Genomic DNA, 144,179 nt, shown 5'->3' with positions numbered 1-144,179 from the left:
ATCTTGTCTACAAGAAATACAGGAATAAGAGATGCAGCAGAGACTAAAGGGATAGCCAACCAATAACCTGACACTATTAATGATACTCTGTTATGCTTGCAGGAAGGAATCTAGCATGGCTGTCCTCCGTGGTGCTCCCCAGCAGCTGATACCAACAGATGTTGTAATCCACATCCAAACAGTGGATGGAGATTCTGGACTCTTAGGGAATCACAGGAGAAAGGATTGCTGGCTGGAGGGTATAGGAACTCCACAGAAAGACCAATAGAGTCAACCAACCTGGATCTGTGGGGTTCTCAGAGATTGAACCACCAACCAAAGAACATACACAGGCTGAATCTGGGCCTCTCTGCACATATGTAGCAGATGTGCAGCTAGCTTTGTCTTCATGTCGGTCTTGAACAGTTGGAACAGGTGCTATTCCAAAAGCTGTTGCCTGTATTTGTGATGTGTTCTTTTAACTAGATTGCCTTCTCTGCCCTCAGTGGGAGAGGTGCACCTTAGCCTCAAAGACTTGATATTCCTGTGAGGTGATACCCAGAGAGTTATCACTTGCTCAAAGAAAAAGGGGAAGGCACAAGAGAAAGGACTGAGAATAAAATATAATAAAAAGAAGAAAGAAGTAAAGCCTAATGAGATATGAAGGTAAATATCCTTTAAGGTGAAGCTCCTAAAAGAGTTTGATATGTATCTTGTAGGTCTTTTATTTCATGCAAGAAACATGTTTAAATAAAGAGATTAAGACCTTCCTAATTTACTACTGTGGATCTATCACATGACCTAGTTATGATTATATTACCAGGAGTCACAGAAAAGTGGTCTTTTAACAGACCTGAACCAAAGCTTGCAATACCCTGGAACACTCAGAATTGTGAACACAGTAAACCCCCTTTTTTCATTAGTTTCTCAGCTTCATAGCCTTCCTTGGAAGTCACTCCAATTGTTTGGTCAAAATGATGTGCTGCCCAGTGAAATGTTTTTAAATTTTTGTGTTTTCATTTATACTTTATTGTTACTGTCAGCCTCAGTATGGAAAAGAATCTTCTTTCTTTATTTGTTTGTTACTGTAAAACTCATAATCATGAGAACAGCTGAGAATAAGTCAATGAAGTCAATGTTACTGGAATGGAGTGACTCAATGCTTAGTCATAAATGAAAGAAAGGAATAGAACCTCTATATGATCTTCCCCCAAACCCAAAACTCAAAGGGATGCTGTAGAAAAGTGGCAGATAGAGTAGTATGGCTGAAGAAGGAAGTGATGGAACTTCTGCGGCAATGTTCTCCCGTTGAAACTTTCATTCTTAGAGAACTTATAAAGGTTCACAACTTATGAACCTACCAAACTTACAAGACTTGGAAAGCTCAGAAAAAAATCACAAGAATAAAGTTCACCAACAAGACTGCATAAATAGCAAAGAATTGTTGGGGAATAATAAACTCTTTGGTGGAATTAAGTTTATATTGGGAAGAGAGCTTAGCTTAAGTGATGCAGATTCCATGAGCATCCATGCTGTCACCATGTTTCTGTAAGGAGTGGTCTTAGTTTCTCCTACTCAATCGTTTCTCCACCCTCCTGAAAGTAACCCAAATAAACTCTTTGGTTTAACAAAGCTAGATTAGAACAGATTGAATTTTTGACCTGTCTATGGTGATATATCAAGGACTAAGGAATACTTGCCAGGAAAACTCACAAAACAAAACTTAAGAAATCACACCTGAAGTCATGAACGTGAGAGATGTTTTGATTGACACATAATTGTAAGCCATTCTTACATCTCTTCACAGTGTTTGTAATGATTCAGATACAAATATACAGCTTCATTTCTCCAGTATATACTACCATATTTCCTGGTCTACATTGTATCTGTCTTCAATGATAACCACCGTATGACAGCTTCACAGCATTGTGTTCATTCAGCATACGCCAACATCCATATATTTATTGTCTATCAATCATTAACCTCAACTCCCGCTTTATTGTTTTTATCATTTTTGTTGCCTGTTTCTGTTTTAACTGTCTAGTAAAAGAGATCTTAGATTCAATTCCTCTTGATTGGCCTGATGGCCCTTAGTTACATCAACATACCTGACCTTTTTCTTCTTTGTTTATTTGTTTGACTAATTATTTTTTAAAGAAGAGATGGAAGTTAGTTTTTGACAATTGCTTTTCAGTCACATAAAATCTGTTTATGTTTTTAAAGATATATTTCACATATGTATGGCAAATAGGTTACATGATGCTCGCAAAATCATCATGAGAAGATTGAGCAATGAGATATCACTGTTAAAATGTTATACCAGCTTTAACTAAGGCAATTAATGCAAGGAGGAAGAAGCCTGCTCATTGAACTCTGGTAGATAATGACCTGTGATTGAACGTCATCACTGTCAATCATTTCCAATACACAAAAGAATGATAGAAAGGGCCTATAGCCCACCCTTTCCTTAAGAAAGATAAATTATATATATATATTCTACTTCATAATTTGATAGGCCTAATCCTCTAATCAAAAATCTTACCACAAAACTGAGACTAGTTCAGCAAACATTGCCTTGCTAAATACAAAGGTACAAAAACATTTTGTTAGTCTATAGCTATTTATATTTTTAATATTTTTTGGTTGGTTTTATGTCAGAAATTGTAATTAGTTGGGATTATTTAAAAGTCATTTTTCTTTTAATCAGTACCTGACATACCAACACTATTTTGAAGGTTTAGAAGTTAGAAAGATACCTTGGTGAACAGATAATAGGTAGAGCAGTCATAATGAGGTAGTAAAGCTGGTGCAGTTCTAAGATGGCTGGCTTCATCCTTCTCTCTCGATCTGAGACAAAACCCTGGAATCCTAAAACAAAGGCTTTGAGGGGAGTTTCTTCTGTCAGTAGACCCCTGACTGGCTGAACAAACTAAATGCAGGGTCCAGACATTTTATTCAACAGTTTTGGACTAGTCTGATGTCCTGTCTTTCTTCAAGCTGATTAGCTCTAAATTAGGAACAGAAGACACTTGGGTCCTATCCTCTCAGAGGAAAAAGAGAAAGTAGGTAGGTAGGTAGGTGGATGGATGGATGGATGGATGGATGGATGGATGGATGGATGGATAGATAGATGATAGATAGATAGATAGATAGATAGATAGATAGATAGTACATTAAAAAACTGGTTTCATGGCTTACACACACACACACACAAACACACACACACACACACACACACACACACACACACTAACACACACAGAGGCATATTGCCACTCCCAAACAGTCTTCCACTTTGAAGTGGTTCTTTTTTTCTGTGTGCCTGCTGCAGATATGTGTTTTCTCCCTCCCACTGGAAGGAGTTGTGGGTAGTGGGAATAATGATCAGAATATATGCATATGAGTGTGTGTGTGTGTGTGTGTACACATACACATAATTTCTATATAAACAAACTAAAAGGTCTTTTTTTCAGCTGTTGATTCTGTCTGCACCCATTTGCTATGTTTTACCTATCTCTGCTGCTATCTGTTGCACTGGATTTTTTTCCTGCATTTTAATTCTCTACCCGACAGAGAAACATATTCCCTCCAGATCCCTAGACATTAAGACCTTTGCTCTGAGTAAGGTTTGTAAGAGAAGGAACTGAACTGTTGTTCTGAACCCTAAACCTTTGGCAATATGTCAGCATTAGGACTTTAAGAAGAGAGAGAAGAGGAGAGAGAGAGAGAGAGAGAGAGAGAGAGAGAGAGAGAGAGAGAGAGAGAGAGAGAGAGAGAGAGATAAAGGAGGAGATGGCATTTGTAGGTTAATTTAACTGGCTACACTGCTTGTACCGCCATCTGTCATGGGCTCTTGCTTTGCAAATATTTTATTCTCATTCACTGCTTACCTTCCTGCCAGTTTTAATTGTCTATGAGGAAACAAACAAGGTCATATTTTCCTGCCCATGATAGAGACTAACTTTGGGAAGTCAAAACTTTCTGAACAGCTATCAGAGGACCTTGATTATCACTAGTATGGAATTACCTCAATCTGACAATCCCTGGGCTCCTTTATCTTTGTGGACTTTAAGCAAATACTCAAATGAGACAGATACAGAACACTGCTGAAAATAGGCAACTGCTTTGCAGAGAGAAGAGAGCACGTGTTCAAGGCATAAGGACGGATGGACAATGACCAAAAGAACTTTTGCTCCAACTTACATTTTATATTATTTTATAAGTCTCTAAGAACAGAAGATTTTCTAGGGGCAGTTTCCCAATAAAAGTAAACCAGAATTTATTTCAGCTCAATTCCTAAAGGAGTGACATTTATCTCTCCGGGCTTTTGTTTTCTTTCTTTTATTTGTTTTATATCAGACTGCCTCATGATATAACATAATCCAATAAGATATCAAGTTTTTGAAGCCTTGTTTAGATACTTATCTACTGTTGACCTTCAGAGAAATTCAAAAGGTTACTTTTCTACCAAAGGCAGGAGACATGACAAAACTTGTATGCTACTGATCAGTCACTAGGTCTTTCTGGTTTGAGGGTTTCCATTCCCAGCGTTTACACAACACCTAATTTTTAACTGCCTAATATAACTGGTACCTTCACCAGCTTGTGGGTTCATCAATGACTACATTTTATGTTGTTTCCTTCCTTTTAAGTGTTCTTACTCCACTACCACAATCAAACCACATATACAGGGAGCACATTACATTATGAGGCTTTTGAATCTCTCTAGACCCTGAGCTTCCTTCTGCTGTGTTATGTCACACACATGGAAGAAGTACTATTTCTAGTATGATTTCCTCATGTCTGCTCCCTTTTATTTTACATAATAAATCATTAGAGTCCTCTTGCTTTCCTCCTACCCCAGAGCTCCACTAGAAGCCTCCAGAGTCTGATCTTGAACATACTCAGTTGAAAAATAAATGAAACTGTTCTTGTCAAGTGCAAGAAACTAAGCAACAGAAACCGAGACAACGTGGCAACATCAGAACCCAGTTCTCCAGTCACAGCAAGTAGCCGATATCCGAACATACTAGAAAACCAAGATTTGGACTTAAAATATAACTCATGTTGATGATAGAAGGCCTTGAGAAGTGCATGAATAACTCCCTTAAAAATGCAGGAGAATACACATAAGCAAGTAAAGGCCCTTAAAGAGGAAACACAAAAATCACTTAAAGAGCTACAGGAAAACACAACCAAACAAGTGAAGGAATTGAAAACAGAAACAGAAACAATAAAGAAATCACAAAAAAGACAACCCTGGAGATAGAAAACTAAGAAAGATATCAGGAGTCATAGATGCAAACATCACCAACAGACTACAAGAAAATGATGATAAAATCTCAGGAGCAGAAGATACCATAGAAAACATTGACACAGCAGACAGAAAAAAGGCAAAATCAAAAAGTTCCTAACACAAAACATTCAGGAAATCTAGGACACAAAGAGAAGACCAAACCTAAAGATAATAGGCATAGAAGACAGATAAGACTCCCAACTAAGAGGCCCAGTAAATATGTTCAAGAAAATTATAGAAGTAAACTTCCCTAACCTAAAGAAAGGGGCAACAATGAACATACAAGAAGTCCACAGATTGGTCCAGAAAAACTCTTCCCAACACATAATAGTCAAAACATCAAATGTTCAAAACAAATAAAGTATACTAAAAGTAGTAAGAGGAAAAAAAAAAAAGAAGACAAGTGACATATAAAGGCAGACCAATCAGATTTATACCAGATTTCTCAACAGAAACTATGAAAACTAGAAGATACTGGACAGATGTTATATAGACCCTAAGAGAAAACAAATGCTAGCACACACTACTATATCTTCAAAACTCTCAATTGCCATAGACAGAGAAACCAAGATCTTCCAGAACAAAACCAAATTTACAAAATATATGTCCACAAATCCAGCCCTACAAAGGATAATGGATGGAAACTCCAACAAAAGGAGGAAAATTAAACCCTAGGTAAAGCAAGAAAATAATCTTTTGCAACAAACCCAAAATAAAAAACCACACGAACATAAGAACAAAACTAACAGGAAAGAACAATCACTGTTCTTTAATATTTCTTAATATTAATGAACACACTTCTCCAATATAAAGGCATAGACAAACAGACTGGATACATAAACAGGATCCAGCATTTTGCTGCTTACAGGAAACTCATCTCAGCAACAAAAATCGATATTAGCTCAGAAAAATAGGCAGGGAAAATCTTTCCAATCAAATGGTTACAAGAAACAAAATAGATTCCCCATTCTAATACCAAATAAGATGTCAAAAAAGATAAGGAAGGATAATTTTTACTCATCAAAGATAAACTCTATCAAGATGATCTCTGAATCCTGAACATCTACGCTCCAAATACAAGGGTACCTATCTTCATTAAAGAAACTCTACTAAAGCTCAAAGCATATATTGCACCACACAGAATAATAGTGGGAGACTTTAACATCTCACTCTCATCAATGGACTGATCATGGAGACAGAAACTGAGGAGAGACACAGTGAAACTAAAAAAAGTTATGAACCAAATAACAGACATCTATAGAACATTTCATCCTAAAACACAAGAATATACCTTCTTCTCATCACCTCACAGTACCTTCTCCAAAATTGACCATATAGTTAGTCACAAAATAGGCCTCAACAGATACAAGAAGATTGAAAAACTCCCATGTATCCTATCAGATCACTATGGAATAAGGCTGATCTTCAATAACAACAAAATCCCACATAGACATGGAAGCTGAACAATGTTCTACTCAATTATAGCTTGGTCAATGAAGAAATAAGGAAAGACATTAAAGATTACTTTAGAATTTAACAAAAATGAAGGCATAACATACCCAAACTTATGGGATACAATGAAAGCAGTACTAAGAGGAAAATTCATACATTGAATTATCCCACAAAAAAAAAAAATGGAGAAAACATACACTAACAACTTGACAGCACATCTGAAAACTCTAGACCAAAAAGGAGCAAATACACCCAAGAGGAGTAGATGGCCGGAAATAATCAAACTCACAGTTGAAATCAACCAAGTAGAAAGAAAAAGAACTACAAAAAGAATCAACAAAACCCGGAGCTGGTTCTTTAAGAAAATTAACAAGATTGATAAACTCTTAGCAAGCCTAGTTAGAGGGTGCAGAGATAGTATCCAAATTAACAAAATCAGAAATGAAAGGAGAAACCTCACAACAGATATGGAGGAAATTCAAGAAATAATCAGATCCTACAATAAAAGCCCATACTTAACAAAACAGAAGAATCTGGAGGAAAGGGACCATTTTCTACACAGATACTAGGTATCAAAGTTAAATCAGGATAAGATAAACCATCTATACTATCCCATAAACCCTAAGGAAGTAGGAGCAAATATGAAAAGCCTCCCAGTCAAAAAAAATCCCAGGAGAAGATGGGCTCCATGCAGAATTCTATCATACCTTCATAGAAGACATAATAACAAATTATTTCAGAAAATAGAAACATAAGGAACACTATCAACTCATTCATCACGGCCACCATTGTGCTTACACCTACATATCACAAAGTCCCTCAAACAAAGTTAACTACAGACCAATTAATCTCATGGACATCTATGTAAAAATAATCAATAAAATTATTGCAAACAGAATCCAAGAATACATCATAATGATTGTTCACCATGACCAAGTAGGCTTCATCCCAGGGATGCTGTGATACAGGGATGGTTTAATATATAATAATCTGTCAACATAATCCAATATATTAAAACACTCAAGAAAAAATCCATATGACCATCTCATTACATGCAGAGGAAGTATTTGACAAAACTCAGCACCCCTTCATCTTAAAAGACTTGGAAATACCAGGAATCCAAGGCCCATAACTAAACATAGTAAAAGTAATACACAGCAAACCAGTAGCCAACTTCAAACTAAATGGTGAGGAAATTGAAGCAATCCCACTTAAATCAGGGACTAGAAAAGTCAGCCCACTTCCCCCTACCTATTTAAGATAGTACTGGAAATTCTAGCCAGAACAATTAGACAACAAAAGGAAGTCAAATGGATAAAAATTTGAAAGGAAGAAGTCAAAATATCACTATTTATAGATGATATGATAGTATGCTTAAGTTACCCAAAAAAACTCCATCAGAAAAGTCCTACAGCTGAGAAACATCTTTAGCAAAGTGGCTGGATATAAAGTTAACACAAATACATCAGTATCTTTCCTCTACTCAAAGGATAAACAGATTGAGAAAAAATTTAGGGAATTACCACCCTTCATAATTGTCATAAATAATATAAAATACCTTGGTATGAACCTAACCAAGGAAGTAAAAGATTGGTATGACAAGAACTTCAGTCTCTGAAGAAGAAAATTGAAGATCTCAGAAAATGGCAATATCTTCAATGTTCGTGGATTGGAAAGATCAACATTGTAAAAACGGCCATCTTGCTGAAATCAATCTACAGATTCACTCTAGTCCTCATAAAAATTTCTACTCAGTTCTTCATAGAGTTAGAAAGAATAATTTTCAAATTCATTTGAAATAAAAAAATACCCAGGATGTTGAAAATGATTCTAAAGAATAGGATAACTTCTGGGGGAATCACCATTTCTGACCTCAATCTTTACTAAAGAATAATCATGATAAAACCTGGATGGTATTGGTACAGAAAAATTAGGTTCAGTGGAACCAAATTTAAGACCCAGAAATGAATCCACACACCTATGGTCACTTGATCTTTTACAAAGAGCTAAAAACCTTCACTGGTAAAAGGACAGCCTCTTCAACAAATGGTGCTGTTTCACCTGGCAGCCAGCATGCAGAAGAATGCAAATTTATCCTTCCTTTTCTCCTTTTACAAAGCTCAAGTTCAAGTGGATCAAAGGCCTCCACATAAAACCAGGTACACTGAAATTAATGGAAGAGAAAGTGGGGAAGAGCTTAGAACACACAGACATGGAAGAATATGTACTAAAGAGAACGTCAATGGCTTTTGCCCTAAAATCAAGAATCAACAAATGAGATCTCATGAAATTTCAAAGTTTTTGCAAGGCAAAGTACACTGCCAACAGGACAAAATGGCAACCAACGTAATGGGAATGGCTCTTTACCAATCCTATATCTGGTAGAGGACTATTACCCAATATGTACAAAAAACTCAAAAAGGTAGACTCCAGAGATTCAAATAATTCTGTTAAAAAATGAGGTACAGAACTAAACAAAGAATTCTCAACAAAATGATACTGAATGGCTGAGAAGCACCAAAAGAAATGTTCAACAACACTAGTCATCAGGAAAATGTAAATTAAAATAACCCTGAGATTCTACCTCACAGCAATCGGAATGGCTAAAATAGAAAAACTCAGGTGACAGTAGATGCTGAGGTGGATGTAGAGAAAAAGGAACATTCCTCCATTTTTGGTGGGATTACAAGCTGTTATCCTGAGTGAGGTAACCCAGTTACAAAATGAACATACATCGTATGCACTCACTGATAAGCAGATACTAGTCCAAATAACCCAGAATACCCAAGAAACAATACACTGGATCTTATGAATCCCAAAAAGAAGAAAGGCCAGAATCCAGATGCCTCAATCCTTCTTAGAAGTTAGAACAAAACACTCAGGGGAGGTAATACAGGAACAAGAAGATGAGCAGTGATTGACGATAAGATCATTCAGAGACTGTCTCACCTGGGGATCCACCCCATGTGCAGCCACAAAACCCAAGCACTATTGTTGATGCCAAGAAGTACTTACTGGCACAGGCAAGAAATAGATGCCCCTGCAGAGGCTCTGCCAGAGTCATACAGATACAGTTGAGGATGCCTGCAGCTAACCATTGGACTGAACGTTGGGACCCCAATGAAGGAGGTGGAGAAAGGTCTGAAGAAGCTGAAATGGTTTGAAACCCCATGGGAAGAACAACATTATCAAACAAATAAACCCTCCAGAGCTCCCAGGGAGTAAAACACCAACCAGTGAGTACACATGGAGAAACCCATAGCTCCAGTTGCATATGGAGCAGAGGATAACATTGTCTGGCATCAAAGTGAGAAGAAGCCTTTGGTCCAGTAAAGGCAGATTTTCCCAGAATAGAGGAATACGAAGGCTTTGAGGTAAAGAGATTTTTATGTAGATGGAGCATCTTCATAGAAGCAAGGGAATGGGGAAAGAGTTCTGAGTGGGTGAAAAGGGGATAACATTTGAAATATAAGTACAAAGAATATCCAATAAAAAAAATAAAAAGAAAGAAAGCCTTTCTAGCTCAATGGGATAAATTCACACTGACTGTGTATTTTCTTCACTCTCAAGCTGTGGAAAACAACCTAACGCTCTGCTATATAAGATTCTGAGCTATTAAAGACCTTATCTACTACATTGAACATCATTTTTATAAAAAAAAAACAGGTTTTTTTTAGTAAAGGTCATACTTTTTATTAAATAAACCACCAAAGTATTATATTGTTTATCTCCATCTCTTTGGCTGGAAGAACAGTAGAGCCTAATTTGCTGCCCACCTGTTATAATGATATAAGTCTAAGATGCTAACTCCAACCCAGTCTGCTTTTGGCCCTATTATTTTTCTCCTTTCACATCCTTTTATCCAAATGCATTCAGTTATCCCTTTCTTTCATTTTGACATATATCAATAAAATTATGATAAAGCAAGATTTTTACATGTAAATAAGTAATTGATTAAATAGAGCAGCCATCAAACAGAAACAGTTTGTCACTAAACAAAATGTTTTGTTTAGTTTTAAGGGAAGAATAAAGAATACATGCAGTAATTTCTGTAAACTAGATAGAAAATCATCCATCAAGTAACAAAGCAAAATCATATTTTTATAGTGCAAAGAATGTTAATTTGAGATTAAATGAACTGTCTAATTTTCCAGAGTAAATTTAATGACTTATAAGTGGTAAACTGCAATAATGCAAATTTCTGCTTTCCATACACTTCAAATACTATGGAGCCAAAAATGGTACAAAGAACTGCCATTTTAGGAAGTCAGCATTACAGACTGGAAGGTGCTTCCACTTTCCATGTGATGAGTTTGACATCTAAGACATAAGTGTTTGAGTTGTCATCAACATTTACTGCTAGGCATAAAATTACAAATTAGAATCCTCTTGATCTCTACAACCTTCTTAGAGGAAAAAAAAATGTCTTCAAATTTATATATGAGTGTCTGACCTTGAGAGATAAGCAGAGTATTTGAGTGCTCCCATGTGACTGACACATCACTACTAAAAGGTCATATACAGATACTTATATATATGGGGGGACAAAAAGCATTGCATATTAAAGAAAAATAGCCATCCCACTTTTCAATGCCTCACTTAAATTCATGTTTGATTTTTTCTTTACTAACTTTGAATATTTTTTACTTCATATTTTATGGCTGAGCTAACATTCCTTTTAAATTCTGCTATAATTTCACACTCAAAAACAATGTGTCCAAGCTTTTTCTCTGCCATTTTTTTGGACCTTTAATTTTGAAATATATATTGAAGGCAGTAACTACATATTTTTTCTAACATTTGCAGCAGTTTATAGAAAAAATAGATCTTTAATTGAAAATTACTATTGCAATAATTAAAACTAGACAGAGGTCCTATTGAGAGGGGGAAAATAAAGATAAAAGTCAGGAGATTAGAAGGGAAAAGAACATCACCTTCTTTACTCTGAGAAGTCCAGCTGCAACAAAGCACAGCTAACATTTTAAGACCTTTCTCCTGTTGCTGCCGAAAGCCTGCACATTTCCAAGAATATCACCAGAAATTCCATTAATAGTGAAAGAACATGGACTACATACAGCCTTTATCTTTATCAGATTTTATTTTATCAGATTCCATCAAAGGCATCTATCTGCAGAGCCCAGCTTTAATATTGCTTATGAAAAGAGATAATGTAGAAGAAAGAGAAAGAATTTCATAGCAACTGTTATCATCTGAAAAGTTTTCCTTCATAGGCTGTATTTTGATCATATTCTTCACCTTTCTAAATTACTCCCAGATTCTCTTTACTTCCTTGCCCATCCAACCCCATGTCCAATTTCTATCTGTTTTTGACTAAAAAAAAAAAAGAAAAAAATAAAGACAGAAAATCCCGAAACAAAATGCTTTTCTCTCCCAAAACCGTTACCGACTGTGCCTTAATCAACCTCTCCCAGCAATGGGTCTGCCCTGGAGTGTGGTTTATATGTCTAGTAACACTCCAGTGGAGAAAAATAACTTTCTCTTTTCCAGCATGTGTCAACTGGAAATAGCTTATTGATTAAAGATGGGACATTGCGTCCACTTGCCCCTTTCTGTGCTGGGATTTTGTTGGGTTTGAACTTATTCAAGATTTTACAAGCTGCCATATGTGATTGCATATCTGTGTCAACCCCATTGTGTCTTTAAGACCCTTTTTATTTTCTTGAAGTCATCTACTATCACTATTTCTAGCAATTTGCTTTCATAGCAATCATTGAAATGGTGAAGGTTAGGCCATTTTTTACTCTCCTTGGCAGAGTGTTAAGCTACACTTTGAGTAGGTCTTACTGCCTCCTATCTTTTTGGGAACATCTGCAATACCCACATTGGGTGTGTCTTAATTTCTTTCCGAACATATTTCTTTTTCTTAACCCTTGTGCTTAAAATTTCATATTAAAATGACTTTAAGTAAACTTCCCACTCTGCTTTTTTCTGAAAAGTCTTGAAATTATTTTCTTCATTGAAACCACATTTTGAGATCAAGTAAAGGTTTCTAAAAGATAATGTACTATTTCACCATTGGAAAGTGGCAGCATGGACCTTTAGTTCTGTCTACTAATTCCTGATTGTATCAGAAACTTCTTGTTTCACTATAGAAGGAGGGAGTTGGGTGTAGCTGCTTCCTAAATGTTTCATTGGGCACAGAGCAACGGGAATGCCCTTTTATGAATCATTAACCACACATGCCAGTGTGAGCTTTCTTGTGACTTAGATGTCTTTTAGTAACCCATGTTCCTATAAGCAACCCCAAGAAACTCAGTGTCTTACCACGATAGACACGAATGGGATTCATTCTCTGGTCTCTCATACTACTCTACAAGAAGTGAAGAGACTCATGAAACTTCCTAGTCACATAACTGCATCTATACACACTCTGAGTCAATGTTTCCCATAAATTAAGTGCCAAAACAATATTACTTTAATATAAACGTACATGCCTTTATACATGATAGTATTTTTTCCATTTAAAAAACTAATTTACCTTCTAAATCTTAAGTGGGATGGTCTTTGAATTTATGGACCGTCAAGCTATACCTGAGTATTCAATTTACCTATATCATTGACTGATATTTCTTGATATTAAGTTATTTTAAGTGTTGATATATTCTGAGTCATGTTGGTCTTATGAAAAATGTTATAATTCCTAATTTGTATGTTTTATGTCAAGAACCAGGTCTTTGAATAAATCCAGGACAGATAGAATGCAAAATCTTTCCTCTTGCTTATCATGTGGCATATTTAACATGATTCTCATCTCGGAGAGCCTCTGTAGACCAGACATACTTAACTTGGTAATTATATTAAGTGTCCTTGATATTTTGGTACCTACATCCAAAAAGCACTAAAAACATGATATCAGGCAAATGCCTAATAGAAAATGCTTAATATAAATGCATGTGTATAAGCCCAGCTAGCTCCCACTCCAATCAAAGGTGCTTAAACAGAAGTTGGAAAAGAGGTTGGAGCTAAGAGCTGAGGGTCCTGTTGTTTTGTCCACAAAGATGTCGATGGCTGTTTGATTAATGTGAAATGTCAGAAAAGAAAAGGACCCTTCATTCATAAATTTGAACTTGTGCTTGAAAGTTAAGGTAACTGAAAGCCCATGCCCTAATGGCCCACATTCCTTTAGAGCAGTCAGATGGGCTGTTATAGAGCACATGGGGGCAAGGAGAGTAGCCAGAATGACAGCAGAGGGCAGAAACATCTATAAAAGGCTCCATATTTTCAGAAAAAAATAGACCCAGTTATTCCACTTTTGGGCATTTACCCCAGAGATGCTCCAACATACAACAAAGATACATGCACCACAATGTTCATTGCAGCCCTATTTATAATAGCCAGAAGCTGGAAAGAACCCAGATGTCCTTTAGTAGATGAATGGATGCAAAAATTGTGGTATATTTTCACAATGGAGTACTACTCAGCTATCAGAAACAATGACTTATGAAATTCTTCAGAAAATGGATGCATCAAGAGAATATGATCTTGAATGAGGTAACCCAGTCACAAAAGAACAGACATAATATGCAGTCACTGATCATTGGATACTAATCCAGAAAGCTCTGAACACCCCAGAAACAACTCACAGACTATATGAAGTTCAAGAAAAACAAAGGCCAAAAAAAAAAAAATGAAAAATCATTATGCTTAATCTTTACACAACAAGAAAACGTTGACTATTTCCAGGTTACATCTTGTTTTACATGCACTTTATGCTCATTGTAACTAGTAAGATTTTAATGCATTTATGAAACCTTAAAAAAATCAAGTACTCACAAAAATGTATTCATAGACTTTTATGCAAAAATGCTTTTAAAATCTGTACATTTATCTCTGTTTTTTAAAATGAAGTTGTTCAATTAAAAAAAAAGAAATTAAAAAAATAAACCTGTCTTCACTTTGAAAGGAGAGATTAAATATACATGTTTGAAAAATAGGGTAATCTCATATTTTATTTACGTTGATAAATGTCTTAATATAATAGGGAGCTATTTCGTTATTTTGTTTCATGTCAAATGGCAAGGGGCATAGCATTCATGGAAAGTGAATTTAAATAAACTGAGAGAATTTGAGTCTACATAAAATTTAAACTTCTCACTGTGTTATTGGTAAAGATTTTTTTGAAAGTACTATTATTAAATTTCTATTAAGAAAAACGGAATCACATAGCATAAGCCTTACTATATTCATTTTTTAAAAGTTTTAATCAAAACAATGTGAGCCCCTTAGAATGTCTCCAAGTCAAACAAAAAGGAAAATCTTGGGCCTAAAATAAAGTTTAAATACTAAAGCGAACTGCTGAAAGAAGTGCTAGTATGTGAGCACCACGTTACAAATACTTGGTCTTCTGAAAAATATACTAAATTTTTTCTATCTAATTCTACTTCACCCATGATTCCAAATAACTTTTTATTGCTTAGTTTAAGTGAGGGTTAGCACTTTTGTTATTAAGGACATTTTTCAAGAGTTTATAATAATGTTGAAATTTCTTTTCTATCTTTCTTATTTGATATTGCCAGAAAACTCAATTATATGTTTGAAAACTCACAGTGGCTGACTTTAACTGTTTTTATTTTTCTTTTTTACTACTTCCTATTACTACCCAAACTTTTCTTTTAACAACACAAACACTAAGATCTAAGTATCGACATCAATTACAAGGTATATTTTATCTTCAATACATGATCTAAACTCTCCCTGCTACAAAAAAATAATGGAAACAAAAGAAAAGGGAAAAGGGACTCAATGATTAAGCCCCACAATTATATTTTTAAGTCGTTCTTGAACTTTCTTAACTGTCTTCATTTTCTTTTGTTTCAGGAAGATTGAACCAAGTGTCCTGGTATTAAAAACATGACTGTACAACACACAAGTAAGAATGATACCATCTATGAGAGAGCCAGAAGGGTGAGTTTATAATACTTTTGACATTTGGGGGATATAAAAATATAATTGGTATAGATGCATAATGTAATTTGTGTATATCTACCAGAACCTTTGTTCCCAAGAGGGTAAAAATTCCAAAGTATTTCTAGTGCTTTTCTTCTGACAAGTATATTTGTTTAATTTAACTAAAGAACTCTTTAACAGGCTAATATTAATATGAATGGGTATTGCTAATATAGAAATAAGGAACAGCTCAGTTTGTTTTGTCTACTGTTAAAATAGAAATGTATGCTTTCCACTTGTTTGAAAAATGACTTGCAGTAATATTACCAAACATAGGCACTGCAGAGTGCGAAATAATGATGAAAGTGTGATTCCGGAAGATACTAGGTTCCTGGAAATTTTGTATCATATATTCCTTAGAGAGAAGTACAATGAACATTGCAAATTTTATTAATTATGCTTTCTTTAACATAAATTCTTCACATTTAGAGACTTTGTAAATGTACGCTGTGATGCTAACATAAAAAATATTGTTGTAATTGATTGAGTTATGATTATTGATTTTGAGGTTTTAAATACTATTTATTAAGGCAATAAAATGTATCTCCTTAGAATTTCATAATTTTTACATAAAGACAAGCAGTTGAGGTAGATTTCTTACCTGTCTTAATTTCAACAAGTTTAGATTTATTTTACACATGACTAACAATATCTAAGTGAAAGTTCAATTTTAATCTTGGAATTCACTATATTAGAAAAAGTGGTATAATTTACTATTGTGTAGAAGTTGAAAGGTTTTGACTTTAGTGTCATGGTTTTTATATGCTCATCCCAGGGAGTATCAATATCAGAAGGTGTGTCCTAGTTGGAGTAGATGTGTCCCAGTGGGTGTGGGCTTTAGGACCCGCATCCATGCTGCATGGAAGTCAATCTTCCACTAACAGCCTTTAGACAAAGACACAGAACTCTCAGCTCCATCTTCACTATGCCTGCTTGGATACTGCCATGCTCTTGCCTTGATGATAAAGGATTGAACCTGTGAACCTGTAAGCCAGCCCCAAATAAAATGCTGTCCTTATAAGACTTGCTTTAGTTATGGTGTCTGTTCACAGCAACAAAACCGTAACAAATATGCATAGAATATGAATTTTAAATTTATCCAATAAAGCACTTATTTCTTTATACTACTTTTAGAGTTGAACACAGAAGACAGACAACATTATAATTTTCTTTCTCTGTTACAGATATTCCCAGTTGATCTGATCATGCCAGAAAAACATAAAAATAAATCATAGTCTAAAATACAAGCATCACTGAGTGAAAGAGTTTACTTTTAATAGTCAGCTGAAGATCTCTTACTTATGTTTCTTCTGCATACAGCTACAAAATCTAAAAAAATCAAACCTACTATGAAATTCAAAGATTAATTTAAATCATGTTCTGAATCAAGAGTCTCTTTGTGTCTGGCATTTAAAACTCAAAGTGCTAACATATTTTGTTTCAACAATATGCCTAATAGAATTTTTGTAGCACAAACACAAAGGAAGTAATCTCTCCAGCTTGCTCAATGAACTTTGGCAGCATTATTTCTTGAGCCAAATAAAGCTTTGTGTTTATAATGGCAAGCCTGTCTTAGTAAGTTGTACATGCTTGAAAAGCTGTTCATGATTTTTAAAATCTAGTAACAAACCGAGAAAGTGTAAAAGGCAGGCTGAAAGCCAACTCAGAATTTGTCAGAAGTATTGATTACAATGAAATGTCATCGACCTACATATAAGTGTGAGTTTTGAGGGAAAATCACTAGTTTAATCTTCAATCAATAACTGGAAAATTAGTATCAAGCCTAGTAAAGCAAAGACTATTAACTTTTCATGTGGATTTTCCATGTATATATTTCTTCATGTTTACTATGTTATTTAGTAATAATAATGGTACCAAGTAAATGCTTCTAAAGAGACTTACATTATGCTGATACCACAACAGGCACAACTCCTATTTCAAAATTAGCACAAAATTATAAAATACCATAATTATTTTAATTGGAAAACCCATATAATAGCTTTTATGAGTTTTGTTTATAATTCTGGTGATAGATACATCAACCACTCTACCACAAACATATACGTTTATGTTGGTAAACTTAAAGTTTGAAGTTTCAGTTATATTTAACCCAGATAAATTCAATGAGATGATTGAGATTAGCATGCTGTGCTGGGAGTCCAAAGAAGAGAGGTATGAAAAGATTACCTCATCTATAAATTATCCTTCTGTTATTTATGTCATAAAGTGAGACTGTAGAGATTAAATATCATTTAACTTTTGGGCATTTTTTAAGTAAAACATGTAAAGGATGCCTTTGGGCCTGTTCTTTATTAATGTCAAGAGTATAAAACCTGTTCCATAATTGAATTCAACATTTGATGAAATGTTTTTAATGTCTTAGTTTGCTTCTTTACTTTTATTATTCCTGTGGCTGACTTGGATGCTTTTCTAACTATACAGTAGTACATGCTTGTGAAACCTCCAAATACACAGGTAGGTTAATGTAGAAGCTGTTCAAGTTTCTCTCACTTATTTTGCTTTCTCATTACATTTAAGAGGACTTCTTTAATCTTTGGTGAATGAAAAATTGTTTTAAATAATAAAAATGAATAAATAAATATGACAAATCTTCCCAGCCAAAATCTTACATAAGTATATTTAAAAAGCTCAGAATACTGAAGAAACCATCCACAGAACTTATGAAGCTTAAAAAGAAGGAAGACCAGAATATGGATGCCCCAGTCCTTCTTAGAAGGGAGAACAAAACAGGGGAGTAAATATAAAGTCAAATAGAAGAGCAAGGATTGAATAAAGGATCTACAGAGACTGCCTCACCTGGAGACCCACCCAAAATGCATCCACCAAACCTGAGCACTATTGCTGATGCCAAGAAGTGTTTACTGGCAGGAACCAGATATGGATGTCTCTCAGAGGCTCTCCCTGAGTCTCATAGATACAGATGAGGTTGCTTGCAGCTAATGATCAGAATGAATACTGGAACCCCAATAAAAAAGCTAGAGAAAGAACTGAATGTGCTGAAAGGTTTGCACGCTCATGGGAAGAACAACACCATCAACCAGCTGAGGCACTGAGGTTGAGAGGGTAATTGGGAGAGGGAGCACCTTTATAGGAACAAGATGAGGGGGAGGAAGGAAGGGAGTGAGGGGAGTGTATAACATTTGAAATGTAAATACAGAGAATATCCAATGACACTGCAAAAAAATAGAAAAAAAATTAAACATTACTCAAGAATTTTTGTTACTCATGGATTTTGTTTGGGCTGGAAAATCTGGAGTGGTATTTGATAGCCAGACATTAATGTCTGAAGACATTATTCAAGAGTGTTCATTCTAACATTCAATTTGGTGACACTATGGATGTCACATTCCTATTTTTTTTAATATTGTATAGATGTATGTGTTTGTATGTATACATATTGCTATGTATTGTGTATAATTTTAGGTAAATATGATTTTTTTGGCATTGTTTGACATACTTTCCCCCTTCCTTCACATCTATCTGTTTTCCATTTGTACTAACTTCTCTTCCTCCTCCCTAGTTGGTGCCCTTCCCTTATTTCCTTACCTTCTATGTAAAGGCTCTTTGAGCAGGAGTTCATTTGCCTGAATTTACACATAACAATTGACAAATGGGACCTCATAGAATTCAATCACTTTTGTGAAGCAAAGGAAATGAGTGAAGAGTATGCCCATCAGATGCGATGTAGTGTTTCCCACATATACACTTGACAGAGGAGGAATATATAAAATGTATAGAGAAATCAAAATGATAAGAGTCAAGAAAACATATGAGAAAATGAAGAATGTTCCGTGGATCTAAAGTGAAAATTCTCAGTAGAAAAATTAAAATGACTAAGAAAAATGTCAAAAACTGTTTATCATCCTAGCAATTAGAAAAATAAAAATTAAAACAACTTGAGGTTTTTGTTTTTCTTACTCCAGTCAGGATGGCCATGGTCAACAAAACATCTGACAACTATTGCTAGCAGGGTTGTGGGGAAAGAAGAGCACTCATTCCCTATTGCAGAAAATACAAACTGGTGCAGTTACTGTAGATGTCAGTGTGGACAATCTTCAAATAACTAAACACAGACCTACTAAATGATCTAGCTGCAGTATTCTCTGCTTTATATGCAAAGGATTCAACATTGTATTTCACAAATACTTGCACAGCAATTTTTATAGTCACTATATGCCTACTAGCCAGAAAATGACCTCCAGCAGATGAATGGATAATGATAATGTGTTACACACACAAAAGAGAATTTTATTCATTTGTTTTAAAAAATAGTCAATGCTGGTGGGAATGCAACTTACTGCAGCAACTCTGGAAATCAGTACAGAGAAACCTCAAAAAAAATCCTGAAAAGAAATCTCCCACATGAACCAGCTATACCTCTTGGCTTATTCCCCAAAGATGCAACATCATGCTTCACTGATATTGCTCAGGGACACTCATACCTGCCCTATTCATAATACCCAGAAAAAGAGAATAACATAAATGCCATGTAAAAAAGAAATGGATAATAAACCTGTGGTACATATTCACAATGGCATCTTATTCAAGTTTAACAAAAAATTAAATTATGAAATATGGAGGTCAATTGATGGACTTAGAAAAGATCATATTGAGGAAGTGAACCAAGACCCAGAGGGACAAATACCTTATATTTTCTCCTACCCACAGTTTATCCAAATCTACAAGTGTGTGTATAGAACATGGAGTGTCTCAGGTTTCTATTCATGTGAAGAGACACCATGAATGCAGCAACTCTTATAAAGAAAGACACTTAATTAGTGCTGGCTTACACTTCAGAGGTTTAATCTCTGATCATTATGGAAAGAAACATGGCCTCACACAGGTGACATCATGCTAGAGAAGTAGCATAGAGTTCTACATCCAAATCTTCAGGTAGCATGTAGAGAGAGTACTGTGCTTAGCTTGGACCTTTAAAACTACAAAGCCCACCCCTAGTGGCACACATCCTCTAACAAGGCCCTACCTCTGATAACGAGCCTATGAAGGCCATTTTCAATAAAACCACCACATTCCATTCGCTGGCCCTAATAAGCATGTATCCATATCATAATGCCAAACTATATTCAGTCCCTGTAGTCTATCAAAGTCTCAATAAATGTTTAAAGTTTCAAAGTTTAAAGCCTCTTCAGAGACTCATGGCAATCTCTTAACTGCATTCCTGTAAGGAAAATTAAAAAAAAAAAACAGATGACACACTTCTAATATACAGTTTCACAGGGCATGCATTACTATATTGAAAGGAACAAAAAGCAGCATAATGAGAAAACACTGGCCAAAGCAAAACTGAAAACCAGTTGTTCAATTTCCAAACTCTTTATTTCCATGTTAGTTGTCAAATCACTTTTCAGATCTCAATATCCTTTCAGCTTTGTCGACTGCAGCATATTTACTTCTCTTGTACAGGTTCCACTCCCTGTTAACAGCTTTCCATAGCACGGAACCCACAGCTCTGGCATTTCTAATGAACATTTTGGAGTCTCTAAAACAATCCAGTCTTCATGTTCACAGCTTTACATAATGGCCTCTATAAGCTTCCACGTCCTTAACACTTACTTTTCTTCGGTAGCTTTTCTTAGTTGTGGAGGAAGATTCTATAACCCTTTCTCTATCTTGACTCTAAAGATCAAACCACTTGGATGAAGCTAATTAGTTCTTGCTTGTTGAGGCTGAACTATGGCTCCCTCATTCAATTACATCTTAATCAACTTTCTAATTTTCATGGCCTCCTTCACTGCCTAAGCTTAGCTGTCCTGGAACTCACTCTGTAGAGCAGACTGAATTCAAAGATTGGCCAGCCTCAATCTTCTGAGTGCTGGAATTAAAAGTGTTTATAACCATGCCCAACATTATACTTTCCTTTAATTCCTGTACACGAGTTGGCAGTTTAGGTGAGTTGGGTCTTGCCTGAGGTCACCAACCCCTTTATTTCACTTAGCATCAGATTTTCTTTAATCTACTTACACTTTCTGGAGTTCCTTTTCTCTTTAAGCTACATTTTGTATTTTTCCTTGCTCAGTTTTTTCCATTTTATTATAGTTTTGCATAAACGTGGCCAATAATAACCAAGCAACACAGTCAATACTAGGCTGTCTGGAAATCTTTTCTGCCAAATCTGTTAATTCTTAACTCTTCAATTTAGCTTCAGGAAAATAATTTGGTCAAGGGCAGAAAGTAACCACATTCTTCACTAAAATATTACAAGAACAATCTCTAGGCCACATATTAATATCCTTCTCCTCTGAAGTTTCTTGAGTTCAGCCCCTCTGTTCAAATCACCCTCAGCATCACTGTCTTTTACTCCCCTACTAGTTGGGCCCATTATGGTCCATATAAAGTGTCCGATTTCTTGTCTAGTCCAAAGTCCCAAAGTGTTCCATAGCCCTCTAGACAAAAGCATGGTCAGGCCTATCTCAGAAGTACATAAGTCCTTGCTACCAACACTAGTCTTAGGGTTGTTATTGCTGTGAAAAAAATACCATGACAACAACAACTCATAAAATAAAAGCATTTAATTGGGACTGGTTTTCGATGCATAGATTCAGACCATTATTATCATGGTGGGAAGAATGGCAGCACCCAGGCATTCAGAGTACTCAAGAAGAAGCCTAGAGTTCTACATCTGGATCCTTAGGCAGCAGGAAAAGACTATTTGGCTTGAGCATTTGAAACCACAAAGCCAACCCCTAGTGACATACTTTCTCCAACAAGGCCACACTTCCTCATAGTGCTACTCCCTTTGAACCTATAGCAGCTATTTTCATTCAAAGAACATCAACAAAATGAGCAAGTTTAATATTTATTTGTCATTTTTAAAGATATAATCTTTAACAAATACATATTTACATTTCATTTAGTAAATTCCTAATTTTCCCAAATTTACACTATTAAAGCTCTAATTAAATTATAAAATAATTTAGCATTTACTTTAAAGTGAAATAAAATTATTAAGCAAGGAAGTGATCAAAATAATCAAAAGAAACTTTTTCTACTGTGACTGGCATATATTACTCAGGAAATGCTATATTATTTCATTTTGCACTAATAATTTCAATAGTTAAAGCTGGGACTAAAATAGTTATTAACAAACAGCCTGTATTTCTATCAGTTACTTTGGCTGAAATTTACTTTCATTTAAAAATTTTTCTTCTTATGGGGTTGCAAACCCTTTCAGCTCTTTCAGTCGTTTAAGCAAGAGGGAGGAGGGGTTTGGGAGTGGGGAGAAAGGGAATAACAATTGAAATGTAAATACAGAGAATATCCAATAAAAATGAAAAAAAAAATCTTAAAATCCCTGGAGATAGCAACCAACCTCATATCAAATTTCTTTGTATGACTCTTGCTGTTAAATTATGTAACACTTTTGGCCTTGGATTTAAAATAACAACTATATCCTTACTGAATTTGTTTGCCTGTGTGTGTAAATGCATGTAGGTTTGCATGCCAGTGCATATGTGTGGAGGCCATAGGAAGTTGAAGAAGTCAGTTCTCTCTTTTTACCATGTCAGTCTTTGGAATTAAATAGAAGTCATCAGATTTGTTGGCAGTGATCTTCACCCACTGAGTCATTTTGTATGTCCATGAACAATTACATTTTGACAAAGGAACATTCTCAAGTTATATGTTAAGGCATAGAGCATACTAAATCTAAAAACATAACTTAGAAAAAGCTATAATGACAAAACACTATTAATCTTTATATATGCAATATTAGAAAATTAAATTAAGTCATCTCTAAATTACTTTTGTTGCATATTTGTAATGAGTTATATTATATCAACTATTTTAATTCCCTGTAGATGACAGCCTAGGCTTTGATTCTGATCTCTGGTCTAGTGAACAATCATTCTTTGATACAAACATGTATTTTGTTACTTCGTTTAAGTAAGGAGTTAGAATTAGATAAGATATTGAAGCCCTATATCAGTTCATTTCAGGCATAAAAAGTTTAGGGCTACAATATAGTGAATGTCAGTGGTTTGTTTCTCAGCAGTTGTTATTGTGCTCTTTTAAATAAACAAAATGTTTTGTTCTAAAAGTTAATTAATAATAGTTCTAATTATCAGTATGCACAAAATGCAAGAATAAATGCCTTATGTGTATTGCTAATAATTGTAATAATAATATAGTAGTCATGGGGATAAAGCAAACTCCCAAATGCCACTAAGTCAGTAAGTAGCTAAACATGGTTTGCAAAGCTTGTGCTATTTTGCTATGTGTTGGTGAGACCCAGTTATATGGCCACATCATCTCAGGAGAAATACTATGGAAACAAGAACAATTCACCTGGCACATTTCTCTTAATATAGTCAGAGTTATAGTCACAAAGCTGATTGAGGCATTATTTATTTTTAAAGCAATGTGGACCGTTCTTATAACTTAACTAATATTACCAGCATTTGAAGGGGATTAACCAGATGATTTAGAAATAATGGAAGCCTGGAGTTTGTGTTGTTTTTATCAAATCCAGATGGACTGCTGCTTCCAACTTCAACTACTAATTTTTTCCTGTAGGTATTTGGTGTCCTAGAGCTATGTTTAAATTTAATGCTAAGGATATAACTTGAGAACTGGTAAAATTTTCATACTAATTTTATGAAGTTGGAGTAAAATGCAATAATTTAAAATATACCAGTAGGGTAGAAAATGAACATATAGAATCTATTAAGAAGTCAATGTTTCATTGAAATTTATGTGCCACCATAATACAAGGTGGTGAAAAATATAAAAATTATTTTCTTAGGTGTGGAAACAGGAAGAGCTAATGCTAGTCCCAACATCTGAAACAGTAAATTAAACTATACCTTTCTGTCTTATTATGTTTGGCCAAAAGTGTAAAAGTGAAAAGCTTAAAATTAAAGTTAACCCAATTCTGTTTTCTTGAGAGATTTAGAAAACATCTTATGAATTTTAGAAATTGAACCATCAGAAAATTTATCATGAGAACTCCATGTACTTCACACTTTAGAACAATAGTCCTTAAATTTTAAGGGTAAGTTTTTCATATTAGTACTCACTTAAAATTACTGAACATAGGGGTAACTAGTCTATACCCTAATAACTTTATATCACAGTGTCCTTTATGATTATGATTTGTCAGTATAGTTTCTTTGAATTAACTCAAGAAATATGGTTTCTTTTCTATGGTCTTGGTTTTCACAACACTGGCTGGTACGATTATTATTATTTTTTATGTGATTATTTTTCTATGTAAGCCTGGATTTAATATAAGATTCATTTAAAGTCTATCTTTGATCTTTTACCTTGTATTTTCTTTGTTTTGTTTTGCTTTTTCTACTTTTATTTTTGGCATATCCTAACTACATTGTTATCTTTTCTATTTTTAAATATAAATTTTTAAATATAAATGTATTTATTAAATAAAGAAAATATTTATTCTTTGAAAATTTTTATACATATATAATATGATTTTGCTTTACTAATACCCACTGATGTCTAATCTCCCACCCAAGTTTATGCTTTTTCCCATATATAATATACCTATTAATTTTTGATATTTTAAATTATAATAAAATTAAATCACGTTCTTCCATCCCTTCTTTCCTTCAAGCATCTTCAAGATACCATCCCTCGAATCTGTTTTATGTTCAGCTAATTTTATGGCCTGTTTTTCTTTGGTTATTATTATTAGACAGACAGACAGAGAAAAAGATAGGTACATAGGTGGGTAGTTGGATAAACCAATATATTAGTGCAATCTAGTGAATACAGTTTTGTTGTTTATGTGTGCATAATTTCTGGGCTGTCCACTTTGTATTGAACTACTATTAAGCTTTTCATTCCTGGAAAAGGACAATTTTCCCTCTCTTATTAGTCAGTGGTTTTCTATAGTTCTTTGACAAGGGTTATGACCTAGTGATAATTTTCCTTAGCATGTCTTGTTTTGTTGCCATTGTTCTGACATTGTTGATTCAGCCATTTCCCAAAAAAGACTGTTTTACACTTTAAAATTCTTTTGTCTCTTTGTCTACAACATTTCCTCAAACACAGATACTGTACTTTTGAGGTATTTAACACTAGTCAAGCAGCATGTTTTCCTCACTGCCCATTCCAGTGTTCTGGGTTCCTGAATGAAACACACCCACTCACACACTCACACACACACACACACATTCTGATCATGGTTCAGTTTTTACATTTGCATGTGCCTTAAACAGCTCCATGGCTGATCCACTCCCATCTTCCTCACCTCCATATTCCTGAGTTGTTACTTAAAAACCTTATATTCTATCTTTGTTGCCCTAGATCCAGTAGAGGGGGGTCTTGGGGGCCATTTTTCCCCTTCCTACATGATGGCTATGCCCTCTGTGAGCTTTTTTCTTCTTCCTTCAACTTCACCTTTTCCTTCCTAGGGTCCCTTGCCTGGGAATCCTCAAAGTCTCCCCTCTGTATCTCTGTCCAGCCATTGATAACCTTATTTACCAATCAAAATCAATTCGGGCAGGGCCCCTCCAACTTATGTGCAGAACACTCCAAACAGGTTTTTGGGAAACCTAATTAATATGAGAATACAAGCAGCTACAGGCTTCCCATTGTCTGTTGATCTTTATGCTGTGACTAATTATGGTTTTCTGTTATAGTCTTTATTTGCTGTCAAGAGAAGTTTCTTTCGAGGGGTGGTAGTTACACTTGTTATCTCAGTTTTAACTCTGAGGTTGAGAATATAGTAGGAATTATGCTGGCCTAGCAAAGTGGTGGGAGTATATTCTTTTCTAAGGCCCATGACCTCACTAACCTTGGCAAAATATCTGTCTTGATGTCTAGTACTAGGCATGATGCCCTTCATATCAAGGAGGTTTTAAGTCCACTTAGCGAGTTGTTGATCACCATCAACATGGGAGTGCCATTGTTTTCATACACCTTTATGGTATATTGTCATGCTTCTCCTTCCTGTGATTCACCAGTAGGACTATTCAAATGGGTAGGACTATTGCCTCCCTCCCGTGACAGCTTGTATAATATGTTCTAGCACCATGGAAACTAGACGTTTGGGTTAAAAAGCAAATAGTCTTTCAGGTTAAATCCAGCTTGAATGATTCAACTGTCATTGACTCCTTGAGCAACAGTGGCCTATCCTCAACTTCTGACAGGCAGCCAAAGGCAGCATTTATTGTCCACTTACATTAGTACTGCCTGGTTCAAACACTCAAAAGGACGTTTCTCAAACCTGATATTAGAGGTTTTGTTAGCATATGATTCCTGGGAGAATCATTAGCAACTCAAATGGCAAAACTTCTCATTGTTAACACAAATGCCTCCTTTCGTCTCCTCCTCACTCACCCCACACCCACAGTGTGTATTTATGTGTCTTCTATACTTGTGAATAATTATGAAATAATATGATTTCTTGAGAATTTATCAATGAACCTTGACATATCTTTCACTTGCTTGGTTAGGGTCACACCAAGGAATTTTATATTATTTGGAACTATTGTGAAGGGTGTCATTTCTCTGAGTTCTTTCTCAGCATGTTTGAGTACTGGAAGGCTATTTATTTGTTTGAGTTAATTTTATTTTCAGCCACTTTGCTGAAGCTGTTAATCATATTTAGGAGTTCTCTAGTAGAATATTTGGCATGCTTAAGTATACTATCATATCATCTGCAAATGGTTATATTTTGACTTCTTCCTTTTCAATTTGTCTCCCTTTGACATCCTTTTGTAGTGTAATTACTTTGGGTAGGTCTTCCTGTACTATACTGAATAGGTCAGTGGACAGTAGGCAGACTTGTCTATTTCCTAATTTTAATAGGAGAGTTTCAAGTTTCTCAACATTTAGTTTGATGTTGGCTCCTCATTTGCTGTGCATTTTACTATGTTTATGTATAGGTATATATTGAATTCATGATCTTTTCAAGACTTTTACCATGAACTGGTATTAAATTTTGTCAAATGCTTACTCAGCCTTTAATGAGATTATCATGTGGATTTTGTTTTTAGTTTGTTTATATAGTGGATTGAATTGATGGTTTTCTATACATTGACCCACCCCTGCATCCCTGGGATGAAGCCTACTTGATCATGGTGAATGATTGTCAGGTCTACAACTCAAAAAGGTCAGGAAGCAGGAGCTGATGCAGATGCCATGCAGGGATGTCACTTACTGGCTTGCTTACCCTGGCTTTCTCAGGTTGTTTCCTTACAGAACACAGGTCTATCAGCCCAGAGATGGCACCACCCACAATGGGTTATGCCCCTCCCCATTGATCACTAGTTGAGAAAATGCCTTACAGCTGGATCTCATGAAGACATTTCCTCAACTGAAGCTTTTTCCTCTGTGATATCTCCAGCTCCTGTCAATTTGGCACAACACCAACCAGTACAGATGTGTTCTTGGATTCAGATTACAAGAAATTCATTGAGTATTTTAGCATCAATGTTCATGAGGCAAATTGCTCTGAAGTTCTCTTTCTTTGTAGGGTCTTTGTGTGGTTTAGGAATGGGCATAATTGTGGCTTCAAAGGATGAGTTGGGTAGTGTTCCAACTGACTCTATTTTGTGGAATCATTTGGAGACTATTTTTATTAGGTCTTCTATGAAGGTCTGATTGAATTCGGCACTAAACCCATCTGTTCCTAGAATTTTTTTTGTTTTTTTTTTGTTTAGGAGGCTGTTGATTACCACTTCTATTTCTGTTGGGCTTATGGGGCTGTTTAGATAGTTTAGGTAATTCTGATTTAACTTTGGTACCTGGTATCTGACTAGAAATTTGTCCATTTCCTCTAGATTTTTTAGTTTTGTTGAGTATAGGCTTTTGTAATAGGATCTCATGACTTTTTAAATTTCTTCAGTTCATGTAGTTTTATTTCCCCTTTCATTTCTGATTTTGTTAATTTGGATACTCTCTCTTTGCCTTCTCATTAGTTTATTCAAGGGTTTATCAATCATGTTGATTTTTGCAAAGAACCAGCTCCTAGTTTTGTTGATTCTTTATATAGTTCTTTTTATTTCACTTTGGTTGATTTTTGCTCTGAGTTTACTTATTTTCTGCTCTCTACTCCTCTTGTTTGAATCTATTTTTTCGTGTGTGTTCTAGAGCTTTCAGGAGTGCTGTTAAGCTGTTGGTGTATGCTTGCTTCAGTTTCTTTTTGGAGGTGCTCAGAGCTATGAGTCCTCTTAGCACTGCTTTCATTGTGTCCCATAAGTTTGAGTATGTCGTGCCTTCATTTTCATTAATTTCTAAGAAGTCTTTGATTTTTTTATTTATTTCTTCCTTGACAAAGCTATCATAGAGTAGAGCATTGTTCAGTTTCCATATGTATGTGTGCTTTTTGTTGTTTTTGTTGTTATTGAAGACCAGCCTTAGTCCATGGCGACCTGATAGAATGCATGAAAGTATTTTGATGTTCTTGTATCTATAAGGCCTGATTTGTGACTGACTATATGATCAGTTTCAGAGGAGGTGCCATGAGGTGCTGAGAAGAAGGCATATTCTTTTGATTTAGGATGAAATATTCTATAGATGCCTGTTAAACCCATTTTGTTCATAACTTCTTTTAGTGTCACTGTCTCTCTCTTTAGTTTCTGCTTCTATGATCTGCCCATTTTTTGATGAGAGTGAGGTGTTGAAGTCTCCCACAGTTACTGTGTGTGGTACAATACATGCTTTGTGAATAAGTAAAAGTTGTTTTATGAATGTGAGTGCCCTTGAATTTGGTGCATAGATGTTCAGGATTGAGAGTTCATTTTGATAGATTTTTCCTTTGATGACTATGAAGTGTACTTACTTATCGTTTTTTGATAACTTTTGGTTGAATGTCTCTTTTATTTGATGTAAGATTGGTTACTTCAGCTTGTTTCTTGAGACCATATATTTGGAGTTTTTTTTTTTTTTTTTTTTTTTTTTTTTTCTGCATTTTACTCTTACGTAGTGTCTGTTTTGTCACTGAGATGAGTTTCTGGTATACAGCGAAATTCTAAATCCTATTTACATATCTATTATGTTACTCTTTTTTCATTAGGGAATTGAGTCCATTGGTGTTAAGAGATATTCAGAAATAGTGATTGTTGTTTTCTGTTATTTTTGTTATTAGAGGTAGAATTACATTTGTGTAACTCTTATACTGGTTTGTTGTAAGAAGATTATTTTCTTGCTTTTGGTAGTGTGTAGTTTCCCTCCTTGTGTTTGCGTTTTCCATCTATTATCCTTTGTAAGGCTGGATTTGTGGAAAGATATTCTATAAATTTCATCTTTTCATATTATATCTTGGTTTCTTCATCTATGATAATTGAGAGTTTTGCTGAATATAGTAATCTAGGCTGGCATTTGTGTTCTCCTAGTGTCTGTATCACATCTGTCTAGAATCTTCTAACTTTCATAGTCTCTGTTGAGAATTCTGGTGTAATTCTTATTGGTCTGCCTTTATATGTTACTTGACTATTTTTCCTTACTGCTCTTAATATTTTTTCTTGTTTTGAGTATTTGGTATTTTGACCATTATGTGATGGGTGAGAATTTCTTTTCTGATCCAATCTATTTGGAGTTCTGTGGGCTTCCTATGTGTTCATGGGCATCCTTTCAAGGTTAAAAAAATTTTTCTTCTATAATTTTGTTGCAGATATTTACTGGGCCCTTAAGATGGGAATCTTTGCTTTCTTCTACACTTATTATCCTTAAGTATGGTTTCCTCATTGTGTCCTGATTTCCTGGATGTTTTGGATTAGAAGATTTTTGCTTTTTTCATTTTATTTGAATATTTTGTCAATGTTTTATGTTATCTTCTGCCCCTGAGATTTCCTCTTCTATATCATTTATTTTTAGGTGATGCTTACATTTATGACTCCTGACCTCCTTTTTAGGTATTTTAATTAACAGGTTGTATCCTTTTGTGATTCAACTTTTCTATTTTCATATTTAGATCTTGGATGTCTTTTGTTTCATTTTTTCACATGTTTGGTTATGTTTTCCTGTAGCTCTTTCAGGGATTCTTGTGTTTCCTCTTTAAGGGCTTCTACTTCTTTACCCATGTTCTCCTATATTTCTTTAAGGAAGGTATTTATATCCCTCTTAATGCCTACTATCATCATCATAAGGTATGATTTTAAATTCAAATCTTGTTTTTCTGGTGTGTTGGGATATCCACTACTTGCTGTGCTAAGAGAACTAGGTTCTGATATTGTCAAGTTGTATTGATTTCTGTTTCTTAGTTTGTGCCCTTGCTTCTTGTCATCTTATTATCTGTGATATTAGTTGATCTCTGACTGGATCTTGTCCCTCTGTGGCTCTCTGAGCCTGTGGGCTTAGGAGTAAGAGTGCTCCTGGGTGATCAGCTCTCTGCAGGCAGGTTGTGAGTCCAGATATCAGTGGCCCGGCCCTAGCTATGGAAGCAGAGGGAGACCAGAGGGGTCTGATTCCAGGCAGCCCTGTGATTCTTGTGTCCTTTGAGTTTCTAGTGGGTCTCTCTTTGGACAGTCAGTAAAGAGATACCTAGGGTATTCCCTAGGCTTAGAAATGAGAGTGCTCCCAAGTGATCATCTTTTGCAGGCATGTTGTGGATCCTGATGGTAGTGGGACAGTCCTAGCTCTGGGCACAGTTGAAGACAGAAAGGCTGACTTTAACATTCATAAATGCTACTCATTTAATTATGATTCAGAATTATTTAAGATAATGTTTTTGCATTTAAAACTTTTATTACATATATTCTGCATAAAGTACTATTCTACAGTATTGTATCCAGCATGCTTTATAGAAATAATTAACAATAATACTTGTGCACATTCTGAGAAAATTTTCAAGTGTTATTGATGATTTTTTTCAGTTCTTCATGAAGAACCACTGGGTCAACTTTTCTCCTAATTTGTAAGATAAAAATGTAAGGATTATAAAAGAGAAAATTATTATACTGTAAGAATAGATTAATGACAAAACAAAGAATTATCAATATTCAGATTAGACGCAAGTAGAATACAACAAAATTAATGTGATTTTCTCCAGAAAAATAATTTGTTATAGTTTCTGTCTCTTAAAAATTTTCAGAGTTACAGTTCATGCAGATTATTGTAAATAAGAGAGAGAGACAGCCTGTTGCTTCACAAAATCTATACCCTGCCTTCTAAGCCAGCTCAAGGCTCTTACTGAAATATGTCAAAGAGAAAAAAGCAACTTGTTGAGATATGAATATCTCCTGTGAGGCTCTGGAAGAGCCTTACTGATACACATGAGGATGATTGCAGCTCACCATTGGACTGAGAACGGGGACCCCTATGGAGAAACTAGAGAAAGAACCAAAGGAAATGAAGGAGTCAGGAACCCCATAGGAAGAATAACAATATTAACCAACTAACCTCCCCAGAGCTTCCAGGGACTAAAACACCAAGCAGTTAGTACATATGGAGGTACCCATGGCTCCAGCCACATATGTAGCAGAGAATGGCATTTTCTAGTATCAATAGGAGGAGAAGCCCTTGGTGCTGTGAAGGCTTGATTCTCCAGTGTTGGGAAATGCCAGGGTGATGAGGGGGGAGTGAATGTGTGGGACTGGGAGCATCTTCATAGAAGCAGTGGGAGGAGAAATGGGATAGGGAGGCAAAAGGATAAAATTTAAATGTAAATACATAAATTATCCAATATAAATAAAATAGAAGAAAAAGACATGGAGTTAAACAATTTACTATTGCTTCAAAAATACATACCTAGTGAATAGGTATTTTTTATGTAGCACAATATCCAAAATTGCCCCTGAACATAGTAAAACATGTAATTAATTTGAAGGATATTAACAAATATATCATTTGCCAAGATAAGAAGGATATGGATAATGAAATAAAGAAAATCTGTATTCTTTGAGACTCTACAACTAGCTTAAATTGTTTGTAAACTTTCTAAGTGAATCCACACTGTGTTATATGAAGAAAAATGTATATATGTCCATAACCTCACTGAGAAAAAATGGGGTTCACATAGGTAAGTATATTAACCAAAGACTCCCAGAACATTTGTCAGATCTGTTGTGAATGCCAGTCAAGATTTGTTTGAATACACACACTGTCCAATACCACTTACTAAATGCAAAAATTGAAGAAATATATTGTATTTGCTTGTGTCTATACTATGGTTATACAACTTAAATTCTGCACTAGCAATACAATGAATCTGATAAGAAAAGAAGTGATTGGATATTAATTGGTAAGGACAATTTCAACATGTATATAAAAGGAAGTGTTTGAAGCTGAATGAGAAATGTAAAATATTCAGATCAGAGCAAAAAGTAAAAGCTAGAAATTATAGTTGAAATTTGTGAGTATGGACAATGAGAAAGCCATTAATTCTTTGAAGATTAGACTATGACTGTCTGATTCTTCATATTTAAATATGTATTATAATTTCAGTAGCTGAAAATGACCTTAATGTCAAAAAAAGCAATTCTCAGCTTTTCTATAATAGAGAAAGCTCTCATCTAAAGGCTGTACGCCTTGGCCTCTGTGTTGCCTTTCATCATTTCCTTAATAATTCCTCTTCACCTACCTTGTCACATACAGCTGAAGATGGTCTCAGACAGGAAATTACTCTAGTCTCTTTTCTGCTGCAGTAAAATACTGTGACCAAAGCTTAAGGAAGGGCTTATTTTTTGGCTAATAATATCAGATCACAGTCCATTTTTGTGGTTAAGTCAAGGCAAGAACTTAAACAGCCAGTGGTAACACATCTACTATCAAAGGCAGAAGAATAGAATATGTCAGCAGTTTTCAAACTGTGGTTAATGATGCCTTTGGTAAAACCCCATCTCCCCAAAATATTTACATTAATATTCATAACAGTAGCAAACTTACAATTATAAAGTAGCAAAGAAACTGATTTTTGGTTGGGGATGGCTACAATATGAGGAACTGTGTTGAAGAATTGCAGCATTAGGAAGACTGAGAACCACAGGAACATACTGACTTTGCCTACTTAATCTCTTAGTGCTCAGCGTGTTTTCTCTATTCTTACCTGGGCCAGATTCAGCTCAGGACATTCCACCTTCAGGGTGGCTTTTAGCAACTGAGTTAGCAATCAAAATAATCTCTGACAGGTCTGCTTATAGGCCACTTAATCTAAAAAATTCCACATTGAGCCTTACTTCCTTGGTGATTATATATGTTGTGTGTTCTTAGTGACTGAAACTAGGCAGGGCTAAATCTTAAGGGCAAGTTTGTACCTGAACACACCACCCACACCACAACTCCCTCTACAGTGGCATTTTCTCAGCAAATCCCAGTAAGATACCGACATTATCAAACTAAATGGTAGTGACTATTTCTACCCTTACCATGAATGTTCATAAACAACCTACTAATGGACATAAACCTAGCAGAAGTTTAAAAGGCTATACTAGAGATATTTAGCAAAAAATAAGGTTTTTTTTTTTTTAAGTAAAATATCTAGACAGGATCTCAGAGTTGCAAGTTAACAAATAAAAAGAAGAACACTGGGAACAGAGTTCTTCATAAGAAAAAACACAATTGATGCGTCATGATCAGTAGACAGTGAGCACCCTCATAATGCCTTATGATTTACTTATAAAGTTGAATGAGATACACTGGACTTGATAAACATGGCTGAAAATTCCTCACACTTGTTAATAAATTACCCACTAGGATCAAATCTCAGTAACTAAGGAGAATAGTCATTCTGAAAAGGGCCAGGATCTGCTCTTTGTCTGTTGAAGTTAAAGCTGATGTCTGCAAAATTATTATCAGCATAGGCAGACATTCCAACAGAAAGAAAATAGACAGAAACTGCCAAGGGCAAAAAAAATTAAGTTGTTATAAGATGCAAAGTCATAAAGCCACAGAGAAATTGGATGTCTAGTTAAAATGCCTATCACCGATTTCCACAGAAGTGTGGTCGATATCCCCTCTTGGTTGTACATGACCATTGGTGTCACAGATGAGAGAAACTCTGATAATCTGTACAAGACCATCAGGAGATAATGGGTTAGGTCTATGAACATTCCATCTTGGAGGCATGAAGGATTCAAACAAATGATGCCTAAGGTCCTTCAGGTAATTCTCACTGAGCCTCCTCTCATCTCTTGGCTACATTAAGAGTAAACAGATGGCTACAGAATAAAGATGGGACTCTTCAGTAGCATCTGCTGTAGTAACTTGGAGACAGTGGAAGACTTTTCAGTTCTTCATGCTGCATCTCAATCCTGTGGCTCCTTAATTAGGCTCAGTTTCACTCACCAAGTCAGATTTGGACACAATCTCTTTTATGGACTAATAATACTATCTGGGATAAAAAGAAATTTCTTCATATCTTCCTAGGAAAACTCACACGGGTAATGGGTGCATAATAAAAGTGGTAACTAAGCATATCTAACCAACACTTATGCAATTTACATTTATTTCTAATGAGAAAAAGACAAATCCAATTATATGTCAAAAATGATCAATAATGTGGCATGAGTCTGAGCCAACCTAGACCATATTTGACTCTGTGTGACTAAGAGGTTCTCAATCGAAGAATAAAGAGACTTCTACCCAGGAAAGTAGATTAGATACTGTAAGAATTCCATTCAACTTTAAACTGCTCAATTTGGACTCCTAATGATACCAGCACAGTAAACACAAAAATAGGTACAAGTTGAGACTAGAGAAAAGACAAGACAAATAAAACCATTTGCTGTGCTTTCAGAATTTCTGAGTTCTGTTCACAGCAACCACTTGGAAGTTCACAGCTGTCTATAACTCCAGCTCCAGGGATCTGAATCTTTCTTCCAACCTCTGCAGTTATCAAGCATTCGTATGGTTCACACATACATACAGGCAAAATACACATATAGAACTTTTTTTAAGGAATAAGTCTGCACAGTTGGTTAGTTTGAATCTTCAAGAAGAAAGAAACATAGGACTGCACCAAGAGAGCATTGAAATTATTCTGTCTACAAGCTCATAGATTCATCAGGTGTGGTTCTCTTTGTCATAATTGTATCTCTAAATGGGTAAGGAGACGGAGTTTACCAAAACCCAAACCCAACCACTATACACTTCTTTCAACTGGTCCTGTTTTTTTTTTTTTTTTTTTTTTTTGAACTCAACTCATTTCTCATGGTCACATGTTTAACCTCCCTATTCAAAGACACGGATTAAAAACTCAGTGCCTTGTAAAAAGAAAAGCTGAAGAGTTTGTAGGATTGCAATAGAATGTTTGATGCTCCTGTATCATGTGACAAAACACCTGCATAATGCGCTTTCAGGGAAGAACATACTAGAAACAGAGGGAACAGAGATAAAAGTAGAAGGGTGCTTGGTATATTCAGGAAAATTGGACTATAGAAGAGTAACATGAGCAATGAAAAGAATTTCAGGGATGGATGGAGAGATGTCATAGGGAGCTGGATCCTATAGGGTATCACAAAAGTTTAAAAAGCACTTCTAAAATTGAATTAATGATAATCATATGAAGAATGTGAAAAGCACTAACTGTTGGGGTGTTGGACTATAAAGTTATATGATACAATCTACCTCACAGAAGAATTACTGTGGTTGTCAGGTTGAAAAAAAAGCTTAGAAAAGTGGGCCAGGAGGAAAAGCAGGGATGACGATTAATGAGATTCTTTGTAATCAATCATCTAGATAGGTGACTATGGGCTTAATGTTCTGTATGGTGTGCAAAGTTTACCCTTGTGTTATTTAATCACTGGTTTCTATACTTCCTTATCATGGGATGCATCATGGGATGAGGGTGAGAGGTGGCAAGATTAGCATCAAGTAAAGACAGATCATTAAATTGCTCAGTATTGAGGTGCAGTTTTAAATAAATCTTGGATTCCCTGTGAAGTTATTGGAGGCTAATATAACGTGAAGAAATATAGCTATTGGATTAATATACTTTCTATATTTTTATTAAGAATAATTAATATTCAGGTGATAACAGTGACTTAGACAAATGTTTAGGATTCTGAAAGAAAAGAACATGTGAGCAGAGAATACAGGGAGGATATTCTCTGAAGTTTTAGTCCACAGGAAATTATTCAAGGCTCTGATTCTCCCTTTAAGCCTTGTAGCTTTAGGCATTGCAAAACAAAACAAATAGTTGGTATGGCCTTTGCTCCTGGTACTTGCTGGAGTCTGTATAACATTATCCAATGAGTACAAAGTAATATTAGATGAAACAGTTCATACATTTTCTCCTTAAAAAGCACTCTCTGTGAAACACCCTTCCCTCCTTCTTTCTCTGCAAGATTGTCCACTTCTTTCTTTATCTCTCCCTCTTATACTCCCTACCCCTTCCCCTTGGTGAGTTCCCTGGCCTTGGTCCTTGAAACCAGTGAATTTGCCCACACCGAGAACAGCTTCTTAATAAACCTGCCTTTAATACAATCTAAAAAATAAATAAAATCACTGCTAATTCTAATTCCTACAATTTGATTTCTTAATGATGCTTCTTGAAAACAGTACTCAGGTTTTATCCCTTATTTTCTGATCCACCCATGCAATTTCTAAGAGTCAAAAAGTTTCCTTTTACATTCATACTGTCTTATTTATGATGTTATTCATCAAACTTGAATTGAGTAAAATTCTTCACCAGCCTCTATATTATACAGTAAGCATTGTGACAGACATTTAGGTGCCTTAAACATGATAGATTCTTGATTAAGAATGCAGTTAGGGGCTGAAGAGAAAGTTCAGCAGTTAAGAAAATACATTGCTCTTGCAGATCACTTGGGTTCAGTTCCTATCATATACAGGGTAGCTTGAAACCATCCAAAACTCAGTTCCATGAGATGTGGATAACTCTTCTGGCCTCTGTGAGCATCAAATATGTATGTGGTACAGATACATATATGCAGGGAAATACTAAAGTCAATATAATACATACATTTTTAAAAATAGGCCAAAGATGGAAGCAGAGCAGAAGTCTGATGATTTTTAAGCAAATGTTAACTCTAGTTCTCCATACTTTTGTAAATTTAAATGTCTCAGCCTCTACACATGTGCCAATTAGCCTTTAAAATATGTCATAGTATAGTAAATATACATTACCTTGGATAACTGCATACATCTATGCATCATTTTTTTAAAGTGAGGCAATTCATACAGACTTTACACATTTCAAACTACTTACCTTATAGAAGGATACATTGTGCCTACATTAATTCAGACATCTTTATCTGTATCTTCTAGGGAAAAATTACCCAAGTATAATTAAAATACTATAAAATAGCAATGATTCCCACGTCAATTTACTTTGGTTCAATTCTCAATTTCAGAAGAAAAATCTTTTCACCTTAATTTTCTTAACAAATAGTGGGGAAAATCCTCTAAAGAAAAAATATTATAATTAGGTATTTCCTTGTTTTTAGGGATTTCATGTTTATAGTGCACTTAGATAATAGAGTCTTCTTGATTTCATCTATAAAAGAATTGGGTTAGATATTTTACAATACTAGATGTTATCCTAAACATAATAATAAATATTATTACTGATAATATTATAAATTATAATAATATTGTAAATGGCAAACCAGGTGCTCTTCTGTAGTGTAAACATGAAATTTCAAAAGAAATTGTTTAAACCATAAGACAAAAAATGGTACATTATAATTAGCAGCAAATTCTCATTTAAAAATTCCCTAATTTATCAGGTAACCTCAGGAGGTAGGAAGGAGGAAGGAGCCTTTGGTATATACCGGAGACCCTCAAAGGGAGGAGGGCCCTATGTGAAATGCCCAACAGTGAGGAGAGGGATCTTGTAGAGCCCACTTCCCACAGAAAGACAGGTCATCAAGCAAGGGAAGTGGTTGTTATCCCACAGTGAAAATTTTGACCCTATAATTGTTCCTGTCTGAAAGAACAGCAGAGATGGAAATGGAGAAGGGCCTGAGGAAAACAATGTCAAGGGACAGGGCCAAAAGAAATTCAGCTCAATGAGAGGTCCCAAGGCCTGACATAATTACTGAGTCTATGGAACACTGAAGAAAAGGGATCTATCGTGACTGCCTTCTGAAAGATCTAACCAATCAAAAAAAGCTTCTGACCCCTGTGGGTGAATATGGGAAAAATCTAGAGGAAAATGAGGATGGCGATCCTGTAAGTGGACTCCTGAGATTTTTCAGACACTGGATAACTAGGCAGCATATGCCAGCTTATATGAGTCCCCCAACACATATACAACAGAGAAGTCTCGGGTCTGGATGGAGTCAGAGAAGATGTACCCAACACTTAAGAGAGTAGAGACACCAGGGAATTCAGAGATCCGGGAGGGTCAGCAGGGTAGGTGAGGTAGGACATTCTCTTGGAGACGGTGGGGGTGAAGATGAGGTATGGGATGTGGAACAGTAGGATGGTGGACCAGGAGGGGAATTAATATTGACTGTAAAAATAAATAAATAAATGGTTAGTTTCTGTCTTGACAGTTTTCTTATTCTAATAACTAAAATGACTTGGTAAATGTTGCCTTTCTGTTAGCATTCTAGGGTTTAGCTGAACACAAGAAAATAAAAATTCTTGTTTTATGTAAAAATCTTAAAATACATAAAAGTAGCAAAAATACATGTGAAATAATAAATGAGAAATCATGATGATTTGTCAACAAACATTATAGGAATTCCTATAATACTGAGGGAGAGACAGACTATTTCCTTGTCATTTATGAGATAAAAAAATGCATTAAAAAAACAAAGAGAAAATACCTAAGCAAGAAAACCAAATGAAGAAAGACACAAAGGCACAATTCTACCTCCAAAAGCAAAAATAGCAGGAAACAGCAACCACTATTCCTTAATATCTGTTAACATAAATGGACTCAATTACCCAATAAAAAGATATAGGCTATCAGACTGGATACATAAACAAAACCCAGCATTTTGCTGCATACAGAAAACTCATCTCAGAAACAAAGACAGACACTATCTTAGAGTACAGGGTTGGGTAAAAACCTTCCAAGCCAACAGCCCCAAGAAGCAAGCTGGAGTGGCCATTCTATTATTGAATAAAGTCCATTTTCATCCAAAAGTTATCAAAAAAGATAAGGAAGGAAATGTATTACTCATTACAGGGGAAATTTGTCAGGAGGAACTCTCGATCTTTAACATATATGCTCCAAATACAAGAGGACTCATATTCATATAAAAAAAACCTACTAAAGCTCAAAAAATACATTATACCCCACACAATAATAGTGGTAAACCTCAACACCCCACTCTCACCAATGGACAGATCAGGGAAACAGAAACTGAACAACCACACAGTAAAACTAGGAGAGCATATGAACCAATTGGAATTAATAGATATATACAGAACATATCATCTTGAAACAAAATAACACACCTTCTTCTCAGCACCTCATGGCACATTCTACAAAATTGACCATATAGTTGGTCACAAAACAAGCCGTAATAGCTATAAGAAGATTGAAATACTTCCATGCATCCTCTCAGATCACCGTAGTTTAAGGCTGGTCTTTAATAACAACAAAGACAACAAAAAGCCCATATACACATGGAAAATAAACAATGTTCTATTAAATGGTAGCATGGACAAAGAAGAAATAAAGAAAGAAATTAAGAACTTTCTAGAAATTTAATGAAAATGAAAACACAACATATCTAAACCTATGGGATACAATGATAGCAGTACTGAGAGAAAAAGTCATAGCTCTAAGTGCTTCAAAAAGAAACTGGTAAGAGCATACACTAGCAAATTGACAGCACACTTGAAAGCTCTAGAACAAAAGGAAGCAGATACATCCAAGACCAGTAGAGAGCAAGAAATAATCAAACTTAGGGGAGAAATAGAACAAATTGAAACAAAAAGAACCTTTCAAAGAATCAACAAAACAAAAAGTTGGTTCTCTGAGATAATTAATAAGATTGATAAACCCTTAGTCAGACTAAGTAGAGGGCAAAGAGAGAGTATCCAAATTAACAAAATCAGAAATGAAAGTGAAGATATAATAACTGAAGCCGAGGAAATTCAAGAAATCTTCAGATCTTACTACGAAAGCCCATACTCAACAAAGCTGGAAAATCTGGAAGAAATAGATGAATTCTTAGACACATACCAGATACTAAAATTAAACCAGGAGCAGGTAAACCATCTAAATTATCTCATAACACCTAAAGAAATAGAAGAAGTCATCAAAAGCCTCCCAACAAAAAAAAAAAGCCCAGGTCCAGATGGGGTCAGTGCAGAATTTTATCAGACATTTGAGAACCTAATACCAATACTTTCAAAACTATTCCACAAAATAGAGATGGACACTACCTAACTCATTTTTCGAGGCCACAGTAACCCTCGTGCCTAAACCACAGAAAGACCCTACAAGGAAAGAGAACTTCAGACCAATCTCACTTATGAACATTGAGGCAAAAATACTCAACAAAATCCTTGCAAACCGAATCCAAGAAGACATCAAAACGATCGTTCAACATGATCAAGTAGGCTTTTCATCCCTGGGATGCAGGGATAGTTTAATATACAAAAAATCCATCAATGTAATCCACCATATAAAAAATCTCAAGGGAAAAAACCACATGGTCATCTCACTAGATGCTGAGAAAGTATTTTACAAAATACATCATGCCTTCATGTTAAAAGTCTTGGAAAGAACAAAATTCCAAGGCCCATAGCTAAGCATAATAAAGACAATATACAGCAAACCAATAGCCAACATCAAACTTAATGGTGGTAAATTTGAAGCAATCCCACTAAAATCAGGGACTCGACAAGGCTGCCCAGTCTCCCCCTAATTATTCAACATGCAAAAGAATAAAAATAGACCCTTTTTTATCTCCTTGTAAAAAGCGCAAGTGCAAGTAGAACAAAGATCTCCACATTAAACCAGGTACACTGAAATTATTAGAAGAGAAAGTAGGGAAAACCTTAGAACACATAGGCATAGGAGAAAATTTCCTGAACAGAAAACCAATGGCTCATGCTCTAAGGTCAAATATCGACAAATGGGACTTAATGAGACTGCAAAGTTTTTGTAAGGCTAAGGACACTGCCAAGAATACAAAATGGCAGCCAACAGAGTAGGAAAAGATCTTTACCAACCCCACATAAGATAGAGTCCTAATATCCAAGGTATACAAAAAACTCAAGAAGTTACACACCAGAGAATCAAACAACCCTATTTAAAAATGGGGTACAGAGATAAAATTTCTCAATTGAGTAATATCGAATTGCTGAGAAGCATCTAAGGAAGTGCTCAACATCCTTAGCAATCAGGGAAATGCAAAACAAAACAACTCTGATATTCCACCTCACACCAGTCAGAATGGCTAAGATCCAAAATTCAGATGACAGCATATTCTGATGAGGATGTGGAGAAAGAGAAACACTTCTCCACTGTTGGTGAGGTTGTAAACTGTACAACCACTCTGGAAATCAGTCTGGTGATTCCTCAGAAAATTGGACATAGTACTACCTGAAAACCCAGTTATTCCACTTTTGGGCATATACCCCAGAGACACTCAAACATACAAAAAGACACATGCACCACCGTGTTCATAGCAACCCTATTTATAATAGCCAGAAGCTGGAAAGAACCCAGATGTCCTTCAGTAGATGAATGGATACAAAAATTGTGGTATATTTATGTAATGGAATAGTACTCAGCTATCAGAAACAATGACTTTATAAAATTCTTAAGAAAAAAGATGCGTCTAGAGAATATCATCCTGAGTAAGATAACACAGTCATAAAATAACAGACATAGTATGCAGTCACTGATAATTTGATATTAACCCCAGAAAGCTCAGTACACCCCAGAAACAACTCACAGACTACAGAAGTTCAAGAAAAAGCAAATGCCAAAAAAAAAGAAAAGAAAATGAAAGACCATAATGCTCAGTCTTTACATACCAAGAAAACTTTGACTAATTCCAGGTTACATCTTGTTTTACATGCACTTTATGCTCATTGTAACTAGTAAGATCCTAATGCACACTATCATACCTTTAAAGAAATCAAGTACTGACAAAAATGTATTCTTACACTTTTATGTAAAAATGCTTAAAATCTCTACAGTTATCTTTTTTTAAATAAAGTTGTTCAATTTAAAAAAGAATGATTAAAATGTTGTATTCATTACTCATGGAATAGAGGCAGAAGAATAACGCTGTGAAATGATGAAGCAATAAGGACAGTACAAAAGGAGAGGAATTGTGAATCACATTTATCTAAAGGATCAATTGATGCAGGTCTACTTTCCACAAGTAAAAGATTGTGGAGGCTGAATATTGAATGCATTTAGACTTTTAATAGGATTGTTATTACTATCGTAGCTCACAAAGAGTCTGATTTACAAAAGCAAAATTAGTGAAAATATACTTCCATTCATCGTTTATATAGCATCTTGAGGTTTAAACTTTTTAAAAATGAATTCTGTAGAATTCTTCACCTTCTATCCTTACAAGCACCAAGTGGGAACCTGGACTTGTGAAAGTTCCCTTCTCCGAAGTCAGGAAACAAGACTTACAGGCTACACAGAAATACAATAACATAAAAAGTTCTCTTGCTGTCACAAAACACAGCCAGTTCCAGACTGTGTATTATATCCAACATCCAACCTCCAGTTCACACAGAACAGCTGTCAACTAAAATTAATGTGGAGTTCCTGTTATGTTATTTTATTTCACAAACAACTGTGTCATGGTCTTCAGATAAACAAAAATGGTGACTCTCCTTTCCTTCTGTATCATTCCTGACAAGCCAGTAATAAAACCATCAGCGAGGAACAAAAAGAAAGAAAAGGAAATAAATAAGTGTATAATTTATTTATTTTCACTGATTATGCTGTAGTATCTTAATGAAATGTTTAATTTTATAATCACATTAAAGAATCTTCAGTATATGCATTTATTTGTTGGCAAATGCTGGCATTCACACCACAGTACATGAGAGAAGGTCAGGGACAAGCACCATGCTTAATTCTCTCTTTCTACCATATGGTGCCAAAGATGGCAGCAGGCTGAGCCATCTTACTAGCCCCTATAAGGAAATTTGAAAACATTTTACACTAAAGGTTTGAGCATTTGTCTCAATAAATGATGAATAGTGTAATTATATAGCAGAAGATAGTAAAGAATATAAAAAGCTCAGGAATGTTGTATTATATGTAATCAGTAGACATGTTTAATTTTAACTATTTCACCCAATATTTAGTAAGGTTTTGGATATTACAAGAAATTTTTTAAAAAGCCTAGTCAATTTCCTACATTTTACTCATCATAAACATAAACACTAGAAAGTTTGAGATCACACTCAGATCAAAGGTTCACCAATTAATTTAGCAAAAATTAGACTCCACTGAGGATGCCAAGAAGTGTATGGTGACAGGAGCCTGATATAGCTGTCTCCCGAGAGGCTCTGCCAAAGCCTGACAAATACTGAAGAAGATGCTCCAAGCCAACCATTGGCCTGAGAATGGAGTCTCCAATGGAAGAGTTAGAGAAAAAAATGAAGGAGCTGTAGGGGTTTGCAACCACATAAAAAGAACAATAATATCCACCAACCAGACCCCACAATGCTCCCAGGGACTAAACCACCAACCAGTGAGTACACATGGAGCAACCCATGACTCCAGCTGCATATGTAGCAGAGGATGGCATTGTCTGGCTTCAATGGGAGGAAAAGCCCTTGGTTCTTTGAAGGCTCCATTCCTCAATGTAGGGGAAGAGCAAGGTGTGGAGGTGGGAGGGAGTGTGTGTGGCCAAGGGGAGTGACTGGGTGGAAGGTAGACCACACTCACAGAAGCAGAGGGAGGGGAATAGACAATGGAATTTCCAGAATACCTCACTATGCAGGTACCAATTTGTTTTAGTCAGAGTTTCTATTCCTGCACAACAATACCATGACCAAGAAGCAACATGCTTCCATGGACTTTGTATCAGGTTCTGCTTCCTGACCAGCTTGAGTTCCAGTTCTCACTTCCTTTGGTAATAAAGAGCAATGTGGAAATGTAAGCAGAATAAACCTTTGCTCCCTAACTTGCTTCATAGTCCTGATGTTTTATGTAGGAATGAATAGAATTTAGACACCCAGTATATATATGCATATATTTTGGCAGTCTCTATCCTGAAGAACTTATTTACATGGCTATGTTTCAAACTTCAAGTGTCTAACTTTCAACTCTCTGTACATATACCCACTTTCCCATTCAGAAACCTTCTCACAGTTCCTAGCTTTCATTTAATTATTTATAAAGTAAAAATTCAAAATATAATTTTGGAAAACTCATATATGTATGCAAAGAAATATGCATATATGCCCCATTTCTCCCCATTAAAGCTTCCATATTTCTCAAGTATGATAACCTCCTCATAATTCCATATAATGTAAGCTCACATAATCTAGTTAAATCTGCTTGTGTGTGATTATCTCACACAATCTACTTAAATCTGCATTCTGACCATGATATAGAATGATCATGCACTAGATTATTCACTCAAACAGTAAAAGTTACCTGTGGCCATATTCTCAACAAAACTTATTATCTCTCTTTAAAATACCATATACTGACATTTTCTTCTCAGTAAAGGTATGGAGCCTAGAGACTGTTCACTGATACAGAATAACTTTTTAGTCTATCTTGATTTTGTAACCATGAGCTCATGATTTTGACAAACATGTCAAATCAAAAACACAGTATTTAATATACTGGTACATGTTCTCACAGTGTTTTTGCCTCTATCTACGCAGTGTTCACTTGTTCTTGGTGGTAAGAAACTTATCATAATATGATAAGATGGTGGGATGTCTTGTTTAGACAATATTGAACATTTATTCTCAACATTTCAACCCATTGTGTATCTTCAAAGAGAAGGTTTTCTGACTCAAGATCTGTACATGTCTATGTATAAACAAATATTTAAAAGGCATTTAACAGCATGACCACATAGCAAAGTAACAATAGCAGGTTCGCCAATTGTAGGGCAATTGAGCTACTCAGCCATGGGCTTATGATCAGGTTTACAGTACCAGATATGAAATCTTTTCTTTTTTAAATTTTACTTACTTTTTTAAAATTAGATACACTATATTTACATTTGTGATGTTAACCCTTTACCCCATTCCACTCTCCTCCCCCTCTCCCTCCAGTTGTCTTCACAAAGGTACACTCTCTTCTGGTCATCCTATTCACCTCATTGCCTTTGTATTCCCCTACATTGGGAAAACATGCCCTCTCTGGAACAAATGTGTCTTCTCACATTGATGCCAGACACTGATATCTTCAGCTACATACGCAACTGGATATATGTGTCTCTCAAAGTATGGACAAATGTTGGTGCTTTACTACATGTGGGGTTTGGAGGGTTTGGTTGGTTGATAATGTTGTTATCTTCCCATGAGGTTGCAACCTCTTTCAGTTCCTTCAGTCCTTTCTTTTGCAACTCCATTAGGATCTGTAAGTTCAGACTGATGGTTAGCTGCAAGCATGCTCAGCTGTGTCTATATGAGTCTAGTATAGTCTCTGAGGGAGCATCTCTCTCTCTGGTTCCTGCCAGTAAGTAATCAGCTATAGAGCTTAGATTTGGTGACTGCATATGTGGTGGATCCCCAGATGAAGTGGCTTCTGAGTAATCTTTTCCTCAATCTCTATTCCTCTATTTGACCTTGTATTTCCTCCCATGAGAGTTTTGTTCTCTTTTCTATGAAAAACTAAGGCATCCCATTTGGCCTTCCTTCTATTTGAGCTTCATAATGACTGTGAATTGTTTCTTGGATATTGGGTATTTAGAAATTTCTAGGGCTAGTACACACTTATCAGTGAGTACATGTCATGTGTGCTTTTTGTGACTGGGTTACCTCATTCAGGATGATAGTCTTTAGATCCATCCATTTGTCTATGGAGTTCATAAAGTCATAATAGCTGAGTAGTACTTCATTGTGTAAATGTACCACACATTTTTATCTATACCTTCCTTGAAGGATATCTGGGTTCCTTCCAGCTTTGGGCTATTATAAATAAGGCTGCTATAAACATGGTGGAGCATGAGTTCTTGTTATATGTTGGAGCATCTTTGGGGTATATGCCCAGGAGTGGAATAGCTGGGTTTTCAGGTACTTCTAAGTCAATTTTTCTGAGGAACTTCCAGACTGATTCCCAGAGTAGTTGTACCAGCTTACAACCTCACCAACAGTGGAGGAATGTTTCTCCACGTCCTCCCTGGCATCTGCTGTCACCTGAGTTTTTTTCTTAGCCATTCCAACTGGTGTGAGGTGAAATCTCAGGGTTATTTTGATTTGCATTTTTCTGATGACTAGGGATGTTGACCATTTTTTTAGGTGCTTCTCAGTCATTTTATTTCCTCAGCTGATAATTATTTGTTTAGTCCTGTACCCCCTTTTAATAGTATTATTTGATTCTCTATAATCTAGCTTCCTGAGTTCTTCATATATATTGGATACTAGCCCTATTTCAGATATAGACTTGGTAAAGATCCTTTCCCAATCTGTAGGCTGCTGTTTTGTCTTTTTTTTTTTTAATTTTTAGAATTTTTTTTATTTTTTAAAATGACTTTATTTTATAAAATAAAGATAAATGTACAGATTTTAAACATTTTTTGCTAAAAATTATACATTTTTGTCAGTACTGTTTTTTTCAGATATTAAAATAATTTTTACATAAAACTATGTGAATATAGTTTTTAGATTTTTTCAAGAGCTTGACAGTATGCACTGAAAACCTAATAGTTACAATGAGCTTAAAGTACATGCAAAACAAAACGCAACATGGAAATAGTCAAAGTCTTCTTGTTTTGTAAATATATTTTTTGTTTTCTTTATTTCTTGAACTTCATACAGTCTGTGAGTTGTTTCTGGGGGAGTGCAAGCCTCTGGGGTTAGTATCCCAATATCAATGACTGCATATTATGTCTTTAATTTTGTGACTGGGTTATCTCACTCAGGATGATATTCTCTAGATGCAGTCATTTTCTTAAGAATTTGGTTAAGTCATTGTTTCTGGTGGCTGAGTAGTATTCCATTGTGTATATGTACCACAATTTTTCTATCCATTCATCTTCTGAAGGACATCTGGTTTCTTTACAGCTTCTGGCTATTATAAATAGAGCTGCTATGAACATTGTGGTACATATATCTTTGTTGTGTATTAAATTGTCTCTGGGGTATATGCCCAGAAGTGGAATAGCTGGGTCTTCAGGTAGTACTATATTCAATTTTCTGAGGTATCGCCAGACAGATTTCCAGAGTGGTTGTATTAGTTTACAACCCCACCAACAGTGGAGAAGTGTTCCTCTTTCTCCACAGCCTCGCCAGCATCTGCTGTCATCTGAGTTTTGGATCTTGGCCAATCTGACTGGTGTGAGGAAAAATCTCAGGGTTGTTTTGATTTGCATTTCCCTGATGGCTAAGGATGTCAAGCACTTCCTCAGATGTTTCTCGGCCATTCGCTGTTCCTCAACTGAGAACGTTTTGTTTAGCTCTGTACCCCATTTTTTAATAGGGTTATTTGATTCTCTGGTGTCTAGCTTTTTGAGTTCCTTGTATACTTTGGATATTAGGCCTCTATCTGATGTGGTGTTGGTAAAGAACTTTTCCCATTCTGTTGGTTGCCGTTTTGTTTTCTTGACAATGTCCTTAGTCTTACAGAAACTTTGCAATCTCATTAAGTTCCATTTGTTAATCTTTGACCTTAGAGCTTGAGCCATTGGTGTTTTGTTCAGGAAATTTTCTCTTGTGCCTATGTGTTCTAAGGTTTTCCCTACTTTCTCATCTAATAGTTTAAGTGTATCTGGTTTAAAGTGGAGATGTTTTATCCACTTACACTTGAGCTTTGTACAAGGAAATAAGAAAGGGTCTATTTTCATTCTTTTGCATGCTGAGTGCCAGTTGGACCAGCACCATTTGTTGAATAGGCTGTTCTTTTTCTATTGAATGTTTACGGCTCCTTTGTCAAAAATCAGGTGACCATATACATGAGGGCTCATTTCTGGATCTTCTATTCTATTCCATTGATCCACATGCCTATTTCTATACCAGTATATGCAGTTTTCAACACAATTGCTTTGTAATATAGCTTGAGGTCAGGGATAGTGATTCCCGCAGATGTTTTTTTGTTGTTGAGGATTGATTTCGATATTCTAGGTCTTTTGTTATTCCATATGAAATTGCACATTGATCTTTCCAATTCCTTGAAGAACTGGGTTGGAATTTTGATGGAGATTGCATTGAATCTGTAGATTGCTTTTGTTAGGATGGCCATTTTTAAGATGTTGATCTTTCCAATCCATGAGCATGGGAGATCTTTCCATTTTCTGAGATCTTCCTCAATTTCTTTTTTTAGAGGTTTGAAGTTCTTGTCAAACAGGTCATTTACTTGCTTAGTTAGAGTCACACCAAGGTATTTCATAGTTTTTGTGACGATTGTGAAGGGTACCTTTACCCTAATTTCTTTCTCCACATGTTTGTCCTTTGAGTATAGGAAGGCTACTGATTTGTTCCAGTTAATTTTGTATCCAGCCACTTTGCTAAACTTGTTTATCAGCTGTAGGAGATCTCTGTTGAAATTTTTGGGGTCACTCTAGTACACTATCATGTCATCGGCAAAGAGTGATTTTTTTTGTCTCTTCCTTTCCGATTTGTATCACCTTGATCTCCTTTTGCTGTCTAATTGCTTCAGCCAGGACTTCCAGTACTATGTTGAATAGGTAGGGGGAGAGTGGGCAGCCTTGTTGAGTCCCTGATTTTAGTGGGATTGCTTCAAGTTTCTCGCCATTAAGTTTGATGTTGGCTGTTGGTTTGCTGTATATTGCTTTTATTATGCTTAGGTATGGACCTTGGATTCCTGTTCTTTCCAGGACTTTTAACATGAAGGGGTGTTGGATTTTGTCGAATGCTTTCTCAGCATCTAGTGAGATGACCATGTGATTTTGATCTTTGAGTTTGTTTATATGGTGGATTATGTTGATGGATTTCCTTATATTAAACCATCCCTGCATCCCAGGGATGAAGCCTACTTGGTCATGATGAAAGATCATTTTGATGTGTTCTTGGATTCGGTTTGCAAGGATATTGTTGAGTATTTTTCCATCAATGTTCATAAGTGAGATTGGTCTGAAGTTCTCTTTCCTTGTAGGGTCTTTGTGTGGTTTAGGTACGAGGGTTATTGTAGCCTCAAAAAATGAGTTAGGAGCTAGCCTCTATCGATATAAGAAGATTGAAATACTCCCATGCATCCTCTCAGATCACCATGGTCTAAGGCTGGTCTTTAACAACAACAAAGACAACAAAAAGCCCACATACACATGGAAACTAAACAACTCTCTATTAAACGATAGCAGGGTCAAAGAAGAAATAAAAAAAGAATTAAGGATTTTCTAGAATTCAATGAAAACGAAAACACAACATACCCAAACTTATGGGATGCAATGAAAGCAGTACTGAGAGGAAAACTCATAGCCCTAAGTGCTTCCAAAAAGAAACTGGAGAGAGCTTACATCAGCAACCTGACAGCACAGCTAAAAGCCCTAGAACAAAAGGAAGCAGATATACCCAAAAAGAGTAGACAGCAAGAAATAACCAAAATTAGGGCAGAAATAGACCAAATAGAATTAAAAAGAACCATTGAAAAAATCAACAAAACCAAGAGTTGGTTCTTTGAGAAAATCAACAAGATTGATAAACCCCTAGCCAGACTAACTAGAGGGCAAAGAGAGAGTATACAAATTAACAAAATCAGAAAGGAAAGTGGGGACATAACAACTGAAACTGAAAAAATTCAAGAAATCATCAGATCCTACTACAAAACTTATACTCCACAAAATTGGAAAATCTGGAGGAAATGGATGAATTCCTAGACAGATATAAGATCCCAAAGTTAAAGCAGGACCAAGTAAACCATCTAAATAACCCTATAACACCTAAAGAAATAGAAGAAGTCATCAAAAGCCTCCCAACCATAAAAAGCCCAGGTCCAGACGGGTTCAGTGCAGAATTTTATCAGACATTTATTGGGGATATAACACCAATACTCTCCAAACTATTCCAAAAGGTAGAATCAGATGGAATACATTTTGTCTTCTTAACAGTCTCCTTAGTCTTACAGAAGCTTTGCAATTTCATGAGGTCCCATTTGTTGATTCTTGATTTTAGAGCATAAGTCATTAGTGTTCTGTTCAGGAATTTTTCCCCTGTGCCTATGTGTTCTAAGATCTTCCCCACTTTCTCTTCTAATAGTTTCAATGTATTTGGTTTTATATGGAGATCTTTGATCCACTTGGACTTGAGCTTTGTACAAGCAGATAGGAAAGAATTTATTTGCATTCTACTGCATGCTTACTGCCAGTTGAACCAACACCATTTGTTCAAGAGGCTCTTCTTTTTCCATTGAATGTTTTTAGCTTCTTTTCCAAAGATCGAGTGACCATAGGTATGAGGGTTTATTTCTGGGTCTTCAATTCTGTTCCATGCAGTTTTTTTTTTTTTAATCACAATTGCTTTATAATATAGCTTGATATGAGGTATGGTGATTACCACAGAAGTGTTTTTATACTTGAGAATAGATTATGCTATTCTAAGTTTTGATTATTCCAGATGAAATTGCAAATTGCTTTTTCTAACTCTCTGAAGAATTGAGTTGGAATTTTGATGGGGATTGCATTGAATCTGTAGATTACTTTTGGCAAAATGGCCATTTTTACTATGTTGATCCTTCCAATTCATGAGCATAGGAGATCTTTCCATCTTCTGAGATCTAATTCAATTTCCTTCTTCCAAGTCTTAAAGTTCTTGTGATACAGATCCTTAACTTGCTTGGTTAGGGTCACTCCCAAGGTATTTTATAGTCTTTGTGACTATTGTGAAAGATGTCAATTCCCTAATTTGTTTCTTAGCCTGTTTATCCATTACATAGAAGAAGATTGTTGATTTATTAAAGTTAATTTTATAGCCAGTCAGTTTGCTGAAGTTTTTTATTACTTTTAAAAGTTCTCTGGTAGAATTTTGGGTGTCACTTAAATATACTATCATATCATCTGCAAATAGTGATATTTTGACTTCTTCATTTCCAATGTGAATACCTTTGATTTCTTTTTGTTTTCTGAATGCTCTGGCCAAGACTTCCAGTACTATATTCAGTATGTTGGGGAAAAGTGAGCAGCCTTGTCAAGTCCCTAATTTTAATGGGATTGCTTCAAGTTTCTCTCCATTTCAATTGATGTTGGCTACTGGTTTGCTGTATATTGCTTTTACTATGTTAAGGTATGAGCCTTGGGTTCCTGATATTTCTGAGTCTTTTATCATGAAGGGGTGTTGAATTTTCTTGAACATTTTCTAAGAATCTCGTGAGACGAGCATGTGATTTTTTTTTCTTTGAGTAGTTTATATAGTAGAGTTTGTTGATAGATTTCCATATGTTGAACCATCCCTGCATCCCTGGGATAAAGCCTACTTAGTCATGGTGGATGATTATTTTGATGTGTTCTTTGACTTGGTTTGCAATAATATTATTGAGTATTTTTGCATCGTTGTTCATGAGGAAAATTGGTCTGAAGTTCTTTTTCTTTGTAGTGTCTTTTGTGTGGTTTAGGAATGGGAGTAATTGTGGCTTTGAAGAACAAGTTTGGTAGTCTTCCCTCTATTTCTATTTTTTGGAATAGTTTGGAGAGTATAGGTATTAGGTCTTCTATAAAAGTCTGATAGAATTCTCTACTAAACCCATCTGGACCTGGGTTTTTTTCGGTTGGGAGGCTTTAATGACTGCCTCTGTTTTTGTAGGTGTTAAGGGACTGTTTAGATGGTTTACCTGATCTTGATTTAACTTTGGTATCTGGTATCTACATAGAAATTTATCCATTTCCTCCAGATTTTCCAGTACTGCTGAGTATAGGTTTTTGTAGTAGGATCTAATGATTTCTTGATTTTCCTCAGTTTCTGTGGTTATGTTTCCCCTTTCATTTCTGATTTTCTTAATTTGGATACTCTGTCTTTGCCCACCAATTAGTCTGGCTAAGGCTTATCAATCTTTTTGATTTTCTCAAAAAAAAAAAAAAAAAAAAAAAAAAAAACAGCTCTTGGTTTTGTTGATTTTTTGTGTAGTTCGTTTTGTGTCTATTTGGATGATTTCTGCTCTGAGTTTGATGATTTCCTGTTGTATACTCCTCTTGGGTGTATCTCCTTCTTTTTGTTCTAGGGCTTTCAGCTTTGCTGTCAAGCTGCTGGTGTATCTTCTCTCCTGTTTCTTTTGGGGGCATTCAGAGCTAGGAATTTTCTTCTCAGTACTGCTTTCATAAGGTTGGGTATGTAGTGTTGTCATTTTTCTTAAATTCTAAAAATTCCATGATTTCTTTCCTCATTTTTTCCTTGACCATGTTATTGAGCAGAGCATTGTTCAGCTTCCATGTGTATGTGGGATTTTTCTTGTTTTTAAAGGCCAGCCTTATTCCATGGTGATCTGATAGGATGCATGGGAGTAATTCTATCTTTTTGTATCTGTTTAGTCCTGTTTTGTGACTGACTGTATGGTCAACACTGGGAAGGGTGCAGTGAGGTGCTGAGAAGAAAGTACATTCTTTTGTTTTTGGATGAAATGCCCTGTAGATGTCTGTTAATTCCAGTTGGTTCATATCCTCTGCGAGTTTTGCTGTGTCTCTCTTCATTTTCTGTCTCCATGATCTGTCCATTAATGACAGCAGGGTGTTGAAGTCTCCCACTATTATTGTGTGTGGTGTAATATATGCTTTGGACTTTAGTAGGATTTTTTTTAATATAAATGTGGGTACCCTTGCACTTGAAGCATAGATGTTCCAGATTGGGAGTTCATCTTGATTGATTTTTCCTGTGATGAGTAAAAATTCCTTATTTTTTTAATAACTTTTGGTTGAAAATCAATTTTATATAATATTGGAATAGCTATTCCAGCTTGTTTCCTGGGTCCATTTGCTTGGAAGGTTATTTTTTTTCCCAGCCTTTTACATTGAAGTAGTGTCTGTCTTTGTCTCTGAGATGAGTTTGCTGTATGTAGCAAAATCAAATTCTGTAGTCCTCCTCTCTGTTCATGGTCATCTCATTCTTAAGGGCAGGGAACTTTTTTTCTATGATTTTATTGAAGATACTTACTGTGCCTTTTAGTTGATATTCTTTTCCCTCTTCTACACCTGCTATCTTTAAGTTTAGTCTTCTCATTGTGTCCTGGATATCCCGGACATTTCGGGTTAGAAGTTTCTGGTTTTCGCATCTTGTCTGACTTTTTGTCTGTGATTTCTATGTTGTCTTCGGCCCCTGAGATCATCTCTTCCATCTCTTGCAGTCTGTTGGTGATGCTTGCACCTGGACTCCTGATTTCTTTTTTTTTTTTTTGGTTTTCCATCTCCAGGGTTCTCTTTTTTAGTGTTTTCTTTATTTTTCTATTTCTTTTTTCAATTCCATCATAGGTTTGTTTGTGCTTTCCTGTAGTTCTTTAGGTGATTTCTCCTGGTTCTCCTGTAATTGTCTAAGGGAGTTATTTATGTACTTCTTCAAGATCTCCATCATTATCATGAAGTATGATTTCGAGTCTAAGTCTTGTTTTTCTTGTGTGTTTGGCAATTCACTACTTGTGTGGTAGGAGTGCTGGCTTCTGATGTTGCCAAGTTGTCTTGGTTTCCATTACTTAGGTTCATTCCCTTTCCTTTTGCCATCTTGTTATCTGTGATTATAGGTGATCATGTTGTCTCTGACTGGAGCCTGTCTCTCTTTTGGTTCTGCGGGCCCTTATGCTCAGAAAGAAAATTGCTTCTGGATGTAGGTCTCTTTGCAGGCAGGTAGTGATTTCTGATTGCAGTGGCTCTGTTCTGTCTCTATAGGCTCAGATGAGAGAGCTCTTGCAAGGCTTCTCTGGGGGCTCAGCAGTGTGCAGGCAGGTCCTGAGTCTTGATGGCAGTCACCTGGCCCTCTTGGGGGACTTGAAAGGACCAGATCCCAGAGTGCACCACCCTAGCTGTCCTTCAAGAGCTCCAGGCTATCCCTCCTGGGACAGCTGGAAGGGTGTATGGCAAGCTCCATGTGGGCTGAGGTAGAAGAACACTTGCAGAGTGTTCCGGGGTCTCAGCCATCTGTGGGAGGGTCACCCAGCACTCTCACATGTCTTAAATCCTATCAGTTACTTATTCCATAACCATCATGCCACTTTCGTACAGTAGGTATCTCTTGCTTAGCAGAATCCTTGATAAAATGAAAGTCCAGTATTAACTCTGAATTGGATATCAAAAAGGGAATCTCAGGTCATGACATCATCACCTAGCTGATCCCCACTTTGCTAGCTTCTTTGTGATCACACATTTAAAGAAGGACCTGTGTACAAGCTTGTAAGCCTCTTAAGTTATCATTCAGGTTATCGACTTGGCCTTTCTCATTCTTGTCCCGTTTATCAATATCTCTGAATCTCTGAATTCTAACTCCTTGGTTAGTGTTCTAATGCTGTGAAGAAACACCATGACCACAGTAATTCTCATAGAAGAAAGCATTTTACTAGGGCTTGGTTAGAGCCTCGGAAATTTATTCCATTATCATTATGACTGGTAGCATGTTGTGTTGTTGATATCATAAAGTCTATTAAATATTGAAAATCTCAAAAGTTGAGCCACTACATAGGTCAAACATGTTTTGCCATCACACAGCCAGACTTTTGTCCTCTGTAGTGTAATTGTTTGTTCACAATTAAAACTGTCCCTGAAGGACAGAGTCTTATATGCATGTGTCTTGCAGTTGTTCAGCAACTTTAGAGATGCAACTTCTGTAAGTTGTTACCTCTACAGGAATAAGCATCTTAGTGATGAAAGTTATCTTGAGTCACTCATGCTTCTCTATGTAACTTCTACTCAGATACCTAAAAGCAACCACAATGAAGTCATTGGTTTACTAGGCTCAACTTAATGTGTTCTCAGTGTCCTATATGGAGTGAGTAAGTGTTAGTTCAAATCTCTCCAGGAAATGTAACACAACATTTTCCTTTGCTGAGTGAAAGAAAATTATAATAGTAACAGAAAAATGTCTGCATTATGATGTATAACTTATAATGATCAAAAATTAATATAATTTTAATTACTTTGACCCATATGAGAGACCCATATTGTTTCCTTATTGTCCTAGGACTTTGCATTTATAATATTTTGACAACTGAGTCATAAATACCTGAAACAAAAAATGGGGTCTCACTAAGATGTATATGTTGTCAAAAATTTAAGTAGTTTAAAAAATAATAAACTTTGTCCTATTGACCATGTTTGTTGCATTATAGAAGCCTTTCAGTTTCATAAGGTCCCATTTGCCAATTGTTGATCTTAAAGCCTGATCTTTTGGTGGTATATTCAGGAAAATGTCTCCTGTGCCAATACATTCAAGGATACTTCCCACTTCCTTATGTATTAGAGTCAGTGTATCTGGTTTAATGTTGAGGTCTTTGATCCACTTGGACTTGAGCTATGTACAAGGTGATAAACATGGAAGTATTTGAAGTTGTTTACCAGCTGTTGGAGTTCTCTGATAGAATTTTTGGGGTCACTTAAGTATATTGTATCATCTGCAAATAGTGATATTTTGACTTTTCTTTCCAATTTGTATCCCTTTGGCCTTCTTCTGATGTCTAATTGCTTTAGCCAGGATTTCCAATACTATATTGAATAGGTAGGGGGAGAATGGAAAGCCCTGTTTAGTCCCTGATTTTAGTAATATTGTTTCAAGTTTTTCTTCATTTAGTTTGATGTTGGCTACTGAGTTGTTGTGTGTTGTTTTTACCATGTTTAGGTATGGGCCTGGGATTCCTGGTCTTTCCAAAAATTTTAACATGTAGGGGTGTTGAATGTTGTCAAATGCTTTCTCAGCATCTAATGTGGTTAATTATGTGTTTTTTTCTGTGAGTCTGTTTATATGGTGGATTATCTTGATAAATTTTTGTATATTGAACCATCTCTGCATCCCTGGGATGAAACCTACTTAATCATAGTGAATAATTGTTTTGGTGTGCTTTTGGATTCTGTTTGCAATAATTTTATTGATTATTTCTGTATCTATATTTCCCATAATTTATTTTATTATTGAGAATTGTTTTGGATATCCTGTTTTCTTTTCTTGTTGTAGTTTTTTCATATGATTTTGAGAATTGTTCTTTCCATGTTCATGAAGAATTGTGCTATTTTAATGGGGATTGTATTGAGTCTATAGATTACTTTTGGTAAGATGACCATTTTCACTATATAAATCCTACCTATCCATGAGCATGAGAAAACCTTTCATCCTCTGAACTGTTTGATTTTTTTCTTCAAGGATCTGAAGTTCTTGCCATACATAATTTATATTTGTTTTGTTAGAATTACACCAGAAACAAAACAGCAACCTATAGATTAAGAACATATCTTCACTAACCCTATATACAATAAAGAGCTAATATCCTAAGTATACAAAGAAATCAAGAAGATAGACTCCAAAAAAAGCCCCAAATAACCCAATTAAAAATGGTGTACAGATCTAAACAAAGAATTCTCAACTCAGAAATTTCATTGGCTAAGAAGCATTTTAAGAAATGTTCAACATCTTTAGTCATCTTAGAAATACAAGTCCAAACGACCCTGAAATTCTACCTCACACCAGTCAGAATGTCTAAGATCAAAAACTCAGGTTACAGCAGATGCTGGTAAAAATGTGGAGAAAGAGGAACACTCTTCCCTTGTTGGTAGGATTGCAACTGGTACAATTACCCTGAAAATCAATCTGGTAGTTCCTCAGAAAACTGGAAATAGTTATTCTTGAAGATCCAGCTATACCACTCCTGAGCATATACCCAAAAGATGTTCTCCCATACCACAAGGGCACATGTTCCATTATGTTCATAGCAGCCTTATATGAACGAGCCAGATGTTGAAAACAACCCAGATGTCCCTCAATGAAGAATGGATGCAGAAAATCCGGTTCATTTACACAACTGAATACTCTTCAACTATTAAAAACACACATATCTTATGAGTCTTAGCACAAGTGAAAGCCCAAGTGTGGTTATTTCAACCCCACTTAGAAGGGGGAACAAAATAATCACAGGAAGCAAAGGCAGGGAGCAATCTAGATGGGAGAAGGGATTAAAAGGGGAAAGGGGGACAGGATTGGGTATAAAGGGAGACAGGAGAGAAGCCCAGAGGGCCAGAAGAATAAATAGAAATATGCAGCAATAGGAGGTAATAGAAAGGGGGTCTCTAGATGTCCCAGTGACTTGAGATGTAGGAGGCTCCCATGAGCTTAGCTGAAATGCTCAACAGTAGGGAGATAAAACCTGAAAAGACCATCTCCAATAGATAGATATAGCTCCCAGTCAATGCATGGGGCCACCTACCCATATTCAAAAAAAATAACCTAGCATTGTTCCTTTCTAAAACAAATGCATGGACAAAAATGTAATAGAGACCATTAAGTGACTAGCCCAACTTGGGATTCATCCCATGAGCAGGAACCACACCCTGACATTATTACTAATGGCATATTGTGCTTGCAGACATGATCCTAGCATAGCTTTTCTTTGAGAGGCTCTACCAGCAGCTGATGGAGACAGATACAGAAACTTAGAATCAACCATTATACTGAGGCCAGGGAGCCATATAAAAGAGGTAGGGGAATAATTGAAAGAGCTCCCAGAGAGTAAGCCACCAAGCAAAAAGCATGCATGGGCTGAATCGTGACCAGCGGAACATATGTGGCATAGGACTGCCTTGTCTGGCCTCATAAGGAAAGATGCACCTGATCCTGTAAAGATTTGATTCCCCAGGGAAGTAGGTGCAGAGAGGATGAGGTGGTTAGAGTAGGGATTGGAAAGTCCTCATTTAGAAGTGAATGGGAGAGAAGGGTTGAGGAACTTGGGGTGAGAAACCAGAAAAGAATAATTTTATCTAAAAGAAAAAGGAAAAATAATGAGTTTGCTAATTTCTGAACAGATATATACTGTGTAGCTTCCTTGTTGTAAAGCTTTATCAAGCACCAAGGACAATTTTGAACTTGCAATTAATTTTTTCCAAGTATAGAGCTATTTAATGGTTTAAAATCATTAAAATTGCTTTACATATCCTGAAGAACTCAAGAGGTGATGTAACCCCTCTCTGTGTTCGGATCAGCATAAGAAAATTTGCTTAATATACAGAGGGGAATATTAAAGTCTAAATATTGAGTGTGGGATAATATGCCTCTTTCAATGAGGGAGGGGAGAGAGAAAGAGGGAGAGAGAGAGAGAGAGAGAGAGAGAGAGAGAGAGAGAGAGAGAGAGAGAGAGAGAGAGAGAGAGAGAACAAAATCTAACACCTAAATCCTACTAATAACTTAAGAAATAATGACTTAATCAACTGTCCTTTTTTTTTTTCTCTCAAGATCCTCTGTGAAGAACTTGAAGAACTGGCTGTAAATCTTCTTAGCTTTATAAACTATCTGCCCAACGCAGAGAGAAAAGCTAATATGAAGTCATAAAGATCAAAAGAGGACTAGCTAACCAAAGAATGTAAATCACTTTTAAGACCCAAAATAATAAAAATAACTAGGAGAAAAATAAATTTGGGGGAAAGATGTATTGTAGGACTTTTGGGGCATTCATCAGAAAACCTAAACAGTTTTAATTCTCTGTGTAGGTTGTCATTATTGCCTTCATGTGTAACCAAACTCTTCTTAGTGAGTCAACACATTCCCAAGCATAAATTGTTTGGTGAGGATTATAAATCCTGTCTTATACACACACAGAGGAACTTCCAGAAGGCTTAAAGTACTGCATTACTTAGTAAAAGGCCCCAGAAAGGCATAAGACTTCTGCTCTTAGTTGTAATGATAGCATTAATTAAAGATCTTTTTAGAATGAGGAAATCCCCCCTCTCCTTGAATTTTGTTAGCTTTTGATATGATTTGCTGCAAAATTTTGTCTGTTTTTTTTTATGCACTTAGTAAGTCATGTGAAATTTGTCTCCCTTAATGTGCCTGTTTATTTTAATTACATTTAAACTTTTAGAACAACTTTGACTTCCTGAAACAGTCTTTTATAAGGAGAATTTTGATTTCTTACACAAAAACAGAAACATTATAAGAATATTGTTGTTGTTGTACTAATCCCAAGTAAATAATATGGTGCTGCTTCACAGAAGCTGACTATGATTTGTCTCTTCCCCTAGAAGGGGTGTGATTTTGACAACTGCAGATAATTTCTGAAATTGTATGACATTTTGAATTCTGGGAATTCTTTTGAGTGTTGGTTAATGCTTGGGCCTTGAGACATAGTGAGTTGTTGGTTAATTGGTTGGGGTTTGCTAAGTAGTCATGTGAAAAGAAGAAACAACAAGAAGACATTAGATACCCTGATGACAGAGATCAAACTTGCCCAAGAAACTCAATGCCCCAAACTTGCAGGAAGTAGTCTAATGATATTGTTACGCCTTTCAACTCTACCCATTTTGGGGGGAGGGGCGTTGGAAAATCCTACCATTAAGGTTCCAGACTACCATGACAAAGCAGTGCCATGAGCTCAGTGCAAAACGGACAATTCACTTTCCCAGAAGACCTACCTCTTTCCTGTCTGTCCTTATCTGGTGAGTCTGACTCATCACACCTTCTACACCAGGAATGTAATGTAGTCCTTGGAAAAATTACAGGTTCAACTCCCTTTCTTCCAATAAGAACCTGTCCAGCAAGCACCTAGAATTTCTTTCCATGTAAATGAGGCATCCCCAGTATTTTAAGCCCAAGCCAATGCACATTCACCTGAAAAATTCCTTCCCACTCTTCCAAAGTACATATAACCCTTGTTCACTCCAAATGATATATAAACACACACTGTTTCATTGAATACTGTCTAAAGAGGCGTAGTACAGAAACCCTTGGAGAAGACTTCCCCTAAACTACAGCCAAAGTTCAGAGCCACACTGACATTCTGTTGACCCACCCATTCCCAAACAAGGTTCATCATTTCCTGGTCAGTGTGCCAAGAAGCAGAATGCATCTTTCTCCTCTCTGGTGTTAGGGTGTTGAGAAGGTGAAAGCAGGTAGAGAAGAGTGGGAAATAACAAAGAGAACCACCAAGTAGCAACTACTGATGTACAAACTTCATTTGGAAGGATTCAAATTTTATATATTGATGTAGTCAATTCACTTATATTTTGTTGATACTGAACCATATCTCAGCATATTCTCAGATATATTATTCTATGCTTTTTGTAGAGAAACTGGGACTAGGTAAAATTTTTAAAATGTCATTAAATGCTTTTTATTCACTTCTTAAGAATGTCTCTTTTTTCAGTTTACTAAATTTTCTTTCCCTTTAAATATCAGGTATTTTATTTATTTACACTTCAAATGTCATCATCCTTCCCAGTTTCCCCTCTGCAAACCCCCATCCCATCCCCCTCCTTCCTGCTTCTATTGAGGGCACTCCCCAAGCCACTCACCCACTCCTGCCTCAGCACCCTAACATTCACTATGCTGGGGCATCAAACCTTCACAAGGCCAAGGGCCTCCCCTCCTATTGATGCCAGACAAGGCCATCCCTGCTACACATGCAGCTGGAGCCATGGTTCCCTCCATGTGTATTCTTTTGGCTTTTTTGTTTTTAACAATTTGCTATGATCATTATTTTAAAAATGTGAATCCACTAAACCCTGTAGAAATAAGTATGCACAAACAAAACATACTTTAAACATGAATAAGTAGCATGTGTGAGATGTTGATTGTTCAGCCACATCTTCATTACTCTATAGCAGACAATTAATCCCTCACCTCAATTGGGCTGAGCCTCCTAAAGCCAGCTTCATTGCAGATCTCAACTTCTATGTTATCTTCTGCCATGTGCCCATCAAAGCTTTCCTTGAGGGTAAAGATGGCTGTGTGAACAGCATCCTCCAGTCTTCATTATATTTTTCCTCAAGGAAAGTTTTCCTGTTCACATAGTCCCTTGCCATTGCTGTGGCCTTCCAGTCAAAGTAAGCTCCAGATAGATCTGATTGAAGTAAATATGGTCGTCTCTCATTTCACCCACAAATAAGTAAAGAAACACCAAATGGACCATTACCACCTGCTTGGGTATATTCTTGCATCACAGACGCTACTCTCTGTATCAGCTGGGCCGTGAGAATGAGCAAGTTTCCGAACTCTGAGTACAAGTACTCTGTAATCTGGGCTCATGCCACTGTCCACCAAACCCATGTGTTTGGTTATCAGCTCCACTTTGTGTACACACCTTTCATCATACAGGATGGATTTCTGATTCTTCTCAGTTGCAAATAGCACACCCTTTGCAGCTTTAATTTCCACTGAAGGGGCCCCTCCAGCTAAAGCAAATCCAATCTGGACAAGTTTACCAGATGGGCTAAATATACTTAGCGAGAAGATGTAACTGCGCTATGCAATTTTTACCCGAAAAGTCAGAACACCTTAATGTGTATTCTTTGGTTGATGGTTTAGTCCTTAGGAGCTCTGAAGGGTCTGGTTGGATGATATTGTTGTTCTTCTTATGGGGTTGCAAAGACCTTCAATTCCTTCAGTCCTTCTCCTTACTACTCCAATGGTGTCCCTCTGCTCAGTTTGCTGACTGGTTGTCTGCAAGTATCTACATCTGGATTGGTCAGTCTCAGGCAGAATTTCTCAGGGGACAGCTATACCAGGCTTCTGTCAGCAATAATGTCTAAGTATGGTGTCTTCAAATGGGATGGATCTTTAGGTGGGACAGTCTCTGAGTGGCCTTTCCTTCAGTCTCTGCTCTGTTCTCTGTCCCTGCATTTTCTTTAGACAGAAGCAAATCTGGGTTAAATTGAGATATGTGTATGGCCCCATTCCTCAATGGAGGTTCATGCCTAACCTCTAGATGTGGTCTCTTCAGGTACTTTCACCATTTTGTTGAGTATTTCAGCTAATGTTCTCTCTACTGGGTCCTGAGAGCCTCTTGCTTTGCTTGCACCTGGGACTTTCTAGTGGCTGCCACCAGTTCTCCATCTCCCACTGCTACACACCTCTTTTCAGGATTCTGACCTTCTCTATTTCTCCCACATCTCCTCCCATACCTGATGCTACCCCACCATCCCTCCCCCTCCTCTATTCCGCCCAGATTCCTTTCTCCCTCTACCTTACATGATTTTTTTTGTCCCCGCTTCTAAGTAGAAATGAAACATACACACTTTGGTCTTCCTTTTTATTTTTGAGCTTCCTATGGTCTGTGAGTTTTATTGTGGGACATTTTTCTTAATATCCACTTATCAGTAAGTACAGGCAATGTGTGTTCTTTGATGACTGGGTTACCTCACTCAGAGTGATATTTTGACCAATGGCTCAGGCTCTAATATAAATTATAGACAAATATAATCTAATAAAGTTGAAAACCTTCTGTAAGGCAAAGGACAAAATGTGACAATACAGACCTACCAATTGGGAAAAGATCTTTACCAACCCTACTTCTGATAGAAGACTAATATCCAATATATACAAAAAAGTTAGACTTCAGAGAACCAAATAATAGCTCTATCTAAAAATGTAGTACAGAGATAAATGAAGAATTCTCACCTGAGTAATCTAGAATAGCCAAGAAGCACCTAAAGATATGTTCAACATCACTAGTCATCAGGAAAATGAAAATCAAAACAACCCTGAGATTACACCTCACACCAGTCAGAATAGCTAAGATAAAAAACTCAGGTGACAGCAGATGCTGGTGAGGATGCAGAGAAAGAGGAACATTCCTTCACTCTTGGTGGGATTGCAAGGTGGTACAATTACTCTAAAGTCAGTCTGGCAGTTCCTCAGAAAGCTGGACATAGTACTTACTACCTGAAGACCCAACTATACCACTTCTAGGCATATACCCAAAAGATGCTCTAACATCTAACAAGGACACATATAACAAGCTCCACCACATTCAAAGCAGCCTTATTTATAATAGCCAGAAGCTGAAAACAACCCAGATGTCCTTCAACAGAGGAACGGATACGGAAAATGTGGTACATTTACACAATGGAGTACTACTCAGCTATTAGAAACTATGACATCATGAAATTCTCAGGCAAATAGATGGAATAAGTTTACTAAATTTTCTTCACTACTCTTTTTATGAAGTTCATCAGTGGAGCCATGTGGACCTGGGTCCTATCTTAGGAGGGTATTTACTGCTTCAGCTTCTTTAAGTGATATAAAGGCTATTCTGACTTGCTGCTCTATCCATGGGAGTTATGTGGTACAAATTCATCTCTAACCTTAACTAGACATTTAGAGTATTCCTCTGAATAGCCCATTCTTCATCAATATATGCCTCTAATACAACTCATACTATAGTTTTAATTTTTTATAGGTTAAAGTTCAAATTAAACAAGATCCTCTATGACTCCTTTTCTTCACTAGAACAATTATTCCCGCACATGATGAGCAATTTTTTTTAATCTGATTTCTCCACTTCATGAATGTTTTTTCTTTCAGTTAGCTTTTTTCATCAGCTCTTCCAGCTTTTAGGAGTACATGGGCTAATCCTATCTGCCTTCACCTTTACCTTTAATTTAGTTTACACTTTCCTCTGATTTGACAAATTTTGTCTTTCATCAGAAAACTCTGAGAAGCCACATACCGAATCCTGACTAAGTTTGAGGTTTCTAGCTTCAGAACTCACCAGTGATTTTCTTATCTGTCTTCGAGGGCAGCTTATAGCTGCAAACTCACATGGGGTAACATCTATCTCCCCACCAGACTCAAATCTAAGGAAAGGCTTGAATCACTCTCAAATCCAATAACTTGAGAGATAACATAAAAATGCCATATTAAGATAAATTATTTATTGAGGAATTTAATAGCTGGGTGAATAAATATAACATAGTTTTTGGAATTGTCATCATTTTTATTTCCACAGCATCATGTCTTGCTAGTGACTGCAATGACCTAATTAATGTTCACATTTTAGCTGAGTAAACTGTCTTCATCACTTTCTCATTTGCTATACATATTTAGTATTCTCAAATTAATACAATGTACTTCATTATTATGAGGCTACTAAAATCCAGATGTGATGATTTTTAACCTGTATTTTCTATTCTTTTCTTTTCTTTTTTTTTTTCTTGTATATACGCAAAGACCTATAGACCTGTATTCACAAATGCTGTTATCCACTAGCCATTTTAAAGATTTTATCCAAATTTCAAATAAATAATGTTACCCTTTTCTCTGAGTAATGTGTGAAAATGTTTGATATATGGTAAAATGTTTCAGAAAGTCAGGAAGTCATTAATGGTAGAAAACTTTATCATTTAAAATAGTGAATATTGGCCTTAGAAATATGCTTTGTTCTCTTTGAGGACATATACCCTTTAAGTGCCAAATCAAAGTATGTATTCATATACTATGGGAATATTTTTTAAAAATCTCTGTTTTTGTCTCTGTCTCTGTCTCTGTCTCTGTCTCTGTCTCTCTGTCTCTGTCTCTCTGTCTCTCTGTCTCTCTCTCTCTCTCTCTTCTCTCTCTCTCTCTTCTCTCTCTCTCTCTCTCTCTGTGTGTGTGTGTGTTTCCCTCTCTCTATGTTGCATAAGCACAAGGGTGTGAATATCTACAACACTGTATGCACATAGAGAGGCAAAGAAGAACATCAGGTGTCCTTTATCTCTGCAGTAGGATCAAAAGATAGGCTCCCTCACTAAATGCAAGCCTGCTGGTTTGTCTAGGCTGCCTGGGCTGTGTACCCCCTTAATCCACCTGTCTCTACTAATCTGGTGGTATGACTACAGGGTCCTACTGCAATGTCATTATGTTATGGAGATAATAGGGATCTGAATTCCTGTCATATTTTCATGGAAATTACACAGAACCATCTCCCCAGCTTAAGAAAAAGATGTCAATATCTGAAAACATACTGGATAAAAAATTTTATGTTTTCTATAGGGTAAAATGTGGGTTTATTTGTAATACAGAAGATTGATGATTTAAAAGAAAAAGTCAAGAGAGGAGGCATGCTATTTCTATTACCACACGTGTTCCATTAGCTTCTGGTACTGTTCTCTTGGATCTATCACTATCCAATCCCTTAATGTGTGAATCTCTGTGTGTGTGTATTCCTGATCAGTGTTGTAAGAAATCTTCCTAGTTTAGAACAATTAAATCTGTCCACCACAGGTTGAATCGTGTGTTAGAGAAATCCCTATCCTAAGATAGGAACTCAGGACCAGCAAGTTCTTCCAAGTCTTAAAAGTTTTAGAAATGCCAAGACATGCAGTTAAAAAAGAGAGATTTCAGAATATAATTTAGAAACTAAATGGCTGAGTCAATACAATTCCAACAGTGAAAGGACACACCCAACAGCTTCAGCAGTAAACAGGCTTTGGCATTACATAAAACTTTATTTTTTTCTTTAATAAATTTATTTTAAAAAACAGATAAACGTACAGATTTTAAAAGAATTTTTACATAAAACTATATGAAAATATTTTTAGTCAGTACTTGATTTTTTTAAGGGTTTGATAGTATGCATTGAAAACTTATTATTTACAATGAGCATAAAGTACATATAAAACAAAATGTAACATGGAAATAGTCAAAATTTTCTTGGTGTGTAAAGATTAAACATAATGATTTTAAATCACAAAAATTGCCACCAGACTGCAATCTTAGCTCTTGAATTATTAATGATTTAAGGTCTAGGTGAGCCACACTCCGAGAGGGTGCTAAACACTCATTTTTTTTTCTAAGAAGAACTAAACTTCCACATTTTTGCCTTTCCTCTTTTTGAGCTTCATATGGTCTGTGAATTGTTTCTTGGGTATTCAGAGTTTTCTGGGGTTAGTATCCAGTTATCAGTGACTGCATGTTCTGTTCTTTTGTGACTGGGTTACCTCACTCAGGATGATATTCTCTACTACCATACGTTTGCCTAGGCATTTTGTAAAGTCATTGTTTCTAATTGCTGAGTAGTACTCCATTGTGTAAATGTACCACAATTTCTGTATCCATTCAACTACTGAAGGACATCTGGATTCTTCCAGCTTCTGGCTATTATCCATAAGGCGGCTAAGAACATAGTGGAACATGTGTTCTTATTATATGTTGGAGCATCTTGGGGTATATACCCAGAAGTAGAATAACTAGGTCTTCAGTTAGTACTATGTACAATTTTTTGAGAAACCACCAGACTGATTTCCAGAGTGGTTGTACCAACTTACAACCCTACCAACAGTGGAGGAGTGTTCCTCTTGCTCTGCATCCTCAACAGAATCTGCTGTCATCTGAGTTTTTGACTTAGCCATTCAGGCTGGTGTGAGGTGGGATCTCAGGGTTGTTTTGATTTGCATTTCCCTGATTTCTAGGGATATTTAGCATTTCTTAGGTGCTTCTCAGCCATTTTATATTCTTCAGTTGAGAATTCTTTGTCTACCTCTGTACCCATTTTTTTAAGGATTGCTTGATTATCTGGAGTCTAACTTCTTGAGTTCTTTGTATATATTGGATATTAGACCTCTATCCAGTAGGAGATTGGTAAACATCCTTTTCTATTATGATGACTGCCATTTCATTTACTTGACAGGGTCCTTAGCCTTAGAGAAACCTCAAGAAGTCCCGTTTATCTATTTAGATCTTAGAGTATAAGCCATCAGTGTTTTGTTCAGGAAATTTCCCCGTGTCTGTGTTCTAAGCTCTTCCCCACTTTCTCTTCTAATACTTTGGGTGTCCCTGGTTTTATGTGGAGACTTTTAATCCAATTACACTTGAGCTTTGCACAAGGACATGAGAAAGGATTGATTTGCATTCTTCTGCATACTGACAGCAAGTTGAACAAACATTTTTTGATGAGGCTGTGTCCTTTTCCATTGAATGTTTTCAGCCCCTTTGTCAAAATTCAAGTGACCATATGTGTGAGAGTTCATTTCTGGATCTTTTCTTCTGTTCCATCTATCTACATGCCTATCTCTGTATCAGTACAATGCAGTTTTTAAACACAATTGCTTTGTAATATAGCTTGAGGTCAGGGATCGTGATACCCGTGAAAGTTTTATTATTTTTGAGGGTAGATTTTGCTATTCTAGGTTTTTTTGTTATTCCAAGTGAATTTGAAAATTGCTCTTTCCAACTATATGAAGAATTGAGTTGGAATTTTGATGAAGATTGCATTGAATCTGTAGATTGCTTTTGGTAAGAAGTCCATTTTTCCAATATTGATCTTTCCAATCCATGAACATGAGCAATCATTCCATCTTCTGAGGTCTTAAATTTCCTTCTTTGAAAAAGTGCAGTTCTTGTCATACAGATATTTCACTTGCTTAGTTAGTGTTACACAAAACTATATCATATTTTTTGTGACTATTGTGAAGAGTATCTTTTCCCTAATTTCTTTTTCAGCATGATTATCCTTTGAGTATAGAAAGACTACTAATTTTTTAGAGTTAATTTTATATCTAGATACTTTGTTGATGTTGTTCATCAGCTCTAGAAATTCTTTAGTGGAGTTTTTGGGGTCACTTAAGTATACTATCATGTCATCAGCAAATAGTGATATTTTGAATACTTCCTTTCTGATTTGTATTTTTTTTACTTCTTTTTGTTGTCTAATTGTTCTGGTCAGAACTTCCAGTATTATATTGAATAGTTAGTGAAAGAGTGGGCCTTGTCTAGTCCCTGATTTTAGTGGGATTGTGTCATGTTTTTCGCTGTTTAGTTGTATGTTAGCTTCTAGTTTGCTGTATATTGCTTTTACTATGGTTAGATATGGGCCTTGAATTCGAGCTATTTCCAAGATTTTTAGCATGAAGTGGGGTTGAAATTTGTTAAATGATTTCTCAATGTCTAGTGAGATGATCATGTGGGGTTTTTTTTCTTTAGTTTGTATATATGGTGGATTAGGTTGATGGATTTTCATATATTGAACCATCCCTGCATCTTAAGGATGAAGCCTACTTGATCATGGTAAATGATCATTTTGATATGTTTTTGGATTCAGATTGCAAGAATTTTTTTTTTAGTATTGTTGCATCAATGTTCATGAGGGCGATTGGTCTGAATTTCTCTTTTCTTGTAGGGCCTTTGTGTGGTTTAGGAATGAGAATAATTGTGGCTTCTCAGAATGAGTTTGGTAGTGTTCTCTCTGTCTCTATTTTTTTGAATAGTTTGGAGAGTACTGGTATTAGGTCATCTATGTATATCTGATAGAATTCTACACTGAACCCTTCTGGTCATGGGCTTCTTTTTGGTTAGGAAGCATTTGATGACTGCTTCTATTTCTTTAGGTGTTATAGGATTGTTTAGATGGTTTGTCTGATTTATATTTAACTTTGGTATCTGGTATCTGTCTAGAAATTTGTCCATTTCCTCCAGATTTTCCAGTATTGTTGAGTATAGGCTTTTTTAATAGAATCTGATGATTTATTGAATTTGTTCAGTTTGTGTTGTTATGTTTCTCCTTTCATTTCTAATTTTGTTAATTTAGATACTCTCTTTGTGCCCTCTAGTTAGTCTGGCTAAGAGTTTGTCAATTTTTTTGATTTTCTCAAAGAACCATCTCCTGGTTTTGATGATACTTTTTATGGTTACTTTTGTTTCTGCTTGGTTGATTTCTGCTCTGTGTTTGATTATTTCCTGCCATCTACACCTTTTGGGTGTATCTGGTTCTTTTTGTTCTAGAGCTTTCAGCTGTGCTATCAAGCTGTCAGTTTCTTTTTGGAGGCACTCAGAGCTATGACTTTTCCTCTTACTACTGCTTTCATTGCATCTCATAGGTTTGTGTATGTTGTGCTTTCATTTTACTTAGATTCTAAAAAATCCTCAATTACTTTCTCTATTTCTTCCTTGACCATGTTATCATTGAGTAGAGAATTATTCAGCTCCCAAGTGATGTGGTCTTTTTGTTGTCTTTGTTGTTATTAAATAGCAGCCTTAGTCCATGGCGATCTGATAAGATACATGGGAGTATTTCAAACTTCTTATATCTGTTGAGGCTTCTTTTTTGACTGAATATATGGTCAATTTTGGAAAAGGTGCCATGAGGTGTTGAGAAGATGTTATATTCTTTTGTTTTAGGATGCTATGTTCTGTAGATGTAGGTTAATTCTAATTGGTTCATAACCTCTGCTTGTTTCACGGTGTCTCTGTTCATTGTCTGTTTCCATGATCTGTCCATTGACGAGAGTGGGGTATTGAATTCTCCCACTATTATTGTGGTGCAATACATATTTTGAGGTTTGGTAGTGTTTCTTTTATGAATGTGGTACTCTTATATTTGAAGCACAGATGTTCAGGATTGAAAATTGTTCTTGATACATATTTCCAGTAATCAGGAAAAAGTGTCCTTCCTCATCTCTCCTATGGATCTGAGAACCAGTGGGCTCAGAAAGCTCCGGGATGTTCAGCCATCTTAGATCTCGCAGTAATTTCTGTTGGCAGTGACTCCTTTCTTTCTTCCCAACTTCTCAACAGAGTCTATGAAAGTTAGAAGATCCTGGACAGAAATTAAGCAGACCCTAAGAGAACACAAGTGTCAGCCCAGGCTGCTATACCCAGAAAAACTCTCAATCACCAAGGATGGAGAGACCAATATTACTGGACAAAACTAAATTTACACAATATCTGACCACAATCCAACACTACAACAAAATATAGGTGGAAAACCCAATACAAGTAGTGAAACTACAACCTAGTAAAAACAAGAAAATACCTAAGCAAGAAATCAAAAGAAGAAAGACACAAAGGCACAATTCTACCTCTAAAAGCAAAAATATCAGGAAACAGCAACCACTATTCCTTAACATAAATGGACTCAATTCCCCAATAAAAAGACATAGACTATCAGACTGGGTATATAAACAGAATCCAGCATTTTGCAGCATACAGGAAAATCATCTCAGAGACAAAGACAGCCACTGTTTCAGAGTAAAAGATTAGGAAAAATCATTCCAAGCAAATGGCCCCAAGAAGCAAGCTGGAGTGGCCATTCTAATATCGAATAAAGTAGATTTTCAACTAAAAGTTATCAAAAAGATAAGGAAGGACATTTTTTACTCATTGCAGGAAAATTTATCAGGAGGAACTCTTAATCCTTAACATATATGCTCCAAATACAAGAGCATCCATATTAAAAAAAAAAAAAACCTACTAAAGCTCAAAAAATACATTGTACCCCACACAATAAAAGTGAGAGACCTCAAAACCCCACTCTCATAAATGGATAGATCATAGAAGCAGAAACTGAACAAGGACACAGTGAAACTAGCAGAGGTGAACCAATTGGAATTAATAGACATCTACAGAACATTTAATCCTAAAAAAAAAAAAAAAAAAAAAAAAAAACTTCTCAGCACCTCATGGCACCTTCTCTAAAACTGACCATATAATTGGTCACAAAACAAGCCTCAATAAATATAAGAATATTGGAATATTCCCATGCATCCTATCAGATCACCAAGGACTAAGGTTGGTCTTTACTAAAAACAAAGACAACAAAATGCTCATATACACATGGAAACTAAACAATGCTCTATTAAATGATAGTATGGTTAAAAAAGAAATAAAGAAAGAAATTAAGGATTTTCTAGAATTTAAGGAAAATCAAAACACAACATACCCAAACCTACGGGATGCAATGAAAGCAGTACTGAGAGGAAAACTCATAGCTCTGAGTGCTCCCAAAAATATTAAAAAAAAAAAAAAAACTGGAGAGAGCATACACTAGCAACTTGACAGCACAGTTGAAAGCTCTAGAACTAATTGAAGCAGATACTCCCTAGAGGAGTAGATGGCAAGAAATAATCAAACTTAGAGCAAAACTTGGCCAAATAGAAACCATTCAAAGAATCAACCATACCAAGAGTTGGTTCTTTGAGAAAATTAACAAGATTGATAAACCCTTAGCCAGACTAACTAGAGGGCAAAGAGAGAATATCCAAATTTACAAAATCAGAAAGAGGAGACATAACAACTGAGACTGAAAAAATCATGAGATGCTACTACAAAAGCCTATATTCAACAAAGCTGGAAAATCTGTAGGAAATGCATGAATTGCTAACAGATACCAGATACTAAAGTTAAACCAGGACCAGGTAATCCATCTAAATAATCTCACTGCACCTAACGAAATAGAAGCAGCCATCAAAAGCCCCCCAACCAAAAAAAGTGCAGAACTCTATCAAACATTTATTGATGACCTAATATCAATACTCTCCAAACTATGCCACAAAATAGAATCAGATGGAACACTATGTAACTTAATTTTTGAAACCACAATAACCCTCGTTTCTAAACCAAACAAAGACCCTACAAAGGGAGAGAACTTCAGCCCAATCTCACTTATGAACATTGATGCAAAAATACTCAACAAAATCCTTGCAAACCAGATCCAAGAACACATCAAAATGACCATTCAACCTGATCAAGTAGGCTTCATCCCTGGGATGCAGGGATGGCTTAATATATGGAAATCCATTAATATAATCCACTATATAAACAAACTCAGAGAAAAAAAAACACATGGTCATCTCCCTGGATGCTGAGAAAGCATTTAACAAAACTCAACACCCATTCATGTTATCCGTCTTGGAAAGATCAGGAATCCAAGGCCCATACCTAAAAATAATAAAAGCAATATACAGCAAACCAATAGCCAACATCAAACTTAATGATGAGAAACTTGAAGCAATCCCACTCAAATCAGGGACTAGACAAGGCTGCCCACTCTCCTCCTACCTATTCTACATAGGACTGGAAGTCCTGGGTGGAGCAATTAGACGGCAAAAGGAAATCAAAAGGATACAAATTGGAAAGGAAGAAGTAAAAATATTACTGTTTGAACATGACATGACAGTGTAAATAAGTAACCCGAAAAATTCCACCAGAGAACTCCTCCAGCTGATAAACAAGTTCAGCAAAGTGGCTGGATATAAAATTAACTCAAACAAATCAGTAGCCTTCCTCTACACAAAGGACAAACATGTGGAGAAATAAATTAGGGAAAAGATACCCTTCACAATAGTCACAAACAATGTGAAATAACTTGGTGTGAATCTAACTAAGCAAGTGAAGGACCTGTATGACAAGAACTTCAAATTTCTGAAGAAGAAATTCAAGGAAGATCTCAGAAAATGGAAAGATCTTCCATGCTCATGGATTGGAAGGATCAACATTGTAAAAATGGCCACCTTACAAAAAGCAATCTACAGATTCAATGCAATCCCCATCAAAATTCCAACCCAATGCTTCATAGAGTTGGTAAGAGCAATGTGCAATTTTAACTGGAATAACAAAAAACCTAGAATAGGAAAATCAATCCTCAACAACAAGAAAACATCTGCAGGAATCACCATCCCTGACCTCAAGCTATATTACAAGGCAATTTTGTTAAAAACTGCATGGTAATGGTATAGAAATAGACACATGGATCAATGGAATAAAATAGAATACCCAGAAATGAACCCTCACGTAAATGGTCACTTGATTTTTGACAAAGGTTTTGTAAACATTCAATGGAAAAAGGACAGCCTCTTCAACAAAAGGTGCTTTTTCAACTGGCACTCAGCATGCCGAAGAATGAAAATAGACCCTTTTTTATCTCCTTGTACAAAGTTCAAGTGCAAGTGGATCAAAGATCTCCACATTAAACCAGGTACACTGAAACTATTAGATGAGTAAGTAGGGAAAACCTTAGAACACATAGTCACAGGAGAAAATTTCCTTAATAGAACACCAATGGCTCATGCTCTAAGGTCAAATATTGACAAATGGGATTTAATCAGATTGCAAAGTTTCTGTAAGGTTAAAGACACTGTCAAGAAAACAAAAAGGAAGCCAACAGATAAGAAAAAGTTCTTTAACAACTCCACATCTGATAGAGGCCTAATATCTAAGGTATACAAAGATCTCAAGAAGTTAGACACCAAAAAATCAAACAGTCTTATTAAAAATGGGGTACAGAGCTAAACAAAAATTTCTCAATTGTGAAATATTGAATGGCTGAGAAGCATCTAAGTAAGTGGTCAACATCCTTAGTCATAAGAGAAATGCAAATCAAAACAACCCTGAGATCCTACCTCATACCACTCAGAATGACTAAGATCAAAAATTCAGATGACAGCAGATGCTGGCAAGGATGCAGAGAAAGAGGAACACTTCTCCACTGTTGGTGGGGTTGTAAGCTGGTACAACCAATCTGGAAATCAGTCTGCAGTTTCCTCTGTAAATTGCATAAATCACTACCTGAAGATCCAGTTATTCCACTTCTGGGCATATACCCCAGAGAGGCTCCAACATACAACAAAGACTCATGCACCACAATGTTCATAGCAGTCTTATTTATAATTGCCAGAAGCTGGAAAGAAACCAGATGACCTTCAGTAAATGAATGGTACAAAAATTGCAGGTTATTTACACAATGGAATATTACTCACCTATCAGAAACAATAACTTTACGAAATTCCTCAGAAAATGTATCCATCTAGAAAATATCATCCTGAGTGAGGTAACCCAGTCACAAAAGAACAGACATAATATGCAGTCACTGATAATTGGATACTAACCCCAGAATGTATGAACACCCCAGAAACAATTCACAGACTATATGAAGCCCAAGAAAACAAAGGCAAAAAAAAAAAGAAAAGAAAAGAAAGAAAGAAAGAAAGAAAGAAAAAAGAAAGAAAGAAAGAAAGAAAGAAAGAAAGAAAGCCTCAGTCCTTCTTAGGGAAAAAATGTATAGCACTCTCTCAGAGTGTGGTACACCTGGACCTCAAATCATTAATAATCCAAGAGCTAAGATAATAGCCCTGTGGCAACTTTTGGTATTCATAGGTCATTATGTTTAATCTATACCCAACAAGAAATCTGTTTTCATGCTATGTTCTGTCCTACATGTACTTTATGCTTATGGTAACTAGTTGGATTTCTATACATGCTATCAAACTTCTAAAAGAATTAAGTACTGACAAATTTATTCATATAATGTTATGCCAAAATGCCTTTAAAAATCTGTAAATGTATTCCTCTTTTTTAATAAAGCAGTAAGGAGTAAAAAATAAATAAAAAAGAAAGAAACCTGTTTGTAAACTATAAAATGTGTTGATGAAATTGTCTTTCTCCTCCCATTCTTGCCAATATTAGCTGAAGCTTGCTATTTCCTCTCCCAGTTTTCAGCATATTTGGTATAAGTAGTTTTAACCTTGAATAACTCTACAGGTAGTATTCATTAAAACTTAGAAAAAAATATGAGAAAAAATCAAGAGTAGCCCAACACAAAAATCAACAAACAAACAACACTGTATATTGATCTGAACTGAGACCAATTCTCTATACAAAACACGTTTTTATATGTTGAGTTCTTTTCTAATTGTAACTGTGAAATTTGGAAATAACACAAAGCTATGACACTGTCCTTAGAGGAGCAGGCAGGCAGATTTCCAAGAGACAGGAAGAACATTTCTTTTATTGAATTCATCCCAGTTCAAGGTCTCCTCTTCAGTTTTATAGACTCAGAAAACTAACTTATCAGATCTAGAGATAAATGGGTAGTTTATATCAACCAGGCGTCTAGAGAATACCATGAAAATTTATCAATTAATTAATCAACAGTAGAAATGATGGTAACCCAGGATCACATGATGAGAGTATTCTGAATCTTATGAACACACATTAGACGATAAAGAATAATTTTTGAAATGCCCTGTGAATGGAGAATTAGAGGCAAGGAATTTTCTGAGTAATTTGCATTAGTCAATGCCTTCAAGGCAAAATAACTCAATTTATATACCCACATTTCCTGGAAGAGTCTGTGGACTTGATCAATCCATTATTTGACTAACTTTGTCATTTTATTTCTTTCTAAAATTGTATAACTACAGGGACTTAGACCATAATATTTAAAAAAGCTGGGAAAGTGTTTTGTTTACTGTGGTTAGCCACAGAAGACTTTTATAAAACTATCAGGGATTGATCAAATTGTTAAAGGCTAAGTTTAAGAAATGTACTTTAAATGCATACACACACACACACACATACACACACACACACACACACACACACACACACACACACACACACACACACACCTTACTATAAGCATATGACAGAATGGCCTTGCAAAATTAAAGCAATATACTTCTCTCCAGCTACCCCAGTCTGTTCTGAAATTTAAATCCCAATACTTGGGTACAGAATCTAATTATTCATTCATTATTTAAAACATATATTGAAGAAAACAATTTCCAGAAATGTATATCCTATTCAGAAAAAAATGGGACTTTGGGTGGACCATAAGAACCAGTCCACAGATATGGAGATCTGTATAACAGACAGATGGGAGAGTAAATACAGAACACTAATGGGAGATACTAAAATCTCAAAGGTTTCACTGCTTAGATGGTTAAATTGGGTCAGATCCTAAACAGAGTCTTTGAAAACAAGATACTCTTTATATCTCACTGTTATACTGGCTGGTTTTGTGTCAACCTGACACAGGCTGGAGTTATAACAGAGAAAGGAGTCTCAGTTGAGGAAATACCTCCATGAGACCCAGCTTGAAGGAATTTTCATAACTAGTGATCAAGGGGATGGGCTCAGCCCCTTTTGGGTGGTTCCATCCCTAGGCTGGTATACCTGGGTTCTATGAGAAAGAAAGCTGAGCAAGTCATGGGAAGCAAACCAGTATGTGACATCCCTCCATGTTCTACATCAGATCCTGCTTCCTGACCTGCTTTAGTTCCAGTCCTGACATCCTCTGGTGATGACCAGCAATATGGAAGTGTAAGCTGAATAAACCCTTTCCTCCCCAACTTGCTTCTTGTTCATGATATTTTGTGCAGGAATAGAAACCCTGACTAAGACAAATTGGTACCAGCATAGTGGGGTATTCCTGTGACAACATTACCATGTTTTTGGGAGGACTGTGAAAGGACAGTGGAAGGACTTTGGAACTTTGAGCTAGAAGAGCCATTGGTAGGTATATTAAGAGCTCTGTGGGATGTTCAGTAGGAGCTTGGAAGATAATGTTGAGAACAGTGTAGAAGATGAAGGCCTGGCTTGGGAAATTTCAGAGGGAAGATTAAAGACTCTTTGATCAGGACTATTGCTATTTTGATTGTGAAGATTCTGTGGTTTTGCTTAGCTGGGGCTGAAGCTGTGATTAACAAGATACCAGAACTACCAAAGCAAAACCTTTGCATTACCGGGACTATTGATGCTGGTCAGCTGGAGCTAAGAAATTAGTGGTGATTAAGAAGAGAACAGCGTCATTGACTTGAAATCTTCTGGGATATGTTTTCTGAAAGTACAAAGAGGATGTGTTCCAGAGACAGCCAAGGTTGTACCTCATGCTGTGGCTGGACTTGGTAATGTGTAAGAGTCACACAGGTGGTACTAGTTTTGAAGGAATGAAGGGGTCATGGAGAACAGCTGAGGTTCGGCACTGTGAGAGGCCATGGACGGCCATTGGTGAAGGTGCATCCTCACTGGCAATTAGTGCACCAGGACTGACAATAGTGTTTTAGAGATGCCAGTACCATGAGATGACCACCAAGTTCAGCAGTGGCAGTGGAGAACAGGCAGCTGAAGCCTAGAAACAAAGTATGTGCTTCAAAGGGCAGAGCTGGAGAAGTGACTCAAGCCCTTGGAGGAGCCCAAAAGTTCGTAAGTGGATTTCCAGACACTGGATGGTTAGAGATTGATTTTGCTTTGACTGTGACTGTGCCATGATATCTTTCCCTCTTGAAGGAAGAAGAGGAGCCCACAATTTAGAGACTTTGAATTATAAAAAGACCTTAATTTTTAAAAGAGACTGAATATTTTAAAGGTATTGCGATTTTAAAATGTAAAAATTGGTAAAGGCTGTGGGACTCAGGGTTATCTAGATCTTGGGGATGAACAAGAAAGTAAGAATTGAAGCTTAATATTGATTTGTTTGTGTGTCAAGTTGACAGGGGTCAATTATACTGGCTGGTTTTGTGTCAACTTGACACAAGCTGGAGTTATCGCAGAGAAAGGAGCCTCAGTTTAGGAAATGCCTCCATGAGATCCATCTGTAAGGTATTTTCTCAACTAGTGATCAAGGGGGGAGGGCCCAGCCCATTGTGGGTGGTGCCATCCCTGGGTTGGTAGACCTGGGTTCTATGAGAAAGCAGGCTGAGCAAGCCATGGGAAGCAAGCCAGTAACATCCCTCCATGGCCTCTGCATCAGCTCCTGGTTCCGGACCTGCTTGAGTTCTAGTCCTAACTTCTTCTGGTGATGAAGAGGGATATGGAAGTGTAAACTGAATAAACCCTTTCCTCCCCAACTTGCTTCTTGGTCATGATATTTTGTGCAGGAATACAAATGTGACTAAGACAATTGTGTTCCATCTCACTGTCAGATTTGAGGGCAGGGGAAGTCCCAGAAAGAAATCTTTTCCAGGTATTTTCTTTTCTCTTCCTTCACATCTATGTGTCCCAAGAACAGCCTCCCTTCAGGGATGACCAGAGAGAAAAGAAATGGTAGGAAGAAGGAAAGTGTTAAGATAAAAACGAGACAGAGAGAAGTGTATTTCAAGCTTAAATACTTTCTTCTGTTTGGAAGTCTTCTAATGGTTAATAATCAAAATAACCAAAAACTCAACAGAAATGTACTCACTTTTGGAAGTTGAAAAAATTGAGGACTCCAAGATTCTTTTCAATTAAATAACAGAAGCCCAAAGAGAACATGTTGTACTAATTATACAACAGAATCTGTGCAGATATCTTAAGAAAAAAGGAGAGATAAGAACTTGGCTCTAAATTCAATAACAGAAAGTGATACACATTTCAATACTGAAGCTGCCAAATTACTGCAGACTAAACAGACTCTATTTTGCCTGGTATGGTTTTCGGACAGAAAGTGTGGGTTTATATCTTCAGTATTTTTATTGTTTTTAAGAAATATTATAACTGATCTTTTCTCAAGCAATTTAAAAAACCTAGTAACAGCAATATATATATATATATATATACAACTAGAAATCTTGGTGCTGTATATGCTGATCAGCCCATAAAAAATGGATTTATCTTTCATTAGTTCATCTGGATCAGAACTGCTATAACTCATAGTAATGGGAAACTGATCAGAACTTGACTTTCAGACCCACAGCAATGCTAATATCAATGCAGACGGGAGGGGTGGATTAGTTACTTTCTGTTGCTGTGGTAAAACACCATGACTAAAGACAACTTAGAGAAAAGAGAGTTTGTTTTGCTTCTAGAGGAAGAATCCATCATGTTAGCAAAGCTTTGGTAGCAAACGACTGGCATGGTGGGAAGAGCAAGAAGCTGAAGGATCATATATCAACCACACCATGAAGCAGAGATAGCTAACTGAAATTAATATGAGGCTACATAAGCCCATAGCTCACCCTTAATGACATACTTCCTCCATCGAGGCCTGGCCTCCTAAAAATCAACAAGCTATATCACCAGCTGGAAATTTTCTCATTAAAAACACAATAGGTTATGTTATTTAACTTAAAGCATGAAGGATTCGTTGCTAATCATAGAGATCCCAACACGTTCAGCAACAACCACTTTTATAAACGCAACCTCATTAAGCAGATACATATGTATAGCTGCCTATTTATTCAAGCTGTGTGTGTGTGTGTGTGTGTGTGTGTGTGTGTGTGTGTGTGTGTTCCTCAGATGGGAACTCTAAAATGGTACACTAAAATTTGAGTTAACAAATTTCTTATTAACAAGAGTTATAAACGCTTTGAGAGAGGAGATGCGTGATAGTTGAATCTGTTTCTTTTTTCTCAGCAGAGTGAAACATAAGGGTTAGCAGCATAAACATCGCAGTCAACACCTGCACTTGGACCCTGGATTTACAAGTATGTATTAGTAGAACAGGGGGAGTTACTAAGTACTCTCAAGGCCAGCTGCCTTCTCATCTGTAAGACAAAAATAGCACTATTACTTCAGAGAACTGTTATAAGGGTCTATAACCTAATTCATGTAAAGGTGACATTTAAGGCACTTATAAAGGATAAACAAGATTATCCTAAGATATAGTTTACATATATCTATGTAGACCAGTGGATTTCAACCTATGGTTGTAAACTCCTTTGGGAGTCAAATGACACTTATATTGGGATCTCCTACAAACATCAGAAAAACCAGATATTTACATTATGGTGCATACCAGTAGCAAAATTACAGCGATGAAGTAACAACAAAAATCATTTTATAGTTGGGGTCACCATGACATAAGGAATGTATTAAAGGATTATGACATTCAGAAGGTTGAGAATCACAGGTCTACACTCTACATGATCATTTCCAAAGATCTGAGAGAATTACTGGTGACCATAAACTTTCCTGATTCCATCTGAATTACTAAAACTTATATGGACATTATGTATTAGCTGTAAAGCAGTGTAGGGTCTGCTTAAATCCAACATAAATACAATATAACTCAAACACCAGGTCTATGAAGATGATGAGAATTTATTCTAATCAAGCTTCTACTGATGGACCAGGGCCACAGAACAGACATTGGAACTGAACGGTGACCCTGAAGAGAAAGTTCACAGCATATTTAAAGAATGCCATAAAGTGAGGGAGAGTGTTGTAGGCTTTAGCATGGTCCAATCATATTTTAATACAAGGGGCTGAGCAATGGAGTTTTCACCAAGCAGATTCAGACTAGGTTCCTTGGTCTGAGAACATAGACTTATTTGCCCTGCCTGTAAGATGAGGAAACTGCCCTGGAGATGTCTGGACTCAGACAACTGTTTTCATATAATAGAAGCTTCTTGGATTTTGGTCTCAGGCCCTAGGGAAGCTCAGAACCTTGTAATTAGTTTCTCCCTTTGATTAAGTGGAGTCTGAAAACATATTGGTAGTACTTAGCATGAGTTTCTTTTCCAACGAAAGGAAGTCACTAATCATTTTGTCTATCATCCGTAAGTACTTTCCTAATTTACATTCTGCCATAGCAGTTTCTCCTTTACTGCCATACAGCTACTCTTGCATACTATCAAACCTTTGAAAAGAACCAAGTACTGACAAAAATATATTCATATAGTTTTATTCCAAAATGCTCTTAAAAATCTGCACATGTATCTCTCTATTTTTTTAAATAAAGTTGTAAAATAAGAAAAAGAAACGGCCTACCCCTTGGGCAATGAGACCAGAAAGCATCCTTATCAACTAACAAAAGTATATCCAGTAGCCAGAGAAGACAAATACCCTTTATTTTCCAAAGAAGGTTATGCCACTACCAAGTCAGTGTCAGTTTATGAACCTTAAATGGCTGTAGGCTTGGAGATTGTGAGGGTGTTTCTGTCAACCACCTTCAGGAGAGAATTAGACTCTGGCCTTTAATGTTTACTAACTTGTATTTTACTCACACATATAAAATAGGTAATACTGTCCCAATGCAGGATGACTGCTATGATGAGCTGAGACAAAACACACAGAATGCAGGACTGTTCATGTTGCTACAATGCACTATTATCATCTTTCTTGTCCCCATTGCCTAGGTAATATACCAGGATCAGTTTACTGTAGGCTTTTAATATTTGGTGCCCAATTATTAATTAGAAACTAAAAATTAAAAAGCTAAACCATATTTACATCTAGTTGGAATCAGTGACTCAATCTTCACACATTCCTGCCCATTTAAATGTCATTCAAAACAAGAACGGTCCATCCATGGAATGTGAGAGTCACATGGACTCACAAAAACACCAATCTATCTGTTTCCTAAACTAGTGAGAAACATAGAAACTTAGCTACATATTCATAGAACTGATGCCATAGCCTTCATTTTACAGTACATAAAGTCTCTTTGTAGAAACAGTGCATTCCTGGATGGAAGCCAGAGAGCCCTTGATTACTGGCTCAGTTATTAGGACTGGCACAGAACAATGTTAGGACAGTCACACTTTTACAGAAGATTTGGGCAGGCTTTAGGTGAAGTTCTTTCCGACCTTCATCATAAGATAATATTTCTAGTTTTGTTCCTATGGCACAAAACAACAAAAGAAACAGGGTCATGGACACCAGTATTTACCTGGATAATTGCACCAGCTCCTTTACTTACACTTTGGGTAAATACATTTATTATTCAAGGAGATTACTTTATGCATTGTATATTTATATAACATTTTAAATGCATATGCCTTTATAAGTCCTGTCTAAATTGTGTGGTGACAATAATTGCCTGAAGCATGTCATAAAATTTCTTAGCAAACCTCACCCCATTCTAAGCCTCTTTTATTTTATTGCTGAGTTAGCCACAAAGGGCATGGGGGTTATAGACTACCACTGTGAAACAATCTCAAAGAACAATGTTTTATACTTCTACATTTACTTTCAGACACAGATCTTTATGATAAATTTACAGAGCTGAATTTAACATATAAGTTAAGAATTGGAAGAATACTTTCAGACTGTTATTGGATACTACTTGGCCTTATTAGATGTGGCAAATGCTTTTGTTATTTTGCTCTTTGACCAAAACTCTGTGAAGTACTTCGTGTTATCCTGAAAGATTCATATTGCTGTGAGGGCTTTCGTATAAAGTGTGACAAAATTTAAAGCATCACAACTTCCACATTCCAATCACTGTTTCCTGTCAATAACATGTATCAGGGGTTGCCTGGCATTGTTACCTGCTCTAATAACAAAAGTATCCCCATTAATAATTACTGTTTTGTCGGCTGAATTCTCTCAAAGATCACATGAAGTAAGCATTACTGTCTCTATTTACTAGATTAGCTAAAACAACCATGAAGAGGTTGGATATTTTCCTGATATAATAGAGAGAGAAACAGACATGAAAATCAGCTGCAGATCCAATAACTTAATCATACAATTGAGTGGTACCTCACTCAGCTCTTCTGAATACAACACTAAGTTCTATGTATCCATGGCTCCGGCAAACTGAAGTTTTTGTTCCTTTGAAGAAAAGCACAAATATCATTTCCCTGAAGTCTTTTGAGTTATTCTAAAGGCTCAAAGGCTATGAAATGCTCAGTAGCTTAAAACTCTGGCTTCTGTTATATTATTATTGGGAAGTGGCATGGAATCTGCTATATTACTCCAGGATGCAAACCAAGGAGGAGGGGGACCTGCTTCTGACATGTTCATCATTCCTGGCCAAGTAATAAGATGCTTCCTGTGTATTTTTACCCAGAAAGGACCCAGAGAATTTTCATTTAATTTACATCATAAAAGAAAGTCAAGCAAAGTAGGCAGTCAATAGACAAGGAAGAGTATTCCTTGATAATCTTTTTCACTTAATTTACAACATCATAAAAATAAAATCAAGGCAGTGAATAAAAAGAATATCTACATGAGTCCTTTAGACAGGACCATGATGGGCTTTCTACTAGGAAAGAAAAATGTACTGAAAAATCACACAGGATGCATACAGTTAAACTGAACAAAAGCAACAGGTAACATTATACAGAAAGACACTTTATTAAAAATGCTCATGTCTGCATGGTTTAGAGTCCCCCATTTGAAAATATCATCCTAATAATGCAGTCAAGTGTAAAAACTGAACCTTAGAAAACAGAGCCCTGGAGGTATTACAAGACATGGATGCAACATTGTGTTCCTCCTTAGTACCCTTTCTCTTGGAGTAGACATGTTCCCATGCTTTGCAAATCTCTGCTATGATCTTGTTCCCGGAAGGTCTCAAAACTATTTAATTTCTAATTGATTCCTAGACCATCTTGAGAGGCAGCATATGAATACCTGTTCTATGAGAAGGCATTTTATCAATGTGAGGGTTCAACTGAAGCAGCCATCTGAACCTGCAATACTTCCACCACTGGAGATTTCAGTCCAGTCGCTCATCCACTTTCCCTCTCTCCATTATTCCCTCTTCTACCTACATACACATACCTAGAAATATGTACATTACTTACATAGAAATAAACCCCACACACTGTAGGAAAAACGTAATCAAAATTTATAAAACTTATTAAAATTGTTTAAAAATATTAAAACTAATAAAAGTCATGTTAAAACAAAAATATCCTTTAAATGTTATTACATAGCAGTCAGATAGTGGAGTTTCTTATGAAATACACTTGTTGAAAATTAAATCATGGCTCAGGAAAGAAAAAGGTGGCAATAAAATTAAAGGAAGGAGAATGGAAAAGCAAAGAGGGTTTCACAGGGTCAAGACAACAACAAATCGTATCTTTAAATGATTCATACCATCAGCCTAGGTCAGTGGCAGTGTTTAATGTTATAATGTGGAATTGTGTTTCCCCCAATGTCATAATACCCTCAACCCTAATACTTGAGAATGAGATACTTGGAGGAAAAAAATATTTTAGACTCATTAAATGAAGGTGACGTTATTCTGGATTAGAAAGCATATGATAGATTTTCATGGGGAGATGAAAAACACACATCTATTCATCTCAGAAAAAGAACACATGACAGACCAAAATTCATGGTAGTAATAATTGTCATAATCAAAGTCCAGCTAGCTGAGCCAGTAAGTTTACATTGGGCTAACCAACAGGAGTATGAGGGATAGGTAATTTACTGGAGAAGAAATGAATTCAAGAAGCACTTGCAACACAGAAAGCCCACTCCAGCACAGAGGACAGTTCACAAAACAGGAACCCTGGAGCTCTCTGCACAGCTGGCAGACACTTCAAAAATGGGGCACTCTTTTTTCAGCTGTTTTGCTGGTCAAAGCCTTCCTATGCCAGTTACCTATCCATTCTTCAAAGCTAGACAGGGGCCTTCCAGAATTTCTTTCAGGTTTCCACTTTTCACATTTGTTTACTTCCCAAGTCTCAGGTACCTTCTCTTCCCTCCTGGAGGGAATGTCTCAATTCAGAGGAAATTGCTACACAACTGAAAAGAACTTTAATTCAAACACAAAAATTACAGAGGGATACAGGACTAGGAGGATGAGCAAAGATTTTCTCTTCTGCTTTACTCTTCAGACTTCATGACTTAGAATTTCCAGCCTTCCAGTTAGTGGAGAAAAGATAAAAAAAAATAAAATAAAATAATAAAAAGACTTCTGTGATTTGACCAATGCAGATAAAAGAAATTTGTTTTGGTGTTTTCTGGACCATTCAAGGCTGCTGGGAGATGAAGAGACCTTTATTGTTGTTGTTATTGTTGTTTTGTTGTTTTATTGTTTTTAATGCATGTGGCTTCACAAAGACTGCCCACACTTCCAAAGACAGCCATATATTTATGTGACAGTGGACAATGCTAACTGCACTCAGTTTGGCTGTGAGACACTGAATGAGAGAAAGGGATAGGTTTGAAGGTTCAAGTCTAATTTTTCTGCCCATGAAACTTGACTTACAAAGTAATAATTAGCCTAAATAAAGAATAAAAGAAGAATGGAAGTATGGTTTTAACAGTAAATTTTCAAGTAACAATTTCTCTTAATACCTCCAATCTTAAAAGGGTTACCAACACAAACTTTTCAACACTATATTTATATAAATAAATATGAACGTGTATAATTCAGGATGAAAATTTAACTGTGTTATAGTTACTGACACCTGTTATTGTTTCTAATAAACTCTTTCTGGGAAATTTTCAGGGGTAACCTTGCATTAAACACTGATTTTTTCTAGCTGCAACTTTGCCTCTCACATAACCTCATAGAATTCTCTTCTAATAGAAATTATTCACTCAAAGTAAAACACTCAAGACTAAAGTGTTCAGCAACTAAATAATAATGATATAATTGCATACATTAAAATTTTGTACAGTTAAGTCTCTACATCCCTTATATATTTCAGGTAGCTTATATGTGATACAGCTGATAGTCTATGAAAATATGTAAAACTTCAGAATCAAAGAAAAAAGTAAGGTAGAGTAAAAGTAACAAAATATGAAGAAATAGTTCAATTGATTTTATGCAGTTATTAAGTCTGATGCTGAGTTTCAAGTAGGTTAAAGGGAAAAGTTATCTCTAGCAGTGGAAAGAAGCTATATCAAATGCAGAAGAGAAACAGTAGTATTCCTGTCATGCTATTCTAGAATAATATTTTTTGATTGGCAAGATGGCTTTGCATTAAAAATGTGTGCCACCAAGCTTAATGATTAGTCTTCACTCCCAGAACCCAAATGGTAGAAGTACACAGACTTCTGCAAGTTGTCCTCTGATCTCATGGATTTAATAACACATATATTCACAAACACAAAATAAAAATAATTTTAAAATATCTTACAGGAAAATTACAGAAATAATCCCTTGTAGGAATTCCAAAGACATCATGACCTTTTCCAATTAATACCCAATGGATACCTTTCTTCAGGTTTTTTTTTCAATAAATGTAATCAATCTCAAATCTCAGTACAATCATGGGAACATATAGAACTAAGAAACATCTCAAATAATATAATTTCACATTTTTGAAATATTAGCTATTTATAGGAAATATACATTTTCTTCTAGTATATACATACTTTTTACCACATAGTTCTAGAATTTATAGCTTATGGTATCATATAAATACCATCATTCGGATTCTTGAGAGAACAATTGTAGAAAAAATTTTGTAATAAAAGAAATCTAACTGTTTTGTAATTTAATATACACATATATATAATTTTGCAAAAATAACTTCTGCTATTACATTTTTATAAGTGCATTTTTATTTGATTATATTTATTAGCTTTATGATATTTTTGTTATCTCCATCTTTTCTCTTTTTTTCTTCTCCTCCTGTCTCTTAGTCCTCTTTATATTTCCAAGTCCCACTTCATTCATTCATATAAAATTCCCAGTTCCATCTATTTTCCAGAGTTGCAAATGGACAAAACTCCATCATCTGCATGTGCCACGGTTTCTACACCTGTTCATTTGTTAATAAGTATCTAAACTTATTCCACAACATGGCTGTTGTGAATGAAAGGCTGAGAAATGTGAGTATGTAGGTAATGTAGATGTGTTCTGTTCAGTATAACCTAGAGTTGTTATGACTTGACAGTATAGGAATTCTATACCTATGTTTTTGAATAATTCTACTCTGACTTCCATGGAATAAGAACAAACTTCTATAATAGACACCTACAAGTAGTATATAGCATCTTTCTTCTTCTTTTTTTTAATTTTGACAAAGATATGCCATATCTATTAAATTAATGGTAGCCGTTGTGACAAGGATAGAAGCTCAAAGAAGTTCTGATTTGCATTTCTATCTGTGATTGATAAATATGTTAAACTTTTTCATGTATTCCCTGGCCATTTGTACTTCTTTGGACGTATGATGTCTGTTGAGTTCAGTTGCCTCTTTCTTGATGGCATCATTTGCTCTTTCAGAGCTTAATATTTTAGTTCTATATATATTCCAGATATTAATTCTACATTGCATAAATACTGGTAAAGATTCCCTCCATTCATCAATATTTATTTTATCATATTAACCAATTCATTTTCTGAGAAAAAGATTTTTATTTTATTTGTTTTAATTGAACAACTTTATTTAAAAATACAAAAAGATAAGGGAAATCCAAGGACACTGGCCTGGTGAGAAGGCATTCAAAGTAGCCGGGGTGCAGAGAGATCACTGTAGAGAGATCTCTGCCAAGCACATGGAAAGTGAGTCCCCCCCCCCCGCTTGGTTCAGGGAACCAATAACCCAGCATTGGGCTGTTCACAGCCTGAGGACTTTGAGTGCAGAACGGGAGCTCAGACCATCCGACACCAAGAATAGCAGAGAACCTGGGACACAGGCCTGGTGAGAAGGCATTCTGAGTAGCCAGGGAGCAGGAGGTTCAGGGACACAGGCCAGGTAAAAGAGAGAGGCAAGAACCAGTCACTGACAACAAGACCAAGTATAAACACAGACAACAAGATGGCAAGAGGAAAGCAAAAGAATGTACCCCAGGAAAACAAAGACAACCTGGCAACACCAGAACCCAGCTTAGAGCAGACATTGTTGTTCTGTTCAGGAAATTTTCTCCTGTGCCTATGTGTTCTAAGGTTTTCCTTATTTACTCTTCTAATAGTTTCAGTGCACCTGGTTTAATGTGGAGATCTTTGATCCACTTGCACTTGAGCTTTGTACAAGGATATAAAAAAAGGGTCTGTTTTTATTGTTCTGCAGGCTCAATGCCAGTTGAACCAGCACATTGTATTGAAAAGGCTGTCCTTTTCCCATTGAATGTTACAGCTCCTTTGTCAAAAATCAAGTGACGATATATGTGAGGGATCATTTCTGGATATTCTATCCTATTCCATTTATCCATGTGCCTATTTCTGTACCAGTACCCTGCAGTTTTTAACACAATTGCCTTATAATATAGCTTGAGGTCAGGGATGGTGATTCCTGCAGATGCTTTCTTGTTGTTGAGGATAGATTTTCCTATTCTGGGTTTTTTGTTATTCCAGTTAAAACTGCACATTGCTCTTACCAATTCTATGAAGCATTGGGTTGGAATTTTGATGGGGATTGCATTGAATCTGTAGAATGCTTTTTGTAAGATGGCTATTATTATAATATTGATCCTTGTAATCCATGAGCATAGGAGATATTTCTGTTTTCTGAGATCTTCCTCGAATTTCTTCTTCAGAGATTTGAAGTTCTTGTCATAGAGGTTCTTCTCTTGCTTAGAGTCACACCAATATATTTAATATTCTTCTGACTATTGTAAATGGTATCTTTTTCCTAATTTCTTTCTTCACATATTTATCCTTTGAGTGGAGGAAGGCTACTGATTTGTTTGAGTTAATTTTATATCCAGTCACTTTGCTGAAACTTATTTATCAGCTGTAGAAGTTCTCTGGTAGAATTTTTGGGGTCACATACATCCACTATCATGTCATATGCAAACAGTGATATTTTTATTTCTTCCTTTCCAATTTCTATCCATTTGATTTCTGTTGGCTGTCTAATTGCTCCAACCAGGACTTCCAGTACTATGTTGACTAGGTAGGGGGAGAGTGGACAGCATTGTCTAGTCCCTGATTTTAGTTAGATTGATTCAAGTTTCTCACAGTTAAGATTGATGCTTGCTATTGGTTTGCTGTATATTGCTTTTATTATGTTTATGTATGGGCATTGGATTCTTGTTCTTTCCAAGACTTTTAATATGAAGAGGTGTTGAATTTTGTCAAATGGTTTCTCAGCATCTAGTGGGAAGACCATGTGGTTTTTTTCTCTGAGTTTGTTTATATGGTGGATTACATTGATGGATTTCCATATATTAAACCATCCCTGCATCTCAGGGATGAAGTGTACTTGATCATGGTGAATGATCGTTTTGATGTGTTCTTGGATTTGGTTTGCAAAGATTTTGTGAGTATTTTTGTCTCAGTGTTCATAAGTGAGATTGGTCTCAAGTTCTCTTTCTTTGTATGTTCTTTGTGTGGCTTAGGAACAAGGAGGATTATTTTGGTCCAGAAAATTAAGTTACTTAGTGTTCCATCTGACTCTATTTTGTGGAGTAGTTTGGAGAGTATTGGTATTAGGTGGTCAATAATTTTCTGAGAGAAATCTGCACTGAACCAGTCTAGACCTGGGCTTTTTTTGATTGGGAGGCTTTTGATGACTGCTTCTATTTCTTCAGGTGTTATGGGATTATTTAGGTGGTTTCCCTGGACCTGGTTTAACTTTAGTATCTGGTATCTGTCTAGGAATTCAACCATTTCCTCCAGCTTTTCCAGCTTTGTTGAGTAGAGGCTTTTGTAGTAGGATCTGATGATTTCTCAATTTCCTCAGTTTCATTTGTTATGTCTCCAATTTCCTTTCTGATTTTGTTAATTTGGATAATCTCTTTGTCCTCTAATTAGTCTGGCTAAGCTTTTATCAATCTTGTTAATTTTCTCAAAGCACCAGCTCTTGATTTTGTTGATTCTTTGAATGGTTCTTTTTGTTTGTATTTAGTCTATTTCTGCCCTAAGATTGATTATTTCTTGCAATATAACCCTCTTGGTTGTATCTGCTTCCTTTTCTTCTAGAGCTTTCAAGCTGTGCTGTCAAGTTGCTGGTATATGCTCTCTCCAGTTTCTTTTTGGAAGCACTCAGCGCAATGAGTTTTCCTCTCAGTAATGCTTTTATTGCATCCCATAGGTTTGGGTATGTTGTGTTTTCATTTTCATTAAATTCTAGAATATACTTAATTTCTTTTCTTATTTCTTCTTTGACCATGCTATCATTTAATTAACCATTGTTTAGTTTCCATGTGTATATGAGATTTTTGTTGTCTGTGTTTTTATTAAAGACCAACCTTAGACCATGGTGATCTGATAGGATGCATGGGAGGATTTCAATCTACTTATATCTATTTATTGAGGCTTGTTTTGTGACCGAATATATGGTCAATTTTGGAGAAGGTGCCTTGAGGTGCTGAGAAGAAGTTATATTCTTTTGGTTTAGGATGAAATGTTCTGTAGATGTCTATTAATAGAAATTGAGTCATAACCTCTGCTAGTTTCAGTGTGTCCTTGTTCAGTTTCTGTTTCCATGATCTGTCCATTGATGAGAGTAGGATGTTAATGTCTTCCACTATTAATTTGTGCTGTGCAATGTATTTATTCAGCTTCAGTGGGGTTTCTTTTATGAATATGGGTGCTCTTGTATTTGGAGCATATATGTTGAGGATTGAGAGTTCCTCCTGACAAATTTTCCCTGTAAGGAGTAAAACGTGTCATTCCTTATCTTTTTTGATAACTTTTGGTTGAAAATCTAATTTATTCAATATTAGAATGGCTACTCCATCTTGTTTCTTGGGGCTGTTTGCTTGGAAGGTTTTTTCCCAACCTTTTATTCTGAGATAGTGTCTGTCTTTGTCTCAGAGATGAGTTTCCTGTATTCAGCCAATATGCTTGATTCTGTTTATGTATCCAGTCTGATAGTCTATGTCTTTGTATTGGGGAATTGAGTACATTTATGTTAACAGATATTAATGAATAGTGGTTGCTGTTTCCTGCTATTTTTTATTTTAGAGGTAGAATTGTGTGTGTGTGTCTTTCTTCTTTTGGTTTTCTTGCTTAGGCGTTTTCTTGTTTCTATGAGGATGTAGTTCCCCTTGTAGTATTGGGTTTTCCACCTATAATTCATTGTACTGCTGGGTTTGTGGTAAGATATTGTGTAAATTTTTTTTGTCCTGGAATATCTTGGTCTCTCCATGTATGGTGATTGAGAGTTTTGCTGGATATTGCAGCTTGGGCTGACACTTGTGTTCTCTTAGTGTCTGCATGATGTCTGTCCAGGATCTTGTAGCTTTCATAGTCTCTGTTGAGAAGTAGGTTGTGATTCTGATTGGTCTGCCTTTATATGTTATGTGACCTTTTTCCCTTACTGCTTTTTGTATTCTTTCTTTGCTTTGGGCACTTGGGGTTTTGACTATTATGTGTCAGGAAGAATTTCTTTTCTGGTCCACACTGTATTTTGAGATCTGTTGGCTTCTTTTTTGCTCATAGTTATCTCATTCTTAAGGGTAAGGACATTTTTTTCTATGATATTTTTGAAGATAGTTACTCTCCCTCTTAGTTGATATTCTATGCCCTCTTCTATTCCTATTACCCTTAGGTTTGGTCTTCTCATTGTGTCCTGGATCTCCTGGACATTTTCGGTTAGGAGCATTTTGGCTTTTGCATCTTCTCTGACTGTTTTTTCTATGTTTTCAATGTTGTCCTTGACCCCTGAGATTCTCTCTTCCATCTCTTGTAGTCTGTTGGAGATGCTTGCATCTGTGACTCCTGATTTCTTCTTTAGGTTTTCTACTTCCAGGTTTGTCTCTTTTAGTGATTTCTTTATCGTTTCCATTTCCATTTAAAATTCCTTCTTCAATTCCTTCATCTCTTTGGTTCTGTTTTCTTCTAATCCTTTCATTTCTTTGAGTGCTTTTCGTGTTTCTTCTTTAAAAGCTTCCATTTCTTTATGCTTTTACTCCTGTTCTTTTTTAAAGATCTCCATCATCACCTTGAGGTATGATTTCAGGTCTGAGTCTTCTTTTCTGGAGTGTTTGACATTCCACTGTTTGCTGTGATGGGAGAGCTGGTTTCTGATGTTGCCATGTTGTCTTGGTTTCCTCTTGCCATCTTGTTGTCTGTGATCATACTGGTCTTGTTGTCAGTGATTGGTTCCTGTTTCTCTCATGTACCTGGCATATGTCTCTAGATCTTCGCTGTTTTCAGTGGCAAATGGCTTGAGCTTTTGGTCAGCAAGCAAGAGCCTTCTGGGTGGACCGGAGTCTCTAAAGCAGAGTTCCTGCTCCCCTTGTCCAATTGGGGTCATGCTTTCTCTGCACCAGGCCCAGCCCTCTCTGGGCCCCGGCTACTAGCAACACAGTCTCACCATGCCTGGGTCCCTGGATCTCTGCTGTTCCTGGTGACAAATAGCCTGAGCATTTGGTCACATGCAAGGGACAAAGGAGCTTTTTAATATCATAAAATGATGTTTATAAATTCTTTCTGTTATTTTCTAGATCAAGAGTCCCTTTGATAAAACCATGAAGTGTTTTATTCCTTTAGTCACTTGAAACTTTCAAATGCTGCACTAATCTCTTTGGACATCTAGGATTTTATCTAGTGTAAGAGATGGGTATCTAGTTTAATGCTTCTCAATTTCCCAAGAACAACTTCCACATGAGTATATGGTTTTCCCAAGATTTTGTTTGCTTTTATAGTTTTATTCAGAATCCAAGGAGGATATCTCAGTATGTTATTCCAGGACCTCCAGTTTGACTCCATTGGTCTGTGATCTACTTTTATGCCACTACCATGTGGGATTTACAACCTTTACTCTGGCCCTATACTTTGATGCTGGAAGTACCACAATACAGTGAATCGGTTGAATGGCCTAGAGGCAAACAGCACAGGATGATACCCACCTGAGCACAGAGCCCATCTTCTCTGTTGTACATTAACATGAAATATTTAATCCTAAAAAAAATATATAAGATTTTTTATTTGTTTGTTTTTCAATTCAAGAGTCTCTCCTTAGGTTGATTTTTAAATTGGAGAGAGCTAGGTTACATATTAAGTTATTTCTCCCAAGTCACAAACATTGTACTGAGTTGTAAGCTAAGAATACTCATTTCTCTGCATTTTTTCCTCTGTAATCTCTAAGCATAGTTGGTACTTCTAAAACTGGTGTAGGGATCTAAAATGCAAATCTTACTTAATATTCACTAGAGAAAGACACAACCTTATTTGTAAATTCAGGTTTTGATAAATATTTGACTTCATTCTGATGGAGTAGGTGACGCCTTGCTTACCCAGGAATGAGGTTCAAAGACCAAACAAGAATGCTTGCCTAAACCATAACTCCCTTGAATATTACTGTCTAAGAATTCCATGCTCACCCAAAGTTACTGAATCCATAGCTCTTTCTTGCAGAAAGGAGCAGAAATAGAGCAGCAATAATCATCCATGTCAATGTTAAACAGAATGTTTCATGGGGATTATGTGCATTAAACTTCTGAAATCTGCACATATCTGGAAAACTAGCCCAAGACTTCCCTCTTGTCATGTTATCTTACATGACATAACGACTTTCTCTCTAAAATGTGCATAGTCTGCCACATAGTTGATTTTGTGCTGCAATTATCAGGCTCCCTATATTTGAACAAGAAAGATTACCTGAGCTTTTGTGTTTGGGATAGAATAAATCTTGCCTAAGATCCATTAATTATTCAAGTTATAGCTTAAAGTAAATCCTAAGCAGCACAAAACTTAGATGAAGCTCTCTGGTAAAGTGGAGAAGTTTGGAAAGTGTGATGAGGCTCTAGTTACCACAATTGGAGAAGATGGAGGACCTGCTTACAGACAAACCAAATAGGGAGACTCAATATAAAAGTCCCTTGCAGAAAAAAAATGCTGTTATAAATATTTTTGCCTCTATTTTTCCTAAAATAAATGAGAAATATTTGAGGTAAATTAACATAACATGTTTTTTTTTCTAAAAAAAAGCATTAGAAAATTAGTAGCAACTTTTTATATGTTCAAAAGCATCCCTGTATCAACTTCATGCATTTGAAAGAAGTCTTTTTGTGTAAACCCAGGGGCCATTCCCAAGCTAATCTTGATGCAAATTTTCATAATTATAAAGAATTAACTACACAGGTATTTCAGGCTTTTCAATTTTGGATGAACAGAAATTTTCCTTACCTGGTGTAGCAAATAAATGCATTGCCAAAGTACCTTTAGGATGAATTTGTCACTGATCTTATTTCATGGAAACATAAACATAGTGTAACAAAAAGTGCTTTGAACTTCAGAAAACTTGGCCTAAAATTAGAGTTCAACCGGAAATTTACCAGAAAATATCTTGGGTAAGTTGATGAAATTCTACATTTATGCTGGCCAGTGCCAGTAATCTCTAACTGTCAGACTTATTGAAGGATTAAAGTTTCAAGCAACATTTCAGAGACATCAGTAAATACTTGTTTCTTTTGGCAGCGTCAAACAGCTCTTTTCCCATATGCTCCAGGTATGAGACACCCTAGAGCTCTGCAGTGTTCTATATAGGATGATCAGAGCAGTCAGGATTGACAACCATGCTGCTCCCAAGGTTTGAGCTAATGACCAGCATCTTCAACAAGAGAGTTCGAATCCTTTCTATGTACCTGGCACTAAATAGAAAACACTGAGACTTATTTTTCTGTTTATTCCCCAGGACATCCTGAGAGTTATTAACACCCACATTGTTCATGTCCTGCCACAGAGCCTGATGACCACTTATGATGCTGTCGTCACACCTTGAAAGCACATCTAGTTCTGTACTACAATACATCCGTCATCTTTGTAATTTTTCCCCAGATAATTGAAGATAACAAAATTCCCAGGCTGTAATATATGAGGAAATTGCAAAGGCATAACAATATTTCAAGTATGTAAACCTTCAAGCACATAGAGTGACACTTCAGTTGGCATACAAAAATCACCATCTTCTATCATCCATGCTTTTCCCAAGAAAAATTGGGTTTACACCAAGTGTCTAATGTCAGCTTGCACAGAATTCACTTTTTGGCTTTATTGTAAGTTCTTTTTGTTCCCTAGATCCAATTGAAACATCTGTTCTCTTCTCTTTTGCTTTTGTTCTTGTTTTGTTTTGCTTGGTTTTCCATCTTTTACCCTTGTTTCTTTTTCAGGGTCCAAATGTTTTTCCTCTAAGTAAACTGGCTCCCATGTAACCACTTCCCTACCTCAGTGATTGACATCTTCCTTCACGTTGTTCTTGCACATTGCTGTCTAATTCCTCCTACATTTCAACATCAGCAGCAGAATTAGTTATACTAGAAAGCACGTGGCCAAGGAATATCATTCTGGGTACAGATCTATTCTTCAGGTAAAAGAAGCATAATGAGGAAGAAGAGGAAGTTTATAAGGGATACTTACCTTGTCCAGTGTTTACCATGTCCTGTGAAGGTCCCCATGTCCTACAAGGGTAATTAGAAAAGGCTTTGTAAGAAAAAAAAAAAACCTTCAGCTGAAATGAGAACAGAGTGGAGAAAATACTTCATAAGAACTATTTTGAATGCCCTCTTCAGACATCCCAATTTAGACACAATAAAAGCACTTATTCAATTCTAAAATTAAAGGAGAAATGTAAAAAGCTTCGTCGTTTCTTATTAGATGCAGTTAGCAGCCACTTTCTTCAGAACCTGAACCTGAGAATTGAGAGGATTAAGCACAAAAGTTATCCCAAAGAAATTCTCATTCTTAGTACAAGTTTTTATATAATCCTTTCAGAGGAAAATAATATTTACCCACTATAAATGATTAATCATGGATCTTATTAAAATTGTAGGAGCCAGTATATTATGTTTTCTGTTACTTGAATTAAAAGGGCGGTTTTGAAATTTATTTTCCTTCCACTCACTGGAAAATTTTATTTAAGCAAATGTACAGTCACTTAAGTAGGTGTTATTTCCTAATGGTGGTACCTGCTTTATAAAACTTTATTCTTGTACAGCATGAGGAATACGGCAGGCATATGCTCCTCTACAAGGGAGTAATAAATACTGTCTAAGTCCAGGCTTCTGTAAGTAATTACTTACTGTTGAAGCTCCGTGTTTGTCCTGACTCAGCTGGTAGTTATGTTTTGAAGTTGGCTAAATTAATTGTCATCTTAAACACTCTGCCATTAAATGACAGAGGGTAAGAGCACTCTGACCAGTTTCACATAAAAAAAAATTAATGATTTGACTTTTCAGATGATGTCGTTCATCTATTTCTTTAAGCATTCAATAATTATTTGTGGCATTCTCTATTGGGTAGAAAGGTATTAGCTAAACTTCCTAGAATATCTCACAAGAAAAAAGAGAAGTAAAATTTTCTAAACAAAAATTGTATCACACCAATTAAATAAATGAAGATCAACACAAGAGGGTCTTTTCTGGTTTTTGTCAGTCTTTAATGCATACAGAGAACCAAAGAACTTCTTGTGGCCTCCAGGCTGATTCATGCTGCTTTCTCTAACTCATGCCAATTCAGCAGAGCCTTGCTGTTTCTGCTGGATCTACTGATTCATGTTGGGAGTTTGCTATTGAACTAGACTGCTGATAGCCTGACACAAAACTTGACTCATCCCCCAAAACTGACTTCGAAAAAGATCTACTACCCATGTTACCTATGGACTTTGATTTTTCCCTACCTCTAGACAGTGGCTTAGAAGAAAGGTTGAAACATTTAAGAACCCTAAATAAAGTAGGCTTTGAAAAAAATCAAAACCTACAAAGCCCCAGGATCAGGGTCATTTATTACTCCCTGTGAAGCAAATTAATATATCACATATATTATTCACATCTCCTGGCCTAAGTGAAAGACCTGTGTATTCAGGCATTAGGCTAGTTCATTGAAACATTTCCAGTGAGCAGGTTTCAAACTAATACCCAAGGACCCTGGTTACATGGCTTCCCCATAATCAGTCCCTTGGTTCCAAAGTAATCCTTAAACCACTGGCTACAGTGTACTCAAGGATAGACTTGTTACAAGAGACTCTGAGAACTCAAGTAATTGCCCACCCTCATAATTTAAGTTAGGAATGTGTTCGGTGCTCTGACATTCCCTAGAAACCCTTGCTGTAGGATTATCTAATGGACACATATGTCAGGCCTATGCCCCTGCCATCTGACTTACATAATTGCATGCAGAACGGCAAGCGCTGACATTCTTTCTCGTGAATTTTAAAAAGGAACAATCCAATGAGTATAGTTTTTATCTAAATCAGGTGCCATTTCAGTATAGTTAGAGAAATGGATTTTTGGTTTTTGACAAAGCCTTACTAAGTGACTGTGACTGGTCTTAAGTGTGCACTGATGCATCTAAATCTGTATCTTGAGTGCAAGAAGCATGGGGGCAAGGACACTACTCCGTCTGCCAAAGAAAGTTAAAAGAATAGTTTTGCCACAAGTACTCAAAAGAAACGAAGTATGAGAACTACAGACTCCATAGTATATGCAGGGATTTAATGATTGTGAATCTTAGAGAAAGGGTTTTACCACTGTATAGCTATCTTTATGGTAACTATAAGTTTACCTTAACTTACCATAAATTATATATTAAATTATAATATATAAATTATATATATATATATATATATATATATATATATATATATATATAATATAAATTATATGGTAAGTTATGGTAAAACCGAGAAAGAAACAAATGCTTAGATAGCAAAGAACTGGTTAAGGAGTAAAAACTCTAGACAGAGGTGAAGCTTCAAGTCCATCTATTGTCAATAATGATAAAATTTGTAACATTCATTACCAAAACCACATTCCACGGGGTAGGAGTACAATGAGTATCACATGTGGGAATTGTGTCAAGATTGTCGACTGAGGACAAGAAATCAATGTGAGAAAGAAGAGTATTAAAGAAGATAATTAAAATATCTGTAGTCGAGCCATACCAGCCATAAAATAAATGTTCTTAAGACAGTACATAGTTTTGAGCTGCTGGTCATTAACACTAGACACTATTGCCAGGATTGTTGACTACCCTCCACATCTTGACAGTAGGACCTTTTTGTCAAAAGTACCACAAACTTATGTCATATAGCAAGAGAAATTTAGCTGCTATTCAATTAGAATACCCTACTAACCAGTGTTCACAGTACTAAAATATGCTATACATGCTACTGGAGGAACAGTAATAATAACCATCAGTCTAGGAACCAAGGAAGCTACAAAAGCAACATACCTGAAAGGTATACACACTGGGGCAATAATGGCACAGATATTATGAGAGTAACCAACCATCTTTTGGGGGGACCTAAGACTTGTTTCACAAGGGGGAATTAATACCTGACACTGTGAAAGAGACCAAGAACCTGAGGATAGATGGCACACTGGGACTGTTAGAAAACCTACTATTCTTATTCTGCTAAATGAATGTAGAAATAAAAGCAAAAACTCCCAATGACATGTTGCTATACCCACCAATCAGTAAATGACTCAATACTCATCAGAGATGCTTATTCTTGCAGTACATAATACTTAGTCATAGAAATTGAGAAACAGACAACATACAAAGACCTCAGAATTCTCGTCCCTAAATGGGATTTCTTTATCATACCCTTCTGCTCAAGGGTCGATGCAAAGGAAATAGAAAGATTGTAAGAGTCACAGATGGTACAGGACTTCATTAAAACACCGTTTTCCACACCCAGTCGAGCTGATGCACATATGAACTCATAAAGAATGAGAGAACCTGCATAAGATCTACACAAGTTCACGTTAGAAAAAAATCCCAGCATGGGAAGTGAGCACAAAGTCATACCTCAGAAGACATTTGCAGTTGCTAGCAGTGCAAGTGAAAAATTACACCTCTTCAGGGGAGTGACAGCAACAGAAAGGATACTCCTTGGTTTTATTTTTTTTGCTTTTGTTTTTTCTGCTTCGTTGTTGTTGTTTTTAAGGCAGGGAAAAGAAAAATGCTTAAAGTTGGGCAGGAAACTAAGAGGAGAATCTGAGAGAAGTGGTGGGAGGGGAAGGGATGGCATCAAAATATGTGGTATGAAATTCCTAAAATATAAATAAAAACATTTAGAAGAATAAGAGAAAATATAGGACATGAAGGTTCATCAAAAATTCACAATTCTGAAGTTATGTATTAGAACTTGGAGAATGTATATATCTATCTAGATATTCACTAATTGTGTATATAGATCCATTTTATTAATATAAAATAATTTTAAATAAATAGGCTTAAATGTGAAGTATAAAACAATATAAATAAGCTCTGTGAGTTGAGTATTTGTGTCTGCCCCAAATTTGTACATTGCTACACTGACCCCTATGATAGTATATGAGTGATAAACAGCTGTTAAGGCAGTGTCTTCATCCATGGTATTTGTGCCTATTACACAAAGTTCATCTGTTGGTTATAATGAGTATTCATCATTAAACCTTTTTAAGACAAAATGTTTGAAGGCCAATGACCAAGGATTTTCTTCCAGTTTAAGGTGAGAAGCAATTTGCTTCCCACAAAACTACTTGAGAATTTACTACTTCATTATATGTGTAGATGATCCCAACTTGTTTTTTATTGGATATTCTCTATATTTACATTTCAAGTGTTATACCTTTTCTCCCCACTCAATCCCCCCTCCCACTCCCTTTGCTTCCATAAAGGTGCACCTTCTCCCAACTATCCTCTCCCACCTCAGCACCTTAGTATTCCCCTACACTGGAAAATGCGCCTTCACTAGACTAAAGACCTCTTCTCTCATACATGCCAGACAATACTATCATCTGCAACATAAGCAACTGAAGCCATAGGTCTCTCCATGTGTGCTCATTGGTTGGTGTTTTAGTTCCTGGGAGCTCTAGAGGGTTTGGTTAGTTGATAATGTAGTACTTCCCATAAGGTTGCAAATCCTTTCTGCTCCTTCAGTCCTTTCTCTAGCTCTTTCATCAAGGCCCACATATTCAGTCTGATGGTTAGCTGCAAGCATCAGCAACTGTATCTGTATGACTCTGGAAGAACCTCTCAGGAGGCATCCATATCTGGTGCTTACTAGTAAGCACTTCTTGGTATCAGCAATAGTACTTGGGATTGGTGGCTGCATATTGGATGGATCCCCAAATGAGGTAGTCTCTGAATTATCTTTTCTTCAATCCCTGCTCCTATATTTGTCCCTGTGTTTTCTCCTGTGAGTGTTTTTTCCCCTAAGAAAAACTAAGGCATCCACATTCTGCCCATTCTTCTTTTTGAGCTTCATAAGTTCTGTGAATTGTTTCTTCAGTATTCAGAGGTTTGGGGGCTATTATCTGCTTATAAGTGAGTGCATACCATGTGTTTTCTTTTGTGACTGGGTTACCTCACTCAGAATGAAACAATACCCTTCACAATAGTCACAAACTATATGAAAAAAGTATGACACTAACCAAGCTAATGAAAGATCTCTGTATGACAAAACTTTAAGTCTCTGAAGAAGGAAATTGAAGATGATCTCAGAAGATGGAAAGAACTCCCATGCTCATGGATTGGAAGGATCAACATAGTAAAGTGGCCATCTTGCCAAAAGCAATCTACAGATTCAATGCAATCTCCATCAAAATTCCAACCCAGTTCTCTATAAAGTTAAAAAAAATGTGTAAATTCATTTGGAATAACAAAATCCCAGAATAGTGAAAACTACTCTCAACAATAAAAAAAAAAAAAAAAAAAAAAACCAAAAAGCAAAAAAAAAAAAAAAAACTTCCAGCAGAATCATCATCCCTAACCTCAAGCTGTATTACAGCTCAATTGTGATAAAAATCTGCATTGTATTGGTACAGAGACAGGCAAGTAGATCAATGGAACAGAATTGAGGACCCAGAAGTGGATGCACACAGCCATGGTCACTTGGTCTTTGACAAAGGAGCTAAAAAAATTCAACAGAAAAAAGGACAGCCTCTTCAGAAAATGGTGCTTTTCCAACTGACAGTTGGCAGGCAGAAAATGCAAATCGATCCTTTCTTATCTCCTTGTAACAAAGCTCAAGTCCAAGTGAAACAAAGATGTTCACATAAAACCAGGTACACTGAAACTAATAGGACAAAATCTGGGGAAGAGCTTTGAACATATAGGGACAGAGGGAAATTTCCTGAGCAGAATACTCAAGGCTTATGTTTTTTTTGGTTTTTTTTTGTTTTGTTTTTTTTAACAGATTATAAGCATTTTTTTGTGTAAAATTATACAATACATTTTTGTCAGTAATTTTTTTCAGATTTTAAAATAATTTTTACATAAAACTGTATGAATATATTTTTTAGTCAGTACTTGATTTTTTTAAGGGTTTGATAGTATGCATTGAAAACTTAATAGTTACAATAAGCATAAAGTACATGTAAAAAAAATTTAACATGGAAATAGTCAAAGTTTTCTTGTTGTATAGAGATTTTTTTGTTTTCTTTTGTTTTGTTTTCTTTATTTCTTGGACTTCATAGAGTCTGTGAGTTGTTTCTGGGGCAGTGAGAGCCTCTGGGGTTAGCATCCCACTATCAGTGACTGCATATTATGTCTGTTCTTTTGTGACTGGGTTATCTCACTCAGAATGATATTCTCTAGATGCAGCCATTTTCTTAAGAATTTGGTGAAGTCATTGTTTCTGGTGGCTGAGTAGTATTCCATTGTGTATATGTACCACAATTTTTGTATCCATTCATCTTCTGAAGGACATCTGGGTCCTTTCCAGCTTCTGGCTATTATAAATAGAGCTTCTATGAACATTGTGGTACATATATCTTTATTGTGTACTAAGGTGTCTCTGGGGTATATGCCCAGAAGTGGAATAGCTGGGTCTTCAGGTAGTACTATATCCAATTTTCTGAGGTATCGCCAGACAGATTTCCAGAGTGGTTGTATTAGCTTGCAACCCCACCAACAGTGGAGGAGGGTTCCTCTTTCTCCGCAACCTCGCCAGCATCTGTTGTCATCTGAGTTTTGGATCTTGGCCAATCTGACTGGTGTGAGGTGGAATCTCAGGGTTGTTTTGATTTGTATTTCCCTGATGGCTTACGATTTTCAGCACTTCCTCAGAAATTTTTCAGCCATTTGATATTCCTCAACTGAGAACATTTTGTTTAGCTCTGTACCCCATTTTTAATAGGGTTATTTGATTCTCTGGTGTCTAGCTTTTTGAGTTCTTTGTATACCTTAGATATTAGGCCTCTATCTGATGTGGAGTTGGTAAAAATCTTTTCCCATTCTGTTGGCTGCCATTTTGTTTTCTTGACAATGTCCTTAGCCTTACAGTAATTTTGCAATCTCATTAAGTCCCATTTGTTAATCTTTGACCTTAGAGCTTGAGCCATTGGTGTTTTGTTCAGAAAATTTTCTCCTGTGCCTATGTGTTCTAAGGTTTTCCCTACTTTCTCATCTAATAGTTTCAGTGTATCTGGTCTAATGTGGAGATCATTGATCCACTTATACTGAGCTTTGTACAAGGAGATAAGAAAGGGTCTATTTTCATTCTTTTGCATGCTGAGTGCCAGTTGGACCAGCACCATTTGTTAAATAGGCTGTCCTTTTTCTATTGAATGTTTACGGCTCCTTTGTACAAAATCAGGTGACCATATATGTGAGGGCTCATTTCTGGATCTCAAAACGATCATTCATCATGACCAAGTAGGCTTCATCCCTGGGATGCAGGAATGGTTTAATATAAGGAAATCCATCAATATAATCCACCATATAATCAAACTCAAAGAACAAAATCACATGGTCATCTCACTAGATGCTGAGAAAGCATTTGACAAAATTCAACACCCCTTCATGTTAAAAGTCCTGGAAAAAACAGGAATCTAAGGTCCATACTTAAACATAATAAAAGCAATATACAGCAAACCAACAGCCAACATCAAACTTAATGGTGGGAAACTTGAAGCAATCCCACTAAAATCAGGGACTCGACAAGGCTACCCACTCTCCCCCTACGTATTCAACATAGTACTGGAAGTCCTGGCTGGAGCAATTAGACAGCAAAAGGAGATCAACGGGATACAAATCGGAAAGGAAGAGATAAAAACATCACTCTTTGCCGATGACATGATAGTGTACTTAAGTGACCCCAAAAACTCCACCAGAGAACTCCTACAGCTGATATACAAGTTCAGCAAAGTGGCAGGATACAAAATCAACTCAAACAAATCGGTAGCCTTCCTATTCTCAAAGGACAAACATGTGGAGAAAAAAATTAGGGAAAAGGTACCCTTCACAATTGTCACAAAAACTATGAAATATCTTGGTGTGACTCTAACTAAGCAAGTGAAGGATCTGTACGACAAGAACTTCAAACCTCTAAAGAAGGAAATTGAGGAGGATCTCAGAAAATGGAAAGATCTCCCATGCTCATGGATTGGAAAGATCAACATTTTAAAAATGGCCATCCTACCAAAAGCAATCTACAGATTCAACACAATCCCCGTCAAAATTCCAACACAGTTCTTCATGGAATTGGAAAGATCAATGTGCAATTTCATATGGAACAACAAAAGACCTAGAATAGCAAAATCCATCCTCAACAACAAGAAAACATCTTTGGGAATCACTATCCCTGACCTCAAGCTATATTACAAGGCAATTGTGCTGAAAACTGCATGGTACTGATACAGAAATAGGCATGTGGATCAATGGAATAGAATAGAAGGCTTATGTTCTAAGATCAAGAATCAACAAATGGGACCACTTAAAATGGCAAAGTTTCTGTAAGGCTAAGGATACTGTCAACAGGACCAAATGGCAGCCAACAGGTTGGGAAAGAATCTTTACCTATCCTACATCTGATATAGGGCTAATATTTAATATATACAAAGAACTCAAGACATTAGACTCCAGAGAATCAAATAATCCTATTAAAAATTGGGTAAACAAAGAATTCTCAATCGAGGAATACTAAATGGCTATGAAGCACCTAATAGAAATGCTCAACATCTCTAGTTATCAAGGAAATGCAAATCCAAACAACTCTTAGATTTTACCTCACACAAGTCTGAATGTCTAAGGTCAAAAACTCAGGTGAAAGCAGATGCTTACAAGAATATGAAGAAAGAAGAACACTCCTGCATTATTGGTAGAATTGCAAGCTGGTATAACCACTATAAAAATCTGTCTGGCAGTTTTTCAGAAAATTGGACATAATATTCCTGGAGGCCTATTTCACTCCTGGGTATATACTTAAAAGACACTCCAACATATAACAAGAACACATGCTCCACTATGTTTATGGAAGGCTTATTTATAATATCCAGAAGCTGGAAATAACCCAGATGTTCTTCAAAAGAGGAATGGGTACAGAAATTGTTGTATTACACAATTACACAATGGAGAACTACTCAGCTATTAGAAACAACGACTATGAAATTTCTAGGCAAATGGACAGAAATAGTGAAGTCCTAACTTTCTGAAAGTTCTTAAACTAAGCTAAAATTTGCCTCCCTATAACTTTGATCAATTGGTTCACATTGTTGCTTGAGGCTAGTTAAATGCTAGTCAAGATTTTAGTTGCTTCCCTAAGGCAGAAGACTTAATATTTTGTAACTATTATTGATTTGGCCAGCTTTGGCCTATAGCTGTAGAGCTAGATATTTTAGTTCTTTTTGAGGTACTCTGATACTATTTTTTGGGCAACATTTCCTATTTTGCTTCTTGAAGCATTCATTTCTTTATGCAAAAAATGAACACATGATGTTTTCATGATATGAGTTATACTTTAATTTTTGTATAGACATTAATTAGTACATAATTATTAAGTGTATAAGTGGAAGGGCACAGAAACATATTTATAGTCAAGTGAATTTGACTATAATTCAAATTGGAGTAATTTATATTAAATATTATGAAATACATTATAACAGTGATGTTAAGAAATTATGTAATAGAGAAGCTGCCAGAGAAGGTTGCATACTGGCTGTCACTAGAGTTACTCAATGCAGAAATAGCAACTTATTGGCAAATAATGGTTTTAAGCTAATTCCATCTTCTAATTATCATTTGTAGATTCTGTAGCTATATATACAGACTATCCTCATAGTCTATTTTTGTTATATTTGAAAGCCCATTTTGAACATACTTAAATTAACACATACCTAAACTATCCTATCCATAGTACTTTAAAAAAATACTTACTACTATCCTGAATCCTCAGAATATAAACTCCTAAAAGCAGATGATAATTGGTATACATAATAATATTCACTTTGCAAAAGTGTATAATTTATAAAAACCTTACATGTCAAAATAAGAAAATTATTACATAATGCATAATCCATCCAAACAGTTAGATAATAACTAGAGTTGTAGTTAAAGTTTTTAATACAGTAAAACTTATTTTCTAACACCATGACTAATATATAGCACACATAGCAAAATATTAAGGCTTTAACTATAATTTAATCAGTTATTCTTTAAAACATTCAACTCAGTAATAATAGCAAATCTAGAATTTAAGTGCATGAAAATACTATACAAAAAGTTAAAGAAAATGACATTCCCAGGTAATAAACAAATATACAGTATTATTATTTAAGAAACAATTTATCACTCAATATATTATTATCTTGAGCCAGGATGAACACAAAAGAATAGTTTTGAAAATGTAAATTAAAACTTAAGTCAAGATTAATAAAAGCCAACTCTACTTGGATCAAATATTTGAACATAAAACTTTAAACTCAGAAACTGTTAGAAAACAATATGAAACACACTAAAAAGTATAGTCATAAGTAATGATTTTCTAAACACTATACCAGTGTCATGGTTTGGATGTGCTTGGCCAAGGGAGTGGCTCTATTTAGAAGTGTGACCTTGTTGGAGTAGGTATGTCACTGTAGTTCTGGGTTTTAAGACTCTATCCTAACTCCCTGGAAGTCAGTCTTCCACCAGCAGCCTTCAGATAAAGAAGTAGAACTCTCAGCTCTACCTGCACCGCAACGCCTGCCTGGATGCTGCCATGCTCCCACCTTAATGATAATGGACTGAATCCCTGAACCTGTAAGCCAGCACCAATTAAATGTTGTCCTTATAAGACTTGTCTTGTTCATGGTGTTTCTTCACAGCAATAAAACTCTAAGACAACCGGTAATGGACAAACGGCCAATAATTGGCAAATGTTAGTATATGAAAGTAAAGAATTTCTGTACAGCAAAGGACATTGATAATTGACTGTGTCAAAAGTCACCCTGTGTGAGAAAGTGCTAGCACCAATATATTTGATAAAATATTGGTATCTAGAATGTACAAAGAACTCAAAAAAACAAAATAATCAAGAAAACAAACAATCCAACCCAAAACAAGCAGGAACACCAACAAAGAAATACCAGTTCAGTATCTGAACAGAGTTCCATAACCAAGGAATATAAGAATATTAGTGATTAATAAGCACTTTTAATAAAATCCAATATCCTTAGCCATTAGGAAAATACAAATTAAAACTAATTTGGTAGTCCATCCCAATTCAAATAGAGTGAAGATTATTGGAAAAAATCAAATGCCAGCAGATATTGACTGCATTGTATGGAAATGGAACCCTTATTTACTACTGAGATGCAAGTAGTTGGTGCAGCTGAGATCTTTGAAGCACTCTTTTGGGAAGTTGGAAATACACTCTCTGACCCTAATAAGCCACTCCTGGGAAAATATCCGAACGATTATGTTACTTTCTATCCTAAGAGAAGAACTGTTCATAAATGTTCATTGCAGCTGTATACATAATACATAGAAAATGGAAGCAACCTAGATGAGAGATAAATGATAAATGGATAGTATAGCTGTAATGCAAACAATGAAATTCTATTCATCTGTAAATGAAAATAAATGTACAGGTTGCTAAGTGGAGCTGGTAAAACTTAGGTTAAAAAAAAAGGACCAGAGAGACAAACATCTCATGTTGTCCCTCATTTGTAGACTCTAGCTTCAGATCTTCAGTTTTGTAGGTTAACTTGGCATACCTCTAGGAATCAGGAAACTCTAAAAGGCCAATTGCATAGAAAAAGGGACTGACTTGAGGAAGGGGGTAGTAGAGTATAAGTAATAAAGAAGTAGAAAAAGAGCAACATTGGAGGTGGAAAGGTTCAAAGAGAGATGGAAGTGATGGAGAATTAATCAAAGTGAAGACAAATAAAAATATCACATACAATCACATCACTTTGTCAGCCAATTGAAATATGTAAGTTGAATACGCTTCTAAATACTAGTGCTTCTAAGCAGACTGCCTTCTAAATATTAGTGCTTATCCCAAAGACAAAGGCTACTCTTACTCTTGCTTACTAATGGGTCAGAGAAAGTTTTCTTTGTGCTGAAGTGTGGTAAATGTTTATGTTAAAAAAAACAAACTCTTATGTATTTAGCTCTAAAGACAACATTCATAAAGCCCAGGAACATATTTGAAAAGGGTGCAGCAGAAAGAATATAGGAGTCTGAAGACATGTTAAAGGACTGAATAGTTATAGATATTGGAAGGACTTCTGGACCTAATATTCCCTAATGAATGACTCACAATTCATGAATCTGGGGAAAAAACAGGCGTTATTTTCAGTTGTGAATGAAACTATGTTCCTGCCAGTTACCAGTAGATTCTTCCAAACCCTTAACCACACACATGGTTCTTGTTAAAATCGTGGCAACAAAATGGAACTAAAGAGTATGAGTGTAGACCAGAGATCACTGGGGATGTGGAAGGAGAATGTCAGGTGTACTGGCTGGTTTTGTGTCAACTTAACACAAGCTAGAGTTATTGCAGAGAAAGGAGTCTCAGTTGAGGGAATCCAGATATAAGGCATTTTCAAAACTAGTGACCAAGGAGAAAAGGCCCTGCCCATTGTGGGTGGAGCCATCCCTGGGCTGGTAGACCTGGTTCTATAAGAAAGCAGATTGATCCCATGCTCATGGATTGGAAGGATCAACATTTTAAAAATGGCCATCCTACCAAAAGCAATCTACAGATTCAATGCAATCCCCATCAAAATTCCAACCCAGGTCTTCATTGAATTGGAAAGATCAATGTGCAATTTCATATGGAATAACAAAAGACCTAGAATAGTGAAATCCATCCCCAACAACAAGAAAACATCTGCGGGAATCACTATTCCTGACCTCAAGCTATATTACAAGGCAATTGTGCTGAAAACTGCATGGTACTGGTACAGAAATAGGCATGTGGATAAATGGAATAGAAAAGAAGATCCAGAAATGAGCCCTCATGTATATGGTCACCTGATTTTTGACAAAGGAGCCGTAAACATTCAATAGAAAAAGAACAGCCTATTCAACAAATGGTGCTGGTCCAACTGGCAATCAGCATGCAAAAGAATGAAAATAGACCCTTTCTTATCTCCTTGTACAAAGCTCAAGTGTAAGTGGATCAAAGATCTCCACATTAAACCAGATACACTGAAACTATTAGATGAGAAAGTAGGGAAAACCTTAGAACACATAGGCACAGGAGAAAATTTTCTGAACAAAACACCAATGGCTCAAGCTCTAAGGTCAAAGATTAACAAATGGGACTTAATGAGATTGCAAAGTTTCTGTAATGCTAAGGACATTGTCAAGAAAACAAAACGGCAGCCAACAGAATGGGAAAAGATCTTTACCAACTCCACATCATATAGAGGCCTACTATCCAAGGTATACAAAGAACTCAAAAAACTAGACACCAGAGAATCAAATAACCCTATTAAAAATGGGGTACAGAGCTAAACAAAATGTTCTCAGTTGAGGAATATCGAATAGCTGAGAAACATCTGAGGAAGTGCTCAACATCCTTAGCCATCAGGGAAATGCAAATCAAAACAACCCTGAGATTCCACCTCACACCAGTCAGATTGGCCAAGATCCAAAACTCAGATGACAACAGATACTGGCGAGGTTGCGGAAAAAGAGGAACACTTCTCCACTGTTGGTGGGGTTGCAAACTAATACAACCACTCTGGAAATCAGTCTGGCGATACCTCAGAAAATTGGACATAGTACTACCTGAAGACCCAGCTATTCCACTTCTGGGCATATACCCCAGAGACACTTTAATACACAACAAAGGCATATGCACCACAATGTTCATAGCAACTCTATTTATAATAGCCAGAAGCTGGAAAGAACCCAGATGTCCTTCAGTAGATGAATGGATACAAAAATTGTGGTACATTTACACAATGGAGTACTACTCAGCTATCAGAAACAATGACTTAACCAAATTCTCAAGAAAATGGTTGCATCTAGAGAATATCATCCTGAGTGAGATAACCCACTCACAAAAGAACAGAGATAATATGCAGTCACTGATAGTGGGAGGCTAACCCCAGAAGTTTGGACTGCCCCAGAAACAAATCACAAACTGTGTGAAGTTCAAGAAAGAAAAAGAAAAAAACATTAAGCCTAATCCTTACACACTAATAAAACGTTGACTAAATCTGGGTTTCATCCTGTTTTGCATGTACTTTTTGCTCATTGTAACTAGTAAGATCTTAATGCAGAGTATCAAACCTTAAAAAAAGTGCTTAATAATGTGTACATTTATCTTTGTTTTTTTTTAAATAAAGATCTTCAGTAAAAAAAAAGAAAGAAAGAAATCAGACTGAGAAAGCCAGGGGTAAGCAAGCCAGTAAGTAACATCCCTGCATGGCCTCTGCATCAGCTCCTGCTTCCTGACCTGCTTGAGTTCCAGTCCTGTCTTCCTTTAGTGATGAACAATGATATGGAAGTGTAAGCTGAATAAACCCTTTCCCCCTACTTTGCTTCTTAGTCATGATACTTTGTCCAGGAATAGAAACCCGACTAAGACACCAGAGTTAACAGTGGATTTTAAAAGGTGAGGGTAAGCATAAACAGAATGTACTAGATACATTAATAAAACTGTCAAAGAAAAAAATCTAATCAATAAAAAACTCTTATTAGCCAAAACAAAACAAAACAAAACAAAACAAAAAAACAAAAAAAAAAAAAAAAAAAAAAAAACAAAAAAAAAAAAAAAACAACTCCAAAAAACAGCACTCACTGTGAAGAGCATCTGAGAAAACAATTTAGTAGAAGTCAGTTGAGACACATCTCACCACCTGACAAACTTCCAGGGTAGAAGCAGTCCAGGGGAACTATTTTAGAATTCTGGTATTTTTAAAGGTGTACAGCTACGAGAAGGAAGGTTTGAATGTTATAGTGCTATCAGCTTAATCAGTTACTTTTTCTTAGTACTCACTATAATTTCAATTATTCACCTTTTGTCACTTTTCCTATGAATGTGACAGATAGTTTTTCCAACTATCCATCCAACTATTCATCCATTACCCATGTACCTATCTATCTATCTATCTATCTATCTATCTAATACAAATATAGATATACAACATATAGATGTATCCATATATACAGATCACATACAGATATAGCTGAAGTAGCCTGCACAGACCAGGACTCTTTTCAATTACCAGGGATCTTTGCTCTGACAGTTGTCCATTGCTTCTCATCACACAGGGGCAAACAGGAGGGAGCCATTGCTAAGCAAAACCCTCCCTTACTGCAGCCCACTCTTTCTGTGTAAAGTGGTTTAGGAGAAATCCCTTGGCATCTTTCACCTCTGCCTTCATTTACATTCTTCTTTTGGAATTCAGATGTTAAAGGCAACAATACTGAAGACCTCAGCTTTCAAAAGAAGCTGCACACAAAAAGGGCAAATGTGAGAGTCACTGTGCATACCCACAGGAAAGCTGGACTCTCAAAAGATGTTTATAATTCTTTATATTTCTTTCCAAAACAAGAGCAGAGAACTCACATGGCATATAAAGAGAGAGAATAAATGTGGCCCATTCAAGGGAAAACAAACACAAAACAAACAAACAAATAAGCAAAACAACAAGCAGTCTGGCATGGAAAGAGCTGATGGCGAAGAGAATCGCAATGAGCTGTTGTCATGATATCCGGATAACTAAAGGAATAAAGCAAGTGAGGAGTTCAAACTATAAATAGAATGTAAGTGTTCATAAAGAAGGAGAAAACATTAAAAGATCAGAAAGAAACTCTACAGTTGGAAGGCACAGTAAACTGGGATTTTAAATCAAACAAATAAACCCTTTCAAGGAAGAGATTCAAATGTATGAACAGGGAGAAGAAAAACTGAAAATAAGTAAACAGACCCAATAAAACAGCAGGAGTGAATTCTGCAGAACTCAAAGGGGCAATGCTAAAGAAGCATTCAAAATACTAATACTGAAAACTTTTCATATGCCATGAAAAATATGAAATGAGAAGTCCAAGAGTGGTGTGATGTAACTCAGACCCAAAAGGACATGTGTAGTATATATTCACTAATAACTAGATACGAGCCCAAAACGTCCACAAAACCCAGGATACAATCCATAGAACTCAAGAAGGTTAACAAGCAGATGGGCTTAAATAAGGATACTTCAATCCCACTTGGGACGAAAAGAAAATCATCCCGGGAAACAGAGGGAGGGAGGGATCAGGGTGGGAAAGGTGGGGAAAAAGGAAATATGAACAGGTATGAGGGGTGGGAGACAGGAAAGAAGTCCTGAGGGCCAAAAGAATAAATAAAAATATGTGATTTTAGGTGTAGGGATCTAGGGAGACCCTCTAGAAAGTATCAGAGACTTGAACAATGAGAGACTCTTAGGACTTAAACGAAGAGACCTTAGATGAAATGCCCAACTATGGGGAGAAGAAACTGTAGAGTCTATCCTGAGTAGAAAGACAGGGCATCAAGTGGAGTGATGGGGTTGCCTTCCCACTGTCAAAGAATCTGATTCAGAATTGTTCCTGTCTAAAGGAACTGAAGGGGCAAAAATGGAGAAGAGACTGAGGGAAAGGAGTTTTAGTGACCAGCCCAACTTGGGATCCATCTCAAGGAGAGGCCCCAAGGCATTATTACTGATGCTATGGTGTGCTTACAGACAGGAGCCTAGCATGGCTGTCCTCTTAGAGGCCCAATAGGCAAATGACTGAAACAGACACAGATACATACACTCAACCATTGGACTGAATTTGGGGAACCATGAGGTTGAGTTAAGGAAACCAGGAAGAAGCTGAGGAGGAACTCAACCCCATAGAAAGACCAGCAGTCTCAACTGACCCTGAACCCTGAGAACTCTCAGACACTGAACCACCAACCAGGCTGCAAACACCTGGTCTGAGTTCACACCCTGCGCCCCACCACACACAGACACATGACACATATACAGCAGAGGCCTGCCTGGTTTAGCCTTAGTGGGAGAAGACAAGCCTAACCCTTGAGAGATTTGGGGCCTCAAGGAGTGGGGAGGCTTGGCAGTGATTGGTGAAAGCATCCTCTTGGAGACAGGGTGAGGAGAAATGGGATAACAAAGTGTCGGAGGGGGAACCAGAAGGAGGACCAATGGCTGCACTGTAAAAATATGAAAGTTAAATAAATAAATAAATAAATGATCAAATAAATAAATAAATAAATAAATAAATAAATAAATAAATAAATAAATAAATAAATAAGCAAGCAGTACAAGGAACTCAAGAACTACAGATGCATAAAACTCTAAAATACATCAGAACCCAAACTCAAACAATTCATGGACAAGAGAATTTTTAAAGCTAAGAAGAAGATGAGTTACACACAAGGCCCCATAAATAATGTTATTAGATTTCTCAATAGTATTTTTGAAGGGAAGAAAAAAATTAAGATGATCTATTTAAAGTGATATTGGCAAAATATGCAATAAATCTGAACCTTACAGCAGGCAAAACTGTCAAAGTAGGGAGAAAATCCCAACATTTCCAGGTAAACAAAAGTTGAGGATGCTTGTAACTATTAGTACAATCCTGAAAGAAATATTAAGTTTTACAGGTTGATATGAAATGATATTATGATACTATGAAGCAACTGAAAAATATGTAAGGCAATATAGTTATCTAAAAATTAAAAGACATGGGAGTTTAAAAGAAGTATTTCTGTAACAGAAGTGTGCAGCTGGACTTCCTGTTCCAATATAATTTTAGAAAGTTACATTTATTAGTAAGAGACAACAATGTAAGAAGTGTTTGGGGATTCTGATCCATTATCTGAATCTCAAAATGTTCTGATGGCCTCTGTAAAGGTGGGGGTGGGGGAGACGCTGGAGAAGCACTTAGGTCCTATTAAAACAGTGAAAGCTGTTGCTTTGTAGCCTGGAGAGAATCTGCTTCTGGATGGAAGCGTGCCGTTGTCTCTTCCCAACCCATAACGTTTTACTACAACAAACAATTCTGACTGAAAAAAGCCACGTGTGAAAGTATGAGAGGACAAATACTAAACAAAAGCAGACAAATGACAAAGGATGATTCTTCTCACATCACTCCTCTGGAGTACTCAGAACAGTCAAAGTTGCCATGAGAGAATAAGATGTAAGTCATCAGAGACTGGAGGATGGAGGAAGATTTGTTCTTTAATTAGCATGGACTACAATCTTTTGCAAGATGAAGAGTTTTGGAAATAGATGGTGGTAAAGAAGAGACAACAGTCTGATTGTATTTACTGTCACTAGGCTGTGAGCCCACAGATGTTAAGATAATAAAGTGCATATTTATTTTATTGCAGTAGAAAACTTGAGGGAAAAAATCAATAGAATGCTGTTGTACGACCAATAATTCTAGAATAAACCCTCAGATTCACTTTAATGGTGCCACTTTCTTCCTATTTGCTCCTGGAACTACTTCATATTTAATCTTTGTTATTTAAAAGCTTGCTACATACACTACCAAGCATGAGAATGCATTTGTAGCAGGAATATTATTATTTTTGCTGGCGTACTTTATTGAATACACATACAATGGGATTAATACATGATTCACAGATACGGCTCTAGAAGGGCCTAGTGAAAATTGAAACTCATTACTCAGAAGCATAGTGAGGATGTCCAAACGGGTTGTGGTCCTTAATTTGCAGCTCTGATGCTGTGGAAGACTGTAACCAAGTTTTCATTACAGGAGTATATTCCAGAGTGTGGGCTCCCTTTTTGATAACTTTCCCAGCATCTGCTACCTGCTGCTCTCCTCCATTGGCTTGAGACTATTCAGCACAACTGGTTGTGGGAAGCTTCTTGCAGAGATCTCTGGCCCGGCTAGTTGTGAGGGTGTGAACAAAGGGGAGATAACTCGGGCAGGGAGACCTGCTTCTGCCGCCTAAGCTGCTGCTGCTGCTGCCTTGCCTCCATTTCCACCACTGCCAATTTGATTGCTCCAGGAAATCCAGCAGGGTTGAGCCAGGAGGAGACTGACTAGCCAGTGTGGGGTGCAGGGGAGCTTCTGGCAGCAATTTCAGGAGAGCAGATCTCTTCCCAAGCTGCAGTGTTACAGCTCTTATGACAGAAGCTCTCAGATGATGGAGTAATTCCTGCACACCTTTATTCCTTCTGGATAAAATTCTTATTTAAATGTTGGGATGAGTCGGGGTCTGACAGCAGGTGCTTCTTATTAGTTTGGCCTGGAAGTTTGGGAGTACCTCATCTACATCTTTGGGGTGCTGTTCCTGCTTCTACGTGACTGATCTGTCTTGAGCCTATGTGACCTGTGGTCTTATCTTCACCTGTGGAGTTGGGACTTGGGGCGTTGCCCTACTTGACTGATCTGTCTCAAATCTCCCTACAAGGGGCTGGGGGGGGGGACTGTAACTATATGAGAGGGGTCTGGTTTCCTGGGAGATTAGGAAGTACTTACTATCCTTAGGGTCCGCTGGGCTTTGGCCACCATGAATCAGAATACCATTCAGAGCCTGCTGCCTGACAATTTGTGACTAGTGAAATCCTCTCTCCTTCACTGTACTACTCCAATAATCGTTCTGGTTTTGCTCTGAGCATTATATATTCCTTCTTTTTATTGCATATTCTCTATATTTGCATTTCAGATAATTTCCCCAAATTACATCCTCCTCCTCCTCCCATTGCCACAATGAAGGTGCACCCTCTCCCTACCACCCTCTACCCCATCATCACCTTGGAATTCACCTACAGTGGAAAAACAAGCCTTCCCTGAGTCAAAGGCATCTTCTCCCATTGATTCGAGAGAATGCTATTCTATGCTGCTTATGCACCTGGAGCCATGGGTTTCTCCACTGAAACTCATTGGTTGGTGTTTTAGTCTCTGGGAGTTGTGGTGGGTGTGGATAGTCAATAATTTTATTCTTCTCATGGGGTTGTAGACCCTTTCGGCTCCTTCAGACCTTTCTCTAGATTCCCTATTGGGGTCTTCGTGTTCATTCTGATGGTTAGCTGCAAGCATCCTCCTCTGTATCAGTATGGCTCTGGCAGAGCCTTGAAGGAGGCATCCATATCAGATTCCTGTCAGTAAAAACTATTTGACATCAGCAATAGTGTGTGGGTTTAATGGCTGGGTATGGGATGGATCCACAGGTGAGGCAGTCTCTGGATGATCTTTTCTCCAATCCCTGCTCCTCTATTTGTCCTATTATTTCTTTCCACGAGTGTTTTGTTCTCTCTTCTAAGAAGGACTGAGGCATCCATTTTCTGGCCTTTTTTTCTGTTTGACCTTCATGATTTCTGTGAATTGTTTCTTTGGTGTTCCAAGCCTTTTGAGCTAGTATCCCCTTATCAGTGAATGCATACAATGAGTGGTCATTTGTGACTGGATTAACTCACTCAGGATGATAGCTTCAGGTTCCATCCTATTTGCCTAAGAATTTCAGGAGGTCATTGCCTTTAATAGCTGAGTAGTACTCCATTGTGTAAATATACCACAATTTCTGTATCTGTTCCTCTGTTGAAGGACATCTTGGTTCTTTTCAGCTTCTGGTTATTATATATAAGACTGCTATGAGCATGGTTGTACATGTGTCCTTGTTAGATGTAGGAGTATTTGGGTATATCCCAAGGAGTACTATGTGCTATTTTCTGAGGAACTGCAAGGCTGATTTTCAGAGTGCCTGTACCAGCTTACAACCCCACCAACAGTTGAGGAACCTTCCTGTTTCTCCATATCCTCACAAGCACATGTTGTCACCTAAGATTTTTGAACTTAGCCATTCTGACTGGTGTGAGGTAGACTCTCAGGGTTGTTTAGATTTGAATTTCTCTGATGACTAGGGATGTTGAACATTTCTTTAGGTGCTTCTCAACCATTCAATATTCCTCAGTTGAGAAATCTTTGTTTAGCTTTGTACCCTGTTTTTAATAGGATTGTTTGATTATCTAGAGTCTAAATTCTAGAGTTCTTTGTATATATTGGATACTAGCCCTGTCTAAGATGTAGGGCTGGTAAAGATTTTTTTCTCAATCTGTTGTGTTGAGTACTGTTTTGTCCTTTTGAAAGTATCCTTAGCCTTACAGAAGCTTTGCAGTTTCATGAAGGCCCATTTGCCGATTCTTGATCTTAGAACATAAGCCACGACTATTCTGTTCAGGAAATTTTCCCTATGCCTATGTGTTCTAAGTTCTTCCTCACTTACTCATTTATTAGTTTCAGTGTACTGGGTTTTATGTGAAGGTCTTTGATCCACTTGGACTTGAGCTTTGTACAAGGAGATAAGAAAGAATTGATTTGCATTCTTCTGCATGCAGACTGCCACTTGAACCAGCACCATTTGGTTAAGACTTTTTTTTTTTTTCATTGAATGTTTTTAGCTCCTTTGTCAAAGATCAAGTAACCATAACTGTGTGACTTCATTTCTGGGTCTTCAATTCTGTTCCATTGATCTACCTGCCTGTCTCTGACAAGTACTATGCAGTTTTTATCACAACTGAACTGTAATACAGCGTGTGGTCAGGTATAGTGATTCTTACAGAAGTTCTTTTATTGTTGAGAATAGTTTTTGCTATCCTGGGTTTTTTATTATTCCTAATGAATTTGCAAATTGCTCTTTCTAATTCTATGAAGAGTTGAGTTGGAATTTTGATGAGGATTGCATTAAATCTATAGATTGCTTTAGGCAAGATGGACATTTTTACAATGTTGATTTTTGTAATTCATGATCATGGGAGATCATTCCACCTTCTGAGTTTTTCAATTATTTTTTTATTTTTAGACTTAATGTTCTTGCTATACAGATTCTTCACTTGCTTGGTTAGAGTCACACCAAGGTATTTTATATTCTTTGTGACGATTGAGTAGGCTGTCGAATCTCTAATTTTTTTCTCAGCCTATTTATTCTTTGGGTAGAGGAAGACTACTCTTTTTTTTTGGGGGGGGGGTTAATTTTATATCCAGCCACTTTGCTGAAGTTGTTTATCAGCTGTAACATTCTCTGGTGAAATTTTTGGGATCACTTAAGTATCATATCATCTGCAAATAGTGATTTTTTGACTTCTTCCTTTTCCAATTTGTATCCTTTTCAGCTATTTTTCCTGTCTGATTCTTCTAGCTAGTACATTCAGTACTATATTAAATAGGTAGGGAGAGAGTGGGCAGCCTTGTCCAGTCCCTAATTTTAGTGGGATTGCTTCAAGTTTCTCACCATTTAGTTTAATGTTTTCTACTGGTTTGCTATGTATTGCTTAACTATGTTTAAGTATGGACCTTAAATGGCTGATTGTTTCAACACTTTTAATATGAAGGGGTGTTGAATATTGTCAAGTAATTTCTCAACATCTAAAGAAATGATCATGTTTTTTTTTTTCTTTGAGTTTTTTTTCTTTTTTATATATAGTGTTATATAGTACATTGTGTTCCTGAATTTCCATGTATTGTACCATCCTTGCATTCCTGGAATGAGGTCTATGTGATCATATTGAATGATCATTTGATTTTCTTTTAGATTCTGTTTACAAAAAATTATTAGTATTTTTGCACCAGTGTTCATGAGGAAAATTGGTCTGAAGTTCTTTTTCTTGGTAGTGTTGTTGTGTGGTTTAGAAATGAGCTTAGTTGTGGCTTCCAAGAGTGAGTTGGGTAGTTTTCTCCCTGTTTCTATTTGGTGGAAGAGTTTGAAGAGTACTGGTATTAGGTTTTCTATGATGGTTTGATAGAGTTCTGCACTAAACTCATCTTGCCCTCGGGTATTTTGGTTGGGAGACTTTTGATAACTATTTCTATTTCTTCAGGGGTAATGGGGTTGTTTAGATAGTTTATTTGATCCTACTTTAATTTTGGTACCTAAATTCTGTCTAGAAAATAGTTCATTTCCTCCAGATTTACTAGCTTTGCTGAGTATAGGCTTTTATAGTAGTATCTGATACCTTCTTCAAATTTTTCATTTTCTGTTGTTATGTCTCCCCTCTCATTTCTGATTTTGTAAATTTGGATACTCTCTATGTGCAGTGAGAGTTCCTAGAAGTTTCTCCTCAGATAGTCAGTGGAGAGTGAGTGTGGGCTCACCCATGGGCTCAGGACGGAGAGTGCTCCTGTCTCCTCTGGGTTTTCAGCTCTCTGCAGGCAGGCCCCAAGTCCTGATGGCTCTGTGCTGGCTTTTCCTGTGACTCTGGGTCCTCAGTCTTTCAAAATGAGTGCGAATCATGCAACAGAATATTAACAATATAGGAGAATGTGTAATCCAGATATTTTTTACATTGGAGTCACAAATTAACAACCAAAAATCATGAGGAAAAAAAAATCCTTCAGAAAGAAAGAGTTATAGCAAAAATAAAAGAAGTAGACCAAAAGATAGTAGTGGTCATTTCTAGAGGAGAGAATCATGTGCATATACATTTATCTAAATATAAAAATTTCTAATTTTCTATTTTTGTTATGAGAATAAAAAATAATCATTTATTTACAAAGAACTGTGTAGTTACTCTGAGTATTTCTTCTGAAACTGAGCTACATACTGAAAGTAATCAGGCTTCAGAGGGTTTCCCTTCATTCACTGTCATTATAAAAACTGGCCTCATCATGCTATTCACAATAATTTACAAGTTGATACCACAAACATCAGAGGGGTAGAAGGAGTTCTGAATACATAATCCTACTATCTCAGGGTAAAAACACCAAAGAAATGAAATGCTCAAATTAAGCACATGCTTTTCTTATTATGGTTTACTTTGCATGTATAATTTTGACAGTTTGTTGGGCTCAAAATCAGTGTCCTGCTTGTTTTAACTGACTCTGGAGATTGTGTAGATTTTAATAAGTATTTCTTATAACACCAGACCCTTAGATTGACAGGTTCTGATTTTTCTAAATATGCTAAAACTTTTATATTAAGGAAAATACCAGGCTCTGTAAGGCCACATCTTTTAAGTTCAGACTCCTTGGAGGACCTGAGTTTGAACTCAGGTAAACTAACAGGCTGGTATCTAGCAATAGTTTCTATATGGCTCCCAGCAAAATCTGAGCTCCAGTTTCTAGGCTAATCCCCAATAAGACCAGCATCTCCAGGTTGTTTTCCCAACAAACCTGCACCACCTGTTACAAGGGTCTAATGACCATCAGTTCAGAGGGCAGCAGAAATTAAGTTTATGAAATAACTCCCAGCATCAGTCAATTACATTTAAGACCACAGTAGCTTTCCAATTTGATGCTTGCACACTTAGCCCCCCTCCCTTGTGCTCGCTGCTTACTATCAAGCCGTGCCCCAATTGATATTTGGGGATCCCTCACACACGCCAAAACTATCCTGCACTGGAGGACCCAAGCAAGCTCAAATAGAATAAAAAAACCTGCTATTAGTTGCATCAGATCAACTCCTGTCTCTTTTGGAAGCTTCAACCCTTCGCTGTCACTAGAGCTCAACAAGGTAAAAGAGAAAATAAATTTCAGATTTGCGGGAAGCATAGCTGTGCCCCCCTATACTCTCTAGCACCCAGTCATGCTTATTTAACACATTTTACATCTAAATTAGTTATATTTCAGAAATTTTTACAATAGTTATACCGAGAAAAATTGCATTGGGTCCATAGGCATTTAATATATACCACCGAAGAGTTATTGATTTTTTTCAAAGTCTTTCTTGACACTCTTTAGAGGAATTGTCACCCTCAGCATCTCATTCCTTACACTGGAAAGAAATGTGATTTTATCATGTGAAATGGGCTTAGGCTGCAAGCAAACCTTTTAGGCTGATTATACATTCCCAAGGTTGTTCAGGGTTGGTTAAAAATGGACAACAAAACAGAAACTCTGTGTTTCTAGGATGGGATGAGAAAGAAACAAAAAATATCCAAGAGTTCTTTTGCTTTAAAAAAAGAAAAAAAAACAGTTATTTTACCTGTTCTTAGAAGAGTGTGGGACCTATCATTCCTGGAAGCCTTCACAAAATGCTTTGCTTTCTTTAGAAAGCATAGTTGGTTCCGTTATGTATCACTTTCCCTCAAGTCACCTTCTTCCTCTGATTGTCTCTCTCAACTCTCTCTCTCTCTCTCTCTCTCTCTCTCTCTCTCTCTCTCTCTCTCTCTCTCTCTGTGTGTGTGTGTGTGTGTGTGTGTGTGTGTGTGTGTGTGTGTGTGTGTGTGTGTGCTGACGCACAGACACGGGCACGTATGAGCATGTAAAAGAGACAGAAGACCAACACTAGATACTCCATTGACACGTTTTGGAAGGACAGAAGACTAAGATTTGCATTTTGAGATTTAAACCAGCCCTTCAACAGTTTCTGGTCATTGCAAACCTAATGGATTAAATCACTAAGCACGCCTTCTGGCTCATCCAACACCCACATTCTTCTGTATCTCAACATTTTCACTTAATCTAGTAGAACTTTTTCTGTGTCAAAGTGACTTGTGATTTCTCTATCATAGTTATATTTACTTGAATAAACTCAGAGTTCCAACTAATTCCGACTGGCTAACTAGGGAAAAGAGCTGTGATAACCGTAAGTACCCTAGCATAACATAAAGTAAGACTCTGCTCTTCCTCACACTGGACAGGACAGAAAATACTGTTCTTGTCTAAAATACTAAATTCCTCACAAACTTATTCATTGAGAAATCTGTATCTAACAGCAATTTTTCTTACACGGAGATTTAATTTTACTCACTGAGTTTCCTAGACAGACAGGCAGACAGGCCAAGGTAGTTAGGCAGACAGATAGATGTTGAAATTCAAGAAATCTAGGCAAGTCTTGAATAACTTTTAAATCAAAAGAAATGTAATCAGTCCAACTAAGAGTCAAGTATATGAATGAGCCTCATCTATGTTACATGGATCCCAAAAGAATTTGTAAGAAACACTGTGTAATACCTTCTTGATATAACCGGAACTTTGCATGTACCTGATACAGAACAGACGCGACATAATTATTTGTTGAAATTGAGTAAAAAATGGTCATGATTAGAAAATAAAAGCAATGAGCTAAAAGCAATTCCAATGATCCCACTAGTTCCTGAAACCATTTTGTAACATACTCCGGCTCTCCTTAACCTCAGGGGATTCAGGGACCAAGGTCTAGTGCAGTGAAACGTGAGGCCCGGAGAGATAAAGTATCCTACACACTGATGACCACAGACTCTAAGTCTTTACTTGTGAAGGGACTTCAAAACTGGCTGAATGCTGATGCCTGGAGCTGCCACAGAGGGGTTGCATGTCAGTGATCTGATGATGGCATGCAACCATCTACATTTAAAAAATAATTATTGCAACTGAGTTGTGTTTTGATAATCGTGGAAACACATTTCTGAGAGCAACTAGGTGGAGCCTCATTAAAGTTTGGATGGCTATAGCTTGGTTAATGTCAGCCCTGCGTAGACCTCACACCATCCAACATTTCACATTTGCTTCCAAGGCTGCAAGTACTGTGATCAAATAATTTACTGAATATTTTTGTTACTCACAAGTTTTTTCTTCTGAAAAAGAAATCCATACATGTTATAAGGTGTATGGTGCCCTATCCATGAAATTTAAAATTGCCTCTACAGCTCTTTTAAATATTTGTTTATTAAGCCTTAGAAGGAATAGCTGAGTCACTGTGAAAGGACAGGTTTCCATCTGTTAGATGCTAAGCCATGTCTCCTCCACAGCTTCCCACTGAAAAGCATTAAAAAAGAAATAATTTAAAAAATTTAACTAATTACCCATTCTTACTCCCAAAATTATTGTTTCAACATAAATAAAAGAATTTTAGAAAATAAACTTATTTTATGTAAGTTTAGGTTTCAGGCCACCCAAAATAATGGAGATTACTACCTGGGACTCCAGAGTTCTATCTGCCATCTACAAAGCCTGCAATTTCCGTGTTTAACAAAAGTTTTCAAGTACAAACTACTGACGTGGTAATTTTTCTCCCTTCAAATCAACTGTATGCTGGAAAGAAATCGAGTCTGGATTCTCATCAGAATGATTTTAGCAGCCAATTTATATCAGAGTCTCCCAGGAGTAGATTGCGTGGTCATTTCCAAGGGTAAAGGAGGCATATGTCACTTTCCAATGTACAAGCAATTGCACATGAAATACATCTGTGGCTTGTGGTTGCAATGTCTCACCTCTGATCCACAGATCGGCTTAATTTAACCACTTTTTCTTCCAGCATGTTAATACGTTTCTCTGTTTTAAATTCCTGCTTAGTGGAAAGTTTCCCCATTGACTATCTGATTTAATTTTGTCTGCTTGGATGCCCTTTAGGTAAAGGACACCATTCAATATCAGAATTAGAAGCATTCTATTCATTTCTCCCCCTGCAGCCACGGAAAGAGAAAGGAGAGAGCAAAGAGGCAGAGACTAACACAACTCTAGATACAGCAATTCTCTCGCCGCTGAGCAATGAGGTTTCATATGCTACTGGAGGATCCATTCATCTCAATCCATCTGGAACGAGGGCTACATGCAATATTTCACAATCTAAGTACTTTCTGACAAATCTATTAATTATACACTCAAACAAATTATTTGCTGCCTGTGGAGAATTGCTACTCGGTTTCCTCTTGTGCCAGAATCCACGATCTTTTCCCACTTTTAACTCATTTGCATCTCTGACACAGTCATATTTGACCCCTGTTTTTAATTATCTTCTAACTTTCACACAGTTGCTATTAGAACTATTAGAGAGATGGTAGAAAGGGGGCTAAAGTCCTCTGGCACTTAATAGCCAAAAGACATTTTCCTACCACTTTGTTCAGCCTGGAGTGTTCTAACTCCTCTAACAAAGCATAGAGAAGTTGTCTTTCCACCAGGGAAGAAATAAAATATCAGTTTAACTAATTTCTAATGTTTCTACCAGCTGCTCATATTTTTACCTTGGTTCCAAAGACAAGCCTTCTTGGAACTTTAAGTTTTATACTGAAACTGGTAAAAACCCACAGGAAATGAGGAAGACAAAACATAGGCTGCAATTACACATTCTAGAATAATTTCTTATTCTTCTTTTGTTAATTATGAAAGTACTATGTGCAGGTATACAAAAATACCAAAAACAATTTTAAACAAGATAATAAAAATATCCTATAACTGATATCAGTAGTTTTGGGCATGGATCTTAAAATTATTTTTGTATATCATAAAAATGTGGGGCTATACATTAAAAATTATATATAATATATATTTAAGTTTACAAGTATCTTACCTAAATTTTACACGCATATTTCCCATTACTAAGATTTTGATTTTGTTGTATGTGGGTTAATATAGATTTGTCAACTTCATAGTGCCTAAAATTACTACAAAGACAAAACTCTTGAAATTTCTGTAAGAGGTTATCTAGGTTAGGTTAACAGAGGTAGAGAAATCCACCTCTAAAGGCAGACACTTTCCTGGGTTGAGACTACATGAAAATGATTGAGTAACTATAACCACTCACTTGCCTGTCTTTCTCTTTAATGTGGATTCAACATGATTACCTTCAAGCTATTGCTACCTCAGTGGCATCTCCTCTATGATGGGCCATACCCTAGAACAGGGAGACAACCATTTTCACCTGTTCATATGTTGCTTTTATCGGGGATTTTTAAACATAAATTAAAAAAAGAAAACTAACTAATACATTAAGAAAATATAGTGAAAGATAAAATTCTTCTCAGCCATAACCCCTTACACAGAGAGAGAGAGACAGAGACAGAGAGACAGAGAGACAGAGAGACAGAAAGAGACAGAGACAGAGTCAGAGACAGAGAGAAGTATTTTGAATAATATCAAATCATGGTATTACTATTAAGCTAAGGCTGGTTTTTAACTCTGGCTCCCCCAATAGTCTCAGTCAGGCTTCTGGAGTAACTGGAGCTCCACACAGGAGCTATTGTATCCAATCTATTCATATTGTTATACTCTAATATTATCTATCATAAACAATGTAGGACAATTTGCATAGCTATTCACAATTATTGCACACTAATATTTCAAATGGCATTCCTTTAATATTATACAATACACATTACTATGAAGAAAGCTACCGACGACTTCATTTTTTACCAGGTGAAATTTGACACTATCCTCTTTTCAACAAGAAGGAAAATATCATATATTGCCTTCAAGAATTCATATATACACTCTGGCCTTGTATTCTCAAACATATATAATTAGTAAATTTCTAATGAGTTCAGTAAGTTTTACCCTCTGTATGTGTGTGAATGTGTGTACCAAGAAACTAGTCATTTGTATGTGACTACAAATCAAATGCTTGAGAGGTAACACTCAGATCCAAATCTGATTCCAACTGTTCAATTTATAGAAAATATGGAGTTTATTTTTATTTTTTAAAGATTATCAATTCTGTGAAAGAGACAAGTGTTTCAGATATGAATGGCCAGTAGCTCTTCTTTCTGATATGAGGAAACAATAAGTTCCAAAAGGCAGCAGTGTGACTTGGAAAAGTTAATGTATATCCTAGAAGAAAATGGAGTAAAACAGACCATTTTCTTACCTCGCAGGAAAGGCATGCCCAGACTTCTCTTTAATTTCCCTAAGAACGTTTGGAGTTAGCTAGACATTTTTGCCATTTTACATCCTAGAAAACAAAAGCATAGTCAAGGGGTCATGGAACAACCAATTGGCAAATTCAGAATTTGAATTCATCACTGTCAGATTTCAACACCCTTGTCATTTTCATCCCAGTAGGGTGACAAAGACAGTGGGTAACTGTAGGCGATTTTCTATTCCTCGCTCTGAAAAGTATCTATGTCAAATTAATCTAATTTCATAGTTATTCCTAGTAAAGAAAGATACTGGAGGAAATTCAAGAATATGTGAATAAATGAAGAAATCACATCAGGTTTTCAAACAGTTCACCACTCCAGACCAAAGAATGAACACAAACAGAAGGCAAATGAAAGCACATTGGATGAGGGTGATCAGCTTGATTTGACAAACATTCTTTTTTAATATCAGAATAAAAAAATAAAAGAGCCCCCTCCCAGCCAGAGCCATTGGCATTATTGAATAATCTTAATAGATTTACAACATCTGGCAGATTATTTCATTATGCTTGCCCGAGATTTAGCAAAAGTCAGATGTCTTAAATCAACCAAATTACAAGAAATACCAAAGTGTGTGATCAAAAAAAATTCAATAATGGTAGAGTTTATAGTTGTTTTTCTTAATTAGACTCAGTGTGAGTGTGTGTGTGTTCATATGTGTGTGAGGGTCTGTGGGGTGTGTGTCTGTGGGATTTATTTGTGTGAGTCTGTGTGTGGGGTGTGTGTATGTGTTCTGTGTATGTTCACATGTGTGCCCTGGCCTGGGCTTGAAAGTCAGAAGATAACTTTTGGGAGTTGGTTCTGGCTTTCTGCCTGACGAGGCACGGTCTTACTTGTTTCTACCATGTTAGGGCTACTCCATGCCAGATGGCCCAAGAGCTTCTGGACAGCTCACCTGTCTCTCTTTGTATCTTGGGGTAGGAGGAATGAGATTACAGACAGGTAGTACCACATTCAGCTGGTATCGGAGATTTGGGTAATTGAACTCAGGTTACTCGACTGGCAGGGCTTGTACCTTTCCCATCTGAGCCATCTCCCTGGCACCTAGTTATTTTATAAAATGTGTTTTTCAATATCTAATTACAGAGATCATATTGGGATGAATTAATCAGAGCAGCCACATTTCCATTCCATTTCTGTGTTCAAAAAGGATGCTGTCTCTTTTGGGTAACATCTTGGAAATCTTGCTTTTATCTTCCCTCTGTTCATAATGATTGTAGTGTATTGATATCAACGGATCTTTCTGCTAAAGGTAGAAAAACATATTATCAATATTTTCTTGGATCCTTAAGGAAATCTAGTTGTAATAGTTCACTTTGATTATAGTATAGAATTTCAGTAAAATCAAGGCTAAAAGAATGATAATTAAGTCACTGAGACAATACTCACTGGTCTAAGTTTCCCTAAACATATGGTATGCATCATTATACGGGATTCAGGCTTTGCGACTTAACAGGATAGCTCTGAAATGTAGAATGTGTCAGTAAAGAACACTGTCTTGCTAAGTATCCCCTCACTTGATACACACACACACACACACACACACACACACAACTTATACATTTAGTGATAAGAATGAAGGAATTGTAGAAAGGATTCATAAGTGTAAAAGTATATGGAAACTTCAAGTCACAGCATGACCTCTGTTGATTCATATTCTCTGCTTTAGTTCAGGCTGACGAGCCTTGAGCATTAACAAGGAAAGCCCATAAAGACACCGATGCAGGTGACTCTGGCAAGCACGATGGCTTTGGATGTGGTAAAGCTTGAGCTCAACAGGCATAGGCATGGGCAGGACTGAGAGACAGGCACTTGGCATGTTACACTACTGCGGTCGGAGTCCATGGGGGACCCTGAAACTCTAGCACAATAATGGGGGCAGTACTGTTTTGTGGAAGACCTGGGAGGGACCACAGCTGAGCTCTCACTGGGCCCTGGAAAAAAACATGAGTAGCAGATTAATTGTTCATTAGCAACTGGAGTTTTAGAGTTAATGAAATGGAGCAGTGTTAATGAGATATAATTTGTACGCACTCTCCAGTCAGGCCTGGCCCATGAACTCTGCCACCATATTGTGCTACCATCACCTTCAAGCCAGTGAATTTCTGAAGGCTGTTCTCCTGCTTGCTGCAAACACAATAACTCATGCAAAGGAAAATTGCCCAAAAGAAGAAACACATACCTGCCTCCAGACACTTCCATTACCATCTCTGTGGAAGTCACTTAGTGGAAAAACCCCAAAACAAATGGATCTTATTTCAATGGACTGTTTAAAATGCTAGGCTCATTAAAACCACACAAGGGAGACAGAGAGGGCTACAGAGGGAGAAGAGTATCAGCACTTAACTGGGATCCTCGATACACCCAAGTCCCACGCCAATGTTTCTGACCTAACTCCCACTTCTAGGACTAAATAATAATACCCCTGTTTGACACATGAGGAGGATCAGTCAGAGGAGATGTCAAGCTCTTCATCTAAGCAGCTTCTGAAATGTCCTATGGCATCCACAGTTAACCTTGACTTCTCTTTGTTGAAGCCCTTAGAACACTGTACTAATTCTAACTTCTCTCTCAATCTCTGTCTCTGTTTTTCTCTCTCTGTCTCTTTTTGTCTGTCTCTGTCTCTGTCTTTCTCTCCCCCTCCTCCTTCTATTTATGCTGACAACCTTGAAGCTAGCTGACTGCTTGCCCACTATACCAGCATGCTCAGCCCAAGGACTGAAATTTTCAATAATTGGAATACAAGTTAAAAAAAAAAAAAAAAAACCTGATTCTGGCCAACTAAAGAAGAAAATAAAAATCATTTTTAAAAATCTGTTATAAATGTACATGGTAATCTTCATAATGGAAAGGTAGAACAGCCAGAGATCAAATAGGAGCCAGGCTGATGTGTGGGCTTCTTTTCAAAGCTCAGATGGGCTGAGGCAGGTCCACCATGCTTCCAAGGCAGTATCAGCTCAACTTAGACTCAGGAAGAGAGGAAGTCTGGTTCACCCTGGATCATGCGTCCTCCCCACAGCTCAGCAGAGACAAAGAGGGTCCTGAAGTAAGTCTATCTGAGGCTACCTGGATCAAGGGAGACAATCCCCTCTGGAATACGGGAGTGATGGGCTGGTGGAATAACAGATCCCCACTACAATAACGGAAGGTCTCCTGTGCCCTCACAAATGTCCTCCCTTGTCACATTACAGTGAGTGGTTTCTGCTTACTCACACATTGCTCACACAGAGCCCTCTGAAGCTGAATCTCAGCCCAGGAACTCTGTCTCCCTCACTATCGCCGCGCGCCAGAGCTGCTTCCAGCTTTGATTCATTACACACATCACTTCTATCTTACCCACCAGAACATGATATATATGGTAATTTATTTCACTGTTTGGTACTGCCTGCCGCCCCCTCACGTCCTATATCATTTAGGCTGAGTTCTACATCAGCAGCAATGAACATTAGGACCCACCCCTCCATCTGAGGGAGAAAGGAATCCTGCCCTTCCTCTTCCTCCTTACAGAGATTCAGGATTCTGCTCCAGACCAGCAGAAATATTACAGTCTAGCCTCAAACCATCTTGTTAACATCTGCATTTTTAGAATACTTGGCTTTAGAGTTCAGAGAGGGAGGGAGGGAGGGAGGGAGAGAGAGAGAGAGAGAGAGAGAGAGAGAGAGAGAGAGAGAGAGAGAGAGAGAGAGAGAGATTACATAAATTAAATGGAAGAATTACACAAAAGCACTTGTACAGATGCTTCTGGAACAGAAATGAAACCCTGTAGACTGCCCAGAGATAATGGTTTGGAAATTTCCTAAACAATAAAGCAGAATTTGTGATCTTTGAAATAGAGATGATTTGTTTGAATCATCTGCTTCATTAAGATACCCAGACAAGGTTTCAATATATTACTATGGCATTCAAAATAAAAGCATAAGCTAGTGTTGTTTTTATAATTTGACACAAGTTTCTAGAGGAAGAATGAGGAAAAGAATAGGGTTTGCCAGAAAAAGCAATGAAACCCAGAATCTGCTTTTTATCCGGTGGCTTCTGAAGCCAACTATAATATGTTATAAATGGCCACAAGCCTAGCTTCAGACAGATTTCCAGGGAATTGGGGAGGTGTGGCAAAGATGCCTTTCATGTATTCCATTGGTAAAATTATTAGAGAAGCCTGAAGTACCTGCAGGCTAGGAAGGGAATGGGTCACAGGCCAACCAACTCATTTCCCATTTCTTCTCCAAGGTGCCTTTCCCTCAAGTTTCAGAGTGACCCAAAAGGCTCACAGGAACTACAAATGGAATAGAAAATACATAGTATCTCCGCAAAATGGAAAAGCTGTTGGGGGGAATCTAAAAATAAGGATTCTTCTACACAGGCATAAGAATGGGCCACTAGCAGGAGCTGTGAACCAGAGGTACTTGCCTTCTCTGAATCCATGTTCCCTGTTTTGCTTGTCTTATCTCCAAAATGTGAAAGTAGCTTAGTGGGCAATGCAGGGGAAGCTGGAGAATATCTCTATCCCCATTTTTGGTCAGAACTATGAATATTTCTTTTTTATTTCTCAGTCTCCTCTGTCATTTTTCTCTTAAGTCAGAAGAACATTTAACCTCAGAACCATGACCCATGGCCAGGGTAAGGTCTGGTAATATTGATAATTATTTTTCATTTCTAACCAGGTTTGTTTTGGAGAGAAGAAACAAACGTACATCAGAAGTAGAAGTGGAAAAGAAAGAAAAATGATCTTTGAGTAGAAAGTTTCAGAACAAAATTTGTTGACAGAAAATATGTTCTGGTGTGTATGCTGGTGACCTCAAAGCACCCCATCATTAAAGGTCAAAAAAAGGTCCTATTTGAGTCAAGATCAGTGGGAGGCATGGAGAAGATTGGACTGATTTATTCCAGGTGTGAAATAGGCAATTATGTCTACCTTACCAGGACTTTCCGGTTTTGTAACAAGTACTTAGACACTGCTTTTGCTAAAAAGCACTGATTCTTTCCTTAGTCCCAGAAGGCCACTAAAAGCAGAATGAAATCCTGGTGTTCCTGCCTTAGGTTTCAGTCTGTCACCTTTGCCTTAAAACTGTGAGTCAGACCACTGCTTAATTCTGAATAAGGGTGTTAGTCACCAAGCACCATGATTCATAAACTCTCTTGGAAGGACCTCTGGCCTTACAGACTCTCCTCTCATTACTGGTCTATTGGGATAGGTGGACAGCTTATTTTGTTAGGACCATGGGAGTTGAAGCTATTGTCCCAAGATTCGGTGTCAAAGGTCATAGTGACTTCTTGAATCAAAGAGTGTACAACTTTTTGATAGAATGCTCTATGCATGACCAACCAGTCATGATGAATGTTTTCTGAAATGTTTCATGTTCTCATTTTTCTGAATGAGTCTCCAGATCGAAGGTAGCCAGTTATTCCCAATAACTGCTGGAGTAAAACTAGATGAAATAGTCCCAGTCGGCTGTCTGACCTTGTTTCTCCCAACACACTGACATTTATTTTTTTACCCCATGAGTGCATAGAAGCCAAGGCCTATCTAATAACACTTGCCATGTTGGGAACAGCCTCCTTAATTTAAGTGCTTTGTTTTTATTAGGTCTTAGTTCAAGATTCACACATTAATTTCTGCCTTAATTTCCCCCATGTGTACAGAATTTCAAATTTTTCTCACAACTATCATTCTATCTAGGAGGCCGTCTATATGTCCAAGGCTGTTTATTGTTCTTATCTCCATAAAAAGAGTATTATCACTTCAAGGAAAACAACCAATTTATTCACTTTGGGTGGACTTAAAAACACTGAGCTCTGGGCCAACTGTAGTACATGCTTGGTGCTAAATCTTGTTGAACAGACAGATAGGTCTTCTTTGAATAGAAACTGGTTACTGATATGATTTGAAAACCTGTGAGTTCAAATTATACTTAAATAGCTGAGAGAGTCGGATAAAGCTAACAAAAATAGGGCAGCCTGTGAGAAACAAGTCTACTTTGAATCCACATGTACATAAAGATACACCTATCCAAAGTGAACTTGACTTTCTACTTGAAAAAAGTTACCTTGGGAATTACCTTTGTGTCTTTTTTTTTTTTTTTTTTTTTTGACATTATGTTCATAAATGATCTTGCATCTTTCCAGGAAAATGAGAAATTTCAGGGACATGCTTAATAGTTGATCCAGGAGTTTCCTAAAGTGCAGGCTCATCAACAGTGTTCCCAGAAGAAATCAGGATCACATACCTTTTATGGAAGTCTCTATAGTGTTAGAAATGCCTGAGACAGAGCCAATGATTAGGATGATGCTGTCAGCTGCTACCTAAGAGTTCCATGAAGTAAACTCTACAAACCACAGGAAGAACTCAGACAAGATTTGTTCTAAGAGCAAGAGTTGCTATACTACTGTGACTCACCTTAAAGGGGAGCAGAAAATAGACATGTTGTCCAGTCTACGGAGAGAAGCCAATAATACTTTTGAATCAACTGTGAAATGCAAGAGCGTTTTTAAGAGGACTTGGTCCAGTCTGCTGTTTGTGGTATTTGCTGTTGCTACTCTCCTGACCCCTAGGAAGCCCCGTGCTCTGCTCTCCTTTTTAGCAGCATACTATCACCTCTTGGCATATTATTGCATATTCTCTATTGCAGCCTGAGAATGACCATTTAGTGTGTTTTTATTTTGCAGCCTCAGAAGGGTTCTGAGCACTTGGTAAATGCTCAGGGATTTTTGATTGATTAAACTTAAACAACTTGTTTAAGTTGTTTTAAGTAATTTAAATAAGTTCTAATAGCTTAAAAGACAATTCCAATGTACTAACAGCTGGCTTTTTAGAATAAGTCCAGCACCACTTTATAAGATACAGCTTCAACTTCATTTGACATTCAGAGAAATTGCAGCTTCCTCTCAAGACAGTTAGAATGATTAAACAGCACAGTACAGAGCCTGCAACTAAAAAGCATGCTGACTCATTCTTTTTGACTTTGCTACCTGATAGTTCACTTCTCCTCACCTCCCTCCTCCACACATATACACTTCCTTAGTGACAAAGTATTTTCTCTGTCTTCAGTGATGAACACATAACATGTTTCCCGTTTCTTTACAGCCTAGAGACATGGTTCTCAATAAATGCTCAAAATATGTGACCTTCATGAACTGAATAATGAGTCCTAGAATAGACATTTTCTAATGGAACCAATGAAACATTTTACAGATATAAAATAGCAATGCCTAAAACCTGAATGCTGTTATTATGAGTTGCAAATGTTCTACATTCTGTAAAACAATCAATGACTTGCCATGGATTTTTGCTAATATTAATAATGTTTCTGTGCTTGAAGTGGAGGGGTACAATTCCTTTCTGCTATGTCATCTTTGACTTCTTACCTACCATGATTGTGCATACAATATGGAGTTCAGTCATGACCAGCGAGAGTTCAAGGTCTCAGTGACTTGATAGCAATTCATTTGGCCTTTGTCTCATCTCTTATACATTAAATTATTTTGATTACACCTAACAACTGCCCTCATTTCCTCCTTTACATGCCTTATTTCTTGATACTTTTAATATTTTTGTTCATATATGATTTTTAAAGCAGGTTCTCATGTATCTCCTGTTAGTGTTTTAGACTGGACATCTGATATTGAAGATTGAAATCTCCCCAAAGAACTACTTCTACATACATCTATATAGCCCATTTCCTATTAACCTTTCTTTCCCTTACCTCTGGCAGTTGGACTAGAAGGGCAGTTAAAGTATTTACGAACCCTTATTAAATCAAGTTTTAAAATATGTAAGCCTACAACACTCATTGTATAGCCGAAGATGATCTTGAACTTCTGGTCCTCCTATCTCCCTTTCTTGAGTGCTAAGATGGCTAGTACCACCATCCTTACACAAGCGATTCTGGTGAATGAGTCTAAAACTTGACACATTCTAAAAAGTCACCTTAACAACTGGGATATATACCTACCTTCTTTTTTCTCAACCATTGATCAGAATAATAAGTATTAATAAACCACATATATCCTTTTTTGCAAAGTTGGAAAATGATGTGAAAAGGAAGTTAAACATTTTCCTCTATTTTTTCTATACTTTTAAATTATGTGTTTGATAATTTAACTGGCCATCAAGTTTGATAACCTGAGTTTACCCTGAAGAATCCATATGATGGAAGGAGAAATTTAACTCCCAGATTGTCTTCTAACTTCCACATATTATGTATAATCTGTAGATATGGGTACATGTGTGGGTACGCATTCATACCCAATAACACACACATGTGCACACACCCACACACATGCACAAAATTGTTTTCTTTTGTGTTACTATAAATTTTCATTTCCTAGAATTCTAAGCCTATAATTAGAGAAAATGTGTTTCTGTGAAAGGTGATTAATCTGAGGACACTTGGGTCCACTTTTGAGAACAGATTCTGTTTCCACACTCACCTGATCTCTATGCACTTCCACACCTTTTATTTAACACTGATGCCCCATGCTGTGCTCAGAGACTGTTTAAACTTAAATGTCCCTTGTCTTCTCAGATTACAATAATGGGAGATCCCTTATTAAAAGTCATGCCCATCTCTATTGGCTCTTCTTACTCTGAAGATCAAGGATTCGGCAAAAGTAGAACCAAAGCCTGAGGGTACATAAATGTTCCAGGTCTCCTGTGCAGGATTTCTGCCTGCCCCATATATCTCTGCTGTGTCACAATACCACTAGATCAATACTCTTCAATCAGCTCCTTGAGCAAAAGTTGTGAGTAGATTTTTTAAGTCTAGTCCAACATTCTGTATTTTCTCTACCTTTATCTTCACTAAACACCCAAAGCTTTTATCACCCTTTCTCTTTGCAGCTCAGTGTTTACTTCCAAGCTTTTGCTGCCCCATAGAACTTCCTGCAGAGATAAAGCCCTCTACCTGCTCTGCTCTGCACTAATGGCAGCCCCTTGCTACAGGTGCTTACTAAAGCACTTGGATAGTGCTTAGTAGACTATGGAACTGAAGAACCTATAGTCTACTTCGAATTTAAAGAGCTGTGTATGACTAGGGGTCACTGTGGTACATGCACAGTACAATCTACCGTCTCATTTACGGCTTCACTCTGCACCAACTGAGGCACCCTCCTCCTTCCTCCACTGCCAGTTTGTTAAGGAATGGTTTTGGTTTCGTCATTTTACATTCGCACAGGTTATTTATTTCAAGATGTTGCTTTTATTTTTCTACCTCCTGCCCCTTGAATAATAAAGATTTTGGCCAAATTTGGCCAGATCCCTCTAGGACTTACACAAATATGCAAAGTGGAGTGTAGGAAAAAAAGCCAACTTTATGGGCATCTATACTGTTTGTAGGGATTATAAGTGATATAGTCTTTATTACATGTGGAGTCATTTGTTAGACTTTTTTTCTATTTAAAAGAAATAAATATATATGATATATGTGCACATACTTTCAGAGATTTATACAAATCAGAAGAGGGCATTGAATTCCCTGCAGCTAGAGTTAGAGGCAGTTGTGAGCTATTCGATATGGGTGCTGGAACTTAACTCCTGCCTCACGATATAACAAGTGCTCTTAACTGAACTCTCTCCAACCTCTTGATTTCTTATGAGTACAGAATTGTACATTTATTTCTTCAGGTTGTTGAGTAAAGTATGTAACTCTCTTCCAGTGTCTGGCTGGCATGTATATACCCAGAAATTCATTTTTCTGGAACAGACAGAGCAAGACAGTATGAAAGAACCCCAACCTTTGGTGCATAATTGTGTAGAAACTCATTCTTCAGTGAACTAACTGTGGTCCTCATTGCTCCTCTGTTTTAAAGACTAGACATCTTCTGCTATCTTTACTATAAAATGCCCCTCTTATTTATTCTACCCAGAGGAAGAGAGGCTATGCCTTAACTGGAGGACATGAAGGAGGAAATTTTAATATTATTGCTGCTTTGTAAACAGCTTTTCCACTACCACTTACAACTTATACTTCTCAAGGTCCCTTTATAGAAAATAGGTTCTTGGAACTCCCCTTTGCCTGTGTATAAGTAATAGAATTACCTGGTTAGCTCTGACTCCTGTTTTGTCAACCTTATATGAGATTAACATGAGGAAAATATGCATTCAGTTTACCAGAACTATGTCAACCACCTATGTAAATGTTACAGTTCTTCTAGGCTCAGCAACCACAATTAAAGCACTTATTCTTGTGATTTTATTTCATGATGCACCAAAGATCACTGTGGACAATGAGTAGGTGAGTCAAAGAAAACATCCACACAGACAGCAGTATAGATTCTTGGTGGCAAGCATATCAGGTGACCCATCACCCACTGCATGGTGAGCTGTCCTTTGAAGTGACAGGTCTGAGTTATCCTTTTCCCTCAAGCTGTCTTATCTGCTCTCCAGTTCAGCAAGTGTTTTGCTGATTTGAATCACAGAGCATTTCTGTTGATCTGGCCTGAGTGACTGGTCTCTTTTCAATGCTTTTCCTCTTGTCAGGGCTTCCTAGTCTCTTTGACCCTTCAAGCAGCCAGCTGATGCTCGGGATTCCTGATCTGAATGGCATTACAGAATCCTTGCTTCTACCCCAGGTATCTGGCTCGGAGAGTGATAGTACCTGGACATGTGGATCCCAAGGTTTTTCTGTGCAGTACTAGGAGTGAATATTACACTTTTCAGTGTCTTCTGTTCTGTATAAGAGTTTTTTTTTAATTGAATCTAGCATATAGTACCATAGTGGCAGAATTCATGAATATTTTACTTATCCAGGGAAAAGGAGAGCTAGCCAACCTAAGTAGGTTTTGTAAGGGTTTAGATTTCCTTTCCTCCTACCCACATAGGTTCCTTAAAAACAAACAAACGAACAAAACAAATGTACATTAAGCAGCTGCTTTGAAAGTTTCTCTTCCCCTATAAGAGTTTTTACATTTTCCCACTGTGTTTCTGTGATCTAATGAAATTAAGCTATCAGGAGGAAGCCCTCGCATCAGAAAGACTGGGGAAAGTTGGATAGTGCTAGACATCTTGCTAGAAGTGCATCTGTCTCTGGGGGCTTTTCTCTGTGCAAGAAGCTGTGGGTAGAATTGCTGAGCTCTTTGGTCTGTTAGAGCCAACGCCTGCCTTCCCACACTTATCTTCTTTCCATAAGCATTTTTTTCTATTAAGGCATCCCACACAGGCACTGGGAGGGAATCCTGTAATCTCAATATTCCAAGGAGGAGATTAAAATGATATGTGCCTGGGCCAATGACCCCCAGAAGTTAAGATCCTGAGGCACTTTACAAACTGCTTTCAGTGCCCACCAGATTCCCACCACCACCATTTCCAGATCTACTTGTACATTATAATTTCTAACAGGCAGTTGGTCTTCCAGATTGGCAGCAAGAATAGCAAAAATATAAAAAAAGAGGCCCCAAAACACGATAAATTTCTTTGTTCTGTCTAGAACTATAAAGGAGGAGAGACTCAGCCCTATTTCATTGGCCACATTTCATACCTGGGTTACTGACCCATATACACAGTTTTCTTTCCTATTTCTTCTCTTTCTTTCTTCCTTCTTTTCCTGCTTTCTTCTTCTTTTTTTAAAAGTTAAACTCGTCGTATCTTTAAGATGTGGTTGTTTTCCTCAACAGAAATATGCAGTAGATAACCCAGTTTAAACCTGAGTGTGAATCAGACTTACTTGAGAGATTTGGCTTAAAGCACAGATTTGTAGGTCATTCCTCATACCTCCCAAAGTAGAATAGCAGTGATAATTTGAGAAATACATGCGTCCAAGTCTGACAACCAATAAGGGATATACGCAAAATGTCAAATATTTAGTTTGGTGACTATAAAACCGAAGACTGGAATAGTACTCATGTCAAACTTGGAGGTTTTTTCCTGCACCCTCAGTAAGATGATAAATAAATAAATTTAGAAGTTAAGGAAAGGAAAAGAAAGGAAACAAAAGGAAAGGATAAGAGATGACTGGTCCCAGGTTTCCACACCAGATGAATGAAGCATGAAATACAAAGGACAAGAAGCATGTCTGCTCCTGGGTATGGTAACAGGGAAGATTGTAGATACTTGAGAGAGAACGGGGACATCTGGGAGAGTATAAAGTGATCATGACCTGCAACCACTTGGCGCGATGGGGAGAGGAAAGAAAAAGGTAGAGAGAAACCATGTGCAACAGACAGGGGACTCAAACTCACAAAAAGAGAAGGTAAACAAGTAGGTGGATAATATAGGAAAGAGCAACACAACCCTCTGAGATGGAGACCTCAGGGTAGAGGGAAGGGTGTGCCAGCCAGAAAGACCCTGGACCAAAAAAGGCCTTGGGATGCAAAGAGAACCTGGAAGCCAGCATCTGCTTCGATGTGTAGAACAGGCATCTCAGTCATTTATCCCAGCTTGAAACCTGAACTCATTTGCCTCTCTTTGGCTAGTGATTACGTTGTCCTTTCTAGCTATACAAGGCTTATGCTTAATTTTAGCTTGAAAATGCATCCATTGGTCTTGCTCCTGTTCTCTGATTTGAATACACTGAGCAGCCCCTCAACTGTTAACTGAGTGTTCAACTACCAACTACCATTCAGGTGACAGCTGTTAGATGAAACTGAAGTCATAACAAAGCCTGTGGCTCTTGGGCCAAGACTTTAGCAGGGAGAAGTATTGACTATAACAGAAGCTTGGAACCTATTTTTGGGTCCACATATGATCATTGTATGTCAGTTATTCCTATGTTACTATGGAATCTTCTTTGAATTCCCTTGGTTGCATCATTAAGAGATATGCTCTGTCTTCTTTTTTCCATGTCTTTTATCCATTATAAGGCAGGTTCTTCTGATAATTACAAAGTAACAAAGGGATGTCTATCATTCAACAGCATAACTGGATCTATCAGAAACCATGACTCTTGGCAAGAATTTCTATGACAAAGTACTGTGTGGGTTGTATTCAGACATAACTAGGGAAACATTTTTTTCCCTTTCTGCTCTCTTCACCATCCTTCCCATTGTTGACTCTTGCACAATATTTCTGTTATGTAAAATTATTGAGGCTGTGTTATTTATATCCTGTGGCATTTTGCCTCCAGATTTTTATGGCTAGAACAATGTCTGTCTCACAGAGATCTTATGGGAGAGTGACAGGATACTATCTGAAAGAAACATAACATAAAAATTATTGTGATAGTTAATTTTTTCTGTAATCAAATGACATGTCTAAATATACTTTAGCAAAAAAAATAATAATAAGGTTGCATTGGCCCACGTTGTAAGGGAGCATAGTGCATCACAGTATAGAAGGTAGCAGTTGGGACTAACTTAGTTTTGACAACAGGACTTTGTAGCCAATTTCTGCACATCAACCCCTACTGGGAAGCAGAAAGCCAGGGCAAGACGTAGAACTGGACTATAATTCTCAAGGTCCAGCAACCAGTACTTCATCCCCACCTATGCTGTTCCATATTTTTACCAATTAAGAACCAAGTATCCAAACACGTGGGTCATTTGAGAGATTTCAAATGCATATCCACAAAGTCTAACATGTAGTAAACTTTATCCAAAGTCACTATGATGATGCTCTAATTGTATAAAAAGAGGTTTTGTGTGTTTCCCATAATGGGTTTAGATCTACCTGTTGAAGTCTTAGTTTCAAATGGATATTGCTGCGAGATTATGTGCTATCATTTCAAAAACAAATGACTCCCATCTCACTAGTTATTTCTCACGTGTATAATCATATGTACTCATATTTCTCATCTGAAATGTCACTACCTTGGCCATATTATCCAAAGCCCATTGCAAACATGTTAAGTGTTTTGCCCAAAAGGTACCGAAGAGGTGGAAAAACCAACCTACTGAAACTGAGCACGTCGTACTGGCCATTTGGAAACTGACAAATGAATTACCATCACTTTAAAACAAGTCATCACAACTAACCTATTTCATTTCGAGCAAATAATTTGATCCAAAAAAAGTTTCTAATCAAGCCAAACACCTGCATTTTTTCATTTCTCAAAATGCCAGCTGTTAATCACAATAAATGAAATTTTAAATTCTGTGACAAAGTTATTAAGCAGGGAGTACAATTTGGAATGAAGCAGAGAATATCAAGAAGTTGTCAAAGAACTTCTCTCAAATATACATTATTATTTTATTACTCATTTGTTCTCTGTGAGATTTTTGTTTCTTTACTTTAACAAAGATCAAGGCATTAACGAAAATGATCTATTTAATTTTAACTGAACTTTATACTTGATCACATATTTGACATATATCTGACGTTCGTCAATGCTCCTAATCCAGCCTATTTACAGATCTCAACCCAATGAAATGCAAGAGAAAGCAAAGATTTATACCTAGTACAGTTCCTTCCTCCCTAACCACATCCATATCTTGTCAGGCTCACCTCTTACGAATTAGTCAAGCCCATCAGTTTCACTGCATCCCTAAGCATGGCGTCCTAGTAACCAGCGCTTTTCCTTTTACCTGCTTCACTACAATGTAACTCTACCAAGTTCACCTGTGCTCCCCAGCTCCACAACCATCTATTCTTCTGTCTACAGCTCCGCTGAGGTTTTCTGTTCATTCCAGCCTGGCTCACTCAACTCATCTGCCCTTCTCATTTTTCTTCGGGAAAATAGAACATGCCTTTGCTTGGTCTGTTAAGTTTGGCCTACTCACTTCAACAGAAATTTATGTCTTAACTGCAACTGTAGTGTATGATTTTTCTTCATGGCATTCTAAGGCAGGCTAATTTTGGTAAATTTTTATAGATATTATATTTTTTTAAAAAATGTGTAGAAGTTAGCATACCAAGATTTGGGAACTCATAAATATTGGGAAATATTTTATATTCAAGATAATGCTCCTTTGAGAAGCCGTAGGCTAACAAACAAAGCCCAGCATTAGAGGTAGGATACTTTTCCTTGAACTGTTGGTGAGAGAGTCAGAGAGACCCCTCAAAAACTATATACAGACTATGAGCATTTTGCCTGGTCATTGGTAATAACAAGATAGTAATACTCTATGGCTAATGATACACTAGCCACAGGAAACAGAGTAATCAAGATGCTTCTGATCTCTTGTTGACTAGCTTCTATGATGATTGAAGGTACTATGTGGGCTCCTAATGATGACTTGCGTGAGATATAATAATGTCCATGTTGGCAAAACATGCCCAATTATGCACTAGTAGCATGAATGTTTACAGGTTTCTTTGGACACATGCCCCGCTCTACCTCAAAGAACCCAAATAGTCATGGATAGTATTGCCAAGAACTCCTCGCTGGGAATGTTATGTACCTGAGAGGACAATCTACTTCTCTTACTTCATAAATAATTAGATAGATGATCAAACTGTTCTCTTAGTTTTTATCCTTCTATCCACAGATGAGTGCATCTTCCTCCCCTCATCAGAGAAGCCTTTTGTTGTGATAGACAGAGGGAACATTTACATGGCATACTCAGGACCAAGTAAGACATCTCCATTACCCCCTTTCTCAAGGCTCAAGGAACATCATAAGAGATAGCACACCAAGATTGTAAGAGGCAGGGATCAGAGAAGACTTCTGAGCACAATGAAGTTATTGTATTCATGAACACACAGCAGCCATGACTGCGTGTAGATGACCTGCACAATGTCAACCCACCAACATTCTTTCATGTATAGGAGAGGGGCTTATAAAACCCCATTCTTAGATGGTAGTCAATGACTACTGGAGGAGCGAAAGTCAGTTTTCTGTGGGACTATGGCCTCACTGACATATATACTAGCTAAGCTACAATAGATGACCTTATATCTATAATCATATAAATATACTCTATATACTATATATACAATATTTCTTCTTGAATAGAATATATGTCAATACTACACAACAGAAGTTTTGTGTGTGCTATGGTTCATGTTTATCTAACTCTGTGATTGAATGGGTCTAGTAGAAATAGCTAGAGATAGTTAGAATAATGTATTTACTTTTATAGTGATTAAAATATTTTCCTGCCTATAGACTCTCTTGATATGGTCTAGATAGTCACGTTGGGTGAACTGCTTCACTATTTTGAGTCATTTTTTTGAATAACATATGGCTTAATAACAACATAGGTTTTTTTATTGATATTCAGTGAAAGTATAAACTTAAATATAATATAAATAAATGATTAGCATTTAGTTTTCTTTTCATATCTCTTTTTACTTATTTTTTCTTGGTGAATATAGATTAAGCATAATGATCATTGAATACCAAAAATTGCCACAAGGCTATATTCTTAGCTCTTGGATTATTAGTGATTTAAGGTCCAGGTGTACCACACTCTTAGAGGGTGCTATACATATTTTTTCCTAATAAGGACTGAGGCTTTTTTTTTTTTTTTTTTTTTTTTTTTGGCCTTTGTTTTCCTTGAGCTTCATATGGCCTGTGGGTTGTTTCTGGGGTATTCAGAGCTTTCTGGGGTTAGTATCCAATTATCAGTGACTGCATATTATGTCTGTTCTTTTGTGACTGGGTTACCTCTCTCAGGATGATATTCTCTAGACACATCCATTTTCTTAGAAATTTCATAAAGTCATTGTTTCTAATTAGTAATATAAATTTGACTAACTGAAATTATTCAAATACTTCTCACTTAGAAACATTATTTTTTGCTAAGAAAAGAATGTAAAGGATCATTCAGTTCAACATATTCATTTTACACATGAGAAAACTAAAGGTTCAGCAGGCAACCAGGCCATAGTGCTATGAGTGAGGAGCAGAGACTAAAAGATTATTATGAATTTTATTCTGAGCCATTTTGGATAGATTACACTAATAGAACCCCTATCCTGATGTTCACGTTTTTCTCCTTTATTCTTTGCTTAATCTTAAATGATAACTTTCAAATTTTAACATGAATTTAAGCTGGTTTTATTGACAGTTTTGAGAAGGCCATTTCTGACTGTGAATAGATTATGCTTGAAAGATTGGAGCATGATACACATATCTGCTATTTATTAGCTTAATAACCTTGGGCCAGTCACTTACTTTCTTTGAGCTTCAGTAACCTCATTTGTTAAATGGTAAATGCAACACCTTCTGCAAACGGTTACCATGAGGACTATATATGAGATAAACTGTGATGCAAAGAGCCAATTAGAATAGTGCTGAGCACCTAGTAAGTGTGCAGAATGTCAACTTCCTCCCCTCTCCCAGAATCTGCAGAGATGAGTCTCAAATAACCACAGCATCACACTTTGGAAGGTTTCCCATTAGATCCAAGTCAAGGTGTAAGGACTGATAATGGGGGCCGGTGCGGTCGGGATCACTAATAGAATTCAGAATATCAGTTTAAGTTTGTTTTCAAAGTTAAATAGAAATCCGGGCTCTTTAAAGTGTCTTTGAAATGAACTGTCTTTCTTCTATTCCTATTTCTATTTGAAAAATCACATATAAATTCCTCTTTTCTGATAACGAGAGAAAAGAGAGCGATCAGCAGGAGAAGTTTTACCTGTGATTGATGCTTCCTGTCAGCTTAAAAGATGTAAAAATTCTGACACATCACTTTCTGACAAAACTACATGAAACAGCCACAAGTTTAATCCATTAACTCAACTCTGCAAAATGACCAAATTAAGTCTTTGATATTAATATGCTTCAAATAATTCTTCCTCTCCCCTTCACTTTCCACGCTTTCTGAAGCAGGATTATATATTACTCTGCTTTTGAGGCTAGCAGGATAAATAGATAGTTTGCAAGTTTACTTCTTGGATGTCAGGTTGTGATACAAAATTTTATACTCACAGGGAGGCAGATCTGGAAGGGAGAGAGGAAGGCCCCAGTGAATGTAGCATATGTTAATTTGTACCTAACCTTGGTGTTTTGCTTCTAGTTTCTCATAAAATTTCTTTTTGTTGTAAGAATTATACAATGTAAAAGAGAGACAAGTGTATTTATTTCTCTTATTTTAAAGATTTTATGTGTGTGTACATTCGTCACTCTGTGAGTACGACACATGTATAGGTACCCTCAGAGGCTAGAAGAAGGTGTTTGCTCTCTGGCTGCTGGAGTCCAGGAGCAAGGACTGAGCCACATCTTCAACCCTAAGTTTTGTATATTTAAAACCAAATTCTGTCTGACAAAACTGATGAAAGGAAACATACAGAAAATGCTGGTAGAAATAAGAACTGAGAGAACAAGGCAAAAGAATTCCCTCATAAAATTTTTAGAAATATTGAAGAAGGATTTAGAGCTTTCTGAGACATTGAGTTGTTAGTGGCACTTTAACTTATTTTATCCAGACAGGACGTGGCAAAATGAAAGCCTGGATAATAAAATATTTGTTTTCCCATAACAATTAATACCAGTGAGGATGCTATCACGTGTGATCTGAAAATGAATATCTAGAAAAATGGAGTGTTATCTTTAAAAAAATGAATCAACTAAGTGCTACTTTGAGGATCTTGAAGAGCAAAGAATAATATCAAATCTTCTACAGGCTGCACAGAGCTAATACTATGACAGCTGGCCATGTATGATAGCTTACTCAAGTCTTAATGACAGGAATTGTTAAGTACTGCCATGTAAGGATATAAGGAAACAAAGACAGAAAACATCCAATAGTCTGTGTAACCTTGCACAGTGAGAGAAGCTTAAGCCCATGTTTTCTGAGTCCAATTACTGTAATTCTCACTGAGCCATACCACTTCCCATGTAAAAGTTCACCTCACCTTTTCTTCAGTCTCATTTTCTGTTCCTCTCTTCTCCTACAGTGTCTACCCTGTTCCTGAGGTAATAATGAAAGAGGAAAAATCAAAGACATCCCATTAAGACAGAAAAGATTCTATTTATTTTATTATAAGTAGAAAAATAAATTTGAATTCAGTAGAAACAAGCTTGAGTGTATCTGTACATGTTTGGAAGAAACCCAGCATTTCAATCTTCACAATATTATCAGAATATCTGTAGTAACACCATTACCACTTAGCTTCCCCCAAGAAACTGTTCTGACTTTGAATTTCCCCCTTTATTTCTGTCTTTGTTGTGCTCAGAACCAAACTCAGGGTGGTGCATGTGCAAGATGAGTTAACAATTAGAGTTTTGTCACCCTGGAACTGAATATATCAAACACAGTATGCTTTACAGACAATGCATGGAGCTGAGAATGGGGAAGAGAGTAGTGGGAGGACGTGTAGCTGGAGAGGGAAGGAAGCATGGGACCTAAACCCATTGTATTGTAGAAAATTCCCAAACAATGTATTCTAGTAGTATTTAGACCTCATTTCTATATCACCACAATTTTTCTCCTAGAAAACCTGAAGTTGGAAGACAGAGAAAAGAATTGTTCATCATTTAGCATTTAAGAATAATGACTCGGCAAGACAAGTGCTTATTTTGTGACTTAAAGAGACTTAACTGTACTATAGTTATTTCATCTTTCTCAGTAAAAATCGTGACCTCTTCTGCCACCCTAGAACATTCTTTAATATTAGATCATTACCATAGAACATTAGATAATAAACATGGCCTAACATTAAAAGAAGTACAACAATAGCATTTGAAGACTTTGAAGAGAAGCCTTTGAATTCTTTACATACTTACAGGAATGAATAGGTATAGCTATTCATGTTATAATAAAGTAATGAAGATATGTAGATCAAGCAAGGAACAGGAGAAGAAAAGATTAAAAACAGCTGAAAGAAGAGATAAGATAGTGAACAAGGCAAGGGAAAAGGATGCTAGGTTCATGGAAAATGCATTTGACTCCTTAGACTAATACAAGGCGACAATCCCCACTGAACAATGACGCTATATATATTTGCATTGTCTGCAAAATGCATCATAATTTGTTGTGCATATACTCAGTACATTCTCATTTTTTGTTGGTCCAGTGAATTTCAGATGAGTAAGAGCATTTTTGAGCCATCCAGTTGCCAACACACTTAATAAAGAGTAACATTAGTCACTTTTGTACTAATTCTTTACACAGCTCTCCTTTCTATTGTGCAATAAGT

The 144,179-nt window shown here is 36.6% G+C and overlaps 1 pseudogene across 1 annotated transcript; it reads right to left on the bottom strand.

Moving 5' to 3' along the window:
* Nucleotides 1–61,396: 61,396 nt before the first annotated feature.
* Nucleotides 61,397–126,436, bottom strand: LOC308424935 (proteasome subunit alpha type-2-like; annotated as a pseudogene). Its single transcript has 3 exons — nt 126,411–126,436; nt 126,259–126,355; nt 61,397–62,029 (listed from the first exon to the last, which is right to left on the bottom strand). The product of its transcript is annotated as a proteasome subunit alpha type-2-like (transcript).
* Between the last annotated feature and the right edge of the window lie 17,743 nt (nt 126,437–144,179).

Source organism: Micromys minutus, assembly GCF_963924665.1.
Source record: "Micromys minutus genome assembly, chromosome: 9".
Lineage (NCBI taxonomy): Eukaryota > Metazoa > Chordata > Mammalia > Rodentia > Muridae > Micromys > Micromys minutus.
Note: the sequence above shows the minus strand (reverse complement) of the source record. Positions and strands in the feature narration are given on the sequence as shown.